The sequence below is a fragment of the Papio anubis genome, chromosome 4 (assembly GCF_008728515.1).
Source record: "Papio anubis isolate 15944 chromosome 4, Panubis1.0, whole genome shotgun sequence".
NCBI lineage: Eukaryota > Metazoa > Chordata > Mammalia > Primates > Cercopithecidae > Papio > Papio anubis.
In genome coordinates, this window is record NC_044979.1 from 149,923,233 (window position 1) to 150,067,411 (window position 144,179).

Genomic DNA, 144,179 nt, shown 5'->3' on the forward strand with positions numbered 1-144,179 from the left:
GGTTAAAAAAAAAGGTATCATAAAGAGGTGGTTCTTGAGTTTTTCCTTGGATAGGACAAGCCAAATAAGAAAGACATAAGGTTGAGAGTGGGAGTGGTATTGGGGTAGGTGAAAGGCAGAACCTCAACTCCACCATAAATGGATAAATGGTGATAAAATGTAAATCCATCAGTTACACAGTAAAGAAAAATTATGGTAAAGTTTTATACCAGCCCTTAAGGAAACTAAGCTACAGAAAAGATACGGAGAAGACAAATCATATGTCACCTAATATGTCCTAAAACACTCTACAGCTTTTAGGGGCACAGTTGAAGACCATCAATCTAATCCAATGTTTTCATTTTAATCATGAGAAAACTGAGTCCCAAAGATGTTAGCTGATTCCTCTAAGGTCACATGGTAGCTTTAATGGCCAAGACAGGACTGGAATCTAGATCATTCTATTATATCACTGCATTTCCTGAGTTTCATTTTAGCATGAATATCTCCATTGCCACATACTTATCACAAAATAACAAGATCCCATTATTCTCATCCTGACCGTACTGTGTCCATGTCTGGCTGAGTTGCTAATAAATAACAAAAATTGTTTCAAGATTTGAATAGGCCCTAGTAGAGAATAGTGCTTAGAGATGTAACAGCAAACTCACAGGGGGTAGGGGTAGGGGACTGGACAAGAAAAAGTCAGTGTTTACACAATTGAGTATAGCTTTCACTGTTGACTGGACAGCTGTTCAGTCTAGAGCTTCTTAACCCAGAAAATTACTCAATTATCAAAAGGGCACATTGATTCACCAGCAGTACATTGCTAAGACTTTCTAATATTTAAAAGTCATAAAGGTTACCATACTTCAAAAGATATTATTGAATGGTACTGTTGCTTCACAGAAATTGATCTTTCACTATTTATTCAACTATTCATTCAGTTGAACTCAGTGAAGAGAACTTCACTGCACTGTAAATATTTAAATGGCTCTTGTCGGAGACAAAGTGAATCAGCCTAAGTAGGCTGGGAGCAACATTGGCTCAATTTGAGAACAAATATTCTGAATAAAGAGCCCAACTTTGCTTTCAGGATGCCAGTCTCAAGCAACTCTATTCTCAAGAACACCTTCCAAGTTCACATTGTCTGTGCTTGAGACACGTGGATGTCCCATTTTAGACTTAAATAAAAGTGCTAAGAAAGTGGTGAGAGGAGTGTAGAGGAAAATAATAAACTCCTAATTCTTCCTAAATCTGAAGCATTAGGAAATAAAGTGAGGAACCAGTTTCCCTTTCTGACCTCAAGCAAATGATTGACTTTGGAGCCCACAATGACCTGCTTAGAGCTATTTAGAGTGTCAAGGGCCACCTAGTTTCATGTCATTGAACAGGTAACAAAGCGCAGGAAAGGAGAGGCTTGGGTACTGGGGGATAAAGTTTATATCAAATTACATCCTGAAATCTCAGCCTTTTCCAAACAAATGTAAATACTTAGCTGCATCTGAATCATTCATTTTGAAAACCCAACAGACCTTTTCCTGGGCAAGCAGGACAGATTAAAGCAACAATACCAGATGCTTTGCTCAACTGATTTTCTAGATTGAGCTGACAAAACTGTTCTTGTAGAAATCTAGTGTTGCCTCCTTTCCTTACAGGACTGAAATGCCTCTGTAGGTTACGGAGCAAAACAAACCCAGCGGAAGGGCCAGAGAAATCCTACTAGAGGTGACATACCTAGAGCTGAAAGGTCTGAGTTAGGACCACATATGGATTGGTTTTATTGATGGTACGATAATTTCAGGTTTAGTTTAGCTCATCATCTGCCCATGACCAACTTTACCTGTGACTGGCTCATCACCACGCTGCCACCAACCCACCTGGCCTTCGTGTGTTACACAAATGGAGCGGAAGGTCCTAGGTTTTCTTTAGCTGTATTCACTTACTCATTTATCAAATCATTGAATCTCTTACTCTTGCATCCCCTATTATTCACCCAACAAGCCTTAATGAGTAGAACAGGCAGGCATGACGCTATAATGGAGATGAGAAAGACAAAACACTTTGCACAGCTAGGTGGTACCTGCCTCGCCAGAGATGGAGAAGGAGACTGGGGGCAGACTGGACTAACTGTAACTTTGCTTAGGAGAGCTGGAAGCCTCCACTGGATCACTGCCCTTGAGAAGTGGTAGAGGAACAAGACAGGAATTAATCCGGAGGAAGGGGCATTCCATACAGAAGGAATGGTAGCTATAAAAGCAAGTGAGCACTGAAGGTCTTGCTATGCTTGGGGAAGGGTAGAAAGTTCTGTATGCCTGGAGAGTAGGCCGAGATGAAAGGAAAGGCACAAGGAGTGGCCAGGGGGTTGAAAGAATTAAGACTAGTGAGATAAGTCACCGTCTAAGGGTGATATGTTTTCACCCCCATCACTCCTCTGAAACTGCTTTCGCCAAGATTACCAATAAACCTTATTACAACAGAATACATGGGTAATATTCAGCCCTCATTTTACTTATCATCTAGGCTAGTATTGTACCAAAGGATGGGAGATGAGAGTAGATCATGTCAGGGGCAGGCAATAGGGAGTACATTGTCCCCAAACGATTTAAAGACAATAATAAAAACTGACAAAAATTGATCGGCTTTCTATTATCACAGTGCACCTGCAATTCCAAAAAATGTTAGTATAAAAAACTCCTCCTGAAACTCTCGGGTTGATCTTAGTTCTAACCAATTGCTATGCTTACTGTTACATTTTAGTAATATTGTTATATGCACATATTATGTCACATTGTATAGGTATGTATGCCAACTTCAAATAAGCACACTTGTATTACTTATCCTTTAATAAATATCACATATACCTGAAAGCTATTCTCAGGAGTTTGCAGTTACATAGTCTACTCCGGACACACATGGACTTAGCACGCGTCATTTCAAAAGCACACTTCATTTCAAAAGTAAATAAGCTTGCTTTGAGCACAGTTAGTGTTTCCATCTCTGTACTACACGCCCTGCTGTAAACATGCTATGTTTAATCAGAGGATTCAGAATAAACAATGACAGCACAGAGATTGTAAAGACAAAGAAACAACAAGTGAGTTATTTTAATTCTGTCACTGTGTTACCACTAGGAGTTTTTATTTGTGTTTAAAATTGAAAACAGTGAAAGAGTGCAAACTGTGAGATGTTCATTACTGAGTTGGTTGCTAGGCACAAATTTTAATTCATATGTGAAATAATGTACTGAATCTGAATAATATCCTTAAAATTGAAATTCATTCTTCTTAAGTTGTACTCATTTTAAAATTAAAGAACAAATTAAGAAAACAAAGATGGTTGCATGATGACAGTTGAAAACAGTTTCACCATACGGTGGAGGGAGTCCCTCTGAGTGTCAGCCACACCAGGTGCACCACAGATCAAGGCTGCGTACCAGTCTTGTGCTCACTCCATCCTTCTCCGAACACTCTTTTCCTTTGGTTTTCATGAAACATGCTCTCTCAGCTTTTTTCCTAGCTAGTAGTCTCTCCAGCAGTGTCCGCATCTCCTCATCCCTGAAAACATCATATTTCTCAGTGTTCTGTGCTAGCTGGGTCGTCATCTCTTCTTAACCTATAAGGCTTCTGAACGATCTCTTTGGCTCCATGGTTTCAATAACCAACTGTGTGCTGACAACTCTCAAATCTATTCCTCAGCTCAAGTCTCTCTCCTGAAATAAGCTGTTTATCTAACTCTCCACTGAGCATCTTCTTTTGAACATAACTTAGACATCTCCAATCCAATTGTCTGAAGCTGAGTTCATTAACTTCACCTCCTCCTTGATCAGTCTGGAAAACCAGGAGCCATCCTTTCCTTTCTCACCCCTTGCCCTCTCAATCACCCAGGCTAACAAATATCTCTCCTAAATATCCCTTATCATCCACTTGTCAGCTTCTTTGTTGTCACAGCCATTACGCTAGCTGCACCACTGCTGTTCTGCATAGCTCCAACAGCCAAGTTCTACGTTGTAGACAGAGCTCTTTCTGAAGAGTGAATTGGATCACATCACCAACCTGCTTAGCACCATTTAATAACTTCCATAGTCTTTATTTATAAGACAGAGGTAAAGAGGTCTCCTTTTACCTTTACAGCCTTATCTCTGAGCCGCTGTAATCTCACTTCAGTTACTTTAATGTGTTTCAGGTGGCTGGGCGCAGTGGCTCATGCTTGTAATCCCAGCACTTTGGAAGACCAAGGCGGGCAGATTATCTGAGGTCAGGAGTTCAAGACCAGCCTGGCCAACATGGCAAAATCCTGTCTCTCCTAAAAATGCAAAAATTAGCTGGGCGTGGTGGTGCTCACCTATAGTCCAAGTCACTCAGGAGGCTGAGGCCAAAGAATCGCTTGAATCCAGGAGGTGGAAGTTGCAGTGAGCCAAGATCGCACCACTGCACTCCAGCCTGGGCGACAGAGCGAGACTCTGTCTCAAAAATAAATAAATAAATAGTATGTTTCAGATTCTCTCTTGTCTCCAAACCATTGCTTATGCTATTTCCATGTCTGATGTTCCAGGGAAAATATTATTTCCTCTAGAAAGCCCGACTGCCTCTCAGGTTTGAGTTGGGTGCTTTCCTACTGCACCCTGTCGGAGCACAAATTGGTAATCACAGTTTTCTGTCCCCCTTATGAGTCTTGAAACGAATTAGACTTTAAATTCTAAAAGCAGCTATCAGATCTGTCTTGGTCCTCATTGTATTCCTAGGACCTTGCTGTAGAGTGGGTGCTAATAAATATTTTCGTTAAGTGAATGAATGTATGTATGAATTGCTTTGGCTCTAACTAGAATTTGTCTACATCATAGATCATGGATGCTTTGTCTATGGTTTATAATATCAATTGTTCCATTTTGACTTATTTCATTTCTAGAAAACTTGTCCCATGCTTTATTATTTACAATCACATCAATGATTTATTTCAGAATATATTGTAATACAAAAAATGATACATGCTAAATAAACTCTGGCAGATATGTTTTTTTCCCCACCATTAGGAAGGAAATGGAGGTGTAAATACATTTAAAATTCACCATGTGGTGATGGAATGCAGGACTTTTGGCCAACCTTAAAACTGTCCTTTCAATTTTTAATCCACACACCAACAGAGGGGATAATTTTAAGTCTCTCTTTGTTCAGAGCTTCAGGGGAGAGTGTAGAGTGGATTTTTTCTGATTCAAAATGAAGAGATACATGAAAACCACCAAAGTCAGGGCACTTCATAAAGAAAAATATGATGCTTTCATTGCTGAAGAGACCCAACTGAAGTCTAATGAGGAGGATGAGAAAGAAAGGGGGCTTGTCGTATTCTTCAGCCAGCACAACCTTCCCTTCATGTTTACATCAACAGCAGTGGCGCCTCCTGGTCTGATATTTACATAAAGCTGAGAGTCAACTGGATACTCTGGCTCCATGCTGGCCCAAGGCAGAGCTGACCACAGCAGGTAACAGGCACCTGGACGGGGCTCCCCATGGGCCATCAGGGGTTCTCATCAGCTTCTCTTAGCCGGCAGATTTTGAACAGTGGGTATGTTCCAAATGTGTCAGGGCATATTTTTCAAACATCACTGCAGATTCATTCGTTATGTCTTGCCTGTTTTTAGACCTTGACAATAAAGGGACAGTTTTAACCAAGGAAGGGAAAGAGAAGCTCGTGCACACTGATATTTTATGACATGCTAGGATCCACAGTGAGATTAACCTATTTCTTTGAGATCTTTGGGGTCCTGTTATCTGTGACTCCTCGTTATTTTCCTTTCCACGATGGCAATTACATCTTCAAAGGGGGAAGATTCACACCACACCTTCGTGTTTATGTGCTCCGAATTCCTATGTATTTCAAAGTGTATACCTCAAGGTAAACTTTGAAAAAACACAGGCCTCTGTACTCTGCTCCAGTTGTTTGTGTGTGCGTGTATGTGTGTGTGCATGTTTGTGTGTGTGTGTCTCAACTTAGAATATGAACACCTCAAGCACAAGAGTCTTCTCTTTGCTTTATTATTCTCCACAGGAAACACTCGATACTAAAATTTTCACACGCACATAAAAAAGACAAAGATCTGTAACATATTTTGTGCACATTTAGTGAAGTCTGTACTTGCCCTAGGAAGATATTTAGATATGTGAGGAACAGAACTTAGAGAATTAAAATGGACTTTTTCGTATTTCATTATTTTCTATATAGTAGAAAGTGATGTATTACATTCCTAGGGCTTCTATAACAAATCACCACAAACTTGGTGGCTTAAAACAACAGAAATTTATTCTCTCACTGTTCTGGAGACCAGAAGTACAAAATCAGTTACATGGGACCAAAATCAAGATGTCTGCAGGGACACATTCCTTCCAGATGCTCTCAGAGAGAATCTGTTCCCTGCTTCTTCCAGCTTCTGGTGGCTGACAACATGTCTTGGCTTGTGGCCCCATCACTCCAATGTCTGCCTTTGTGGTCACATTGCTTTTTTCTCTGCTGTCTGTGTCAAGTCTCCCTGCTGCCTCTCTGTCATAAAGACTTGTAATTGCATTTGGTACCTGTCTGAATAATCCATGGTAATCTTCCCATTTGAAAATCTTAACCTTAATCATATCTACAAACTATATTTTACTATCTAAGGTAACAGTCACAAGTTCCAGGTATTAAGAGAGGGACATCCATTTAAGGACTATATTCAGCCTACCACAGGTGGTGAAGGCATTGTCTTAATAAAAACAAATTTCCTCTGGGGAGCAAGCAAGCCAAGAGAAATGGAAGATAAGAGGAAAAAACTGTGATGGAAAGAATGGCCCTCAGTAAATATTTCATGCCGACCCTATAATTCAGAAATCAATGCAAAAGTAAGTTCCTGACTCTGGAAGAGGATTGTGTTTCAAAATTTTGTGAGTCGGTTGTTTAAAGTTGGGATCTTATATCACTTTTCTACAGAAATAATAATACTTAAGACAATTTTGATTCTAGTGAGCCACTAAAGCTAATTAAACGTAACTGAGGTATAGAAATCGTTTACTTTTGTCTTCTAAGAATCTATTCTATGGAAATAATCAGAATGCAAAAACTCAAAATGTGTTGCGAAGATGTTTTTAGCCACATTATGTACCATAGCATAAAAAAAGATAGAAGGGAGAACTTAAATATGCAACAACATGGAAAGGTTTATGCAAATTATAGAATATCCACATGATGGAATGTTATGCAACCATATTAAGTTGATGTAACATTGTTAAAGACATGAGAAAGTGTGCATACAACATTGGAGTGAAATATTGACAATATTTTTTGCTCGTGAATCTGTAATTTGGACAGAGCTCAGTAGGGACAGCTTTTCTCTTCTCCACTTGGCATCAACTGCAGCAGCTCAGGGGCTGGAATCATGGGAAGGCTCACTCACTCACACGTCCAGCAGTGGATGCTGCTGGTCAAAACACCCACACACAGGCTCTCAGTGTGACCTTGCCTTCCTCACAACATAGTGGCTGGGTTCCAAGAATGAAAGCCGGACAAAAACGGTATCACCTTTCATGACCTGACCATTAAAGTCAGGCGATGCCACTTTTGTCACCTTCCATTCACCAAGGCAGTCCCAAGGCCTGGCCAGTTCTAGATGGAGGTAAAATATGACTCCACCCCTTATACAGAGGCAAGGTTCTGACACTAGAAATATTGTCTGGTCATTTTTTGGAAAACAGAGGCTGTCACACAAGGACACAAGCTGCATACAAAGCAAAATCCTGATAATGTTAAACACCAATTCATAATTACCAGCACATTAGAAGGAAGTAGTAATATTACTTTATGTAAATAGAAATAACTAATTTTCTTTCTATCTTGGTGGTAGAACTATAGGTCATTTTTATTCTCCATGTGCTTTTTTGAATTCATCATAAATTTTAGGATCAAATATATTTGCTGTGAGTGAAAATACAAACAGACTTATTAGAACAGAGAGCATGTGAACAGCACTTAATACAACACCCCTCTAGGTCATATATCATGTAATCCTAGCAATAATCTGGTGGGCAAAGGGGACAAATCTCATTTTTAGGCCAAGAATCTGAGACTCACAAGCTTACAGCTAGTTTGTGGTGGATCTGGACCTCGAATACCAGGCTTTTGACTCCAAAGTCTTACTTCCTAGTGTATTCTCATTCCATGGTTTCTCCTTTAAATGGGCTGGAAATTGCAGCTAATGTGTGTCATCCTTCAGGGGAGAATCTCTGCCACCTCCATGCTCTTCATTGCCATAGTTGTAAATGATCCCTCTTCCCTCTCCATAGCATCTGTTTGCCCTAGAGGTAGGTCTTGGGAAAAGGGAGAATGAAAACCTTGGAGAAGCTTCTGAAAAGGTTCAGGAAACAGAGAATGGGGAAAGGCAGAAGTTTGAGATGAGGGCTTAGGAGAATTCTCTTGCAGTGAGAAACGTAAGCAGGAGTATAGGGACAATTTTGGCTCCTGTGCAGTGTGGGCTCAAATAGCCCAGGGAGGGATTGAAGCACGCCTTGATCCTTGACCACACTGATGCTGAGATAAGATAGATGAGAAAAAAGAAAGCAGGGACAACTTTCCGAAGGACGGCCGTTTCTACAAGGAAGAGGAGAAGTTTCATAGGATAGAGTAGTAAAGGAGTGACTATCCAGTGCTAGGAGCTGTTCATAAATAAATGAAAGATTTTCATAATGTGAGTGCTGGTAAATCAGAAATTGCCACTAAATCTGGGGGGAAAAAAGGCTATTTAGCTGAAGAATTCGATGGAAATTAAATGAATTGAAACAACCTCAAATTTTCTTTTGAGTTGAAATTTGCTTTAGAATGTATTTAGGTTTAAATGGAATATCTCATTTTTTTAAAAGAAAAAACTTAGTCATATAAACAAGCTGAAATAAGAAAAATCAGTAAATGTATATGGGTATAGAGTTATCTGATACTCTAAGCAAGCATCCTTCTGTTGTTATACTGAGCCTAGATGAAAGAACTCATCCTCATTCATTTTGAGTGCTACAGAGTCAGCAGTACCAAACTCCATCAATCCCTTATTAGACCTCGTCTTCAGACTGCTGCTATCTACCTTCCAGTACGCAGATAGAGCTTATTTTACAAACTAAGCCTTTTTCTTTAGATTGGTAAATATTGTTAGAGCCCTTAAGCCCTTAATTTTCACTTCTAGCCTATTGTCCATAGTCTGAAGAGGGAAAGCAAACATTAAGACATAATCAAATTTAATTTAGTGATCGAAAGATCAGCATTCTATGCCCCAGAAAATCAAGGATTAAAAGAAGACATTTACTGAATGCTCATCAACGTTTCTGATTCTTGAAACGTTGATGGGTGGGGATAGGAAATGAGGTTTTTGAGGGGGGCAAATACAATGTAATAGTTAAAAAATAAAATGTTGATTACATTAATTTCTGGCATCAGAATAAAAGCAAATCATAACTATCCGCACAACTTCCCAGCTACTGGGGAGGCTGACGCAGGAGAAGTGCTTGAACCCAGGAGGCAGAGGTTGCAGTGAGCTGAGATCGCACCACCGCACTCCAGCCTGGGGGACAGAGCAAGACTCTGTCTCAAAAAAAAAAAAAGGCATGTACTAGGCACTCACTGAATGTAAGATTAAGAGGATACACTTTCTTGCCTTCAGAAGGAATACAAAATTACAAAGTATGGTGTTAACCATTGTAATAAGTACAATAAGCATTTGGTATTGCAAAGGGCTGAGAAACACACTCTATCCTACAATAGTGAATTAGGAGGGCAGGGCTTCTTTGAGGAAGTAAATGTGTTAAGTTTGAAAGATGAATAGGAGTTTACCAGGTTCAAAATGAGCAAAGGAAGGAGGTATTTTAGGCAGAGAATGTTACGTGACTGAAGGCACTGATGCCAAGAAAGCAGGAGCACTCAGGAAATAGTGATACAAAGTAGATACACAAGAGATAAGCTTTTGCTTTCACATCAATTTAATAGACCTTTATTAAGCACCTACTGAATCACCGAAAACCTGGTGGTTTGGTCTTCATAGATAAGTTGCCACCCTCAAAGCCCTCTAATAAAGGAACACTCATGCTACGTGCCAAGTTCACAAGTGACACCGGTTTCTTGCATTTCCATACCCCCACAGACCCAGATTTCCTTGGGGATCTGAAATAGCTTAATGCTAATTCCAGCTTCTATGCTGGTGAGGGTCTTATCATCAAGGAATTAGTTGAACCATACTCGGCAGGAGAGTATATGGTCTGCTATGATTGATTCTAGATAGTTCAGGAGAATGCAATCCTATGAAACATGATATATTCATTGGCTGATTTTCAGGACAGAGCATGAATTCTGATCCCGGGCTTACCACAGTACTATCTTCAGCTTCCCTGCTAAAAGCAAAGCTTCTGAGATACTCTTGCTATTGTTTGAGGAAGGTATGGTTCAGCAGATAATTAGGGTTTTACTGGCAAAATCTGCAAAGTTCCCATTCTCGTTTCAAGAACCAGTTTCTCTTATCACGACTTTCCCAGTAGAGATCATATTTCTGCAGGAGATTTGAGAAGGCAGAAGGGAGAATGTCTGACCTGGCCCAGATAGATCATGAGCCCTAGGCTAGAGGTGACTAGGGAGGCTGGGACTTGCCTCAGGGACGTGGTTGCACCCCTACGTTATACATTACTTAGTTTCCTTCCAGACAGGGAGGGGAGCCTTTCATTTTTTTGTTTGAGATCACCTTTCATTCACTCCCTCATTCGGCATACATTTGTTGAGTAACTGCTATGTATCAAGATATGAACCAGGTGGCTCATGCCTGTAATTCTAGCACTTTGGGAGGCCAAGATGGGCAGACCACTTGAGGTCAGAGCCCGGCACGGTGGCGCAGGCCTGTAATCCCAGCTACTGGAGGGGCTGAGGCAGGAGAAGTGCTTGAAGCCAGGAGGCAGAGGTTGCAGTGAGCTGAGATCGCACCACTGCACTCCAGCCTGGGGACAGAGCAAGACTCTATCTCAAAACAAAACAAAACAAAACAAAAAACAAAAAAAGATATGCACTAGGTACTCGCTGAATGTCAGATTAAGAAGATACACTTTATTGTCTTCAGAAGGAATACACAGTTACAAAGTATGATGTTAACCATTGTAACAAGTGCAATAAGCATTTGGTATTGCAAAGGGCTGAGAAACACACTCTGTCATACAATAGTGAATTAGGGAGGGAGGGCTTCTTTGAGGAAGTAAATGTGTTAAGTTTGAAAGATGAATAGGAGTTTACCAGGTTCAGAATGAGCAAAGGAAGGAAGTATTTTAGGCAGAGAATGTTACGTGACTGAAGGCACTGATGCCAAGAAAGCAGGAGCACTCAGGAAATAGTGAGTTCTTATTTGGGAATGTTTGAATATGGAATGATTGGTGATGATGCACAGAATGGTGTTAGAGGGTAGGAGAACGAGTTGAAAAGGTGAAAATGCAGGCAGAGCCAGAAGTCAAAGGAACCTGGAGGATACAGAATTAACCCCATGGACCCACACTGGACATCAGTAGTCATATCACTTTTGTTTGGCTAACACATGGATTTTGCTCATTTTAAAAATATTTGAATTAGAATAGCTTTACCTCCTCCATTTAAAGTAGATGCACCCCTTCCTACAGTATTCCACCAGAAGCCTTACATTCTTTACTACTCCCCCAGGCCCCTAAAGTCGCATGAGTGTGCAATTTCATGAGCAATATAAAGAATTCAGAGGATTTTAGGCAGATTTAACAGATTTGTATTTTAGAATGATTGCTCTAGCAATAGTGGCTATTACAGTTGGGAAGGGGAGGCAGGCAGGCCAAGTAGATGCTAGAGCAATAACCGAGGTGAGGTACGATAACACTCTGGGTTAAGGTAAAAGATATGGGTTGTAAGCTACAGATTAGGAAAGTCTTCAAAAAGTGGCTACCATAAGAAGAGTCTGCTGAGGACCAACATTTTTAGAAATAGGCAACTTTCCAACAAAGTTATAGAAGAACAAATTGGGGAGAATGGCTGTATACTGAATTCAAGATCGGGGCATGTTGAAGTTGAGCTAATAGGTTGACAAGCTGGATATCCATGAGTGGTAAGAAACAGAAGACAACTAGATAATTAGAAGGAACTTGGAATAACGTGTGAGGTGTTTGAAGACATAGGGATGGCTGTTTCTGCTGAAGATGCAATGAAGGAAGAGACAGCTGTAAGGCAGAATATGGGCAGTTATGGGAAAACGAATCTGTTATGAGACCAGATGAAATTAGCATTAAGAAGAGAACTAGGAGACACTGGGTTGTGAAAACCAAAGAGAAAAAATGGGTCAATGGCTTGCCCAGGCCAGAAATGCAAGTAGCAGGAGTTGCTGCTTCTGACCCAGGCCTGCCTGTTTTCTGAGTAATCTTTGATTGCTACCCTCCTGGTATGTATCATTCATAATAGTCAAAGTGGGCCAGACCTTCACCCTTAAGCATCTCAGTCTCCCCAGAACAGGCCTTTCCAGAGTGAACTACAAGCAGGAAATCTCCCCTTCAGAGAGCTGTCTATTCTTTGGCAGGTAGGCCTGGCTTTAGTATTAAGGCCACAAAATTCTCTGGGATGCAAGCAATTCCAAAGGGATCTAAAATGCCATCCCTGCTGCTCACTTTGGAAAGATTATCATGATTATCTTTATTAGCACAGAACTATGTAAAGTGAGATAGATTTTATTCTGGAGGTGAAAGTGTAAGAGCGGGTAGTCATGCTTTACCCCACCAAGCTCTAAATTCATCTACCCTCTGGTCATGTGTAAGTCCCCAGAGTTTAGCCATGTGTAAGTCTCCATTTTTGACTTCACTTAGGAGATAAAAATCTCTGTCGATGTTGTTGGGGGTGCGGAACGGAAGAAGTTGTTTCCGCCCCCCCCCCCCCATATTGCCAACTGCCCTTAGAAAAGCAGGAAAAGAGCAAAGAGCTCTATGGATAAAAGCCCAGATTTTTATGCACACAGGGAAAGGCCACCGCAGCTTTAAAGAAACACTTTCTATGTTGAAGTGGGGTCGGAAATGTAATGGAAGTAGGCAGCAAACCCAAAGGCATGGTCTTATGAGAAAAAGTATTTATTTGTCATAGGAAAGCAATCAGGGAAAAGGGAGAGAAAGGCCTTCACCAGAGATCTAAAGCTTATTGATCAGTGTGTGTTACGGCATTGAACCCAATGGTATTATTCCAGTACTTCAGTCTCTCCCACAGACTGGATTGAGCCCTTACTTTTATCCACATTAGGGTATCAGCACTCTAAGTGCCTTTTTAATGGATATTTTTCCCCCAAAAGTAAGGTAATTGAAAGGAGAAAGCCATGATTTAGAAGTTGGGGAAGTGGTTAAGGTTTGTATTACAAGTTTGGTTTTTGCAAGTGACTACAAACTCATGAAGGGGAGAGACACGGGATCTCTCCCAGTATTCTCTCAAGTTTTACCTAAGCATTTCTATATATTCAAAGACGCCACTGTGAATCAAACAAGAACATAACAAAACTCAGAAGACATGGGCAGAGAGGCAAAAGGGCTAGGTACGATGTAAAATGTAACGAGGCTAGCTGGTACATCCAACCCGGTGCTAAAAGTCTTTTAAGGACTTGAAGCTTGCTTGTGGAAAGATTAGCTATTAATTGTTTGCCAGAGGCAACCCTTCGGCCTTTAGAGAAAATTGCACTTTTCCAATTATAAGAAAATTACCCCATGGTTCTATCCTTGAATTATTTTATCAATTAGCTAAGGGAAAATACAATCTCAGACAACGCACTGTACTGCACTGCGGCTCTGTTGTGTGGCATAGTTCACGTAGCTTTCCAAAAATGCGGGCTATGACAACTATAAAATGTTGGGTCATTTTCTTCTCCAGATGTGATCTCAGAGGTGAATGTTTATCAGCTAAAGCAAGGAAAATGAGTATTTTAAAAGGATTGCAGTTTTTCTTAAGGTTTGGAACACATACCAATGAAGTTTGGTAAAGACAACAGAGGGAAAGCAGAAGGTTGTCTAGGACTTTGTGTCAACATGAAGGCTGTACGAAGACTTTTGAATGTCTCAAAAATTTTCTTCTGACTGCAAAGGTATACTGTTTCAAAATTTGGTTTACTGATTAAAAGCTTTATATGCTTACTTTTAGACACTTGTAAGAGGGCATCAAAAGTGCAACAGCACCTCCAAAGGACTGGAATTTATGGGACTTTATTTCCTACTATTCTGCCTCCAACTCAAGTACATAAATTTTGGTTTTTAGAGTGAGAGTATTTATGAAGATGGAATCTGAAAAATGTTGTAAATATTGTTGTACCAACCACTTATAGAGAATTGGAGTATTAAATGATGCTAAATGACGCCATAGCTTCCTCTACCAACCCTTATAAGGTGAGGTGGTACTAGATACAAGTTTTATGGAATAAACAAAACAATTACCAGTATGCTTAATAATGAACATTTAAAACCTATTTCCTACAGCCAAACAGGTCATAGTTTAGTGAGACCAGTGGCAGGAAAATAAATTTCAAAATTACTTTTGTTGATGATTTTCCACACTAACAAGCTTGAAATAGAACCTTGCATAGTATGAGTGATTTTAATCTGAATTGAGTTTTAAAGACCCTCCATACTGAAGTCATGGGCACTATTTTATAATCAAGAATAGCTAACTGGTGCTTCTCTTCATAAAAATCCCTCCTGGGTCACTGAGGCACTTGTCAGGGTTTTTTGCCATATAAATAAAAGACATGGTTGTGCATCTCTCATTCTGGTATCAGCATCTATACAAATAGCAAGATGCAATTTTTTCAACATGTTAATGATGTACAACAGCAGGAAGTATTTTTACTTGAACATTTTTAGACATTTATAAACTTATTAAGAGAGAAGCTGCATGGATTATAATAGACCTATCTGGGTCCCAGGAAACAGAACTCCTCTTTGGGAAAATGTCTTTCTCATAAATTATCATTATTTGTAAAAATAAAAATTCCTAAGCTGTAAGTTTACCGAAGTTTTTTTTTTTTTTTTTTCCTTTGGACTCCACTGGTCTCTAATACTTATTACGTATGTATGTTGCTTATCAATTACTTATTACCTATACACATATAGCATTTATTTAAACATGTATATACGTGTACATACATAAATTTCTGGAAAATTATTAAACTTTTGCTTTTATTTAAAATAAACCACACCCATTGAAAACTGTATAAAAGCCTTCTGATAAAGTCTTATCCTAAAATGAAGTGTGTATGTATATACACAGTCAACATTAATTTTGAATACTGCGCAAACTATTTTCTAGTTTAAAAATTTACAGTGATCAACTAGTTACACACTGAATCATGGCAGGGAGCGTATAGGCTGATTGTCACTTTGAGTTCTGCCTTAATTACCCTGTTTCTAGTGCACTAACTTGCTAGCCACCTTCTTTTTTGTCCCCTTTATTTTTCTGAGAAGGGCAAAACATCCTTGAAGATCACTGTTATATTCATAGCAATCTGTTCTACGTTTATGGAAAACCTAAAAACCAGAGAAAGTCCACAAAATAACAGTCATTTCAAACCGGAGACAATGCATTTTTTTTCTCATTTATTCAAATTCACTGCAGGAAGTAAACACTAAAAGATTAAAAAACAAAACAAAAAAATTCACACTGCAGTATGTACAGTTTCATGACATCATATGAAGAAATTAAATTTCTAATAAAAATGACAAATTATATTACTGAGCAGATCGCATCAAACTTGGTTGTGTAAACACCAGAATTCTTACTATGAATGGATTAATGTGCCTGTATTCCGGTACTGCTAATACCGGGATACTCTTGGAATAATGTTTGCAATGGGATTAAAAAATTCATGAAAGTAGTTGTGTGAATTCTTTATGTTTAAAAGTGGTTGACGATTAAAAAAACTGTTTAAGACCCTTGGATTCAAAGCACATTCTTTCACAAAGCTTAAACCACAGACGTCATGTCCAGAAATGGAATACTGTCATGTTGGGATGAACATCTGATCTGATTTGTTAAGACATTTTGCCAAATGCACAGATGCACAGGGTCCCCCATGCACTTTTCATGCAGCAGGTAATCACAACTTAAATAAAAGGTTTATTCTATACATTTGTCCAGACTTGCAACTGTATACATACATGCACAACTTTTAAACCTGTCTGATTATATTTACACTTATACATGGAATATACAGGAACCAAAGAGATTAAAAGGCTTTTCTGTTGCATTAGAACAATACAAAATATGTATTTTTCATTAAGGAAATCACTATTTACATCACCTTTAAAAACCGATTTTAACATCTTCATGTAACAAGTCAATATATATATATACATATTTTATATATATATATATAAAATATATACTCTCACCAGTTTACTCTTCTGTAAGATGCAGCAGAGAATAAACAGGTAATGAATGCTACCTTACTGATGTCAATGAGAGCTGTAGTACCCTTTCACAAATGACTTTATTAGAAGAAATTGTCTAGATATCTAAAATAGTCCTTGAAAATGTGTGTATGTGCATCCTTGTATCTACATATGCATAAACAAAGTGAATCTGTGGATGTATACCCTTTCTCACTGTTCTTTAAAATCACCCTAAATTCAAATTGGGGACATTCTCTAGTAAATCAGAACAGCATTCTTTGTGGTCATGTTTAAGTATTACATATTCTCATTCCTTTGTTAACAACAACGAAAACAACCAACCAACCAAAAAGCAAAACAAAACCCATAAGAAAAAAAAAAAAAAGCAATGCTGGCCCTTGACAGTCTTTTCCCTGACCTAAATTTCACTCTCTTGTAAAAAGGCCATTTCCCCCTACCCAAGGGAGAATACCAACATATTTTTTCTGACATACCTCTAAGGCTCCAAATCTTTCACAACAATCAAGCAAAACGACTTGTTTAAAAGCTTATTTATATAGTGTTGACAATAAGATTGTCATAGTATGGACATGGAGTAGAATATATTCAACTGGCCAGTGGAATTTTATGTCAGAATAAGCCTATGCCTTCACTTCTCCATATGTTGCATAATACCCACTCCTATTACTGTATAATATTTCCAGTAGCTATTTACAAATCATTCTGAGGAAAAATAACCATTTAGGGTTTTAGATCATATTAGGAAATCACACCTATTTTTAAGATAAAAATCTTAGAAACCACTTCAAGAAGAACAACTTTAAATCAATATCCTTCTAACTAGTAGTGATCATAGAATAATTTTTGATAGGTCATTTGCTAACCAGGTTCACAATTAAAAACAAAATGTCTGGTGAATGAATTGTGGATTGTACAAACTGAACATAAAAACAGACCTGTTTCACAATTGGAACCCCATGTGGCTTCAAGAATATATTAAGTTCTTCTAAGACTGTATCAACATTTACTTTTCATCACTATTTTAAAATAAAAGATCCAATGGAGTGATTGTGTACAATTCTGTCATGTATATGTGCCCGTTGTACTTTTTATTTAGCCAATCTGAATTTAGTGCCTTTCTTGGGTTTAAACTAAATGTTGTAGCCTTTGTTGGCATTGTTCTTAGGACAATGGTTTTAATAAAGGTTAAGGATGTATTCGGGAGAAGTTTCCAAACCATCCTGGAATCACCTGAGTTTGGTAAGTGGCCCTGTTTTTCCATCCCTAAGGCTAACTAAGTAGATGTTACTCATTAGAACACATAAATAATCACAGATTTTCCTGAGATGTTGAGCCAGATATGAAAGTTATCCCCTCTACCCAATTTTTTTTGTCATAAAAAGTGTTCTGAACCCGATTTCCAAAGACATAACGGTAATATATGAACTACAATATTGCAAATTTTGAGCTGATGTGTGACTGTATTGGGGAAAATAGAGGCATCAAATAGTTTTTTTGTTTTGTTTTGTTTTGTTTTGTTTTACAGTCTCATGTTCTGAGGAAAGTCATAAGCCATGGTTCTCAAACACAAGAAACACCTAGGGAACGTGTTAAGATGCAGATGGAAGATTCCAGGTCCACTTAGCAGAGATTCTTGTTCTGTAGATCTGAGATGCTGCCTATGAATCTGCATTTTAAAACAAGTGCTCCAGATGGAGATGGTTCTAACGCAAGTGGTCAGAGTTCAGCTTTAAGGAATCCTGGTCATAAGACTCGCAGGTACCACAGGAATGGTGAGAATTAGCTTTTATAAGAGATGGTGAAAACGGTCCAAAGAAAAGCCATTTTGCTTCTGTTAAAAACAATTTCTTAAATATTCAACTTTTCAGGAAACCACCTAAAGATAAATGTTAACTTTTCTAATTCTGTAAAAGGAGGAGTATTAATTTAGTAAAGTAGTTAAAATACAAAAAATGGAAATCTGCCTTTTTTTTAAAGGATCTATCAAACTTCCCTCAATTGTAATCAATTTTTACTAAGTAGTACAAGGTTTAAAGAAATCTATATTGAAAAGGATCAGCGTGGGACAGACACACTGGGAACCACAAAACCTCTTCCAAGAGTTAAAAATAAACACTTTTTTTTTCTTTTTTAGCAAAAGTGAAAAAATGTAAGCATATATTTTTCTAATTTATTTTTGAATTGGATAATAAGCTGTGAATCAGCACTAGGTTTTTTCTTAATTGGATAATTATCCTTTAAAGAGTTGTTTAACAGTTTGGACTTTAAAAAATGTGTTATGTAGGCTGACTTCTGAAGAGCAAAATAAAAGTACCCTAATAAAGGCAGCAAAATGCATTAATCCACTATGAATGGAGTTTTACATTTTAATTTATGCCTATTATTTATGTTTATAAAAGAATTTCATTCATAGGCTACTCACGGTTGTTATCTGATGCATACAGAAGTGTTAAACAACCAATTGCTAGTTCAGTAGTTTCCTCATGACATCTAATGTTAAGCAAAAATTAGTATGCATATTTAAACATCACCAGTAACCAATACTTTTCAAAATGAAAAAAGTTTCAATTATACCATGCTTTTCTCAAATCATGCTCTTATTTATACAGATCTCAAGTTCATACTCATTATGTTTTAAAAAGATCCCAAACTGGATGGCAGGTACATTTTATTCTGATTCTTTTTTTATTGTTAGCACGTTTCCCAGAAGTCCATAAACTTCTCCGTTTGCACTGTGTGGGCGAGAAGCATTATTTCCCATATGGCTATTGTAAGGGCTTCTTAAATTAAAGAAAGCAGCTCTCGTTTCTGCAGTAGGAAGTAACTCTTCTTTGATTGTGACCTGTGAGACACTTTCAGCAGATGAAGGCTCCCTCCAAATGTCCTTGTCTTGTGTTTCTCGACTGGTAACAGAATTGCCTCCTTTCTGCAGCATATAATATAGTATTGGGTTGGTTTTGGTCAGTCTTGGAGAGTCTTTTTCGTACTCATTCTTCTCCACATCAGTGATGACCCACTTAATGGGTCCTTTCTCACTGGGCATGGAACACCCATTCAAAAGCCCAGATTCTGGTCTAGACCCTGCACAGCCCAAGTGCTCAGGGAAAGTAGGACTCACAGGAGTTTTTACTACTCCTGGGTATGAAAATGTCCTGTTATCCATGCAACTGCTGGGCTGAGTGGGACTGTACATCAGTCCATTTAAAGAAGAAATGCTAAATTCAGGTTTGCTGTTGGTCACATTATTTTTGTGTCCTTTCTTTTTACTGTCAGCAACAGAGTTACTTCTGTGCGGGGACAAATCTCGCACACAGTTTTCTGAGAGAAGCAGCTGTTTCAGAACATTGAAGCTTTTGCTCTCTCTGGCCCAACTCCTGTGTTCACTTTCGCTGGCTGAGCCATGACCAGCAGGATATTTAAACTCAAGATCATTTCTGCTAAATTTCAGCTCTTCCTGGTTAAGCAAGGACCCATACAGTACTTCTGGGGCACTGTGATTGTTTGCAGCATCGACAACGTTGTTTTTCATCTTTTTAAATGGATTTTCTAATGGCTCAGTATAAAGCTTCCTTTTCTTAGGGACCATGCACAGATTCTTTGATTCTAGAAGTGCCATTTCATTACTTCTGTGACTCTTGTCTGAATCATCTGCCAGGTAACTATCTGGATTTTGTCTTAGCAATCGACTTAAGAGACCATTCTTTGAGAAAGAAAAATCCTGAGGTGAAACAGGCTCCGATTTAAAGTCTTCGGACACTGGTAAGGCAGGTGTGCTTCTCTGCACAGCAGGAGCCATACCCAAGAATGGAGCACTCTTGGCATCATGGCTCAAGTGCACATTTGTATTAGGAATTTGTAAGTCATCACAAGGCTCAGATTTTATTTTCACCATCAATATTTGTTCACTTAAAGCTCTCTCTGAGTGTTCCTGAGTACTTTCATCTCTTAAGGGAGTTTTCTCTTTCTTTTCATTTTTGCCTTTGTTGGGGTTTCCCAGGAGCAACTGGAGGACGGTACGTCTTTCAAGCAGATTTTCTATTTCAGAACCGGAAAGCCCCGGTTCAGGACCTGTTGGTTGACTACTAAATGCTTGACTTTCTTCAGCTGCATTTGTTTTATTTGAGAGCAAAGGGCTATTTAATCTATCAATCACACCTATCGGTTTCTCTGTGTTTACAGTTAACAGCTGTTTGCTGGGTCTCTGCTCTTCCACTGACATGGAAGACTGCAGTCCACATTGTGCTAAATTTTGTAACAGCTTACTGGCACTGAAAGTTGCAGAGTTTTGTGCACCTTCGTTTTGGGCTGGTTTCTCTCCTGGCGTGTCTTTGCTTTTTGTAAGGTCCATTGAGTGGTTAGATGCAGTCTTTTCAGACTGAGTACTGCAGGCATACGGTGGGGAATTCCATTTGATGACCAGAGAGTGTTGAGAGAGATTGATGGGAGACTCTGCTTTGGCTGACGTAAGTAATGGTGGAGTGCTCACTGGCGTAGTCCGATTTGTACTGGGGCTTTCTATCACAGAAGTCCTTGCATAATTTTGTGTACTGAACTTGGTCACATCATTGTGTACTCCCTGAGGGCTGGTGTTTTTTTCTACATTTTCTTCATTCTTATGGCCAAGTAGCAATTGAAGAAGTGTTACTTTCTGGTGTGAGTTTAGCTTAGAATTCTTTGAGGTATCTTGATCTTCTTTGATATCTACGTCTGGGACTTTTGGATCCCAAGTGTTTAGCAAGGATTGAGTAAAGTTATCCAGGGAAACAGGTTGGTCAGATTCTGATTTTTCAGTTCGGTGTTTGCAAGACAAGTCTATGGGAACACAGTTGGAGTAAGAACTTTCATCACCACTGCTGTCATCTGTAAAACTAGGATTGTTATCTGAATATTCATCAATAGTTGTAGGTGTACTACTTTCCTCAAAAATGCTTCCTCTCTCACTGTGACTGTGTCCATTCATTGGCTTAGGTATAGTCTGGCTTTTAAGAAGATGTAAAAGCAAACTATTGTTAGCAGCTTGTTTGATATTGTTTCTTTCCAGTGAGTTCTTATAACCTGCATTTTTAGGGGAAGAAGGAATGATACCCATTGGATTTTGAAATGTTGTAGCACTACTTTTGCTAGCCATCAGTTTGCTTGATGATGTTCTAGCCTGACCATTAAGATGGCTTGACATGGCTTTTGAGAGCTGGAAACTGCTAACATCCTTCTGGCCATTTTCTTGCAATCTGGCCATAGCAGCAAGTCTTTCACTTGCTGCTTGATTTGCATTTTGTGTTTTTAAAGCATGTTCTCGAGAATACTGCTGCAAATGGGCTTCGCTTGACAGAAGTAATGCTAACTGGCTACAAGCAACACTAGGTTTCGGTGAGGTGGCAGGACTAGCCCTTTTTTCTACCATGCTTGCAACAGCCTGTAATCTCGCAGCACATGACAACGGTTCACTCATGACCTTTGTTCCACTTTGTCCAACGTGATGAGGAGATTCTGCAAACCTATCTCTGATGAGGTTTTTAGTCACATCAGGAAGATTTGTGTCAGGCTTTTGATCTTTAACTTTACTTTTCTTCAACAAAGTTTTTAAGTGACTTGATGCAACACCATAGCACCTTAAATCTTTCTCCACTTTTAAAGAATCATGACTGAGGGCATATCCTTGCTCCTTGAGGCTCTGCCTAATTTGTTGTGACAGAGCAACAGTCTGCAGCCTAGAGCTGAATGACTGAAGCAAAGAGGCCAGTAATGTGCTATCCTGTTTGCCTTTAGGCACACTGTCAACCATGCCAGCTAGCAAAGCTTCCTTCTTTACGTTTAAATTTACGATAGAATCAGACAGCCTCTTCCGCTTTGCTGCATTCCAGTCCTCAGAAGACTGCAACAGTCTGGCTTTTTTGAGGTGCAGCATGCCAGATCCCTGATATGTATGTGTATTGAGAACTGGACCATTACTTTGACAGGTGGGAAATGCAATGCCAGAAATGTTAAAGTTCTGATCCTCTTCATTATTCCCAGCAGACTTTTTGTCGACGGCAGTACCTGATCCCCCTGCTGCCTGATGCATTAGTAATCCTTCTAGGTAAGTTAAAACAATAGAATCCTGGTGCACATCAGAGCCAAGCTCTTCTCCATGAGTCATGTTCAATAGAAGTGTTCACAAGGGCTTGGTTTCTATTCACTTTAAAGAATGGTTTTCTGTGGTGAGTGAGACGTAACTTTAATAAGTGAGTATCAGTTTATCACCTTCCATAGCAATCAGAGAGAGACGTACTGTTACATCCTGTCCAGGATTTCTTCTGGCAATGACAAGATAAATGAGTCTGACCACAGAGCTGATCAACTTCTATGCAAGGAGGAGAATTCCTTAAAACACAGGTCTGTAGCAGTACGCAGATAGAATCCTTAGTGAATATATTCCTTTTCCTTCTTCATCGTTTGTTCCCCATTGAATGCAAATATCAGTGTTCTAAAAAAAATAAAAATAAGAATAGTTAAGGAGGCAGAACTAGAATCATGTTATACCTACAAGCAAAATAATATAGCATTTCTAAGTGTATATGTATATTACATATAAATAATAGACATATATATGGACTACAGTCACGTTAGTAATTTGTTTTATTGCCATTCCTATTCCATTGAAAATGTCTACTGGAAATCCTGTGGGTTAATCCATACTGTTAAAATGATCAAATCATTAGAGAAGAGAACATACTTTAATGTTATATAACCATCTTCCAAAGCCCGCCAAGTCTCTGAATTTTCATAAGCACCTTTCTGCAAAGTAATGTGAATGTTAAGTGTCCTGTATAGCTTTATAGCTCTATAGGGGAACTAGAACCTGCTTCCTTACACTACTGGGCACTTAGGAAGAAACAAAAGTAGATGTGCAGAAAAAGGAAAAGAGATGCAGACTCTGATGAGTCTGATGTGGGGCTGAGGCCAACAGAACAGATTCATTTCTGACATCATCCCCCAAACACCAGACATTCCATAAGTAATTTTTAGAATTTCTGTTTTCAAAAAAATGAAACCACTAACAAGTTGAAGATTATTTTGTGAGTCTGTTCAAAGTGTGACCATCTTAGTCATATTCATAAACATTAAAATACAGTCATATGGAGGAGAGTGATTCTTTAGATGCTTGTTTGGGGCTATCAAGGGTTTAATGTAGTTTGTTAGTAAATCCTTCCTCATGTGCTCTATGGAGAAGTCTTAATGTCAGGTCCATTCCTTACAGATACAGAGGACAGGGAAGGCATAAACATATATAAGAAGTACAATGGAAAATGCCAAAGACATTTTAGTCACAGTTTGAAAAACATTCCAATGGTATTTATTATCTAAGAAGATACCAAACGATTTCCTATCACTAACACATACACAACAGAAGAAGCAAGAACTCATTGCATTTCTGCAAACTTGATAGATAAGTGTCAATATTGACCTAAGGAATGGGGCCAGTACACCTTTGGAAGAGAAGCTGGAATAAATTCCAAGAATTTTGTTTTTCAAGATGCCAGAACATTTTGTTCAAGTTATTAGACCTGAAGCTATCAACAAATACCTTGGTCCCTATGGAACTGAAAAGATAAATTTTAATTGAAAGATTACCCTGTAGCTTTTTGAGTACAATGCTTAACTCCAAATCAAACTTTAGGAAAGAATTATCTGATTGTATCAAATTGTTGAATGTATTGATTAAAAGGATATGAAATGATAGCCAAAGAAAAAGATATAGAAAGGAGGCAGCAACAATTAATTTCAATTTGTGTAAGGAGTAGGATGAGAAGAGACCTTCTTGAGATTCCAGTGCCACCATTTTAAAAAGCTTTGCCATAATATACTTAAGATGGATATTTTAAGAGGTTAATAATGATACAGAGATGAAATGGTGATGACGACTGCCACCAAATATCCATTCTCCCGTTTTCCTTTCCTAATAAAACCCTGACTTGCTTTTCAGGGAGTAGGGAGGTATCCCAGCTAAACAGCACTTTTTTTTCCCCCATTGGTATATATCTTACAATTGATGGCATGTTGCTTAACTGGAGGCTTATTTTTCTTTCTTAGTGGTATAAAACGTAAGGACACATTTTACAACGATAACATCTTGGAGTTGAGGAAACAGTTTTCTAATTCTCTTCAAAAACTTAATAAGGCCGGGTACAGTGGCTCATACCTGTAATCCCAGCAATTCAGGAGGCCGAGGCGGGTGGATTGCCTGAGGTCAGGAGTTTGAGACCAGCCTGACCAATGTGGTGAAACCCCGTCTCTGGAAAAATACAAAAATTAGCTGGGTATGGTGGCATGCGCCTGTAGTCCCAGCTACTCAGGAAGCTGGGGCAGGAAAATTGCTTGAACCTGGTAGGTAGATGTTGCAGTGAGCCGAGATTGCGCCACTGCACTCCAGCCTGGGTGACAGAATGATACTCCATCTCAAAACAAACAAACAAAAAACAAAAATAACAACTGCTAATATACAATTAATTCTCAGCTAGTTAAGACATTTAACAACCATTTAATGGGATATGCAAATCTACTGTATTTCTCTCCATACCACTACCAACCTTTCTGTTCTTGGGTAGAGTCAAGAAAGTCAAAATCCTATCAGCCATTTAAAAACTGGTTTGTAAATAGCCATAAAATATACTTTATTTAAGAATAAGAATGAAGTAAGGAGCACCTTTGAGTTCATATTACTCCTGTTATTGCTATTCTACTTTTTACTGTGTATAATATAATTTGCAAAGTATTATTCATTGCTTTAAAAAGACTGAATTTACACATTTCTGAATTTACAAAGCAGATCTGGAAGTTGATTTAAAAAAGAATTACCATAGTTTCTTTGCAAAGGAGCTCTAACACTGTATTTTACCATTTATTTACCTCTCTACCATTTATTTCCTATCTTCACAGAGAAAGTAGATGACAGATATTAGTAATAATCATCTCTTAATAATCCTTTTTTGGCAATCAGCTTTCTCAGGTTGAAAATAATCATTTCTTAAATATGAAAATTTTTAACTTCAAGAACAAAAATGACATACACAAATAATTTTATTAAGCTCCTTGGGTCTGAGTACTGTGCTAATCATAATTAGTACAGTGCAACACAGTCAACAGATAACTGAATCTTGGGATACATGAAGTTATTCAATGACCAAATTCCCAGTAGGAAGGAAAGATTTTGACATTCAAACACACACATTCTCTCACTCTCAAAAAATATATAGATGAGATACTAAAATAATTCAAGTCACAAATTTGAAACCACATACTGTAGCTCATCACTTAAAGGAATGACGAGGCAAAGGTCATCCTAAATATTCAATTGTTTATTTAATTTAGATCAATACAACACATTCTTACTGAACTCCCAATCTGCTTCGAGATCTGATCTGTCTTAGGATTGGTGAATTATGTTCATTTTTAAAAAGAGATGTGATAGATAGCATCTAGAGAACCAGGCAAGGTGAACGTCCACCTTTAGGTTTCTAGAATATCCCTAATAATAAAAATCTCTTCTCCCCAGGCTATTTCTTTTCACATTTTCACATGACTGTTGTATCACCAAGCACAAAAAAATTAAAAAATTGAATGTGATTTGAAAAATCTTCTAAAGATTGTTTTAAGAGTTTTAAATGAAAATTATAAAATGAACATTTTTAGTTTAGAACATGTGGTTACCATAGTATGGATAAAAGTCACTATGTGTATGCACTAAGCCGTCACACCTTCTTCTAGAAAAGTGGACCAGTAACACATTTAGAATAGATTTAAAGGGAAGATGAATAATTGCTTCCAAAATATTCTACGTCAAGGTGGTTATTTTTCATCAATTTCTTTGAAAAAAAAATCCTATAAAACGTACCAATTACATGAAGCAGTGGAGAAAAAGGATTTTCTCATGGAGACCTGTTTTTCAAATGAGATAAACCTGCAAATCAAAGACTGTGGTCACTTGGAGAGGCTGCCTCAGGTGACACAGCAGCAACATCTACCACTTGTTCTAGCAGAAAATAAAGTGCCTATCCTAGGAAAGCAGGAATTCTTATACCCTTAAGGCCTGAATGCACTTCACTCCTTCCACTGAAAGCTCTTCAGGGACCAGAGTGAGCCAAATTTTTTTAGATATCTTCCTTTTCTATCTCTTAAACAACTAGAGAAGGAGAAATCACTAACAATCCTTCTCACCTTTCCCAAGTCTTGCCTTTTCCTTCTATAGTATAGAATGTAATTGAGAAATATAGGAAAAAAAGAAAATGAGGCACGATACTTGGAAATAGTACAGCTTGTTGGGACCTATGGATTTAGAGTATAAGGTAAAATATGACCACTACCTAATAAATGGACGTTTTAAGGTTAAAATGTTATTTTAAGTTAGTCAATATTAGCTTAACTCATTTTCTTTTAGTGGAAGACAATCACATTATTCATGAAATTCCAACACATAGTTCTCTTGCCTGGTTTTATATAAACATAACTTAAGAGTGTTGCCAGGTATATACTTGAGTATATTTAGTTACAAATACCTAAATGTCAACACACATTTAATAATTAGGTTTCCTTAAAGCAGTGGCCCCCAACCTTTTTGGCACCAGGGACTGGTTTCGTGGAAGATAATTTTTCCATGAACTAGTGGGGTGGAGGTGGTTTCGAGATGAAACTGTTCCACCTGAGATCATCAGGCATTAGATTCTCATCAACAGTGGGCAACCCAGATCCCTCGCATGTGCAGTTCACAACGGGGTTCGCACCTCTATGAGAACCTAATGCTGCCACCGATGTGACAGGAGGCGGAGCTCAGGCGGTAATGCTTGCTGGCAGGCGGCTGGCCACCTGCTGTGTGGCCCAGTTCCTAACAGGCTTGGCCTGGGGGTTGGGAACCCCTGCTTCAGAGAATTGCAATTAATGTATATTTCTGAAACTGGAATAGTTTATAAAATATTGAATCCACTGGTTTGTCATTTTCCTAATTTCGATGGTAATTTCATTAGCACTTGTGCATGTGTCTATTTAAAGATATTAAACATTTTCATCACAGTAAGGGAGACTTGCCTTGTATGGTATATACTTGTTAAATAACTTCTAAGTAAAGAAAACCGAACTTTTCTAGAATTTGGCTTATGGTGGATGAGAAGAACTAAAGGAATTAAAAATACTAAAGGGACAGAAAAAGAAAAAAATGGGAAAAAATACTAAGAACAAATAAAGGCATCATAAATTCTGCAACTCTCATGAGGTTTCAGAAGGAAAAACTTAGTTTAGAAACTAAGTAGATTATATTACTAGCCTGTCTTTAAACATTAGGTTAGCAGATATGACAGGCAAGGTGAAGAAAGATTTCTTTTATGAACATTAAAAATGCATATATACAATGACAAAAAAGGAAAACCTATATAATAATAAAATAAAAGCTAACTGAGTGATGTTTGTTTCAATTTGGCTGTCATTTTTATAGAGTGGTTCCATAAAATTTTGGGGAAAAAATGGTTAATTTTAACAAAAAATTTAGTGCAACATTTAGGATACCAAGAAGTGCTAAATTTTGATTTCAGTATTATCATCTTAAGTGAAAATCAGCTCACATAATTTTTTTTTGAGACAAGGTCTTGCTCTATTGCCCAGGCTGGAGTGCGGTGGTGAGATTACAGCTCACTGCAGCCGCAGCCTCCTGGACTCAAGTGATTCTCCTACCTCAGTCTCCCAAGCAGCTGGGACTACAGGTGTGTGCCACCATGCAGAGTTGATTTTTTTTCCCCCCGGTGGAGATGGGGGTTTCACTATGTTGCCAAGGCTCATCTGGAAGTCTTAGCCTCAAGTGATCCTCCTGCCTTGGCCTCTCAAAGTGTTGGGATTACAGGCGTGAACCACCACACCTGGTTCTTTTACAATTTTAGTGAATTCATTTTAACCCTCAGTATACCAAGAAAAAGTCATCATCATTTATCATCTGGGTCCAACAGACATTTTATTAATATTTAAGTTAATTCATGAATAATTTACACAATAAGAATAAAGAAATGACATAAAACAACTTCATTAGATTTTTTTTTTATAAGAATTTAAACGTACACTGTAACTCAATTCTTCATTCCCTGTTTTCCTGGTTTTGAAGGAATATACACCCGAAAAAGGCAAGATGCTTTGAAACTGACAGCTCATCAACTGTCACGGACGAACCTGGAAATATTTACAAATATTGATTCCAGATTTCAAGTATGTGTTTAAAAGGACTCTTGGGTCTTCTTTTTGTACTTGAAGAATTCAAAAGGTGTTACTTTTGATAACTTTAATAGCTCATAATGATGTTGAAAAGATGACAGAAATTTCTGCTTCGTAATTGCCCAACATATTTCATTTTTAGAGTAACAGCAATTACAATGATCGATCCAATGAATTACTTCATTTCTATATCATCTCTTTCTTTACAATCTCCTTTATCAAACACCTATCTTAAGTATTTGTCCACTTATGAACAGTTTCAAATAAATTTGAGTGTTTCAAAAATCATAAAAGATGAAAGAATACTATCACACACCCTTTGAGGAAAACAGAGCCATTGAAGTTTTTGTCACAAAACAGAGTGTTGAGAATAGTGAGCAATGAAATCTTTCCAAATGAATAACTAACTGGATGAAAATACTATACTTACTTTTTGTCCTGAGAACTATTTTTTTGAACTATACTGTTACTCATTGATCCCTGTGTTTGAGAAAATTCACCTAGGGGCTAGGCGCAGTAGTGGCTCATGCCTGTAATTTCAGCACTTTCAGAGGCTGAGGCAGGATGAATGCTTAAGCCTAGGAGTTCGAGACCAGCCTGGACAACATGGCGAGACTCCATCTTTACAAAAACATTTAAAAAAAAATAGCTAAGTGTGATATTATGAAACTGTAATTTCAGCTGCTTGGGAGGCTGAGGTGGGAGGATCACCTGAGTCTGGGGAAGTCGAGGCTGCAGTAAGCCATGATAGCACCAGTGCACTTTAGCCTAGGTGACAGAGTGAGACCCTGTGGAAAGAAAGAACAGGAAGGACGGATGGACGGAAGGAAGGAAACATTCATCTAGGATGTAGCTAAAGACAACAGTCAGTGGAATTGCTTATATAATCAATAGCACCATAATAATTCACGTGTAAAGTATTACCATCAGTTTTGTTCCATTCATCTTCTGGTTTATCTAAGTGAAATATCTTCGTATGTCAACTTTCTTCTCTTTGACATTATAGACAGAAAAATACTGAATCATCAATTTTTAATAAAACCTTAAAAGGGAAAGATAGTGTCTCCAGATTTTTTATTTTTTACATTCTTGAAAGATAATGTAGCATAATGGGCTCTAAGAAAACTGAAGATGGGGCTGAGTATAGTGGCTAGCCTGTAATTTTAGCACTTTGGAAGGCTGAAGGGGGAGGATCACTTGAGCCCAGGAGTTTGAGGCTACAGTGAGCTATGACTGAGTTACTGTACACCGCACTCTAGCCTGCATGACAGAACAAGACACTGCTTCTTAAAAAAATAAAAAATAAAAAAAAACCAACAAGAAAGAAAGAGAAAGAAAGAAAGAAAGAGAGAGAGAGAAAGAAAGAAAGGAAGGAGGGAGGGAGAGAGGGAGATGGGGATGGGGAGGGGGGAGGGAGGGGGAGGGGGGAGGGAGGGAGAGGGGAGGGGGAAGAGGATAGAATGATGGTATAACAGTGATGACTTGTTTTAGCATTGCATCATCCTTCTAGGCACTTTCATTATTTTTACTTTTTATTATTTTAGCATTTTTTCCTTTTTTTAAAGGACAGTTGGGAATAAAAAATGAATTAATTGCCAAAATGGTAAAATGCCAGAATACTTAAAGATACAGAAAAAATAAGATCACTAAGATCCATATGTACTTTTGGCTTCTAAAAGGTTCCAATGGACACGTATGGTAATAGCAAGATACTACGCTTGAGTCATTAAGGACACATTCACTGAAACTTAAAAATATATGATATCGTCCTTCCTACCAGTTACAAATACATTTTTTAAAAAAGCATTTGAAAACTAAAATTGAGTTCAAAGAACCCTGATAGTATACCAAAGGTTAATGTAGTCTTTTACGACAATAAAATTCATGTCCAACTACTTAACAATGTTAAAATTATAAACAGAATCTTCCTTTTATTAATTTAAAATTGTTTCTAAGCATAAAAATCCTTTAAAGTTTATAAAGTTAAAATTTTACTGGTCTACATCATGTGGTGGAAAAAATTATTATGGTGAAAAAGAATTATTTTAAAAGTATAAAATCAAACTAAACTAAGAAAAAATTCCATGGAATCTTGACCATATGCATAGATTAATTTGAGGAAAGTTTCAACACAGACTAGTTTAATGAAATATCTAATAAAATGCTTGAATTACACAATATACTTTAAAAAGAGCTACATTTACTTTTTTATAAGTAGCTGAAAAGTACAGAACTAAGTTGACAGGTAATTTTTTTAGAGCTTTTTAAATAAAAGGCAGTAGTAAATAATGTGCATACTAACAGTTCACAAATGGGTGCTATATTGACTCTAAAATAGTTAAACTATTTTCATTGCAATATGTTTTACATTTTCTATTAGGGAAACTTTGTTGAAATTCTAAACACGTTAAAATGATGAAATCCAAGTGATAAGATTTTACTTAGATAAATGAAGAATGCATCTAGCAGAATTCTTACATGTAGGACTATTTTTGGTTGAGAATAGAGAAATAATGACAACGGTCTTTCTCCAGCTGTTTTTAAGGATTCAGTATCTTCCTTGCAATTAAATACTCCATCAAAAACACATTTAAATGATTAAACATCTATAAGCTCACTTGGTATGCCATTTAAAGTATATCTAAGGACTACCTCATGACTTTCAATTGTTTCCATGAGATCTCCCCCAGTTTGTTCTGCAATATCAAGTAATACCTATTTGAGTACTGAATTTAAAGGGATTTCTAACATGCAGCTTTGACAATTAGGACACTTGGCTTTGCCTGGTTCCTCAAAATGCATAAGTAATCAAAGGGCTACTTAATTATGTCATTCAAGAATAACTCCTAATGGACAATAATATTATCTATATTCCACTGTGGATAATTTCAGGGGTATTTTTTATACAAATGGTAAGAAAAACATTAATATGTTTCATTAAATATTAGAAGAAAAATATCTAAGTACATACTAAGAAGATTCCAAAGTCCTAAGTATTGCCCCTTTTATTTAAAAAAAATACAGATCCAGGTATTCAGAGAACTCTTGTTGTTCTCCAAAGCGGGGCTTTGAAAGGAAGTTTTAAGAGCTGAATGAGAAACAATACGCCAAAAGCAATTTACCAACGGGCTGTAACTGCAAACATTTCATCCGAAGGGATGAAAGCAGCTTTCCAAATCAAGGGCCAATGAAAAGTTAAAATACGTAAAACCCAACACTTAATTTCATATAAAAAGAAAGGAAAAGTAACATTTTCGGCATGGCTCCTGAAGTTTCATTTAAGAAGACAACAGTGAATCCTCTCTTATAAACTAAAAGCTAAAAAGTCGTTGGAAGAAAACATTTAAAAGGGAATACAAGAAACATTCAAGTGTTGACATTTCACAGCAAGGAATAATAAAACAAAAGAATATGCCTGAAGTTTCATTTCTTAAAATATATTTCTAATTACTTGAAAAACTTGAATCAAAATTAATATATGTCTTTTAAGGGAAGTTGAATTCCAAGATGATAACTTTCTTTGAAGTATTATCTTTATGAAAAGGTAGCTGCGTGGTCGTACAGTTTAACAGGTGCCAAAAATAATTATCTAAATACACTTTGCTCAATTGACGGCCTCAACATCTGAAATGAGAACTGAGGAGTTTCTTACTCTCTCCCGGGGGGTTCCCATTTTAGGTGCAGATACTCCTCAGAGACAGGTGGCATGGAAGCCAGAGACAAGACACTGGCAAGGAAAACAGCTGCCCAGGCTGCTCTCCACTGCAACCTGAAGGACTTCATGTTTTGGCCCGAGGCCAAATTTGCTCCTAACTTCTAGGTCCATCGGCTTTAACTCGCTGGTCAGCTGCTTCCATAGGAGCAAAAGAGTGTCATTCACATTCCCAACTAAAAAAGACTCATTAGGAGACACTCCTGCTTGACTAACTCAAGCATTCAATGCAAGGACACATGTATCCGAGGACCTCCCTAAATCTCACAATTTATTCCTATGATTCCAAGTAATTCGTCAAATTATAGCTGATGAAAATAACAAGCACTTTAATGAGAAAGATGATATGCTGTTATAAAGTTGTGGAAATAGCCCTGACCAATATGTTTTATTGTCTTTTTAATAAATTCTGGGGGAAGGAAATGGTTTTGAAATAGCCGTACACCCAACCCACCTAATGCCCCAAGTTATCTATGTTCATAGCTTTCTTCCGTAGGGTCACAGAATTGCAAACAGATGTTTATTTAAAAGCCAAATATGAGCTCATATTCAAACTGGAACTTTTGCTTATCTCATAACGGCTACATACTGCATAAAATGCAGGATAATCACAAAGATTTAGGATCTTTGATGGCACAGACACATACCCCATAACTGATACAGCAAAATAAAGAAGGGCTTCTTCGTTCTGAATTCTCCTCAGAAGGCCTAGGTATACGAATCGGATTCAATAAATTTGCTATTCATTTTACATTGCCTCTATAGTTATTCTGAAAAACATTTAATTTTTAAACAAAATTAAGTTAAGATGAAAAAGTTGGAGATTTTAAGTTAAAAATCAAAGATCTAGACAAAGGAGCTAGAGAAAGAGCTAAACTGCCAAAAAATTTCTATTTCAAAAATGCAATACATTTCTGGATGCTGTGCTGCAGTCTGTCTTGAAAAATACTGAAACTGGAAAATCGTTAGATAAAGTTAATTTTACCTACAATTTTTAAAGTTCCAGAAAATTATTATATGACAGACAGTACATACCTATTTATGATTAGTACTAATGTCTATTCACTACCTTCTACTGTTATCAAAGAAACAATAGTTTCTCTTAATGAACACAAAATAATCATTAACAAATTACTTTGGCAGCACATAAGTATAAGAAAAGAGTGTAAATACAAAATTAACAGAGTGTTTGCTTCTCCTCACTTTTCTCAATAGCTCTTTGGAGTAACTGGTGCTTTCTATCAGTTTTCAAGAGCATAATATTTTCCAATCTCTATCAAAATAAGAAATGTAATGGAAAATGGATCTTTCTTCTTCTGGAATTGCTTGAGTGTTTATAGTATATATACAGGGATATCCTTTGAGATGGAAGCATCAATCCTATTAAACTCAACTATGGCTTCCTCATCCCTAAAATAGATTTGACATACAGACACAAGCACAAGGTCAAGGTCACAGATCAGCAAGAAAGATTACCAACAGAACTGATGTAACCAGCTGGCTTTTGATCAAAGCTCCTAGGGTTTTTAGTACATTTAGACACACTGCGCTTACTCACAGGGTACACTCTGTTTTAAAAATGTTCCCCATCTTTGAAGTCAAGATCTTCATGCACTTCTTATTATAAAGTATGTTCTGTTAAATATATTGTATTGGATCAAGAATAAGAGAAGAAATCAGTACGTGTGTTACAGAATTGTGAATTTTTTTAGTAGAGACAGGGTTTCACCATCTTGGCCGGGCTTGTCTTGAACTCCTGACCTCGTGATTCACCCACCTTGGCCTCCCAAAGTGCTGGGATTACAGGTGTGAGCCACTCCACCCGGCCCAGAACTGTGAATTTTTATGTGCTTTTATGCATGTATATATATGCTTGCATTTTTATTTGTTTGCTTGTTATAACTGATTTTAAAATTTTAAAATTAACTTAACTTGCAGTTCCCTGAATGGATAATGCTCTCTCACAATTCCAAGCTTTTGACCCATCTGAAACTGAAATCAGTAGTATGTTCTGCAACGTCTTGGGTCACTTGTTCCCAAAAACACAGATTTAACTTCTAAGTCACTGCTTCAACAGGAGAAGTTTTATAACGTATCCATAGTCTTCCATAACAATTTTCAAATCACAGGGATCAAAAGAAACTTTAGTTATCAATAGTGACAAAAAAGTGATTCTTAAAGGAATATATTATTAAATATATTAGTGCAGGCCAGATGTGGTGGCTCAACCTGTAATCCCAGCACTCTGGGAGGCCGAGGCGGGAGGATCACCCGCTGTCAGGAGTTCGAGGCCAGCCTGGCAAACATAGTGAAATCCTGTCTCTACTAAAAATACAAAAATTAGCTGGACACAGTGGCATGCGCCTGTAATCCCAGCTACTTGGGAGGCTGAGGCACGAGAATCTCTTGAACCTGGGAGGCGGAGCTTGCAGTGAGCCAAGATCGCACAATTGCACTCCAGTTGGGTGACAGAGCAAGAGTCCGTCTCAAATTAAAATGAAATAAAATAAAAATAAATAAAATAAATAAATATGTTATTATCTTAACAAAATCATGCCTTTTATTTTGGCTGTTTAAACAAGATGTTAAATTTATTTTAAGTTACATTTATGAAACCAAGAGTTATGCGATCAGTGTTCTTACTGAAGCATGCTGGTCAAGAAATCATTTTGAAGGATGCATAAAGCTGTTGGGGTAAATTTACACTACAAAAGCTTTCCTTGTTAAATCAAGTACCACCTGCTGTAGCTTTATACAATTTGCAAATTACTTACGACATATGTATATGTAAATGTTCTCAATTAGTGTTTTTTCATATTTTTGAGAAGTTAAATACCTTTGAATGAAAATAACCCAAAATTTACTATCCTAGACAGATTGCTAGTTTTTCAAAAATAAAGTAAAAAAGAAAAATTATGTCAAATTATCAAATTAAATACTATTGAAATGACATATATGGCATCACTGTGGTCATTACAGGCCCAAAACACAAAGATATCTAGACTGAAGTTTCCAGTCAAGCTGTGGAAGAGAAATATCACTACAGACACAATCCATGAACGCCCAGACATGGAGGCGATACCTGTAAAGAGGAGTCAATAAACCTGACTAGGTCCCATCCTACAGGATGAAGGAATCAAAACCAAAAATACTACATGCACAATGTACCTGGAGAACTTCTATGTCTTGAAATTCTCACAGGTATCATTCACGTATGCCTGTCAACTCAGAAAATGAAGCTACCAGCACACCAGCAGCAGGCTACTCACTTTAAATGGTTTTACTTTTATTGAAGAAACTGCAGTGCGTGCTTTTCCCTGATCTCTTCTATCCATACAACCAAGTGTTTGAAGTAGCAATCTCAGGAACAACAGCCAGTAAATGCTAATCTGAGACTCAGTTCTGCTGTTGTCCAGGTTTAGGGCACGTTCAGTCTGTGCAGCAGGGACAGTGACACATGCTCCTTGGCATGGCACCTGCCGCTCGTAGTCAGATATCAACCCAGGTCGGGGAAGAGTCAGGAGGCTTTAGAGGACGACTCCGGTGTGCTGAGGAGACAGAGGCAGATTAGCGGTCTAGGGACCATGGGTCGGGGCTTTTCTGATTTCAACTGTTGGACCAAAAATATTTCAGAACAACTTTTCTCTTAACAATAAAGATCATTAAAAACAACTACTTACTTCCTACTATTAGCATCATTTACTAAAATTAAATCATCTGAACAATGAAAACTAAAATCTTTAATGAAAATCTCTCATCATTTTTCTGTTGTTTTTTGTCTTGAGATAGAATGATGATGTGTGGAATGGCACATATATACTATATTGTTCTCTTCACTATTTAGTCGTTCATTTAACTTTTTTTTTTTTTTTTTTTTTTTTTTTTTTGAGACAGAGTCTTGCTCTGTCACCCAGGTTGGAGTGCAGCGGTGCAATCTCAGCTCACTGCAACCTCCGCCTCCCCAGGATCAAGTGATCCTCCTACCTCAGCATCCTGAGCAGCTGGGACCACAGGCACACACCACCATGCCTGACTAATTTTTGATTTTTGTAGGGACGGGGTTTTACCATGTTGCCCAGGGTGGTCTCAAGCTCCTGGGCTCAAGAGATCCTCCTGCCTTGGCCTCCCAAAGTGCTGAGATTACAGGCAGGAGCCACAGTGCCCGGTCCTAGTTCATTCAACTCCTAAATTACTTAAATCTTTACATAAGAATTCAATGTTTATATTTTGCTTTGTGTTTTGGTCTTTAACTTGCTTTCAATTATCACATTTATATAAAATATATAATTTGTTCTATAGAAATTCTTGTCATTAAACAAGAGGTTGTAAATAAGACAGCAGGGGAAAAACAGGGCGGTAAGAAGAACAAAGAACCTTCTGTTAGTGCCCTTCCCCCCATACCATCCTTACCATCCTCATCTTTTGAGGAAAAATACATCAGACTTAAAAATGCATAGAGAATCCTGTAATAAGCCCCATTTGTTTACAGTCAAGCTAAACAACTAGGACATCTCTTTCGTTCCGTAAGTCTCAGCTGCCAACTCATCCTCTCTTTAGGCAGCCTTCACTGAACTCCACAGCCTGAGGGTGGCTGTTCCTCTCTGTGACTCCACAGCACTCAGTAGATCTTTCAATCATCTTGCTTACAAAACTGTAAGGTCACACGTCATTTTATTGTGCTTTGCTTCATTGTACTTTGCAGTTATTGTGGTTTTTTTTTTTTTTTTTTTTTTTTACAATCTAAGGATTTGCGGCAATCCTGTTGAGGAGTCTATTGGTACCATTTTTCCAACAGCTTGTGCCCACTTTGTAGCTCTATGTCACATTTAGGTATTTCTCCCAATATTTCAAGCTTTTTCATTATTATTGTATCTGTTATGGTGATGTGTGATCTTTGGTGTTACTATTATAATTGTCGTGGGGTGCCATGAACTACGCCCATATGACAGCATACTTAATAAATACGTGTGTTCTGACTGCTCCATGACTTGGCTGTTCCCATCTCTCTCCCTCTCCTCAGTCCTTTTTATTGCCTGAGACACAACAATATTGAAATGAGATCAATTAATAACCCTACAATGGCCTCTGTGTGTTTTGCATGTCTCGCACTTTAAATCAAAAGCTAGAAATGTTTAAGCTTAGTGAGGAAGGCATGCTGAAAGCCAAGATGGGCCAAAAGTTCAGCCTTTTGCACCAGTTAACCAAATTGCAAATGCAAAAAAACAATTATTGTAGGAAATTAAAAATGTCACTCCAGTGAACACATGAATGATAATGAAAACAAAACAGCCCTATTGCTGATATACAGAAAGGTTTTGTGGTCTGGATTTAAGATCAAACCAGCTATAACATTCCCTTAAACCAAAGCCTCATCCAGAGCAAGGCCCTAACTCTCTTCAATTCTATGAAAGCTGAGAGAGGTGAGGAAGCGGCAGAGGTGGTTCATACAATTTAAGGGAGAAAATAATAAAACTGTGCAAAGGGAAGCAGCAAATATGCTGACAGAAAAGCTCAGCAAGTTATCCAGAAGATCTAGCTAAGATAAATGATGAAGGTGGTTATACTAAACAACAGATTTTCAATGGAGACAAAACAGCCTTAAATTGGAAGAAGATGCCATCTAGAAATTTCACAGCTAGAGAGAGGTCAATGTCTGGCTTCAAAGCTTCAAAGAAAAGACTGACTCTCTTGATCAGGGCTAATCAAGCTGGAAGTTTAGGTTGAAGCCAATGCTCATATAACATTCCAAAAATCCTAAACCCTTAAAAATGATGATAAATCTACTCTGCCTTTGCTACATAAATGGAACAACAAAGCCTGGGGAAAGCACATCTGCTTACACTATGATTTGCTGAATATTTTAAGCCTACTGTTGGGACCTACTGGACAAAAACGAAAATTCCTTTCAAAATATTACTGCTCACTGGCCATGTACCTGGTACACTAAGAGCTCTAATGCAGTTGTACAAGGAGATTAATGTTGTTTTTACACCTGCTAACACAACACCCATTGTGCAGCTCATGGATCAAAGAGTAATTTTGACTTCATATCTTATTGGAAAAACAAATTTTCTAAGGCTTTAGCTGTTATCAAAAGTGATTTCTCTGATTGGATCTGGGCAGAGTCAATTGAAAAGCTTCTGAAAAGGATTCACCATTCTAGATGTCATTAAGAACATTCATGATTCATGAGGGGAGGTCAAATATCAACATTTGCAACTTCATGGATGACTTTGAGGAGTTCAAGACTTCAGTGGAAGAAGCAACTGCAGATGTGGTAGAAAAAGCAAAAGAACTAGAAGTGAGCCTAAAGATGTGGGTAAATTTCTGCAACCTCATAATAAAACATAAATGAATGAGGAGTTGCTGCTTTTTTTTTTTTAACTCCTGAGCTCAAGTGATCCTCCCACATCGACTTCCCCAAAGTGCAGGGATTACAGGCATGAGCCACCACACCCAGTCTGCGGAGTTGCTTCCTAAAGGTGAGAAAAGAAAGCAGTTTCTTGAGATGGAATCTACTCCTGGTGAAGATGCTATGAACACTGTCGAACAAACAACAAAGGATTTAGAATATTATGTAAATGTAAACTTAGTCGATAAAGCAGTGGCAGGTGTGAGAGGACTGACTCCCTTTTTGAAAGAAGTTCTCCTGTGGGTAAAATGCTATCAAACAGCAACAGATGCTACAGAGAAATCTTCCATGAAAGGACGTCAGTCAATGTGGCAAATTTCATTGTTGTCTTATTTTAAGAAATCATTACAAAGACCCCACCCAACCTTCAGTAACCACCACCCTGATCAGTCGGCAGCCATGAACATGGAGGCAAGGCATCTACCAGCAGAAAGATCACAGCTCTCTGACAGTTCAGAGGGTCGTTAGTATTTTTTTAGCAATAGGTATTTTTAAGTTAAGGTATGCATATTATTTTTAGGCATAATGCCTATGGCACACTTAATAGTCTACAGTACAGTGTAAATGTAACTTTTATACAGATGGAAAAACCAAAAAATGTGCTTGCTCTACTGAGGTATTCACTTCACCGCAGTATCTGGAACTGAACTTGCAATATCTCTGAAGTATGCCTGAGTTTTGGTTTGTTAAGGCCTGGCTCCCCACAAGAGTATAAACTCCTTATGGGCGAGAATTACGTATTTTTATCTTTACATGTTAGCACCTAGCAGAGGCAGCATTCCGAGTAGAACATGTTGTAAATGGCAAATAAACCTTTTGGAGCCTTAGTCTGCAAAACGACGAGTGGGTTGTCATAATTCTATGGGACCAGGAGAATTAAAATGGTACGACAATGTTAATTAAAACGATGGTTTCGGATCCAAACTATCTTTCTCACTGGAATATAAATGAACAAAAAAGGCACAAAATTAAAGAATAATAAAATATTTTATCCTACAGAGAGTTCTATGGGTTTAGAAAACATGCATGACTAATATTATGGTGGAAAACCCACAAGATTTAAGCTATCTACCTATCTATCAATCAATCAATCAATCAGACAGAGTGTCCCCTCTGCCACCCAGGCTGGAGGGCAGTGTTGTGATCTCGGCTCACTGTAACCTCTGCCTCCCGGGTTCAAGCAATTCTCCTGCCTCAGCTTCCCAAGTAGCTGGGACTACAGGCCTGCACCACCATGCTTGGCTAATTTTTGTATTTTTAGTAGACATGGGGTTTTGTTATGTTGCCCAGGCTGGTTTTTGAACTCCTGACCTCAAGTGAGCCACCCGCCTCGGCCCCCCAAAGTGCTGGAATTACCAGCGTGAGCCACCAGGCCTGGCAAAGCATTTTAAAAATATACATACTTTTAGGGTATTTTCAAGTTTTTGTAAGATGATCTTTATTTTACCACTTGTTTATAAAGAAATGATCATACTAATTTGGTTTCCTTTAGTTGCTGTTTCCCAAGTCGAGGTTAGTAAGATCTGGTATGGATTTAGGTTATATCAAGAATGAGTATATGCTTCAAAATACCAGTTCCATCAAGCTTTTCATCATTTTTCTTTTCAAATTACCTCGCCTAGATAAAGATGAAAACCCAGTTAACATTAAAATACTACTTTGTTACATTTTCTTTTGATGGAGATATTAAGAAATGAAGTATCACATCAAAAGATTTAGTCTCTAAAACCAGACATTCCTTCTAAAAAAAATAGTTACAATGAAATGGGCAAAGTAAGCCTTTATGCAAGAAAGGCTTTTTAATGTATTTATTTTTTTACAGTATCAACCACAATTAAGAAACTATTTCTCTGTGCCCATTTTACACATCAATCATTGAAGCAGATAATAATTGTATGCCAAAGAATTTCAGCCCTTTAAATGTGTGACAAAGATTAAATCAAACTGGTCAAAGCTATTCTTGGAATGATCTTTTAAACTTGAATCTGTGTTTGTTGAAGAGCTTCAAGTATGAACGTTCAACGAATATGGCTAAATAAAAACAGTATCTTAACATAAAGTGATTAATTACAATACATAAAAGTGAAATTCCCTTTTAAATAATTGAAACCTAAAAAACCAAAAACCAATTCAACAAAAACAGCCATTACCCAAGTAGGTCTTGAATACTGATGCAAGATGACTCCACATGTCATTGCCATGGCTTTCGACTTTTTACCATATTAGCATGTTGCCATTAGTAGAAACATAACATTAAGAAACACCACTCCCTTGACCTAAGAGCTTCAGATCCACTCTTGCTTTGTGGCACAGGATTAAACCTTAATAACATTTCTCAGGTCTGAGAAGGCGAAAAAGTCATGCGGGTCCAGAAAAGATCTCACCTTGCTGTGAATGGATAAGACTTAGAAACCCAGTGTTCCAAAATGCATAGTAAGACACTCTTTTATTTAGGCATTTGTTTAGGTATTTGTTTTAAATATATGACGCATCAAATCAAATTTCCTTGTCTATAATTAGAAAATGGCAGATTTTTGGTATATATTTTATTCATTTGAACTAATGACTTAAACTAAACTTACAAACATCTTATCCTTCATCATACCAGATTACACAAATTTAAAGAACTTGTATCCAATTGGAAAAGCAGCTAAATTTTTATGAGCTGAAATCTATTTTCCTCTAGTAATTTTGCCACTGGCTATTGTTTTCATAATAGTATAGCATGTAAAGTAATTTTCCAAACATGACAGAATTATACTTTAAAGGTTAGGAGGCAGTCGGAAAGCCATCTGCCTAATCAATCATCCTATCTGATGCTTAATCCCCTTTATAGCTCATTTGCTATCTCTGGTTATCTAGTTCCTTTCTAAAAACCTCTAGTGACCACCAACTATCTTCCAAGGTGGTCTTTTGGAGACAGATGGCTCTGGCTTCAAGTTCTTCTGGCTCCACCATTTACCAACTGTTTGATCTTGGGGAAGTTGGCTCCTCTGGAAAGTTTTATCATTATTAAATGTGCAAAAGCACTAATACCTATTTCATAGAGCCCCTGCACTGAATAAATGCGGTAATGCTCACATAGCCTAGCCACAGAGTAGCTGCTCAGTAAGAGTGCCTCACATAACTGCAACAGTATGAAATTCTGCCTTGCACTGAGCTATAATCTGTTGAGGTTTAGTCTGCCTATTGGTCTTTTCGGGGACACAGAAAAGAAGGCTGATCCATCAGTATCTTTCAAACATTAGAAAACTGCTGCCATGTTCCACTGACCAGGTCTATCACCTTGTTAAGGTCAAGATAAGATAGTTAAAACCCATTGTTGACAGGGGCTTAGCAAAGGGCAAACAAAGGAAGACAAATGTTCCTGGGGCCAGTCTGTGGTGGGTGCTGCGGAGATGCAATTCTTTACAAATTCTTGACTGGGCAAAACAGTGTATAAAACCTCCTGGGAGCTCTTGTCACTGACCGTTGATTCCTACAAAGTGTATCATACATTTTAAAAGCCCTGCTTTGTCACAGGTGCTTTAAGCCATACTCACCCTTCCTCAAATGAAATACTAGGATAGAGTTGTCTTTGATTCTCCTCATGGGGTTGGTTAATACATTATTTATCCTCATTCCCATTTTACCAGGGCACTAAAGCTCAGAACAATAGAGTGATTGGTTAATTGTCCAGTAAGTGGCTGATCCAAACCCACGTCAAGGTCTTTCCTATCATATTCAATTGCCACAGACTGTAACAAATGTGGATTTGAAAACTTTTGGGAAAGCACACATTTATGCAGCACTCTGAGAATTCTGGATTACTTTTCCCATTCTAAAATTTTGTCTCTGCCAGTGTCAGTCTCTTGCTTTTATTAGTAAAGCCACAAAGCACTGTGGTTAAAAGAACAGTCTCTGGATCCCTGACTCTGCTATTCAGTAGTGGGTCACTTTGGTCGATTTACTTAACCGTTCCAAGGCTCAGTTTTTTCAGCTGTAAAAGAGGAATAATAATAGTAACTACCTTATGAAACTGTTGTATTAAATAAAAGGTATATGTAAAACACTTAGTATAAAATCTCATATTTTCTAAGCACTCAATGAATGTTAATTGTTTCATTATTCACAGACGAAGCTTCAGCCCAAAGAACTTTCTCAGACAAAATTTTTTCTGACTTACTAGTCAACCTACATAAAGCTCTTTGAGGGTTAGGATTGTCTTTTGTCTATATATATACATGTGTAGATATATACAGACATATATATGTCTATATATATATATCCTGAAAAACTAAAAAAAGAAAAAGCATTTGGATCCGTAAAATAATTTAATAATCTAGGTAATTAATTATTTCACTTATAATTTTGTGTGACAGGTTTACTTAAAGCAAAAAGTAATTTCACATACAAAAGATGCCTATAATTTCTTCTTCCTTCCCTAAACCTTTTTCTTAAATAACCTGTTCCCAAACCACAGACCTGAGGAGAATGGATCAACACTGGGAACCTAACTAAAATGGACCAATCATTTCCTCTTGACATCTGGAATTCAGAGGGAGACAGAAGGCTTCATTTTACAATGGACTTCATGAGGCCACGTTTCAGATTAGTGCCTAGAGGAGTCAGTATTCTGAGAGAAAACATTGGAGTAGGCAAATAGAGAGAAGCAGAGATGAGGGAGGCAAAACAAGGAGAGGGAAGGGACAGCAGCGAGGTGCTGAATGAATAGCTTTCCAGTTTCAGGAGGGGCAAGGTACTCCTATCACCGGGTTCCTGAAGAGTTTGCTGCATGCCTCTAACAAGTCCTCCTGTACCTGAGCTTTGTTGAGGGGGCACCACCGCTAAGACACTGCAGTGACATTATGTAAGACAAACTGCACATTTTAATCCATGGTCCTGAAGAACTCTGCAAACGTTCTTCTTTCTCCCTTTTCCTGTGGTGCCTTTACCTCACGTATGGTCAAAGAGCAACACGTGGCTCTGAATCTCAAACGGGGAAAGCTAACAGCACAAAGAGGTAAATAAGATGTCCAAGGTCATACTTACAGTTTGTAGGGGCAGAATCAACAACGGAATTTCGTATTTCTTATTCCGAGGGGCCTGCACTAACCAATAAACCAACTGCCTCCCTCGATGAAACTAAAGTATGCCAATTATCCAAACTGTGTAGGAAACGTTGACCAAAACAGGGGTTAATTGGACATTGGTTGTTTTAATTCCATAATCAGCTCTTTCCCTGAGCTACCCTGGGAGTGAATAACATATCTTTCGCAGGAATGGGAAGGAGGCCAGCACGGGCCATCTGGCTGAACATGTCCTTTCCTCAAGTTATCCCTGCAGCTGTGTGAAACTTACTGATGTTGAAGAACTTTACAGTTTAATTTGTTTTATCATGTTCCCTCTATTCTGTTAAAATTAAAAGTAGACAAATCTTTATGTTCATATTAGCCACGCAGTTTCCCTGACTCCAGAGTTATGGAATATACAGGAACATATATAGTCTGTGTGTGTGTGGAGGTGAGGAGGAGGGGAGCCTGAAATTTTTGGATGTCAAGAAAGATGTTTCATGTTCAAAAAGAACAACTCATTTAGACTAGAGCCACTAGAAAAGAAACAAAAACTTGTTACTCTCTTCATACGAAAATGAAACTAAAATACTGGTCTTATTAATCACGAAAAAAAAATAAAAGAAACATGAAGGAGAACAGGTAGTTTATTTCCTTGCCCATTTTCTCCACTTCTCCTACTTTGTAAATTTGTAAATATGACAATAAACCTAGACTATTAAGTTGAAGAGTATTTCCCAATACTCTAGAATACTCTAGAGTCAGATGTGCATCCATCAAGCGGGTTCGAGTCACCATTCTAGTGCCACGAGCGTAAGAGCTGCTCCAGAAATTGAGCATGTATTTTCTCCCGCTCAATTCTCTCTTCCTGCCTCCCTCCACCCCTCCTCTTACACGGTTTACTTTCTTCTTTTCTCCACCTTTCAATTCTCAAGTTTGAATGTATTTCTACCTGTCTCACTCATGAACATTGCTGGCATTCAGATACTGACATAACGCGACCATATTCCTTATGCTGGGAACTGTGTACCGGGGAGGGATGGGATGGGTTACTTTTAAGCAATGCAAATACTAATGCCCAAGTCTGGGTCAGACTAGGGCTGTCCAAGCCCTAGATGATGAGCCTTGAGCAAGGCTGAAGAGACTTGAGTAAGGATGAGAATGAATGAACGTAAAAAGGCAGTGTAGAGGGCATGTCTTCGTCCAACACTACGACTACTGATTAGAAGAAGGTAAGAGCCAGAGGGCAACAGTAAGAAACAGCCAAGAGGTAATGAAATCTTAAAAGAGATGCTGGTGTTCGAGCTGTATGTGTGAACAGACACGGAAAACGAATTCCTAAAGTGAAACTCTAACGCAAAGACTGGGTGGATGGTTATGTTGAAGCTGGCCAGCAAACAAAGACCAGATGGTTCCTCCTCAGAGGGCTAGATGGCAAAACATTAGATAAAGGGATCCTGATGCAGCTAACTTCTATCATTTCTAGCACCATATGCCTGTATTTATAATAATAAATGGACATAGCATCTAACAAGTAGCCATCACACTGCCTGCAAAGTTCATTAGTGAAGTTGAGTGGGAAGAAGGATTACCCTAGGTCAGGTAAGGCCAGTTGTACTTAAGAGCTCTATGTGCTTCTCTTGTTTCATTTGCTGCTGTCAACTATTAGGTTTCCACATGTCTCTGATTCTTCTTAAATAAACTCTGATGGCTCCTGGTCCTAGATTACAGCCCTGGCCCAAAATGTCTTGACAACAATTGCCTAAAGGAAGGAGTCAGGAACAACAATTATTCCACGGTGTGATGGCTAAGAAAAAGCGGCAAAAGATTGCACTGCTGTAGTTCTAACTACTTCTCACTTCATTTCTTTGTGCATATCATGTAACGTGCCTCTTCTTATTAACAGAACCTGGGCTCTGAGGGACTACTCTGAATCTGTCCATGCAAACCAATTTCTGGAACTCTGGGGCTATGAGATAATGAAGAAAGAAAACATGTTCTACGTGTTATTTTATCTTTGTTCCTCACTCTATTCATTTAAAAACAGAAAGCTCGACAAGATCCTCTTTGAGATTCTACTGCATTTTCCTGGGCTTTAGTTATTTTACCTCCTTATATTAAAGGCCTTTTTGAGAATGTTCTTAGTTCAGCTAAACATGATGACTCTGCCTTTCTTCCTCCGCTCTATCTTGTAGGACTGATGTTCCTTTCAGGCAGAAGCATGTATTTCCACTCCTGACAGGGTAAGATGCCTTATTTCACCTCCCATTACCCACAAAAAGGGAGACTTAAGTGTCACTCCAGAATTTCTGCCATTGAGTTTCAGAGATTATCGTGGCCATAAAAAGGAAATAAAATTATTTGCATAAATAATACCAAATTTGCAAAAAGCAAATGGAATAAAATACTCTTCTATAGAAAGGAAGAAATAAAAGGAAACAAGGTCACTGTTCCATTCATTTTTCCCCACAATATTATTAACACCCAGGCATATGACAAAGATTTGTCAAAAGACTTCCTAATATTAAACTGGAAGGTGTCTAAGAATATTGTCTATTTACATCTGAGATCGCAAGAAACCTCATCCAGAATTAAAAAGCTGCTTTTCCTTTAATCTTTTTTTCTTTTTCCCCTTTCCCTGACCAATGTTTTCTCCTCTATTCTAAACATTATATGCAGCCTAAAGAAAGTCAGTCTTGTTTTGTTTTGTATGGTTTCAGACAAGTCTCACTCTGTTGCCCAGGCCAGAGTGCGGTGGTGTGACCATGACTCACTGCAGCCTGAAACTCCTGGGCTCAAGCGATCCTCCCACCTCAGCCTCCGGAATGGATGGGACTACAGTCACGTGCCACCATGCTTGGCTAATTTTACCTATTTATTTATTTATTGTAGAGACGGGGTCTCGAAATGTTGCCCAGGTTGGTCTTGAACTCCTGGGCTCAGGTGATCCCCCCACCAGGCCTCCCAAAGTGCTGGGATTATCGGTGTGAGCCACCAACCCCAGCACAGTCTACATTTGAAATAAACCACAGAAGCAAGGATATCACTTAAACAATGTAACTACCAATTCAGTGTGAGTGAATTTTGTAGTTTATAACATATTGATGAAAACCGTTAAGTGTCTACGTTCTGTTTACATAAGAGAATACTATTCAAGCTTTTAAAATAAAAAACTTAAACTATTCCCCTCACCCCCCAAAAAGTCTAACTATAAAGATGGGTTTGCTACAAAATAATTAGCAAAACTGATTTACCAAGTAAGATGTCCTCCCTCTCACTGCCCGCCCCCCAAAATATGTATACTGTAGAATTACTCCTAGGAAGTGACACAAGTGGAAGAAAAAATACTCTTTCAATATGCTAAAAACATCTACAGTGCACTAAAAAACAGTCCCTAAATTTGGCAATACATTTCTTCCAAATATGTTATTCAATAACATAAACATTAGGAAGTAGAACTGGCTGTCCCATATGTTCAGAATAAAAGGGTTAAGCGGAGTCCTGCCTAACTAGCAAAGTGGAAGAACAAATGGTAAGATTAAGACATACACATACAAACATTAAAATCTAAATATCAGAACTGAATAAAAATTTACCTTGCATCTCTACTTTTAACTATATAATAAAAAATGGTCATTGGATAGCTGATACATATCCAATCTCAGCAAAATGATGACTGAGAAGGGATAAAAATGGTTAAACCTTAAAATATCTGTTCAATAATCCGTTTTTAGTTATCAAAAAAATGTTGACATGAAAGGCACTTCTACAATTGCAAAGGGAAACCTTGTATTTTGCATGGCTATGTAGTTATACCTTTGTGTTATCAGTGGTGAGTCTGGAGATAAAAGATGATCACACATAACCAACTAAAATTGACACCAGTAATGACCAAAAAAAAATCAAGGCTGAGAAGCTTCCTATACTTGACTTCATAAACTATTTTACTGTATTGGTTACTCAGAGGACTAGATACCACTCCAATCCACAAATTGTCAACCTCAACAACTTAAATGTACGAGTCAGATTTTCCACAGTTCACTTCTGAAAGATCTTCATTGATACAAAAATCCCTTCCATATTCGTATGTAAAAGATACCATGAGCCTTAAAAACAGTAACACTGGGCCTCATCCATTTGCTATATAACCTCGGGTTAAATGTGTCTGAGTCTCAATTTAACATGTATAACAACGTATTTAATGGAGCAGCTGTGAAAATTAAAGATGACAATGTCAGCCTGGGCAACACAGCAAGACCCCATCTCTATAAAAATAAAAAAATAAAAAAATAAAAAAATAGCTGGGCATGGTGGCATGTGCCTGTGGTCCCTGCTTCTCGGGAGGCTGACACGGGAGGATCGCTTGATCCCAGGAAGTTGAGGCTGCAGTGAGATGTGATCACGCCACTGTACTCCAGCCTGGGCAACAGAGAGAGATATGTCTCAAAAAAAAAAAAAAAATGACAATGTATATACAACATTCAATCCAACAACGGAGGTCCTTAAGAAATGTTAAGTCACCTTTTTCTTTCTTTGTATTACTTATATCTACAGTAGATATAGATCATGATTTATATAATTATTTTAATATAATCTTATATTAGGCAAAATCTGTCCTTCCAAAATCAAGCACTACAGTGGAAACTAAAGTAAGTAGTACTACTTTGAAAATGTTTTGATACTCAAGTATCTTAAACAATTTTCTGTATAATACCACGTACCAAGTATTTGGTATTTCTAATTCCTGACAGATTCTGACATCTAGAGTTGGATTATGTATTTATACACTTTACTATGCCTTGGTACTTTCAATCATATGACACTGCTTAGTCACAATAAGCCTACTGATTCCTCTAACCTATTGTTTATAAAACCATCCATTAAAGGCAAATTGCAAGATTTTTTTGGGGGGGGGGGCGTGGGGGCATGGACTGAGTCTTACTCTGTCACCCAGGCTGGAGTGCAGTGGCACAATCTCAGCTTACTGCAACCTCCACCTCCTGAGTTCAAGTGATTCTCGTGCCTCAGCCTCTCGAGTAGCTGGGATTACAGGGGTGCACCACCGCACCTGGCTAATTTTTGTATTTTTAGTAGAGACAAGGTTTCGCCATGTTGGCCAGGCTGGTCTTGAATGCCTGACCTCAAGTGATCCGCCTGCCTCAGCCTCCCAGAGTGCTGGGATTACACGCAAATTGCAAGATTTTTATGCTATACAGAGAGCTTTCTTGAGCACAATCTAAACTTTTTATTATTTTCATTTAAGTAGAGAAAATAAAACTATTAGCTTACTGAAAAGGATCAGCCTTCTGAGTGGTATGACATGGATCAACTTTAATTTCACTCAAGAAACGTAATTTTTAAAAATAAAAATTTTCATTGGAATTTCAAATCAACTTTGCTTTTTACAGTGAAAACCATTGTTGTCAACTGCAAACAATACACAACAGGCATTTTGTGAAGCTATTTCATTTCAAAGATACCTAAAAAAGTGGATAGCACACTGAAGCTAAGAGTACCAGCCTTAAAGTCAGGTGGCCAGGCTTTGAATCTTAGGTTCAGGCAGCAACATTTCTGAGATTCTAGGGATAATATTAACTATTTAACAGGGCTGTAAAAAAAAATTAAAGCACTTAACATTGTGTCTGCTGTCCTCTAAGTACTCAACAAATTCAAGTATTCTATAGCAAACAAACTTTATTTTTCCCTCTGAAGTAAAAGCAAAATCCTATACTCACCTGCCTTGTATTTTATCAGTACTACAAAATAAATCCAAAACCTTTTACCATCACTCGATAGCATAAGTAAAAATAAAAACCCCAAAGAGTAATAATTATTCCAATTTCATACACATTAAATGATGGTATTGCAAATATAGCTTCTGATCCAAATAAAACAAATGGAAAATGGAACTCACATTCACACAGACAGACAATCAGATACATATTAAATAAAAGGAGGAACTAGATAAGCAGAAATCACAAGACATATGTCAAAGATCTGAGTTTTAGTCTAGAGACTGTCATTTGCTACCAGTATTAACCTTGGCAACTTGCATTTAATTACTTTAAGTCTCAGTTTCTTCATTTACAAAAGAGGGAGAAAGTGTCCTACTGCAGAGAATAGTTGGGAAGATTACAGACTGGACTGTATGAGGAGGCTTCTTAAATCTGGGATAGAAGGCCTCCTGAGAAATGTTCATGTAGGCCTATGGGATCTGAGATTGTCAGTAGCTTCCCATAAATCATCAATTACTTGAACCACAAAATATTATGAAATGTAGGTTTGTCAAAATGCTTCAAAATCTTTAAAGCTACAAATGATTTTAAAGTCGTGTTAAACTTCCACGAATTACAGTGTTCTGGGAGAATGAGAGATTTAATTTTGTAAGAATTTTAATATTTCATAAATATGGAAGAAAGAGAATTCTTATATATGTAAAACTAAACCACTGTCTATACCTACAGCCTAGGAAATTCTGTCAAACAAGACCGAGAAACTCACTGGTGATTAGAGAGACTATTTTTAATGTAAATTTGTCTGACAACTGTTGTGATAACTGGTTTAGCGCTCTCTCTCTCTCTCTCTCTCTCTCTCTCTCTGTGTGTGTGTGTGTGTGTGTGTGTGTATTACTGTACTCACTTCCTAACTGGCCCTCCTCCAACATATTTTCCACACTGCAGCCAATGCTCTTTGTAAAAGGTAAATCTCTTGGCTAAAAACTTATAATAGTTTTCTATTTCATTTAAGAATAAAGTCTGAATTCCTTTCTATGGTTTGGAAGACTGCATCAACTGGCTCCAGTGCATCTGACCAATGTTATCTCACATCATTTAGTCCTTTGCTCATTCATTACGCTCCAGCCAGGCGATGTCCAACAGAAATGTAATGGGAGCTACCAATATAACTTTAAATTTTCTAGTAGCCACACTTTTACAAAGTTGAAAAAAGGTAAAATTAATTTGAGTATATTTTATTCAACTCAACATACCATGGTATCAATATGAAATCACTATAAAATTCTTAAGATACTTTACATTCTTTTTGTAGTACTAAGTCCTTCTTCCAAGTTGGGGTGTATTTTACGCTTACAAACTACCTCCATTCAGAAAAGCTACAGGTGGCTTGTGGCTTGTAGCTTCTTCACTGGACAGTACAGCTCTAGCTACACAGACTTCCCCGGATCCCAGAACACCAACATTGCTCTCCAGTCTCTGGCATCTCTGTGTGTGGTTCTCTTTTTTGAGAAAGTTCTTTCTCGCTTTCTTAAGGCTGGCTCCTTTGCCTCCTTCCGCAAACTCAGCTTAAATATCACCCGCTAAGATAAGTCTTTCCCAATGACTTCAGGCAAACCGTCTCCGCACTTCTTCCCTCGCAGAACACCTCGGAGATCACAGTTGTCTTAGGACTTCTCTCATTCTGTCATTTTTTGTGCTTGCTTTCCTTGCTTTTTAAATATTTGTTTATCTCCTGTTTTCCACCACTAGACTGTAACTATTGCTCCATGAGAACAAGGACGACTTTTATTCTGTTCACCATGGGCACATCTGAGATACTGAATTTTTGCTAAATATAATAATTGCATGCCATTACTCTTAGTTGCTCTCTGACCACTTCTATACATAATATTCAGAAACAACTGGGAGCATAATATACACACAAGAAAACAACAAATATATATACAGTTATTTAAGTTATAAGCCAAATAAAGACACTTACAAGATATAATTGTTTGAAAAATTCTTATTTTCAAGTAAGATGCTTTTATAAAGATAAAAAAATCACTTTATTAAAAATTACAAGTACTATCCAATAAAAAATAAAACTTTACTTAAACTCAAATCAAATCATAAGGCATTTCGAATATTTCTCCCTTTCCTGCCTTCCTGAGAAAGGTACTGTGTTAATTGCTATTCATTTGGCATTCACACTTATAAAGTCAGATCACCCCAGTCTCCTACAGATCTACAAAAAGTCTTTAACTGCCAAGAAATTTTTACAATTAAAGGGAGAAAAAAGTCAGGAAACTATGAGTGATACTTGAAGGAAGATAAAGTTTGGTTAAGATTTAAACAAATTAAATTTTACCTTATCTGCTCTTAACTCTCATTTTCCAAATCATTTATTATAATTCTAAACTGAGATTCACAGTTCCTTCAGACACACGATACTTTCAAGAGGAAAGGTGATCACTGACAATTATGCAGTTTTTGATACATATTTTAATAAATTCAGTACAAATAAAAGTCACATAACCGATCATGACAAAGAATATACACTTTGGAAGAGGAAAAAATATGACTAAAGTCACAGACCATTATCTACGTTAAAATTTGAGAATAAATTAATAGGTAAAAAATAGAAATAAATAGTTGGATACAGCTCCCATATTATGGTTACCTAGTCAAGTCATCTGTTATTAACAGCAGGATAAAAAAATATATCAGTAGAGGACATGGCACACTTACACGTAGACACACAAACCCACAAAAATAATCATTGTATATATTATTTATATTATCCTTGAATATATATAAAAATATATTTTTATATTTATATGTACACATTTATATATATATATACACACACACACACACACACACACAATTTATCTATAATTTGTATATACTCCAGGTATTATACATTTGTCTTCTCATTTAATCCTCATAACCTAAAGAGGAAGACACTGAAATATTCCCCATTTTGCAGATGGGGAAACTGTGGTATAAAGAGGTGAAATAATTTGCTTGCAAACTTTGCCCAACTGTTGAACTAAAGAATCAGGCCTGGAGATTTATCTTCCAGTAATTGCAGGGAAAGGGTTAGGAACAGTTTAACCACCATCCCTATGACTTGTAAGCTTATAAACTTAATTTTGAGCATGAGACAGCCATGGCTCCAAACCACACCGCTACTGTCTAGTAGTTTCTCCAGTATCTCTGTGTTTGGTCAATTTGGCTTTCTGATCGTGTCTTTAGTTCCTTGTTCATTTCTCTACTGGAAATAAGACCAAGTCATGAACGTAGCCCATGTGGATGAAGACCTGACCCACCTATAGCTAAGTCTGTCAGCACCCTGAACTAGGCATGTGATTTTTGGATGGACCTTCTCAGTCTTTAACTTGAATATTTACCTGACATGTACTGCTGGGACCTATCTGCAAACCCCAGCTCCAACCCCACGAGTCTAATCTCTCCATGAACAATCTGAATTAGAATATTTCTTGAATTTCTTGAAAAGTCAGCATTTAATTATCACTGAAGGAGGCAAGCATTGCCCTTTGGTGGTCTCCACATAGCAAGAACCTCAACTGGCTGCCCTCCTCTGCAAAGTCATGACTATATTATTAAAGAAAACACTGCCACAGATATCAAATATCAACAGACTATATAATGTGGTTGTGACTGTGCTACGGTTGACCCTTGAACAACACAGGCTTGCACTGTGTGGGTCCACTTACAAGCAAATTTTCTTCCATCTCTGCCAATCCTGAGACAGCAAGACCAACTCCTTCGCCTACTTAATGTGAAGATGATGAGGATAAAGCCTTTATTATGATCTACTTCCACTTGGCAAAGAGTAAATATATTTTCTTTTCCTTATGGTTTTCTTCATGACATCTTCTTTCCTCTAGCTAACTTTATTATAAGAATACAGTATATAATACATATAACATATAAAATGCATGTTAATCAACTGTTTTAATGTTATTGGTGAGGCTTCTGGTCAACAGTAGGCTATTAGTAGTTAAGTTTTGAGGAAGTCAAAAGTTAGATGCAAATGTTTTAACTGCACAGCGGCTGGAGACTCCTAATCCCCACATTGTTCAAGGGTCAACTGTATTCACAAGTTTATTTCAATATGAAATGAGAGAGAGAGAAAGAGAGAGAGAGAAAGAGAGGCAGGTTCTTGCTCTGTTGTCCAGGCTGGAGCGCAGTGATTCAATCACAGCTCACCCACAACCTTGAACTCTTGGGCTCAAGCAATCCTCTCGCCTCAACCTCCCAAGTAGCTAGGTAATTTTTAAATTTTTAGTAGTGATACGGTCTTACTAAGGTTGCCCAGACTGATCTTGAACTCCTGGGCTCAAGCAATCCTCCTACCTCAGCCTCCCAAACTGCTGGGCTTACAGGGGCCTTGAGCCACTCTGCCTGGCCACTAATTTTACAGAAAGTTTTCTTCTCAATTTTTGACACTTTACTGTGGCTACGGGAATAAAATGTGACTAATATAAACCTAACAATTACTATTTCAGAAGCATAAAACTGAACAAAGAGTTGATACCATGTTGAAAAAATAATCACTTTTTTAAAAGCTAGATGAGTTGTGTTTTAGCCCTGGCTCAGGTCCTAAGCAGTTTTACAACAGTGGCTGAGTAGGAACTTGCCTAAAGCCCAGTGTTCTCATCAGGTAAATAAACTCTTTATAATAATTCCTAAGGTTCCTACTGCTCAAGAACTCCAGTCCAAGCCTAGCTAACACTGGATACCAAATACCACTGCACGCTCATTTACTGAACTTACGGATGTGTCACCCACATAGAGTTGTTCTCATGAATGTCTTCCATCTCATGGCTTAAATTAATAGTCATAATAACATATCAAATGTTTTTCTCTGTAATTTAATGGACCTAGATATATCTGACTAAAATTAACAGATAACTTTGCTGGATGTTTAAAACAATTTGTTGATATTGGTTAAGAAGCATAATGTACCTAAACTGACAAGATGAAACTCTTAAGAATTAGATTTCACAGCTGAACAAAATTCAACAACACAGTAGATCTGCATATGAGGGAAAAGAACAGAGGCAACTTGAGGTGAAGAAGAACTCGAAGCACACATTTGGAAGAAGTACACTTTAAGACTCAGTCACTTGAATTACTCCGACTGAAAAACAATTCCATAAACACCATTCAGAGGTTGATTCTAAAACACTGAATTCCTGTTCCTTCAATACCTAGAGTACTTTCAAAAGAGCAACTGATGTAAAACCTCACTACAATGAGCACTGCACAAATTGAAACCATAAATAGCCAAGAGAGAAGAAAACAATCTAACAGGGTGGGTGAGAAGGGAGGGCGGTTGAGTATTCCTTATTCATGTGTTCAACAAATATTTATTAAGCAGTTATTATATGCCAAGTACAGTGTTAAGCATTGTGGATACTCTGATAAACAAAATATAGTCCTTTCCCGTTAAAACAATCTTCTACTCCATCAAAAAATAAATAAGAAAAGGGGAAAAAAAAGGAAAATATCAATTTTCTCAACTTGGTATCCTCTTTTAACTTCCCCATCTTACTTGGCTAATTATTAACCATGTGTATGCCATGTATTTCTTTTGAGAAAGTGAAAGATTCTAAAATCTTCAAAATTTGTAAAGTAATTACAAAATCAAAAACCATAAGTAAAAAGAGTTTAAGAGCATGTTTTATTCTGAAAAATAAAATATTCTGATTTTTAGTTCTATAGTTTACTTTTCCTCTACAATTTCTGATATGTTTTTTCAATAAGAAAAAAACTCACAAAACTAGGTGTACGAAAATACAGTACAATAATTTTGATGCCTATATCCAATTGAAACAAAATGTAATAGTCTGAATTGTGTGAGGCAGTTCAAAAGTTCTTTGAAAACATCCCCTTTATAGATAATATGACCTCAAATAGTTCATTTTAATCAATGTTTTATGTCACAGAGTGACATATTTATTATTGACAGGTGCTTAAAAATGCTTCTTCACTTGGTCATTTTCTATAAAAGTATCTGCAAGCCAGTCTAGACCAATGTCTATAGCTTGTGATTATACAGATCTGTACCGGAATGTCTTCAGGACATACAATTACTGTACACAGCACACTTATTCACACATTTAAATGGAAGTGAAATGTAATCTAAAAAATGTAAAGCTATATACTAGTTTCAAGAATACAAAAGTAAACAATAGGAAACAACTTTCATTTCATCAATGTATTAGTATGAGGTACTTTGCTTCCTCTCTCTCCTAAATCAAGTGTTCTGATTGTAATCGAGGATCAGAATGGGGACAGAAGAGGGAAAAGGGCACCTGCCGTTCACATGTGGCAAGAGGCTTGGACAAGAGGAATTTCTTTTCTCCCCTCGCAGTACAGATTTATACACAACTGAAAAAGTGCAGCTATGACCACATTTTAAGAATGCCTAAAAATGCCCAGGGGTCCAACTCCAATCACAGATATTTTAATCACTTGATAAAATATTAAAGCATTTATTCTTTTCAAATGAAGTAATTCCAAATATTCCAAACTGTACACCACAAGTCTCTATCTGAATAACATTCACAGAAAAAAAAAAAAAAAACTGTAAGAAATGTGCAATTTCCTTTTCTACAACAGAATAAACCATACAATGTTTATGTAAATCAAGCTAGCAAAAGAATAAGGTAAACAACACATTTTTTAATTTCCTTAATACAGCTGAAGGTGGTGTAGTGGCCACTCCACCTCTTTTCTTTTTTGAATGAAAATCTCTTTCCTGTCCTCTGCAACATGTTATGGAGGACCTTTAAGAATATAATGTACTGAAGCACAATTTAAAATAATTTACAATAATTTTCCAAACTATGTCCATAACCACCTCCACAACTGCTCCCACCTGATGGTTAAAATCTTACAGTATTAGCTTGAATTTCATCTCTGCCTCACATGTTTCAAGCAGGGAAGCAGATTTAGTGCCTCAGAACACTTTACAGGGTTTCATTATCAATCAGGTTATGTTCCCAGTGACGCTTTCAGTAAAATTATCTTATTCGAATGAACTCTCTCAGACTGAAGTAAACACAGCTGTAGCCCACTGCTCTCACATACTCTCCATTCATTTATTTCCTTTTTCTTTACTTAGACTTACAGCACGTGCCATAGAAAGAGTACATGTTAAATATTCCTGGAGTGTCACAATATGTAATACAATAAAACAGATTACAGCCCTACCTTTCTTTCACAGCAGTAGTGCCAAGCACAGGTACACCGGAGCAATCAATTTGTTCTGCAGACAGTAAGGCTTTCATAGAATACTAATGTAAAATCTCTTTTCTTTCTCCTTTGCCTTGACTCCCCAATGCCCAGGTCCCGACCAATACAAGGAGGAGGGCGGTATGTCTTCTGCTGAGATAACCACAACTACTAATCAAGTATACGTGTACAAGGGCACAGGATTAAACCTCCACCAAGCTTGAGTCAGGGTTTGAGAGCAGCTAAACACATGCACAGCATGGTCAAAATGAAACACACACGCGCCCGCACACACACACGTGCCATGAAAATATAGATGTGTCTACTTCGGTGAACTAATTCATCACACTTTACCATGCCTCGTTTTTTTTTAATCTCAGGGGCATCAAATTACCTCCTGTTGAACTGAGGACTTAGATTCAAGTGCCCAATGATTGTTTTTCCAGAAATGAGAACCATGATCTTTGTATTCAACTGTTAACCATTTTTAAAACTAGGCATTTTTCTTAATTGTACTATCCAGTGCCGTTTTACATGAATTTATCATTTCAGGTATTAACACAGGGTTAATAGACTCGGCATGGATTCTGAAGATTTTACACTTAAAAATGTATTGTAATAGCTCAAGTCGACTTTCTCAAGAAAAGCATGTGCATTACCAGTAACAACACATACAACAGATTTTCATGTATCTTGAAGTATTTACATTATGAATAATCCCAAGCTATTTGAAAAATATTTTCAGGTCTCAAAAATTATTTAAAAAGTACCTTTAACACTTCATAATTATGGCCTCACGGTGGTATGGCTGATCTTATAAATCTAGAGTTCTGGGGTTCTTTTCAATTACACATTTTCACTTGGCTTATTTTTCTTTTATTCAAAATATGAAAAGCTATGCCAATCATTGAGTAGGGGAATGACAGACGTTGTTAAATGTTTTTTAACAACATACATTGCCACATTTTAATTTGCCTGCCTTAATTTTCAAACAACTCTTGAAAAGTATTGATAGTTAAGGGGCTGCAAACTAAGCAAAAATTAAGAACAAAATACTCATAATACTCAAAATACTGAAGAAACTTACTAGGAGGCATCCTACACCAATTGTTTTCATGTAAACAATTGTTCTAACACTGCTAAAATATATGTGTCTCCTTTTGCACTTTTTCTATTTCTTAAAAATAAATCAGTAGGAACAATTAAGAAATACTAGGGCCTCAATGAAAAGTATTGCAATAACGTTTAATCGATACTGATGCATTTGTCCTTGACACACTGACCATGTCATCAGGCTACTGTCATGTGATATCATGTCATTTCTCCACCTGGCTCATGACCTTGTCCTCTAAATGACCTAACGCTTCCCTCAAGTAGCAGGAGGCCCCTCCCCGCTGTCTCAGCAAGGTCGAACGGGTCAGCGTGTCCTCATCTATAATCCACCACCATTTGTCAGCAGGGAGGCTGGAGGAGGCAGGCTTGCTACAAGGGGAGAATGCCCAATTAGGCAGCTGTCACACAAAGCAGAGGCTGCAAAATTATCCCCTGTCAAAAGAAAGAGCAGCTGCGGGTGCCAATTACAGCAACCTTTCAACCCTTTAGGTACTGGAAACTACACAGAAGTAAATGAAGAACAATTAGTGATAACAAATCGATGAATTAGGACAGTAAATTAGAAATTACTAGCAGGTGAGCTTGGGTCATACATGACATTTAGGGCACACCAGACTCCAGGCAAGGGCAGGATGCTATGAATCACACTAACCATTTCCTTGCATATAGATTTCCCCTCCAATACTTTCTTTTTGCAAATCTGAAATCTTTAAAATACCCTTATCTAAAACTATGGATTTTCATGGACCCCAAAAATTGTTTCTCAATAGGAGAAAAATCCTTCAGAATAAGAAGTCTAGTTCATTCTAACTTGTTCTTACACAGTCCATCATGTTATTCCCTCAAACAAATTTCTTCAGTGCGGCCCACAAATCCAAAATATCAATTTAAATCATCACACATAAAATATTGTACTTGTCCTGATTCTACTTCAGTCAAAAAGCAACTGGTATAAATTCTGAGAAAATTGTTTTGCTAATATCAAAATGTTGAAGGTAACTTTCTCTACACAATGTCATTTGGCGGACAAAAAAATAACTGCCACGTGTGCTTCTATACACAATATACATAAAGAAAATATCAACCACAAAATTACTCTTAGATTGTTCTGCTCCAATCCTGCAGAGGTGATACACATCCAGTCTCAAGCACAGAAAGCCAACGCACTTGGACTTTGTCCAACTAATGTATTTGGTAGTTAACATTCGCAGGCAGCGAAGGAGAAACATGGGGAAACAAGCCGCAAGAACGGGAGCAGATCCAATATGGCTACTGAGTGTTCATGGACATGGTCTCATTGTGCCTTAAAATGTCATGCGTGTTCAGAAACAACTTTCTTAAAGTTCATTTTTCACTAAGATTACTTTTTTTTTTCTCCATAGAAAAAAGATGGTCTTCCTACACCAACTCTTTGAAAGCTGAAAAACCTGAATGATATGTGCTGTTATTTCTAAAGAGGCAGGAGAAAATTGCTCAACTAGATTTCCAAATCACAAATGGATAAAAGTGAGGAAGAGAGAAGGTGAGGCAATAAAGAAGCACTTTACTCACCCACCTCCAACACATTATAAATAAATCACAGTTGCCAGAGGGAAGAGTGTGTAATTCCTAGTTCCTAAGTCAAGCCATTTGATAATGCTTCTAGGAGATAGATGTCATGGGGAGAAAACATCTCCATTAAAAGTTTATCTGAGAATTTGATTTATAAATTATATTTCATCATTTTAAAACTGGGCATTTATAAATTCTCTGAAGTTTAGAATGCAACCCTCTAAAGTCAGACATACGGAATTCAAAGCAATGACAAGTAGATAGGAATGAAGGAGTTAATGCCTTTAGAATTCAGCTTCCATCATACATGGGTGACTATCTCTTTAAATAATTTAAATCCTCTCCATCAACTACAAAGCTGTTTTGAAGCCATTTAGCTTTGTTCTTTACATGTGTTCTAATTAAGAAATGACCTTGTCATCACACACACCAGAAATCCGGGATTATTTCCTACAGCAAAAATTCACAGAGCCCCCCCAAAAGAGAAAAAGGGGGGTAAAAAAGACTTCTTCCTCAGTTCCTCACTAAAGGAAGTTGTTGGTTGGTTGAACGCTGAGGCAGTTTCACCGCATAATTTTTTTTGTTGTTGTTGAATGTCACAGGGCGGGTTAGTGTGACCTTGAGCTGCATCAGCAGCACAGCAAGGGTCGAGATGCCTGCAGGCGCCCTTGTACTGGATTTGCAAGACAAAAACCTTCAAACTGGCTGAAGGACATCTTAAATCTCTTCAAAGGTTTTCCGAACTAATCTGGGCTGCTCTTAGCAGGATCTGTGCCAGTGTGAGAAGCAAAATTAAAAACAAGGTCTTTGACAGGATGTTGTCTCCTCTTAACCCTTCCCAAGCAGAAGAGAACAAACCACCAGCATTCTGGAGAGAGGGTTTACCTAGAAGCATTCTTTCATAACAATTATGTAAGCAGACAATCACAAAGAATGGGGCAGCTATTAGTTCCCAAAAGTAAACAACCCTTCCATTGTGCTTATTAAAGAATTCAGGTCGAATTCTTTCTGGACTATATTTCAGTGTAGCAAATGTAAAACTTAAAGCTCTATTTGTATCTTTCAGATTTGTAGCACAGTGATAAGTTAAGACTAAAAAATATTTCCATCAATATTTATCTCTAGAATTTTCATTTTTTTTTAAATATATGGTTTTAGTTGGTTAAGTCATAAACTTCATGCATACTGCATATAGCTTACTAAGATTACAGGGAAGGAAAATTACATTATTGCATGTTTACTAAATTTCTTATTCCCAACGTGATGAATTCATTCTTAAGACAGGAAAAAAAATCATTAGAACAGTGAAAGTGACACAAGTAAAACAAGGTAAGGTAATCTCGGTCTTGTTATAAAAACATCAGCATGACATTTGATGTTTTAGCATTACCAGGGCATGGGCCAAAAGAGAAAGTATTAATGCCAGTAGAGGGTGTTTGATTCCTCCCTGGCAATGCTCTCGAAATTCAATTTAGTAGCTAAAGTAGGCAAATTTTTAAATCACTACTCTAGAGCAACAAAAGGAAAAAGATGGATAAAATAGTCCTGGCTCTCAAGAAATAAATAGTCTGGTGGAACAAAGAGCTGTAATGCTTAAATCGCAATATATCCTAAAATCAGTGTGTCTCCATCTATAACATGCTGGTTTGTCACCATCAGATATAAGGTATGTCATGATTAGTTCTAAAGAGTATTTAGTGTAAGTATTCCGTGTCAGTACAGAATTTAATAAGGTCTAAGAGGTTGCAAATTATTCCCTTTTAAAAAAACAGACTAAATAAATTCAAGATAACCTGGGTAATAACCACACTTTCACTCACTTGGATTCAGGTATGTTTTCCTAAACAGGACAGGAAAAGGACAGAGTAATAATACCTCATGAGTAAATAAGACCCGAGAGGGCACAGCGCTGGTGATTTTCTTCCTTAGTCTCTGTGCCAAAGGAGAGAGAGTATACACTGTGCTAAATGCAATGACCGAAATATCTAAAAAGTGTTCTGGGAACACAGATAGGCTGTAACTAGGTTTTTTGGTTCATACGTGCACGTGCAGGTGGTGGTCAGTGATGGTTAAAAAATGAGTAAGGGCTAGCCAGGCAGAAGAGAACGGCAGCCATTCTAGGGTCCAGAAATAGCACTCAAAGGCAAGGAAGAGCTGAGTGTGACACAGGAAGCGTGGCAGTCCAATGGGAGTGGAGATTAGGCTGGAAATGCAACTGGGACCAAGGACTTTGAACCAAGGCCATGCCAAGAAGCTGGCCTTTATCTGGTGGGTTTCCTTACAAGCAATGGTATTATGAAAAGCATATTAGAAAAACAAAACCAGAAGCTATGGAGTTGTTGACAGGTTGGAGGGAAGAAGAAACTGTAGATCAGTCAGTGCACTACCATGGCCAAAATAAGGTAAAGGCAGGAGAATTGAAGAAAGAGACAGTTCTGGAAACAATGAAGGCTGCTTTGACTATTTAGAAAGCAATTTGTTTAACATAAACAGTGCTATAACATAGGGTGTTATTTCATAGCAACTTTATTAAATCAAAGATAAAAATGATAAAAATAATTACTATATCTCAAGCCTAGGTTTGATAAACACTGTGCTAAAAAATGATTTCTATAAAGTTTCAAAAAAGTAGTAATTCTTACAGGGGTGCTTTAAAGAGTCAGAATCAGATCCTGTTTGAAATCTGAATTCTGTACCTTTCAACTATCAAGTATTAGGTAAGGGTTTTGCTTACTAAGACAGTAACATGTACCTTTTCAGAACAGTGTGAGAGCGTATTTCCCTTGGCTATAAAACAGAGATGTCCGACTTAAATTATAGTGTGGTTCTTGGAGCTAAGAGTTCTATCCAACACTAATGGGAAAAAAAATTAACTCAGCAAACATTTATTGAGTCTCGACTATGTTTAAGACACAGAATTAAAAAATAAAAACTACCCAACATTCTATCAGCTTCATGTTTTTAGATGATCACTCATAATGATATCAAGTCCCCAAATTCCAGCTTGCATGACATCATCACACAATAAAAAGACTATGAGTAAAAAGAATATGAAGCTGTCAGTAAATCAAGTGTCGGAACTAGCAGCCATCTTGGTATTCCCATCCAGCTGAAAGGTACACAACGCATTCCCAGAACTCTCAGGGAAGACCCAGTACCAATGTAATTTGAAGAGAGTCGTCAAATACTGTAGAGACTGACTGTCCCGCTAAAACCTCAGAAAGAATTTAACAGAGTATCAGCCAAGGTAAGAGGGCAGGGAGTAAAACAGAACAGGAGTCACCAGGGCCAAGTAAATATCTGCCAGAGAGCAGACTGTACTCTCAGAAAAGGACCGCCAGCATCAGGGATCAGGTTGAGGCAAGTGGAGGGGAAGGTCACACAAAGGAGAGAAGGAAAGACTTGAGGGGAAGCCTAGTCAATCCTGCAAAATAACACATCAACTTCATTTTGTGAAATTATTTTTTTAAATGACCAAACCTCTGAAACCTCTGGAGTTGGGTGAATCACCACAGAAGTATTAGAAGGTACACAAATCATAAAAAGGACTTGACAGTCAGGGTTATTGACAGGGCACAACTAGGAATGACCTTACCGAGTATCCACAAATAAAATGACTTCTCCTTGAGTAAGCATCTCTGTCTTACAGCTGCCAAGCCAACGCTGGCAATAAGTTCCAGCACATTCTAGGTCTAGACATTAATAGAAAAGTGGGTAATATGATATGCCGTGCAGTTATTAAAAAAAAAACTTATTAATCTACAAACACAAAAGCAAGGTTAACATTATTGGAATAGAAAAACAGAAGATTCTTTTCGCAATTAGACAAGTGAATTGCCATAACACAGCAGTTCTCAAAGGGTGGTCCAAGGATGCCAGGGGTCCCCATGACCCATTCAGGAGGCACACGAGGTAAAGACTACTTTCATAATACTAAATGTTATCTGGTTTTTGGTATCATTACTTCATAAGTATACAGTAGAGTTGTCTAGAGGCTATATATATGGAATGCATCCTTGTGTAACTCTTGTCTCAAATTTTTTCTCAGTTTAAATTTCTAATATGATAAACATCAGTTGATATGAATCTCATAAATAAATCTCTCTTGGGTCCCTGATAATTTAAGAACATAAAGGTGTCCTGAGGCCAGGTGCGCTGGCTCACGCCTACAATCCCAGCACTTTGGGAGGCTGAGGTGGGCGGATCATGAGGTCAGGAGACTAAGACCATCCTGGCTAACATGGAGAAACTCCGTCTCTACTAAAAACATAAAAAATTAGCCAGGTGTGGTGGTGGGCGCCTGTAGTGCCAGCTACTCGGAAGGCTGAGGCAGGAGAATGGTGTGAACCCGGGAGGCAGAGCTTGCAGTGAGCCAAGACTCCACCACTGCACTCCGGCCTGGGCAAGACAGCGAGACTTCGTATGGGGGGGGAAAAGAAAAGTGTCCTGAAAGCAAAAAGTTTGAGAGCTACTGCTAGTAATAGTTAAAAAATGCAATGCTGCTTTTCTTCAAACATAATCTCTTCTTTCTAATTTCAGGAATTTCCACTATAATTATGGTAGATAAATATGGTTCTCTGTGCAGAATGTCCCTAAGACCAAGATGAGGAAAGAAAAGAAAGAACTTTCTAAAAAGATGAGTAGACTAAGGAGGATATGAAAAATCTCCCATCTCTGTAGTCTCTATTATTCTGAATTTACCATACAAGAAGTAACGAATGTACAAATATTTATAAAGAAGCTGCTATGTTGTTAAGAGCTGAAGTTACAAGGATAATGAAGTGATAAACCAGCCCTTAGTGGGCTCACGATCTCATCAGGAAAAAACAGAATCAACAACATAGTGAGATACTACTGAAAAGAAGGCATGGACAAAGTGGAAAAAGCACTGAAAGACATGAGTTTTGGGAGAAGACTGAGTTATAAGGCAGGGAACACCGTTTTTAGTGAAGGTGCTCTACAGAGGCTGCATATGAACTGACTCTAGGGACAATCAAGGCTTTCCCAACAGGAAAAGAAGCTTCAGTATTCTTTAGAAAGTAGGAGGACCATCAGCCCAGTCCAGGAAGCACAATGGCACGGAGTATGTTCTAGAAACTTTAAGTAATCCCCTCCAAGAATAAACATTGCCAGTAATGACAAACGTTTATAGAACATGACAAAATAATTTGATGGCATGTTCTATAAAAGTTACAGATAATTAAATTTAATGATGAAAGGTGTGGACTTAGATTTTGTAGTCTTTTTAAAAACTTCTCATCTGTCATAGAAGCTTTTTAAAAAGACAATAAAAGTGGGTTACTAAAGAAAATAAAATGGAAACAGACAAAGTATTGGCCTTTACTGCAGATATTTTGAGAAGCACTAGCTTGGAGGATGGTCTACAAGATGGCAGGTGGGGAGGGGGTGCAGAGAGGGGCAGCAACAGCAGGAGACAAAGTTTCAAGCTAGAAGCTTACATAGACTTTACTGTGAACAATTTTTTAATAGATAAATGCAAAAAGGAAGCAAACAAGGTTTGAAAATTACTCATATACCTCTAATCCAGAATGAAGAAGATCTAAATAAAATGCATAAGCTCTGATGTTAGAATCAAACAATTTTCAGATATGCAAACCGCAGGCCACACTGTTGAAGGGCAAATGTAGCAGAGAATCAAGGAGACTACCAGGTTCACAACAGTTAATTTCAGTGAAAAAAGACCTGAAGAAGAGAAAGTAAGAAGAGAAAGTGTATTGACAGTTTGATCAACACTTTTAAAATTATTTTGATTACTTCACTTGAAACCTTGCATGGAAGAGAAAAAAAATTCTGAGTTGATATGGAGGCTTAGAATACAGGAATTTTGTAAAATCTAAGTTGATATGGAGGCTTCGCATAGAGCGACTTTATAAAATCCGAGTTGATATGGAGGCTTAGTCTAGTAGGGATCTTCCTCCCCAAACAACGTAAGTTATATCAATTAAGATACTGAGTAAAAGACTTAAAGAAAAGTCAATTCTTTAAAGATATCAAATTTAAAAAAAAAAAGTTAATTGTATTAATGTTTCCCATAGTAACAGTAAGCTAGGATTAAGGAAGGTCTATTACTTTTCCGTGTTTGTTATGCTATTGCAGTTGCTACATGATGTTTGATCAGACAAGTAACACAAGCAAGCTGGAGTTTCAGGAAGACCTGGTGGCTGTGAAAGACTGGAGCAAGGACGTCAGTGAAGAGGCCAGCACAAGAGCTCCAGATGAGAAATGGTAAGACTCTGAAGTAAGATGGTTGGCTGTAAGAAAGGGAATTAAGAGTGGATGGAAGCAATGCTGGAAACTAACAATGATTCATTTGAGCCAAGCATACAGATTTTCTTACCAGGGTTATCCACAAGGCCAGGAAAACACTAGTGAGAAGGACAAATTGGTTTACGGCAATTAATTCCAACTAAGACAACTTACCCACACTATAAATTGATCTTTGTTTCACCAGTATCATGTTCCTACTAAAAATCTGGTGTGAAAGTTTAAACACATTTTACAAAGATTTATTTCTTAAACAAATTTTAAAAAATGACTTTGAGGAATATTTTATGAAGTTGGAAAGGCATTTCATGTACACAATTAGCCTACTTTACCAACCTTGTAACCCAACTCATCAGTACTGGCCCTTTTTTAAAAACAATTTTATATACATACTTTATGTCTGACGTGAAAGTTTTAAACTCAAGACATCTATTCTACTAAAATAGTTGTCAAAAATTTAATCAAACTAGAAAAAAAGTACAGTAGAGAACTCTTCCTAGTGGAAAATCGTGACATATAACAATAAAAATTCCGTTAGAGAAAACAGTATATTCAAGTGTTTAAGCTAAATTGATTTACAGTCATTCAGTTAACACTACCCAAGATATTCCCTGTTTTGGTATCAGCAATTTCTATCAAAATTAGCTAATAAATACTAGACACTGAGATAAACAGCACAGAAAGTACATAAAGTCCTACAAAATATAATAAAGGGTGAATTAATTTTGTTAGTTACTCCATATGATGATTGTATCTCTTTCAAAAGAAGGAGCTAACAAAAGGGCAAGAGAAACATGGCCTAAGACACTAAAAGGTTTTTGAAACACTTCATTCTTTATTTAGTTTGCAATATTCAATTAATTACATCCTTTTTCCTCCCAACCATTATCTTTGAGCTTTCAGTCAAAAAAAATTACTATACTTACAAATATAACATGAGTGTTTTGCAGGGTATGACAAACTATAGTAAAAACCTCATAAAACATTAGTTTAGAATCCTCAACTTGTCAAATACTCATCTCCTGAGATATACCAGATCCTCCTTTTGGAGAGACAGTCCACTGGGTTAATGAAAGGCTTATTGAAAAGACATTCTATACTTTGACTCAACATCTCCCAAGCTTATTTGACCATGGTCTGTTCGTTCAAAAGGAAAACCTATTTAAAATAACACATTTTAGAAAAAACACATTTGACATAATCATCTTTAAAATCTAAAAACATTTAAAAATATGTGAAAGGAATATAGAAAATCACTACTAGCAATTTGTTTTTATAAATTTTTAGTTTTCAAAGTTGTTCACCATACATTATAACGTCTTTTTTTTTTTTTTTTTTGAGACAGAGTCTTTCTCTGTCGCCTAGGCTGGAGTACAGTGGCACAATCTTGGCTCACTACAACCCCAACTGCTGAGTTAAGCGATTCTCCTGCCTCAGCCTCCTGAGTAACTGGGACTACAGGTGCGCACCACCATGCCTGGCTAATATTTGTATTTTTAGTAGAGTCAGGGTTTCACCATATTGGTCAGGCTGGTCTTGAACTCCTGACCTCATGATCTGCCCACCTCAGCCTCCCAAAGTGCGGGGATTACAGGCATGAGTCACCATGCCTGGCCGTCTTTATTTTTTAATTTGGAAGAAAAACCTAAATTTGACAACTTTCTAAGAACTCATTGGCTGTGTATATTTACCAGACGGCTACCTATAATTTACTCATCCAACTCTTAGTTGGATCCAGTGAGCACTGCTTATCCTTCTGGTTACGTGGTAAAACAAAGGTGTTGAAAATTAAGAACAACAACAAACCAATTATATCTTGGGGGGGGGTGGTCACAGGAATATGCATGATTATAATGTTAATTTTAACAAAATTAGAAGTTCGGAAGTGGGGTTCAATATCAACTGTTTCATCAAATGTAAAAGCAGATTTCAGACTACCAACCAGTGATTAACACATAATTATATCTGAGTAACAATTTTAGTATTTACAAATAATTGCCCCGTTGATTTTAAATTCCAATTTAGAGGTGAAACAATATATGAATATATGAAAAGTGACTTGCAACCAAATAATTATTAGTAATTTTATGCAGTCTTTTAAAAAATAATGTTTTAAAGATTTTCTTGATGAAATTACAAGAAAAGCTAAGCATTTAAGTGGGTGATTAAAATAACTTCATTACTAGGTTTTCTGAACATTATCAGAATAGTGAAGACAAAGCAGTTAGGATTATCCTTGTGACAACCATATGAGGCCTACAGGTAAAGAGCAAATTTGGCTCAAAGTTGCCGTTCCATTTTGGAAACACTGTGGTCAGCTAAAACATGGCGAATTTCAGCACACTGTATCTGCTCTCTCTCTCTGACTAGTTTTTCAGTTAGCTAGATGAAACTGAACTATTCACAACTGATTATGAGCACAATAATCAATCATTATGCCTTCATCTAGTTCACTTGGATTTCTCCTTCCCAGAAATAAGCAGCATAAGGTCCAAGAGCTTAAGACATGACAAATTCATTTAGGTTGTAGCTATACTAGAAAACAGGAGTGTTAATCCAAGTAGAATTAACCACTCACTCATCATCTTTTTTGTTGCTCTGCCCACCTACTTGTGTTAATTTAATCCAATTACTTTATCATTTCTCAGAAATGCTAATAATGCTCTTTCTTTTGTAAGAGGAATTTTACATAATTCCAAAAGGAATCACTGGCCTCTACTATAATAAACACACAATAATCAAACATGCTTTCTATCTTTCCTCGAAACAGTAATTAACTTTTTATCTGAAATCAGGGATTGCTGTTTTAGGATTTGTATTAACTGTCCATTTTCTCTGGTTTTTGATCAATCAAATTAAGTATTATCAACAAAAACACTATTTCTTCTTTCAAGCTTCCCAGTTCCTCTCTCTAGAAGTAATCTACACACTGAATTCTCAAGAATATTTTTCTCCATTTCTCTTACGGCATTTAACCTCTTTTACTGTTTGATTACATTATTTATCTACATTTATTCTTTCCATATAAGTTCCTTAAAGGAAGGACTGTACCTCATTCATTTTTTAAACCACATTGCCTGATGAAATAACTTGCACAGATGAAGCACATAATACACATTTTGAATTAGAAGCTAATTTATAACTGAGAAAGAATTGTCTGAAATATATTAAAGTCATAATGATTAAGCCTTAAGAACTCAGGAAAAAAATATTCTCACCGTCTGTCTCCAAGCTCTGAGCCTCTGCTTTCTGAGAAAGAAAACTGAGAAGGCTGTTGAAAAGTAGCCCTGATGTCATCCGGAGTCTTCAGATTCCCCGTCCTCCTTCAGTCAAGTATGCATCTTAACAAGAGGGAAAAGATAGTTTGGCATCTATTCCAAACCAGATTCTGGAACACCTTTTGATGAAGTTCAAGTTAGCCCATTACCTTTTATTGTTCAAGTTCGATGCAAAAGCAGTCATTTGACAGAAAATATCAATTGTTTATGAATGCTGATTCATTAACAGAAAGCAACAGATCTTTGCTTTCCAGATAATAATTGATAAAAGTAACTGCTTCAACAAAATAAGCTGTGAAAAAGGTTTATAGTTGCTAGGATGTGTTTATTACCCTTGGTTAATTTCAAATTTCTTAGCGTGCTGTGCTAAATTAATTTACGTACAAAAAATTATAAATCCTCCCAAAGATGCATTTCTTAAAAAAAAAAAAAAGAAAGAAAGAAAAGAAAAGAGTAGCTATAGTTTTTCTTTTTTTTTTTTTTTCTTTTTTTTTTTTGAGACGGAGTCTCGCTCTGTCTCCCAGGCTGGAGTGCAATGGCCAGATCTCAGCTCACTGCAAGCTCCGCCTCCGGGGTTTACGCCATTCTCCTGCCTCAGCCTCCCCAGTAGCTAGGACTGCAGGCGCCCGCCACCTCACCCGGCTAGTTTTTTGTATTTTTTAGTAGCGATGGGGTTTCACCAGGTTAGCCAGGATGGTCTATAGTTTTTCTTATGTGGAACTTTTTCAGTTTCGAAACACCAAGTATGTAATCTTTGCAGCAAAAAAAATTGGCAATAAATATCAAATGCCCTATATCCATAAAAAGATTTACACAACATGTCTACAGCAGATTGATTTTTAATAGTCAAAAACTGGAAACAACTGGAATGCCCATCATCAACAGGTGAATGATCATATGGTATATCCATACAATATAATTTTACTGCTCAGTATCAAAACAGAATACACACACACATATGGAAAATAAACATGGATGAATCTCAAAATAATTACCCTGAGCGCAAGAAGCCAGACAAAAAGAAACATATTTTGTGTGATTCCATTTGGGTGAAATTCCAGAAAATGCAAATTCATCTATTGTGAAAGAAAATAGATCAGTGGGGTTGCCTGGGGATGAAGGATGCCAAAGGGAGGGATTACAAAGAAATGTTATCTTAATTGTGATGATGGTTTCACAGGTGTACACATATGTCAAAACTTGTCGAATTATATCTTAAATATGTGCAGTTTATTATTCATCAACTATACCTCGATAAAACTGTAACAAAAATTAAATGCCTTAACATGTTACATGTCCCTCGATGCAGCAATCCCATGTCTAAGATTTCTCCTAAATTTAAAAAATCATGGAGGATAGGTGTAAATATTTAGCCGTAAGGATGTTCAAAATACATACTATTATATTTGTGCAGTGCATTGTATACAGCCATAAAATGTCAAAATGAAAAAATTAGAAATAGTTAAATAAACTACAGTATATTACATCACGGAATATTATGTAGTCATTAAAGTATTATACAAGAAAATTAAATTATATGAAATTATATACTATTTTAACTGAAAAAAACAGGAAACAACATTATTTCAGCATAACTGAATTTTTGTTTTAAACAAAAGTAAATGCAGTTATTATTTCTGCATTTAGAGGTAATTATTATTTTTCTTTTTGATTTGTATTTTCTAATTTCTCTACAGTAAATATGTACATATTACTTTTCTAACAAACACCACAAATAAAATGATGCAAATAGGAAAAAACTAAAAGTGTCCACTCCCTAACACAAGTACAAAACTCCTGAGAGGCAGTACACATTACAGATGTAGTTCTGAGCTATCGCACGGCCACCAGCGGCACCCTACCAAACAGCTGTGGGAAAGAGACAGGTCTGACACATAAAAGGGAGCATCACTAAGTGAGGAATGCTTTACCAGTTACAAAATGCTATCATGGACATGACTGTATTTGATCTTCACAACTCAGTGAAATCAGCAGAGATTCCATTTTACAGAGGAGCAACGGATGGTGAGCGGGGCTGGTTAAGTCATATGCCCCGAATTATAGACCTTGGACTCAATCAAACTTTGACTATAAATTCAGATAGGAATTGTACGAAGAGTTGGAAACAATCACTTGCCCTGATTATATATACCTAGAAGGATGTGATCACACATTAACTTAACAATAGCCATATTTGCAATTACATGAGTACTCTTATTAGAACGTGGTAGGGACCTTGGGAATTCTTAAGTCTCCCATCCCCAATCTCTGAAGCAATACTCAAGACACGCCCATCTTCCCGTTATCAACATTATCTACCAATTCACTGAAATTCCAGTAGAATTTAATTGTTCAGTTTTCAATTACCTTTTTTCCTTCTTGACAAAAAGATTATAATCTTTTATTTTACAGTTGGAACAATAAAGTAACCATAACTATATTTAAGAAAGCTGGCCGGGCATGGTGGCTCACGCCTATAATCCCAGCACTTTGGGAGGCTGAGGCGGGTGGATCACGAGGTCAGGAGATCGAGACCATCCTGGCTAACACGGTGAAACCCCCATCTCTACTAAAAATACAAAAAATTAGCTGGGCATAGTGGCAGACGCCTGTAGCACCAGCTACCCGGGAGGCTGAGGCAGGAGAATGGCGTGAATCCGGGAGGTGGAACTTGCAGTGAGTCAAGATTGCGCCACTGCACTCCAGCGTGGGTAACAGAGTGAGACTCTGACTCGGGGGGGGGGGAAAAATAAAGAAAGAAAGGAAAGAAAGAAAGGAAAGGAGAGAGAGAGAGAAGGAAGGAAGGAAGGAAGGAAGGAAGGAAGGGAGGGAGGGAGGGAGGGAGGGAAAGAGGAAAGAAAGGAAAGAAAGGAAAGAAAGGAAGAAGGAAAGGAAAGGAGAGGAAAGGAAAGGAAAGGAAAGGAAGGGAAAGAAAGGAAGAAAGAAAGAGAAAGACAGACAGACAGAAAGAAAGAAAGAAAGAAAGAAAGAGAAAGAGAAAGAAAGAAAGAATAAAAAAGAATGCTGCAAATAGTAATCTCCAAATTGATTACTGGATCTTTATTAAAATATGAACTTGTGAGCTAAATCTTTTTTTGGTCTAGGTTCATAGACATGAAACCCTACAAACTGGCATATTATATAAAGAAAACTACCAACTCCTGAGAAGAGTAAAAGAAAATACCTTTAGAGGAACATTATTATTATTATTATTATTTTTATTTTTAGAGATGAGGATCTCGCTATGTTGCCCAGGCTGGTCTCAAACTCCTGGGTTCAAATGATCCTCCCAACTGAGCCTCCCAAGTAGCTAAGTGCACCACAGTGCCCACTTAGAGGAACATTATTAATGAACTGGTCATTATCTGTTGATGACACCATAAGGCATCCTTACAGCTCCTACTCTTACCAACACTCCCAGAACTAAAAGACTTAACAGGTAATGTTAACTATAGTTTACTGAGCAATTACTATGTCTCAAACATAACAATCAGCCTTTTACAGACATAATCTTTAAAAAACACTATAAGGTGATTATTATTATCCCCAGTTTGTAGATGAGGAAGCTGGGTTTAAGTTACCCCAAGTCAGAAAGCCAATAAGGGGCTGAGGTGGAATGCAAATCCTAGTATTTTGGAAAAAGACAGGGCCTTGACAGTTCTCTGGAACATGAATTCTGATTTTTCTCTACTACTGTTCATCTACAATGGTCTCAATTCAGGTACTGCAAAACACTTGGCACTAGCATATCAACTTAATGAGCCTACATTTTCCATGTAAAAAGTTAAAAGTATTCCAAGCCCACAATTTGTATGTGATATTTTGTCACATTCTAGAATTGTTTATGTTAATGGTTGGTCTCTACTAAAACATTATTATACTCCTCCTTTTGAAACAAATATACTACCACACAAAAGATAAATCAAAAGAATATTTAAATAAAACCAACAAAAGTTAACACAAAATAAACTACTCTAACATTAATACTTAAAGTTTTCCTATATTAATAAGTGGGTAAACTAGCCTTCAGTTCAAGTCAGTGAAACTGAATATGCCAGATGTGTTTTGAATCATGACAAAAGAAGCATGTCTAATTAATAAGAAAATTTTAAATAACTTCATCATATTATGAAATATTATACAATCTTTAAAATGCATGTTTTCAAACACATCTATTTTTTTCAATAATGTGGTAAAATTATCAGAATACAATGCTAAGAAAGCAAGATACTATTCATCTGAGTTGAACAAACTGCCAAACAAATTAGAAAGGCAGACACTATGCTAGGTGATGGAATTACAACATGAATAAGACAAACACAGTTCCCATGGGAAAGAGACAAGAAGGAAACAGAAAATAAAATAATTGAAGATTTCAAACAAAGCAAGAGGTAGAGAGGAAGCTACTTTACATAAAGTGATAAGGAAAAGCAAAAGCTTCTCTGAGAAAATGACATTTAAGCTGAGAAGGTCCTAGTCATACAAAGAATAAAGTGAAGAGAATTTCCAATAAAAGCAATAGCGTATGCAAAGGGCGTGCCTGCTCAAGGAACTGAGAGACGACCACAGTAGGTAGTAATGAGCAAGGAGAAAAATGGTAACAAATTAGGTCAGAGATATGAGCATAAAGTACGATCTCAAATTTGTTTTTTAATGTGTTACCCCACACACATATACACATACCATACTGAAGGGACAGAGAACACAATGATAACAGTGATAACTCTAGATGGTAGGAAAAGGAGTTGGGGTTATTTTCCCTTAATATTTCCACATGCTCCAAAATAGGCTGCATAAACATTACAATGAGAAAAAATATGGCTAGAACTTCCAGTCCAGTGTTGAATAGAAGCGATGATGGCAAACATTCATGCTTTGTCCCCATTTTACGGAGGAAAAAATCCATGTTCCACGATTATTATACCGCTATAGTATAATACAGCGGTTATTCCCTCCTCCCTGTGTGTAGTTTTTGAGTTTTGTTTGTTTGCTTTTATCACTGATGTGTTGGATCCTGTCAAATGATTTTTCTGTATCTATCGAGATAATCATGTGAGTTTTTACTCTTTTATGTGGGTTTTTGGTCCTTTATTCTATTAATAATATACATTTTATTAATTGTTTCAGTGTTAAAACAATCTTTCCTTTCTAAGATAATTGCCTACAACTAATCTATCATACTAATGGTGAAAGACTGAATGCTTTCCCCACCTAAGATCTAAAGAAGACAAGGATATCTGATGTCTACTCAGTGCAACAAATATAAAGACAGATAGATTGAAAAAGAAGTTAAAATTATCCTTATATGCAGGTAACATGATCTTGCTTGTCAAAATTCTAAGGACTCTACAAGAAGCCCACAATAATTAATAGAAAAGGTTTAGAAAGGTTTAAGATAAGATCCACAATCAACTGCATTTCTTTTTTTTTTTTTTTTTTTTTGAGACAGAATCTTGCTCTGTTGCCCTGCCTCAGCCTCCCAAGTAGCTGGGATTACAGGCATGTACCACCATGCCTGGTTAATTTTGTATTTTTAGTAGAGATGGGATCACACTATGTTGGTTAGGCTGATCTCGAACTCCTGACCTCAGGTGACCACCCACGTCGACCTCCCAAAGTGCTGGGATGACAGGCATAAGCCACCACACCTGGCCATTAAATTTATTCTTAAGCTTTATTCTTTTTGTTACTCTTTTGACTGAATGGAATTTATTTTTGGATGGTTTGTTGCCAGTATATAAGAAATGCAGCCGGGCGCGGGGGCTCACGCCTGTAATCCCAGCACTTTGGGAAGCAGAGGCAGGAGTAAAACATGTGCACTCAAAACTACAAAACACTGTTGAGGGAAATTAAAGAAGACTTGTTTATTGGAACGAAGATTCAGTTGATTGAAAGATTCAATATTACTAAGACGTCAATTCTCCCTACATTGATCTACCTAAATGCCATCGTAATCTTTTTCTAGAAATTGGTCCTAAAATATATATGAAAGTATAAAATACCAATAAAATTGAAACAACTATGAAAAAGTATGAAGCTGCAGGACTTAAACTTATCTAATCTCAAAGCATGCTATAAAGCTATATGGTAACTAGTAGTGTTGATCCTGGCATAAAGATACACATATAGGTAATGGAACAGAATAGAATCCAGAATAAACTCCCATTCATAGTAATTTAATTTTCGACAAATATGCCACTGCAATTAAAATAATAGTCTTTTTAATACATGGTGCTGGTACAGCTAGATGTCTATATGTGAAAACAAATAAATAAGGGTAAACCTGTATCTCTCAACATACAAAAATAACAACTCAAAATGGATTAGAGCCTGAATTGTAAAAATTAAAACAGAACTTCTAGAAGAAGGAATAGGATAAATTCTTATGAACTTAAGTTACCGAAAGATTCCTTAAATAGGACAACAAAAGCACAATCCATTTCAAACAATGAAAAACGGAATGTCATCAAATTGAAAGACCATCCACAGAATGGAAGAAAATATTTGCAAATCATATAATTGATGAAGTACAGTATACAGCATATACTAAAACCCTTTGAAGTCAGCAATAAGATAAACTGACCAAATTTTTTTTAATGGACTAAAGATTTAAAGGTACTTCACCCAAGAAGACATGAATGTTTAGTAAACACACAGAAGGATGCTCATTGTTATCCGTCAAAGACATGAAATATTAGTAAAATCACAATGAGATCACATGTCACACTCACTAGAATAGTTACATTTAAAAAAAAAAAAAAAAAGACTGAAAAAACTCGAAGGTTGCGGAGGACAGGAAGAAACTGAAACCCTCCTCCATTGCTGGTGAGAATGTAAAAACGGCATAACCACTTGAAAAACAGTTTCGTGGTTTTTCACAAGTTAAACATACATGAATGTATACCCTTGCAATGACTGACTAATTTTACACTGGAGTACCTAACCAAGAGAAATGAAAATATATGTACGCAAAAAATCTGTCTACAAATGGCGATATCAGCATCAATCATAATAGCCAAAAACTGTAAACAAACCAAATACCCACCCACTGGTAAAGGCAAGCATAAAGCGGGAACCAACAAAAAAGGGAATGAACTAATGATTCATGGAACCAAGGATGAACCTCAGAAACTTAATAGTGAAAGAAGCTAAATACAAAAGCTATCTATATTGTATGATTCCAAAAAGATATCTATATTATATGATTCCGTTTATATACGAAATGTCTTAAAAAGCTGAATTGTATGTAGAGAAAGCAGATCACCTCCTGGGGAAGGAGAAGACGCAGAGATTGGAAGTGGGAGTGAAGGACTCTGTGGACACATGAAAATGTCCTAGCGCCAGACTGTGGTGATGGTTGCAACATCTGAGTGCATTGACTCAAAACCTTCAAACTGAACACTTACAGTGGATGAATTGCTTGATACATGTAAATTGTACCGAAATAAAGTCATGAAAAATAAAAACAACATATTATATACAAAATCATAAATTGATTTAAAATGAGTCTAATGTACTGACAAAGGTCTAATATCCAGAGTTTACAAAGAGTTTAAACAAATTTACAAGAAAAAAAAACATTAAAAGATGGGCAAAGATATGAACAGACAGTTCTAAAAAGAAGACATTCATGCGGCCAGCAAATATATATATATATTTATATAAAATTTTTATATATATTTATATACATATATATAAAAGCTCAACATCACTGATCATTAGAGAAATGCAAATTAAAACCATAATGAGATACCATCTCATGCCTGTCAGAATGGTGATTATTAAAGAGTCAGAAAACAACAGATGATGACAAGGCTGTGGAGAAAAAAGAATACTTTACATTGCTGGTGGAATGTAAATTAGTTTAACCACTGTGGAAGACAGTGTGGCAACTCCTCAAAGACCTAGAGGCAGAAATACCATTTGACCCAGCAATCCCATTACTGGGTATACACCCAAAGGATTACAAATCATTCTATTATCAAGACACATGCACGTGTATGTTCACTGCAGCACTATTCACGACAGCCACGACATGGAATCAAACCAAATGCCCATCAGTGATAGACTGGATAAAGAAAATGAGGTACATATATACCATGGAATACTATGCAGCTATAAAAAGGAATGAGATCATGTCCTTTGCAGGGACATGGATAGAAGCCATTGTCCTCAGCAAGCTAATGCAGGAACAGAAAACCAAGTACTGCATGTTGTCACTTAAAAGTGGGAGCTGAATGATGAGAATACAGGGATACACTTCTGGGGAACATTACACACTGGGCCTGCTGGGTGGGAGCTGCGAGGGGAGGGAGAGCCTCAGGAAGAATAGCTAATGGATGCTGGGCTTAACATCTAAGTGACGGGTTGATCTGTGCAGCAAACCACATGGCACACGTTTACCTATGTAAAAAAACTAGCGCATCCTGCACATGTGCCCAGAACTTACAAGTTGAAGAAAAAAATGAGTCTGATGTAAAATATGTTGCCACTTCTCTCATTAAATAACAATCATACTTTAAGATAAACCTAATGTATTACAATTACTCTTTGGAGAAAACAAAAGTAGAATTAAGATGACTATTCACCTTCTTCATACACTTCTGGTGGGAATGTAAAATGCGGTGTAGCCATTCAGGGGAACAGATAGTTCCCTAAAAAGCAACATCAAGTTACTACATGACCCAGGAATTCCACTCCTATGTATATACAGAAGGGAAATAACCTAATGTCCATCAACTGATAAGCAGATAAAATGTGATAAATCCATACTAGGAAATATTATTTAGTCACAAAAAGGAAGGAAGTGCTGACACATGCTAAAACATAGACAAACTTTATTATGCTGAGTGAAAGAAGCCAATCACTAAAAATCATATGTGATCCCATTTCTGTGGAATGTACAGAAGAGGCAAATTAATCTAGACAGAAAGATCAGCAGTTATCCAGGGCTGGGGTGGGAAAGGATGGAAATGGAGAGTGACAGCTAACAGGGATGGGGCTCCTCTTAAGATCACGAAATTGTGAAAAAAGACTGTGGTGTTGGTTACACACCTATATGAACATAAAAACTGCGGAACTGAACACTTTAAACAGGTGAATTTGTGGTATGTAAATTATATCTCAATAAAGCTGTAAAAATGACTATTCACCTGATATTTATTAAAACATCAAAAGTAATTTCAGGGTAAAAACCTAGATCTCTAATCTTGTTTGCTTTTGAAGTTATGTCACATTTATCAGAAGTTTGCTAATATTCAATTAATTCTGGCTAAATATAAGAATACTTTTTTTAAAAAACTGTATTTTTATACACCAGCCACAAACAGAAAACAACATTTAGAAAATATCCAGCAGCAAAGCATACCTAAGAATAAAAGTAACTTGTAAATACTGCATGTTCAATATAAATACAATATATTGGAAGGCATTAACAATGAAACCTGAATAATCCAAATAAATGGAATGACATACCATGTTCATTATATAAATACTCAGTATCATAACATGAGAATTCTTCCCAAATTAAACAAATGCTTTTAATGCAATGCCTATCGAAATGTAAATGGCTTAATAAGTTAATTCTAAAATTTGCATGGAGCAGCAAAAGCCCATGAAAGAGAAAAAAATCCTACCACCAAAAGAAAATAGTAGGAAACCTGCCTTGTTGGATACCAAAACGTATCATAAAGTTCTAACAATTAAGCTAGTGTGCGCCTGGAAAAGAGACAAATAAATTGATTGCTGGAGAACAAGAACATCGCACGGAGAAAATATTTGACAAAAGTTACACTTTAGATGCCCAGTGAAGGGAGACATCATTCAGTAGTGCTGAAACAACAGGTTATCCACTGTGTTATCCACTGAGGCAAAAGTGGACTCCTGCGGTCTAACATATAAACAATTCCAGAGAGATTAACGTTTTAAATAGAGAACACACGTCTTCAGTATTTTTAATATAAAATATAAGAGGATATCTTTATGATCTCATAGTAGGAAACATTTCCTTAAGACACAAAAAGGGTTAACTATACATAAAGTATTAAGATTAATAAATTCAAATGCATTCAAATTGAAAACTTCATTCATCAAAAATACAACAGCAGAAGATCTGCCAAAAAAATTGGGGGTTGGTGTGATGGCTCACGCCTATAATCCCAGCACTTTGGGAGGCCAAGGTGGGTGGATCATTTGAGGTCAGGAGTTCAAGACCAGCCTGGCCAACATGGTGAAACCCTGTCTCCACTAAAATACAAAAATTAGCTGGGTGTGGTGGCAGGCACCTGTAATCCCAGCTACTAGCGAGGCTGAAGCAGGGGAATTGCTTGAACCCAGGACGCAGAGGTTGCAGTGAGCTGAGATCGCATCACTGCACTCCAGCCTGGGCGACAGACAGAGACTGTCTCTCACACACACATACACACACAAAACTTTGGTATCCAGAATATGTGTGTGTGTGTGTGTGTCCTATAATATTTTAATTAAAAATGGCCAAAACAGAGAGGGGGTAGCCCTAATAAGAGGTATGAGAGAGCTCAAGCAGGAGGAGGTGAGTGTCACTGTGGAGTGGGAGAAATTATGTGGTACGGGGAATTCAAGCCTCAGCTCCAGATCTGTATTGCACTTGTTATTGGATGTGTTATTTTAAAATTTTTAAACATTTACGACATAAAAGTATTTAAAGTTTTAAGTATACAATGGACAAAAGGTATGAACTTGCATTTCACGAAAGAATACACTAATGGTGAATAATCACATGAAAAGATGTCTAACCTTATTAGCAATCACAGAAAAATCAAAACCAGTAAGATGCCATTTTGCATTCAATAAATTCAGAAAAGGGTGGTATGCGGTGAGCAGGATGACAGAGAAGTCCTTGCACAGGAGTGGTCCAGCACTGGGTATCAATGCCCAAGCTGGAGCAGAAGGGCGTCCACAAAAAGATGCACTGTGGTATGCAATGTAGAAATCAATGTGGGCTGAGAAGGGCTTCCACAGGAACGGGCTTTGAGGCTCAAGTAAAACTAGGGGGCAGGGTGAGGGACAAGAGAAATGGCAGATCGACTACCTACAGGGAGAATGATCAAATAAAGTAACACTAAGGATCACGGTAGTCAGGTTTCTCACTGTAAGAGGAGGTACAAAAAGGGAAGGAAATATAATTGAAGCCTATAGGATTGGAATGAAATTAGAGACATCAGTATGATCAAGCGATGAAATGTCAAAAAGACACTAAAGGGGGTTCCACTGGCAAAATCAGGCACAAGATTAGCACCAAAATAAGTAACTATAAAAATGGATTACAGCTCACTGAATAAAATACAGGCTCATGAGCACATACTGAAAAAAAATAAATTCACTAAAACTGTGATCAGGAAAGGGATTTTACACAGTTTCAAAGAACCTGCATGCAAAATAATTATTAATTACAGAGGGAAAATGAGTAATTTCACAGTAGATAAACTTAGCAGACACCATCTTAATCAAGTAATCCCAGTAAAAATCAACAGTAATGGGTCAAAATGAAACTGTATGCCACCACATAGGATGCAAACAGAAGACAGAGTATCATTTCTGTGATATTCCTGCTCAATATTCATAACAGGGATCTAATCATGAGGAAACAGAAGACAACCCTAAAGGAAAAGATATTCTCCAAAATTACAGGCCGATATGGTCTTCTGAAATGCCAGCGTCTTTAAAGTCAAAGACTGAAGAACTGTTCCAGACTGAGGGAGACTAAAGAGATGAGACTAGTAAAAAGCAAAGTGTGCTTTAGAAAGGATTCTAAACTGAATCCTTTGCTAAAAAGGACATTATTGGGACAGCTTGGAAACTGGAATGAGCTCTGAGGATTAGATAGTAGTGATGATCAATGACTCTGATGGTTTTGTTGTGGTTTCCAGGACAAGGTATTGTTTCTTCCTGGGAAACACATACTTGTTTATTCATGGGTAATATGTCAACAGAGGAAAAAAGTTCCACTGTATTGTACGTGAAACTTTTCTGTATGTGTTACTTTAAAACTAAAAATATGTAAAATACAAATGTATAAAATAACAGTTGTGAGTACATAACGGGCATAGGACATAAGAATTTCATAAAATAATATACCAATGATGAGAAAAACACATGAAAAGATGTTCAGCCTCATTCGCTATCACAGAAAAGTAAATCAAGATCATAATATGATGCCACTTTGTATCTACTAATTTGGAAAAAGTTAAAAAGTCTGACAGTTCTTAGACTTGGCAATGGTGTAGCTCAACAGAAGCTCCTGACATATTACTAATGAAATGTAAACTGGTCTGATAACACTGGAAACAATTTCATATTCTTTCATAACTGAGCATTCTCTGCATATCTAATCTTGGGTATATACCCCAAAGTCTTGCACATCTTCTCCAGAACACATATAAAAGAACGCTGACATCAGCAATGCTTATAACAGTTATACATGTGTGTGACTATAAGTACATCTATATATGTATGTAAGTATATCAACACAGGTATATCAAAAAAAAAACAAAAACAAAAACAAGCAAACAAAAGGACCGGCAACCATCCAAATGTCCACACACAGGAGAAGAAATAAACACACACAATGGAATATTGGCCAGGAGTGGAAATAAATGAACTATAGCTACATATAGCAGTATAAATAAATTTCAAAAAATCATAATGAGTTGGAAAAGCAAGTCTCAAAACTGTACATATTAAATAACTTAAAGAGTGTAAGTGGATTGTTTGCAACTCAATGGATAAATGCTTGAGGGGATGGACACCTCATTCTTCATGATGTGCTTACTTCACATTGCATGCCTGTATCAAATCATCCCTGTACCCCACAAATATATACACCTGTGTACCCACAAAAACCAAATTTAAAAAAATTTGAAACAGCAAGTATCTGAAAACTTCACACAGAATGCTACCATTTTCAGAAAACAAAACCATAAAGTGACATATTATTTAAAGATTAATGTAAAAACCAGTATTATTTAAAAGACAATAAATGATTAACACCAAATGGAAGACAGTGGTTGCAAGGCACCAGGGGCAAGGAGAGCAACATACCGACAGATGCAGCTGTGGTAGTTAAGTCTGATTCGAGGCTCGATGGTAGGTTCTTGGGAGATCACTTTCATATTGGGCCTCATAATTCAAATACATTCCTGTTTACACCAAGTGTTACTTACATAATACAAAATAAGTGGCTATATTGTGGTAAATCAGAGCTCTGACAAGTATCTTGTTTAGGTAAGCATCTTAATAATTTTCACACGTGAACAAATGTTAACTGTTAGGCAACAGATTTTCTTTATTCTCCTTGTTAGAAACAAAACCAAAGGAGTATATAGAGAGAGACACTCAAAAGAATTGAAAAACTGACTGGCAGATAAAAACTTAGAGCTTGGTCAATCAAAGAATGAGGCTAATTCCTATCTCCCACCACTTTGGTCTCTAATAAAGCTAACATAAATGCTCGCTTACTTAATTACTGCAAACTTCACAACTGTCTGATGAAAGAGGGTCATTTTGCAAAAATTACTTAACATGAGAAATAGGTAAACTGGAGTAATTCAATACACTTTAGGTTCTTAACAAAATGCATTTTCCCTTTAAATCTAAACAGGCCGTTTTCTCTCTAGTTGGTCACATAGACTGGCAATCATATATTCACCATGACAGCCAAAACTGTGATGAGAAAGACTTAATTCATCTTAAAGAGCAAAGTTTATTTGCACAATAAATAACTCTTTATATTTAGTATATGGTACTTCCATCTCAAAAAAAACTTCCAATTCAATTTTCTCAACAACCTTGCATTACAGATAGAGCACACATTATTAAGCAATAACCACTGCATGCAGCATAATATTTAAAAATCTTTTAAATAAGTTAGAAATGTGAAAGATATTCTAAATCAGATTTGCTACCCAAATACTTCTTGAGTATCTAGCATGTGAAAGGTACTTTATAAGGTGCTTTTTGGCATTCTATGTAATGCACACGGATTGAAAATCTTAGCTACGTGCTGCATTCTTGTTAAATGCAAATGAGTACAATAATCTGGTTAAAAGATATCTTACACTAATTCCTCTTCAAAAGAAAGGGAGCAAGAAGCCATTCATCCTGATAAACTCACATAAGATATACTGTACTGATTCTTTCTCTGGTCTTGGATTTCTTTTTAATGATGTGCTTGCACATTAACTACAGGCTACACAATACTGAGGAAGTTGGAGTGGGGTAAGATCACCTATTTAATAACACATTTCCTTTAGAAGGATCATTGCTTCATGTTACAGAGGAAACAGACATAAAACTAAATCCACACCATTAGTCCTTGTGGTGTATTCCTTTTTGTATGTATATTTTTACAAGGTTTGGGGCTGAAAAATGAGCACTGATTCAAAGAATAAATATATTTAATGTGCAATTTTTAACACTAAAGTAGGCACTAAATAAAAGTACAGTGTACAAATGTTTCTTTGAATACTCTATTTTAAAATTGCTTCCAGTGTTTCCCTGTGTTGTTCAATGGAAATAAAATATCCACTCCATATAACACTTAATTTTTCTATTTCCTATTCTTTATTGTTACTATTGAAATTATTTTCTTTTAAAAGTCATTTCCCATTATTAATGGTCAACATTATTCTTTTAAAAAATATACATTGGTCCAAAAAATATTTATATAAACAAGTGTTTATCTGACATCCCCATTTGGAGGTCTCCAAGCATTTCAAGTTTAACATGTCAATAACTGAGTCCCTGTTACTCCTAATCTCAGATCAGCTCCATTCTTCCAATTGTTCAGGCTGCCATCCGAGATGCCTCTCTTCCTCTCACACCCACATACAGTCTTTTAGTAAATTCTGTGGGCTTTACCTTGGAAGCCAGAATCCAGAATTCAGTTACTTCTTACTGTCCCCATTCAAGTCATCTCCTTCTCTCCTGAATTATAATAATGGCCTCCTCACTGGTTTCCTTGTTTCTGTTTTTGATACCTCTTTGGTATACATAACACAACTGCTGAAGTGATTCCGCTAAAACATGATATTGGGCCACTCTTCTGCTCAAAATTTTCTAGGGGCTTCCCCCTCTGACCTCATATCATGTGATTCTCCCTCACTCACCCTACTCCAGCCACAGGAACTTTGACTGGAATACTCTCCTCCCTAGAGGGCTACATCACTAGCTCCCATGCTGACTCAGCCCTTACTCAAGTCCATCCTCTGGGTAAGGCCTTTCCTGGTGTCATCTAAAACTTCATGGACATCTCCCCTGCACCTGCCCTCAAGACCCTCCATTCTCCTCTCTTTGCTTCAATTTTTATTTAGCACTTAATAAGATACCATAAATTGAATTGCTTTATCTTATTTGTCTATATCACCAATAAAATGTAAGCTCCAGGAGGGTAGCAATTTATTTTCCTCTTTTGTTCACTGTTCTATCTCCAGGACTTAGAAGAATAACCAAAATACAGTAAGCACTCAATAAGTATGACTGGATGGGGTGCACAGTTCACACCCATAATCCCAGTGCTTTGAGAGGCTGAGGCAGGAGATCGCTTGAGCCCAGGAGTTAGAGGCTGTGGTGAGCTACGATAACCCCACTGCACTCCAGCCCGGGCAACAGAGTGACTCCCTGTCTCCAATAAAGTAAAACAAATAAACAAATAGTACACGTCTGTATTTTGTGATCTCACAAGAGAGTCCGCAGAGATGAACAAAACTCATATCCTCACCAGCTGTGACAAACGCTGCAGTGACCTCCTCACACATACAGTGTCCTCTTCCTTATTTGCCTGTAGAAACTCACTCTCTTCCCCTCAGGAGGTCGATCCCAATTAGGTAAAGCCACTTGTGGCACATCATGTCTATTCTGATAATACGAGGCAGGGCGTAGGCATGGGTATGTGATGTCATTCTGACCAGTGAAGGTGACCAGGAAATGTGGGAAAATGGCCATCTTTCAACCGTGAAGAGTGACATCACCAAGTCACTCAAGACGGCAGAGGAGAAAACAGAAAATATCATGTGGGACACTGGTAAGATCATTATGACAATTCATTAACTGCCAAGACTCCAAATTTTTTGTTGGGTGAGAAGATATACCCTTACTGTTTGTTACTTCTAGTAGCCTTCTATTAGTTACATTTTTATTAACACAGAAAAATTTTTCAAATATTCACACAGTTTCGCACAATGGGTTAAGTCAAACTAACACCAAGTTGGATTCATTCACCTGGTGGAAGTCAGGTGGTTTCCCTTTCATCATGCTGCATGCCCAGAGAACAGGTTACATGATAATGAAACAAGTTCTTTCAATGGAAATCGTATTTTCTCATAGGAATAATATGTTATAAACAGGGTTTTCTCTTAATTAAGAATTGAAAATAAACATATTACCAAAACAAAGGCAGTCCAAATACAGAGCTTTAATAAATTAAATGGTAAAATTGTGCTCCCAATGACTACATATATAACAACGTTCTGCAGAATGGTAAGTGCTCATTCAGAGGGAGGAAAACACGGAACGAGGGAGAGAGAAGGTTGGGAGGTAAGGAGGGAGGAGGGGAGGTCCCAAGTCCAAATAAATTTAGGAGATGATGATTTAAGTTAAAATAGATCACTACATTCCCTTCCTATGTGTATACACTCTGGAAGGCGCTTGGAGGATCACCACATTCCCTTTCTACGTGTATACACTCTGGAAGGCGAATGGAGGATCACCACATTTCCTTTCTACGTGTATACACTCTGGAAGGCGGATGGAGGATCACCACCTTCCCTTTCTACGTATATACACTCTGGCAGGCGGTTGGAGGATCACCACCTTCCCTTTCTATATTTGTACAGTCTGTTTGTACAGTCTATGTTTGTACAGGCAGGCAGTGGGAGGATCACCAAATTCCCTTTCTATGTGTATACACTCTGGCAGGCGATTGGAGGAAAACGTCATTAATCTGAGACGCTCCCATTCATCTCTGAAATAATCCTAGGTTCAAATGGAGGAAGGAAGTAGGTCAGTGACAGTTTGACCCAAAGGGGTAATTTTGAGTCAAAGGGTTTTGATTTTTAACTCAAAGCCAAGCCGTTAGTAACAAAGCCAGAACTATGACTATCCAAAATGAGAACTCTTCAAATTCTCACTACAACCACCTAACAAACCACACACTGCCTCATTACAAAAGTCTTAAAAACTTTGAAAATTCTAATAAACTCCTTGTACTATCAAGTAACTTACTACAGACATAATGGGAGCAAAATAGAAGATATTTTAAAAAGATTTTCTATAGAATAAACCTAACTCTACACTTAACATAGTATCTGTAACATATAGTAATTATTTAGTTATCAGTAGTTTTATTAGCTGTCATTTTTGAAAAAATATTTGAATGATGGCTCTGAAAAAAAAAAAAAAACTTTCGAAGTCACTGAAAAAAGGTAGGAATGTCCTTCAAAACCTTCTCACCATATTCGCTAATAGTAAACAAAGGTATAGAAGTTATTCTGTTGGTAAAACTTCAAAAAGCAGTAACTGAATCAATTTAACTTAGGACTTTAGTCCAGAGAGGATGTCTGATCATTGTAAGGTTGACTACAGAGGTCTGCTGATCTCAGATCCAATCCTTGCTTCCTTCTGCTCTCCCTTGCTTCATCTCTGAGTCACTCTACATTCAGCAAATGAAGCAGGAGAGGCAGCAGAAGGGTGAGTTAAGACTGGAATTAAAAGTGTGAAGCCACAGAATGACCAAAAGATGTGTGTGATGTAAAAAATGTTTTTACAAAAATATAAACTAGTCTGTTTGATTTCAAATATGGTTCCTTTAAATAATGGGCCACTGAGAAAGCTGAAAAATTAAAATGATCATCTCTGAAGTACCTTATCTCAATGTAAGTTAACTGGATAAGCATTAGTCAAATAAAAATTAAAATGTATCTAATCCCAAAATTCAAACATTAATCATTACGTAAAAAAAATTCGGAATTATATTTCCCACAAGTAGTCAAGGTCATTTCTAAAGTGGTATCTACGGAATAATACAAAAAACTAAAAAATACTGCATACCGGCCAGGCACAGTGGCTGACGCCTGTAATCCCAGCACTTTGGGAGGCCAAGGCGGGCGGATCACGAGGTCAGGAGATCGAGACCATCCTGGCTAACACGGTGAAACATCATTTCTACTAAAAATACAAAAAATCAGCCGGGCGTGGTGGCGGGCGCCTGTAGTCCCAGCTACTCAGGAGGCTGAGGCAGGAGAATGGTGTGAACCCAGACGATGGGGTTTGCAGTGAGCCCCGATCGCGCCACTGCGCTCCCACCTGGGCAACAGAGCGAGACTCTGTCTCAAAAAAAAAAAAAATACTCCATACTATGTCAGAACTGCATTAAATGCTTTATGCAGGCTTAATTTCTATACAGTAATTCTCAAATAACTCTATGAAGTTATCCCCATTTTACAGATGAGAACACTGAGCCTTAGAGAGGTAAGGTGATTTGCCCATAGTCAGCAATAGTAAGTAAGTGGCAGAGTTGGGGTTCACACCTAGGTTATCTGGTCTTGTTCAAAACCACCACATCACAAGCCTTTATCAACTTCAATCCATTTACCCATAAACACTACTTTGGCTGAAATGCAGTTTATTAAAGATTTTAAGTAGCCTCAAGCATAATTCTATACCCTAATGGTGACTTTCAACAAGAAATGTAGTTTTAAAACAATTATCTAGTGAGTTATTGTCAGTTATCACGATTAACTTTTATTCATTAGACACAAGTAAATACCTGTTACTGACAATAGGGCTAAGACATACATTATCTCACTCAATCATTATTTATAAAATAGATAGTATCCAATTTCACAGATGAGGCTCAGAGAAGTTGAGTGACTTGCCCAGTTAAGGGGTAAATCTGGGATTCAAACTCAAGTCAGTGTGTTTCACAGTAAGGCATTCCACAATCAATCCCCAATAAACGTCAGCAGTGTCAGATCAGTTGCCTTGGTCAGCTCATCTCCTGATCATTTCATGAAAAATTAACCATCTGTTTATAAATCATTCATCAAATGTTTTGTTCCTAGAGCTATGCGAAAGACACACATATCATTACAAGCCTTTGCTGGACCCCACTAGACTCTTTAAATAAAAATATGTTCCTGGGGTAATCTAGATTCTGGCAATTTCTATTGCAAATTCACCAAATCCATTGCTTTTGTTACTACCACAGCATAAACACCCTGAATTTTCCTTGCTGGAATAAAGCCTGTTAAAACTTTGTGCAGGAAAATCTCCAGGACTTTTTAAGTATCAAAAAGCTGAGGAAATGTTGGTACTTTAAAATAAATCCTGACCCAGTAAGAACTGGCACTGGGCCTTTTATTTTCTTGCAGTCAGCAAAACTACAAACCTACAAAAATTCAAATAGTAGTTAAGGGGCATGCATTTTGAAGTAGTTCCATATGTGGTGAGTCACTTCCCAACTCATGCTTTATACTGAAAACTTTTTTTAACCTGGATATGTAGGCAGAAATCCCTTTTAAAACCTATCACAGCCACACTATGAAAGGAAAAGCAAGTCCCCGTGGGAGTTGACTAATTGTTTCCCCTGAAAACTGTTTTCCTGGGGGGAAAAAATGAATATTATTATTGACTCCTATGTACCACCTTGCTTTATAGTTCAAACAAATTCAGAAACTGTTTTTCCTAACCCTGTATTGATCTAGATCTTTGCAAAAATGAAATGAAAGACAGGTTAATCATCCAACAAACATAATACGCAAGTGTGTATGAGGAGAGGAGAGCAGGAGGAAGTGGAAAGAACTAGGTCAGTAGGTGGCAGATGTTAAGTGGTTCAAACTTGAAAGGAATCCTAAAAGCATGGACCGAGGTTTGTGGAAACTCTTAAAAGTAACTCAAAAGTAAATGAAAAATAAAAATAAAATAAAAATGTGTGGAAGAAAGGTCCTAATTTAGAAGGACGTGCTACTAAGTAAAAGAGTGATCATCTAAAGACCTATTTTCTTTCTTTTGAAAAATACATTATAATTAACAATATTGTCCATAACACATTATCTTTCTATAGCATTACACTGATATCAATGCACTTTATATATTTCCTCATTTATCCTGCATAATATTCTTATGATGTAAGATGTATCCTCATTTTATAGATTGAAAACCTGATGCTCAGGTTAAATGATTAACTAAGAGTATATGTGAAGATGTGAAGAGTATATGTAAAGATGCAGAAGATACAGTATATGTGAAGAATATAACTCTTAGGATTCTAAAGCCATCATTTTCCATACCATTGTATTTAACTGTGGCTGTGACAGTAGCAGCTCTTAATGCCTACTCAAGAGGTAAAAGAGAAATAAACCCTTTGTTTTAAAATTTAAAAAAAAAACAATTACCTCTGCCTTTTCTCAAGAGAAAACAGGAATCCTTATATCTCAAATAAATGTTTTCTTTTAAAATACAAGTTTACAAGGTAAAGAGTATTCACGTGATAAGCCTATCAGAAACAAGTCTAAATGCCTGAGCCAATTTTAAATAGTTCACATTTATTCATTTCATACAATGTTGCTATAAAAACAAATTGTGCATGATAATTCCCATTTGACATTAAAGTAACCAAGATGAAGAGAAGTTACACTAATAGAAGATTTAAAAGCTAAGAATATAGCATTCTGTGGTGACCAGATTAAGTTTAAATTGTATATGACTTTTTTTTTTTTTTTTTTTTTTTTTGAGACAGAGTCTCGCTCTGTCGCCCAGGCTGGAGCGCAATGGCGCGATCTCGGCTCACTGCAACCTCCATCTCCTGGGTTCAAGCATTTCTCCTACCTCAGCTTCCTGAGTAGCTGGGACTACAGTTGTGCGCCACCATGGCCAGCTCATTTTTTGTATTTTTAGTAGAGACGATGTTTCACTGTGCTGGCCAGGCTGGTCTCAAACTCCTGACCTTGTGATCCACCCGCCTCGGCCTCCCAAAGTGCTGGGATTACAGGCATTGTGATGTATATGACTTTGTAACAAATACTATAATGATGCTTTTCAACCTCAACAGAAATTCATGGGAGTATTTACATAATATAATAATGTTATCGATTTCTTATTTTCTGAAATTACTGTGAAAATGGCAAATTAGCAGTAACTCAGTAGAGGAGTATCACTATTAATACAAACTGCATGCCCATGTTTTTAAAACGCTTATAAAAGTAACTTGAGTAGCATTCTTTGTGACGTTATATCCATTTCTATGGCAATAAACAGGCTTTCAGAATTTTTGTACGTGATATAAATAAAGCCAGAGGATCAATATTTTTTTAACTAACACTGGAAAAAAAGGCTGAATATTTTCTAAACTTTATGCCCTAGATAATAAAGTAAGGGCTGTGTATACTGCCCACATAATCTGGGTGGCCAAAAATGTTAACTTCCCAAACATATTTAGTTGCCAAAAGGATATCCCAATTGCACATCATATTTTGTTACAGTAAGGAAGATTTAGAAACTATAATCATTGTTTCCTCCTCCCAAATTCAGTTTCTGCTACTACTCCCTGTCACCACCATCTCAGCATTTAAATACATAAAACCACAGTCAGCCCAAATGCTCAGGGTCTATGTATGACGACAGAATTCATCTTTGTTTATGCTGCTGATTCTATGAAACTCATTTCCTCCTTTAACCTTTTACCACTTCTTTCTGCGAACTAATTTACACCCACAACCCAGATACACATGATCTTCAGATTTGGGGTTTTTCTTGGAGGGGGCATAGATCTGAAAGTCAGAAACTTATTTCATTCCTAGATACTATTCTTAGCACCAGAACAATGCCCTAACCAAATAAAAAAATATTCATTATCCCCAATTCAGTCCCATTTAGAATCTCCACTAGCCAGGCAGACTATTTAGCAATATTTTTAAAATATTCCTAAGACATAGAATTGAAAAGGCTGGGGTTATCTTTAAGAAATTTAGGGAAATCTGTGAAATGATTCTTTTTAAAAAATATATTTTACCCCAATGTGAATTAAATATGGAAAACTAAAGATACATTTTGGGAAGTTAACAAAACTTTGATCTTTGAAATTGTTACATTCTAAGCAGGTAATTTATTACTTTCATCAAAAGCTTTTGTATTTTCTCTCTTGATGAACAGCAAAGAATATTAAGTCTATAGTAAGCTATAAGGAAATAATAAGCAAAATTTAAGCAAAATAATAAGCAAAATTTATTTAGCTAACATATTAAATAAATTTTGCTTATTCAGGTAAGGAACATTAAAAGAGCATTCTACATATCGCAGTCAGTTAAGTCAAAGAAATGTATATATTCCACAAAATAAAGTCTGGGTACTGTCATAATTACTCATATTACACTTCGCAACCTGTAAATTTCTAAAACACATGCTATCATTTCATCTGCATACAAAGTATATGAAAAAACTGTTGCACAAATGTAAGCAACCTGCATAATGTAATAAAGATGAACTTTTATCCTTTTTTGATCATTTCTAAAGCTTTCAAATTGTATCAGGACATACTCTGGAGTTTGGTTTCACCAACGGTTTGATTTATCACCCCACATGTGTGAGGCATCAAGTTGAGTGCTTTGTAAATCACCAATTTACAAAAGATACAACCCCTTCCATTTAGAAGTTTATAATTTTGCTGCAGAGATGAATGAAACGATATGAAAAATAAAGGCAGTGTGAGTGGCATTCGTCAACCACTGTAAGAGAGTAGATGGGAGCACATGTTCCCTTCTGTCCGAGTGGTCATACAAATCACAGGATGGATGGCCTTGGTAAAAGAAAACTAGTAGGGATCACAGGACATCTGAGCTGAAGATAGCAAAAATAATGTGGCAGAATAAGAAATGTGCAATTAACACGTTTAAGGAAGGGGCAAACCAAACAGATGATCCTGAGATATGCAGGAACCAAGCAGAAATAGGACCTGTCTTATCTTGGGAGCAAAGGTCTTTGTTCAGGGTCATAATAATTTTCTTCAGAAAGTTTTACTTTGCTGTGTAGAATGTGTTGGGTAATAAAACTAAAAGGCAAAAGACCAAATAGAAAGTTACTGCAGTAACTATCTAACAACCAGAAAGTAACAAAGCCTGAATTTGGAAAATGGCAGTGGAAAGACAAACCAAAACTCATAATTCTTCCTGTTCCAATGAAAATGATTATTGACATAGTCATAATTACTGCTGACTGCAATCAAATGTTAAATACATAAAGGTATAATATAAAACTGAGAACTTGCCTATAGACTTTTAGGAAAGACTTTGATCACATTTATCATCTCACACTTATCCTAAAATGTAATAAACATTATAATGTCCCCTTTGAATGTTTTCTAGGGTACCATATACCATAACTGAATATGTCTTTAATTCAATTTTTGTACTATTTTAAAAACATTTATTGTAGTTGACCTAAAAATAAAACTTCAAGAACTACAATTAGATACCACCTGTATAAAATGAAAGCCAATCTATACTTCTCTATACAAAATTACTTTCCAAAACCTTTTGAGCTGTGCCTGATCTATACTAAGATACCAAAATATACTGTATGTCTCCTATATTTTACAGAAACAGAAATCTTTTATAAATGAACTTCTCAAACTGATTACCAACATAATTTTATTATCCAAATGAAAAAAACACATATTTATATCTATAAGAAAAATTACCTGACTATAATAATAAACCCTATTTTTTGAAAAGTTCATTATTTACATATTACCTTTCAAAGGGATGTGTATGTCGGTTTGATGAAAAAAACTATTTTCAAATTATTCAAATTGTCCAAATGTATGATGATGCTTATAACTTACAATTTCTGTTTTCATTTCCTTTAAATATTCCCTGCCCCAGAAAACCTATAAAGGCAAATTTTCAGAAATAAAAAAAAATGTGTATCTTCGCCACGCATTCAATAAATAATTAGTCTATGAACAGGTATGTCCTCCTTCCAGATGCTCAGCCTTCCACTAGCTTCTTCAGATTGATTAGTAATGAACACAACAGAAATTCTTGCCTTCAAGGAGTTTCAATTTTAGAAAGATTAAACAATAAACTACAATTTAAAAAGAAACACAAATTTCATTGTATTTTTAAAGCTGTTAAGTGCTGTGGAGAAAGGGAACAGCATAAAGGAGAGAGGAAAAAGAGGAGGTTTCCGTTTTGAATTATGTGGTCACCAGGGTGGGCTCCACTAAGAAGATGCCTTTTCAGCTAATGAAAGGACTTTAGTTTTACATCAAGTGAGGTGAAGGCTTTTAAGCAGAGGAATAATTTTCTTTTCTTACTACTCAATGAGAATTGAGTGTCAAAAAGAGTATCAATTTCATTTAAGAGTGTGGCGGTAGTATTATCAAAAATGTGTTGGGGGTAAGCTATACAACAACCACTGTATCCCAGATCTGGGACCCAAGGCAAGCGCTGAAGTGTGAAGAGGCCATCTATCCCTCAAAGGGCTGTTCCCTCCACAGTACGCCTCCATATTGACTGTCTTCACACGCCAAGAGTCCCTCATCCACATTCCCAATGCTGAATACCAAGAAGCTTTAAACCCAATTTGGTGGCAAAATCAAACCCACATTCATGTGAGACGGTTTATAGCCTTGATTTATCCCATTTGGCGAAAATAAACATGAAGAAACATTAACCCTCAAAATTTAGGTAACTTTTAAATATCCTAAGCAATGAGAAGTCGTAGGCACATCTATATGTACACACACAAACTATCTGCAAACTCCCCTATTTTATTGACTATAGTGGAGTTGTATCATATAGCAATCTATCACATTCAGTTAAAACAGCCATGCTTTTAAAAAAAGAAAAACACACTTCCCCAAAAGTAAAATTCTACCTAGTATAACTTGGAGTAAGATGGAAAATATGAATCTACTGCCACAGATTTGGATTTTATAGTTTAAAGATACGTATCTGTCATTCGACATGTCCCCTAAACACTGGCTAATTGATTTCTCTGATGTTCAAGCAAAGAAAATGCTACTTATTCCAAAACAGAAGGAAAAATAGGCTGTTTGAAACTTACTTAAAGAGAGTACTTCAGCATTTGACAGGGCCCCTTTCTCTGGGATTTTTAAGGGTGATTTTAACTAGTCATGAACCTGACTAAAGCACTGTCTTTTAAAAACCCAAAATGTAACTCTATAGCTGTGCTGTCTAATATAGCAACCACTAGACACATGTGGCTACTGTGCGCTTGAAAGATGACTAGTCAGAATTCAGAGAGCCGTGAGTCAAAGCACACACCAGGTTTCAAAAACTCAGTATAGATTTACATTCTTTTTGAATGCAAAATATCTCATAATTTTATATTGATTATTCACTGAAAGGATAACATTTTGCAGATACTGAGTTAAATCAAACATATTATTAATTTCACCAGTTACTTTTAACCACAGCTACTAGAAACTTTAACATTTAAAATGTAAAGTTACATAACGTAGCTCACATTATACTTCTAGTGAACAGCACTGCTCTATAGGAAAGACCTAGAAAAAGATTAATTTCTCAAACACTTATCTGCTAGAATGAATAATATCAATTTTTATCACCAGAATAATAAAAACACAAAGGTCACAACAAACACTTGTCAGGAATGCTGAAATAAGGGTTTTGTAACTCAAAAGTATCTATTACTTTAAATATTCAGAGAGGTGTCCAAATATTCAATAATTTTAAAAAGCCTTCAATATGTGTTATGTCTGATTTGCTTCAAAATCCGCTTTCAGTATTTCAATCATACGATCACAAGTACATAGAGCAGGGTTTTGTGTCCTAGTTTCCTTCACTAGGGTTAGAACAAACCCAGGTTTTGTGAGCCAAACACATATTATAATAGAATCAGAAAACAGGTAACTTATTTTTTAACAGATGGGAAAATTTAAATAACTCCTAAGAAACAACTTTGGAGTTTACACTAGGTCAAAGAAAAATAAGTCTCTCTAATTATAAAACCTACCATTAACAAAAGACACACTGATTGACATTTCCTAAATATTCTTAAAAGCACTCTAAGTACCTATTACTCTAAACACATGCACGCCCCACCACTCAGCAGCAGTTCCATTCCCGTGCTTACACTGTACTCGTGAGAAATGAATGTTTATTTCTACCAAAAGATCCAAAAAAGTTCACAGCAGCCTTATTTGTAGCCACAAACTCGAAAGAAAACTAAACGTCCATTTACAGTGGAATGGATAAATGGTGGTATAATCATAGAATAGAACACAGACAATTTAGGGGGAAAAACAAGTAACGTACACAACATGGATGACTCTTACAGACATAATGTTGATTAAAAAAACACAGACACGCAAGAGTTCATATGACATGCTTCCAACTTTATACAGTTTAAAACAGGCCAAACTAATCTATTGCAGAAGATGCCAAAGACTAGTTTCTGCTGGGTACAGGCAGGATTGATTAGAAAATACACAAATATAATAAGCCTTCTGGAGTAGGGTGCTAGTTACTCAGACTATACTTATATAAAAAACAATCAAGTTAACAAATAAGGGTGTCTGTTTGATTACGTGAAGTTACAATTCAGTAGGTTTTGTATAAAAAGAAGAAACTTTTTCTTAAAAGGACCTTATGCATTACAATTCCTTTTCAAAATAATTACTTAAAACTAATTCTTACCTTGAATATACATGAGAATTTGTCGATTTAATCCTTCAGCTAAACTTTTAATTTCCTTGCAGTTTCTTTTTAATAACTATCAACTCTATTGAAACATACATTTAATTCTGAGATATGACATTTCATGAATTGATAATTCATATTATCATTAAAATTATAACTTCCATTTTTAGAGCTAAGTGTGAATGTTTATACGAAATATTTATAATAGTTCATTCTCATCTTTAATTTGAAAAGATAACTCTAAATTCCATAAAATTCAGTTTCTGATTATATAATTTATTTTACTGGATAAAGTGTATATTAAATTTAACTTATTTTGGGGGTTCATTTACAAGTCCTTTCACAGACCTAATTTGCTTGTTTAAATTTCTTACTTGCTTTTGCCTTTCCCTCATAACTGACAAGAAGAGGAAGAATATGCTGGTTTGCCAATAAATAATAATCTTAAACACAGAGTTTCCATTTTAAAAGTTCAATGCAGCGTGCTGGGGAGACTTACTAAAAGACTATGTTCAACTAATCCTAGAAATTCACACTGCTTGATGGTGATTAAGAAAATCTGTAAAAACTGACTTTTGTGTTGTTTCATATGAATAAAAATCATGAATATTAAGCTAATAAAGTTAAATCTGTATTACAGTAAAGTTAAATCTGTATTACAGTAAAAGAAGGTGGCCAATTCACTACAATCTTAACAAATACATTATTTTATTAAATGTATTTATGTATCCTTCCTTCATCTGTTTCTATTCCAAGCAAGACAGCTGGCAAAAGTCTTCGAGAAGGAAAACACAAGATACAGAGGAGGTATGAGGTTGAACATTAAGAAGGATGCCTTGGATATAGATCAAGAAGACTATGTTCACCACTGACATTAGTCAAATTGGCTGGCATATCCATATGTGGTCTATGAAGTATGCTATGGTCTGAATGTTGTATCTCCCCAAAATTCATAAATTGAAACCATATTTGCAATGTGAGGGTGATTTGGACGTGGGGACTTTGGGGAGTGATTAGATCATGAGGAGAATGCCCTTATGAACAGGATTAGTTCATAAAAGAGGTCCCAAGAATCCTCTGGCCACCTCCACCCATGTGAGGTTACAGCAAGAAGTCAGCCGTTTATGAGGAACAGGCCCTTACTAGACATTAAATCTCCTGGCACCTTGGTCTTGGACTTCTCAGCCTCCAGAACTGTGAGAAATAAACTTCTGTGGTTTATAAGCCTCTCATCTATGGTATTTGTTACAGCAGCTCAAATGGACTAAGATAAGACAAAGCACAAAGTGAGTAAATTTCTCAAAAGATGATTTTAACATAACCTTCCTTCCTAGTCATACATCGCATGTCCTGACACTCTGGGTTTACAAGCAGATAAATTATTATGCTGTTCCAATCTATCCACAAATGATCATGCAAAGAGGGAACTTAGCAAATGGATGTTCAGAGGCAAAACCAGGTGGCCTGGCTGAGTCTGTCCATGGACCCTGATGATAGACTGATCCAAATGCAGATGGCAGCTGATCCCTACACTAGAAGGTAGAGCTGTTGCAGGCAGGAAGAATTTTAAGACTGCCTGAATGTTTCAGGTATACTTCACACTGTCTTAGGTAAAAAGGAACTTTCTGTATCTCATTTTCAAATCAAGACATTCTTTAAAATAGTTCTATACTAGTAAGGTAAAATGTAAATACCTCGTGTTTAAAATAGGTAAAACTGGTTTACTCCAAACCAGACGTTTTATTCGATTACACAACATTTTGATTTACCAAAATTGAAATATAACCTTCTTTGTGACAAATGGCAAAGTAGTTTATCAATATCTAAAAATTAAAGAAAAATAACAAAATGTGACACAACAGTCTTACTTTTCTACAATTGGAAAGGCTTGATGACATTTTAAAAAGTGGGGCAATGAGACAAAAGACAATACCTTCTGGCCGTGTTTCTCCCAAATGTTAAAATAATGAGTCCTGAGAACAGAGTTCTGAAATAGCTCACAATCCAAACACTTCCTGAAAATTAAGAGAAATAAGTGTTACTTCAAGTGCACCTTATCTCAAAGAGTTGTTTTACAATGGAATTTTAATTACTAACTAAATCATCTCAAAAAACAACAAAAAGATGTATTACAAGGTAAAAAAAGTATTCATATTCTTCATGATACATGCTTTCTTTGGACACAGTTGTAGACCACATGTAACAGAACAACATTCATTACAGAATTATTTGCCAAAATACACTACCCCCTTTTTTTTTTTTTTTTTTTTTTCTTTTGAGGTGGAGTCTCCCTCTGTCACCCAGGCTGGAGTGCAATGGCGTGATCTCAGCTCACTGCAACCTCCCTCCGCCTTCCAGGTCCAAGCAATTCTCCCACCTCAGTCTCCCAAGTAGCTGGGATTACAGGTACCCAGCACCACGCCCAGCTAATTTTTGTATTTTTAGTAGAGATGAGTTTTTGCCATGTTGGCCAGGCCAGTCTCAAACTCCTGACCTCAGGTGATCTGCCTGCCTCAGCCTCTCAAAGTGCTGGGATTACAGGCGTGAGCCATCACACCCGGCCAACTATCCATCTGTGTTTATTTTACTGTAAAGACTGTCCCTATTGTTGATGATGTAAAAAGTTAATGTCAAAGATAAAGAGGAATTTCAGTCAAGGCTTCTGGGAGAAAAAGTATTAGAATTATTTAACAGTCACTGCACAGTTTGAAACACCTCATTTCTTTTCTGTACCACTAGGAACAGAAAATGTTAAGCTCAGAATTAGAACCATACCAGATACAGAATGACACTGACGTGGAAAAGTTCATACTACCAGGAACAAAAGAGTGGATCAAAGTTTATGGCCAGCAAGGGATGGAGCAAACAATTTAACATTTAAGAAATTGTATTTTGGTCAACAGGCCAATGGACAGTGCCTGAGTACCATGCTGGTTGGTACAGGATGTCAGACAGCGACACCAGAGTCCCAACTCATCTGGGTAGATAGGACACCTACCACCCAGCCAGGCTGATTGTCTGGGCCGGGGGGATTAGGAGAGCATTGAAATAGATACTGGAGGAGTCTTAGTGATGAAGAACTGACAGTGAATGAGTGGATGAGAGAGAGTGTGCATGTGTGTGTAGTAGTAATTAAAGGCATATTTTTTCATTGCAGTTGGTCCATCTAAAACTACCGTCTTCTCTTTTATGATATTATTTTTACTTAAGCTTGGCATGTTAATTGATTAAGGCTCTATGATTAATTGATGTCATTTATCAGACATTTACGGAGTATCAGCTGTATACCTTGCACCATGCGGGGTATTGAGGGTTCACAGACACAGGCAGAATAACAATAAGCAAGATACAGCCTAAGTGACCTACAGGTATAGTGGTGAAGAGCCTGCTTGGTTAGGATGTCGGGGAAGTATTACTCTAAGAAATTTGTTACCTTTATGTGGTTTTAAGGAGACTGAAGAGGCCCCAGTAAAATGAAATGAAATGAAAAACAGCTATTTTGGGAGGTTAGAATTCAGGTTTACAGATTTATTTTTATTCAAAGCTATAATCCTTGAGAACTGATCACAGGTTATAGGCTAGGAATTGAGAGTTCTAGAAGTGTAAGTCAGATCTAAGTGGCGTGCCTGATAGAAATGGAATGCTGCTATGGTGGTATCAGGGAGTTTGCATGGTACCTCCCTTATCACCAGTAGCTTCACTGTCCATTGGCCTGTTAGCATTTTACCCACAGTAGAACATCTTTCAAGATGGGAGTCAATCCTCTCAAACACTGCCACTACTTTATCAATTAAGTTTACATGATATTCTATATCCTTTGTTGTTATTTCAACAATGTTCACACAGTATCTTCAATCAGGAGTAGAACCCACCAAAGTTATCCATAAGGGGTGGAAGCAGCTTCTTTCAAACTCCTATTAATGTTAATATTTTGACCTCCTCCCATTAATCACAAATATTCTCAACGGCATCTAGAATGGTGAATCCTTTTCAGAAAGTTTACAACTGCCTTCGCCCAGATCCATCAGAGGAATCACTACTTATGGCAACTATAGCTTCACAAGATGTATTTCTTCAATGGTAAGACTTGAAAGTTGAAATTACTCCTTGACCCACAGGCTACAGAACAGATGCTGTATTAACAGCCATGAAAATGAACATTGACTTCCTTGTGCATCTCCATCAGAGCTCTTGAGTGACCAGGTACACGGTCAATAAGCAGTAATATGTTGCTAGGAATCTTTTTTTTTTTTTTTTCCTGAGCAGTTGGTCTCAATAGGGGGCCTAAAATATTCAGCAAACCATGCTGTAAACAGATGTTCTGTCATTCATGCTTTTTCTTCCATTTATATAGCATAGATAGAGGAGATTTAGTATAATTCTTAAGGAGCTTAGGATTTTTGGAATGGCCAAACATTGGTTTCCACTTCAAGTCACCAGCTGTATAATCCACTAACAAGAAAGTCAGTTTGTCCTTTGAGGTTTTGAGGCCAGGCATTGGTTTCTCCTCTCTAGCTATTAAAGTCCTAGGTGGCATATTCATCCAACGGAAGGCTGTTTCATTTACACTGAAAATCTGCTGTTTAATGTAGACATCTTCATCAGTGATCTTACCTAGATCTTCTGGAAGCTTGCTGTAGCTTCTACATCAGCATTAGCTACTTCATCTTGCACTTTAATGTTATCCAGGCAGCTTCTATCCTTAAACTTCATGAACAAACCTCTGCTAGCTTCCAACTTTTCTTCTGCTGTTTCTTCATCTCCCCTCAGCCTTTGTGGAATTAAAGAGAGCGAGGACCCTGCTCTGGATTAGGTTTTGGCTTAAGGGAATGTTACGGCTGCTGTGATTTTCTATGCAGACTACTAAAATATTCTCCATATTAGCAATAAGGCTGTCTATTAGTCTGTTCTCACACTGTATGAAAAAATGCTCCAGACAGGGTAATTTATAAAGGAAACAGGTTTAATTGACTCACAGTTCCGCATTGTTGGGGAAGTCTCAGGAAACTTACAATCATGGCACAAGGTGAGAGGAAAGCAAGGCACCTTCTTCACAAGGCAGCAGGAAGGAGAAACACCGGGCAAAGGGGGAAAAGCCTCTTATAAAACCATCAGATCTCGGGCGGGCGTGGTGGCTCACACCTGTAATCCCAGCACTTTGGTAGGCCAAGGCGGGCAAATCACAAGGTCAGGAGATCGAGACCATCCTGGCTAATACGGTGAAACCCCGTCTCTACTAAAAATCAAAAAATTAGCCAGGCATGGTGGCGGGCTCCTGTAGTCCCAGCTACTCAGGAGGCTGAGGCGGGAGAATGGCGTGAACCCGGGAGGCGGAGCTTGCAGTGAGCCCAGATCGCACCACTGTACTCCAGTCTGGGCAACAGAGCAAGAGGCTCCATCTCAAAAATTAATAAATAAATAAATAAATAATTAAATAAAACCATCAGATCTCGTGAGAACTCACTATCACGAGAACAGCATGGGGGTAACTGCCCCTATGATTCAATTACCTCCACTGGGTCCCTCCCAGGACACATGGTGAGTATATGAACTACAATTCAAGGTGAGATTTGGGTGGGGACACAGCCAAGCTACATCAGGCTGCTTTGTGTTCTTATCATTCATGTGTTCACGGGAGTAGCACTTTTAATTTCCTTTAAGAACTTTTCCTTTTACATTCACAACTTGGTCAACTGGCACAAGAGGCCTAGCTTTCAGACAAGTTTGGCTTTTGACATGCCTTACTCACTAAGCTTAATCTTTTCTAGCTCTTGATTTAAAGTAAGAGACCTATAACTTCTCCTTGCACTTAAATACTTAGAAGCCATTATAGGGTTATTAAATGGCCTAATTTCAATACTGTTGGGTCTCAAGGAACAGGGAATCCCAAGGAAAGGGAGATGAGATGGGGGAACAGCCAGTCTGTAAAGCAGTCAGACCACACTTAACAATTAAGTTCACAAACTGATATGGGCACAGTTTTTGGTACCCCAAAACAATCACAATAGTAACATCAAAGATCACTGATTACAGATTACCGTGACTTATATAATAATATGAAAACGTTTTAAATATTGTGAGAATTATCAAAATGTGACCACAAAGACACAAAGTGAAAACATGCTGTTGAGAAAATGGTACTTGCTCAACGCAGGGCTGCCACAAACCTTCAATTTGTAAAAAACAAAATTATCTTCAAAGAGCAACAAAGTGAAGCACAATGAAAGGAAGTATGCCTACACACCAGCAACACCAAAGCTATACTACATCATTAACAGGGTATGTCACCTATGTGTATAAGTCAAAGATACCTGGAATCGTAACTACGGGCGGCATGTTCCAAAATCTTAGTTGACAGAAGGCATCTCCTCAAGATAGAGTTTATAACTATCAGACAACAACAAACAGAACCTGAAGAGACCTCCAGGTGATTAAGAAAAAAAAAAAAAAAGCATTATCATTTCCTATTAGGACATTACTTTTTCAGGAGCTAAATAAAAACATTACCAAATCATTTTATGTAATAAAATTTAACTTTATTTTGACCTTTCTCATAAAGCAAATAAACCTCTCTATCCAATAAGGTTTCATCTGAACTATGTAAGATGATAGGCAATACCTTAATTGCATTCATTTACATGACTTTGAAACTATTCTGGGCTGAAGTCACTGACTGCAAGGTCACAGAATACAAAAAAGTAGAATGCATGTAATTTACCAAGGAGAAATGATCCACTTAGACAGTGTGGCAGCACCTTTTCCATCCTTCATTAGGGGATACTAAATACTTAATGCAATCAACAGGTGCAGACATCTCCATTTAAAATATATCACACAAATACATACACACACGTATTCATTTTACAAATATGTAAATAACATTAAAATATATATTTAAGTCCATCATATATTATGGTTTCTTCTTAAAATTAATCTGCCTAAATAGAGGTAAAGCACAATTCTACACCCTAATAGCATTTAGAATCAAAATACAATATAGGGCCACTATTTTTCCATTGTCTTGTAAAATTTCTAACACCTAATATTCAGGTTACAAATATATAGTTTTAGGACAACAATTTAAAACACAGGAGGCCAAGTATGTTGAGTTCCTGCTTTCATTTTTTATAGCCTAAACAAGAATATATTCAACTAATTTGCTTAGAGAAGCACAGTTTACATGTCTCAAATCCAATAATACCATATTAATAAAAGACAAGAGGTACAATAGATTGAAAGATTAACTAGCATAGATTACAGGGGATAATGTGTATTCTCCAAAACCTCAAGAGTATATCAAAACACACACTCAAAAAAGTTAACCCTACAAAATATTTCCCTTTAGCTTTGTAAAAAGGAATTGTAACACAAACTAGGCACTACTGGCACTTGAAGTTACTGGAGAAAAGGGAAGGAACTCAAAAGAATAGGATTTAGGGTACCTTTTAAATATTTATAATAGTAGTACATATGCAGAATGTGAAGTATTTGTCTCAGGTTTAATACATCACCACAAGATTCATTTAAGCAGTTTCCACCCATTACATCAGGTAAATCTCTCACATTTAATTTACTATCCAAGCACTTTTACACTACTCAAGCCAATCTTTTGCAACTTACAAATGATTTAATGAAAGAGAAGCAATGATATTATAAAATTTATGCTTCTTCACCTTCTCTCCCTACAGAGAAGGGCAAAACTTTTTTCACGTAAATCTATATTAGATCCAAATCATTTCAAGTGATGCTACTCCACAAAGAACACAAGGATGGACACATATTTAATTAAGATATTCCTAAATAAATTTCAATACATGATGTCACTTTGTCCTTTGTAAATGAGAAATACATTTCTCAATCTTTTTTTAAGTTAAGCCAATTCACTTTGGATTAGCTTAGTTTTAAAATAAATGCATACACATATATAATAAAATACTAACTACTATTACTGTCTACATACAACTTTCAGTGACCACATCTGGGTATTTTAATTTTCTTTCTGTAAGAAACAATTCAGGGCCAGACATGAAATATATAATCTGTGTAACTAGGTAACAGGCAGTTAATGGTTCACATTCTTTGACAAGAATAAGCTATTGACCCCAATCAGAACCTTCCAATGTATCTCCAATGTTCTTGGCTACATTTCTATTTGAACTCAAACCTCAGGAAGAATATCATCTTCTGTTAAGATAACTTTTGTTTTCCTCAAACATTCTCTCTGTGCCTATCCCAAAAGAATGAATCAACACTATATGTTCCTAAGTTCATTGATTATGAGGACAATATCTGAAGATTTCATACAAATAATATTGGGATCTTTCCTTTCCTTGAATATCAGAATATGTTGGAGCCAATTTCTATAACCACAACCTAGTATTTGTGTATCTTTAAATGAGCTACAATCCAGAACTGAAAATGAACTACATTAATGGCATCGCACTTAACAGCTTTCAATGAATAGGTCAGAGTCTAAGTTCAAACATACTGTTATTTTTCCTTCCATTTACTTCATACAATCAGAAAAAAATGTTCTTACCACTCTCACTGTGGACTCACGTGACCACAGTACATCCTACCCTTAAAGCAAGTACACATGTGTGTATTGTTTACGTTTCTTGTTTTCCGTATATTATGATGGCTTTGACTCCTTTCTGGCTGGGAAGAGACTGCCCCTCCAGGGACCAGCCAATGCTTAGAAAAGGCAAAGGACTCAGCGCAGCGTGCCTTTCACATGCAGACTGACCAATCCACAGCCTACCTCCTCCACCTGGCCCAGACACCCAGGAGGCAATATTCCCCTGCCTGGTATCTACCAGGCAAACTAGGGACCACGCTTACAGTTCAGAGCTTGTATACCTACAGCTTATTCAAAGCTATTATATTATACACCTATAGCTTCTTAGTAGTAGTAGCAGTAGCATTTACCTACAGCAAACGCAAACCAGCTAATCTTAAACTTGGTTACCTGCCCCGCCTTGCCTTTCGCACAGATACTCCAGAAACAGCTGCAGCCTGTTCTCTCTCCTAGCTCCTGCCCCTTTGGCCCCTGGACCAACGCTGGGGCTTTCTCATGTGGCCCTGAATGTCATGCTGTGCCTCCAAGAACTCATGAGTACAATAAACTTTGTCTTCCCGAGCCTCTCCTGTGTCTCCTTTTCACATGCACCTGACTGACCACATAAAAGAACACAGAACTCTGCGTGTGTGCGCGCGTGTGTGTGCGTGCGTGTGTGTGTGCGTGTGTGTGTTATTTTCATTTTATTTTCCCTTGTTCAGGAGGTCAATAAAAAATTATTACACCTTTAAAAAGAGGTACCTAAATAAACAAACCTACCAATTCTGTATGCAAAATGAAATCCTGGACTGGCAGTGGGGCTCAGATAACACTCAGAAAAGAACCATGTGTCTGAAACTGTAAGGAACAGGTCAAAAACACTCCATTTAAAATGTGAACACCTGCTACAGACTATGTTAATTCACAAGTCCATCTAGGAAATGTTTTTCTTCCTCCCTCACCTGTTCCCCCACCTATCTTGCATTCAACTCCATAAACAGCAGTTCTCCCCCATTATAAAACAGTTGACGGTTAAAACAATGAGCCAACCAAGAAAGGATAATATTCTATAACTGACATTTACTGCATTGGCCTTGGACTTCTAATCTTTACCAGACGGGCACACAAATCAATCCATCAGCTCATAAAGGTGTGCTTTTTTAACCTCTAAAACAGATGGGATTGGCCAGAAGTGTCTGGCATGTCAAACTGCTAATCACTGCTGCCCTTTGCACAAAATAACCCACTTAAGTTGAGGCATGGTTGCACTGTCACCGACATTAGTCTGTGGGAAACCCATTTAACTGTCACACACTCCTGCCACTCCTGCTCTCCCTTAATTAAGCCTAATGCCTTATGCTTTGACCTTTTGTTCTAGCCTATTAACCCTATCTAGTACAAGTTCAATTATGTTAAGCTAAAAACTTTGCTGTAAAATATTAAATGCCAAGCTCAAAAAATCATAAGGGACATCCTCCCAGCCCTAAGTTCTATTCACCCTGATACTCAATACATTCGAAAGTAAAACCTCACTTTCAAAGTAACACTGATACTGAAGCAAGGAGACGTTAAATGACTCACCCATTTCATAGCTTTTCCATGGCAAAGCCTCACTAAAACCTATCTAATCCCTAGTTCCAATTCTTTAATCTCCATGGTGTTTCTGATTAATGGTTAAACCACCCGGAAGTGTGTTAAGGACACTAACATTTTCACAACAAATTATTATCCTTCAACATCCTCTAGAATATGCTATGCAAAGAGGTCTACAACAAAATAAACTGTGACTTCAGTAGTTGAGAAGTAATGATTCTTTTCCCCTCCCACACATCGAAACTTCCTGTCCTATCCCCTCACTATTTTTCTTTTTTCCTCTTTAAAAGTAACAATGGTCACTGAGAACTACTAAACCCTGCAACACTCACAAGGTAGTATGTACAACCACTATTTTTCCCCCTGATACTTCACTGAAGTATTAATACAGCCAATGGCTTAAACTACAGAAAGCAATTACAACTTGCTACTTATCCTCACCGGACAAATTCACGCAGCATATCTTTTCAAATATGTCTTTTTTACACCTATATGCATATGAATTGCTGTTCACATCTACCAGAATTCCAAAAAACAGAACCAAAACACTTTCTATTTCACTGTAAAATAAAACAAAATGTAGTCCAAACTAACATGCTATCATTAATGATATTTTAGTTTTACCACAGTGATGTATACTGTTATTTTTCCTTTCATTAACTTCACACAATTAGAAAAAAATGTTCTTACCGCCCTCGCTGTGACACATAAACAACTTAAAGATCAGTAACATACAACAAAATTTGAATTTCTGATTGGTGTGAAGAAATCCATATTAATTTTAGATTTTCAAAAGATTTAAAATCAGATTTTAATTTTACTTTTGCTGACTGCCCAAAGGTCCATTTTTACCTATTCTCAATATTCACAAATATTGTCAGCTTTTGCCTTTAGCAACCCTAAACTTTACAGGTTTAAAGTAACATGCCATTAAATAGAACATACAATGATTTTGCAAAAGCAAGATCATTTAGAGTGCTGCCAAAACAATGAATAATTTCAATGAGATAATTTATTAAAGGAGGAAAAAAAGAGAAAAAGAGTTTAAAATTCAAAGTGAATGTGTTTGTGTTATTAGAATGATGCCTGCAAAGGAAAGCATTCCTTGGCATTATCGGGAAGAATACCCATGGATGTGTAAAACGTAAAATAAACAGATTGATGTATGGTCAAAGCTAAGCAAACACTTGTATCGGGGCAACTACCAGCAACTTTAGTTTTATTCACCCTTTTCATTGCAAAGGATAATAGTGTTAATTTCAATCAGACGTTATGCCTTACCTACAACTTTTAGTTCATGAAACAGAAATTAAGTTTGGGTGTCTGCTGAGGAAACCAACGGTGGGAAATTCACACTCACAATTAATGTAGAGAAATTCACGCATTTCTATAACATACTGACTGACACTAATGAACAATGAAGGAAAAGTTGTTCAGGAACTCAGGATAAGTAAGCACTGGTGGAAAGCACGCAGTAGAACACAGTGCATAAATAGCAAATGTGCTCATTTTTCTGCCCTTTTACTTCATATATTAGTCCACTAAGCTTGTTCCTTTTTGCTATGATTTACAAGCAGGTGAATACACAGACATGTAAGCCAAAAGAAATACAGTGTCAAACACTCATAAAGTTACCTTTGCTTTAAAAAACAAAAAAACAAAAAACAAAAAACTTTGCCTTCACAAAGCAAGAAACTGAAGTTATTTTAAGAGCATCTGTTAAAAATCAATGTTATAAATATATATCCACATAATTCATTTATTTTTATTAGCATTTTAAAATAAATTTCTTATCTAGAAATCTCTGAGCTGCATTTCAAAATAATTTTATTTTCTGTCTCTTACCAGTAGTTATTAATAAAGTTGAATATGATGGTGTTCTAACAGTCAGGAAATTCACCTTTAGTGAAGAGCAAATCCTAATTTTTAAAATACAAAAGGGCTTCATATACTGCTTAATCCTGTAACTTACCAAGTTCTGAATCATTAATTGTTCTTGACACCCTCTTAACTTTTAAGGTTACTGCACACCAAAATTAACTCTAGATGTGAAATGTTAAGATTTCCACCTTCCCAAGCCATCAAATCCAATGCAGTTAAGTGTGCCCAGCTGGGGGGGTCCTTCTGACTACTGGAAGTGATGCTAAGGAAACTACCTAGAAGGCTCTAGAAATATTATTATTCATTTTCTTACAAAAAAAAAGTTGCCCCCAAAGATTTTGCTAAACATGTTTTCTAATATATTATAATTTGTGTATTACTGCAGAAATGTAGTATTACAAAACAAATTATTTCAAGTACCAATTAATCATAATGTCACTAACAGTCAGTTTCACTTTTTCCCTCATAATTAGTATGCCTGGAAAGAAGATAATAAATTTTAAGGAAAAAACTATCATTCCTTTTAAAAGTCCTAATTTAAATGGACTAAAGAAAAAACGTGGAAGAGCTTCCATTATTCATAAGTTATACATAATAATTAACAGCTGCTATGCATAAATACATAAAGGTCCTATTGCTGACCCAAGTGAGCCAAATTTTGCCAATGGTTGGGACTGGTACAGTTCAATTCAACAAATGCTTACAGACACCCTTCTGTGTGCCAGACACTTACAGGACCAACAGTACACTGATGAATAAGCTCCTATTCATGGAGTTCTACCAAGGAGAACAGCTATAACACAAGTTTAACTTTTACAATCAGGGTGTACACAAAACCGTGAAAGAAGATCTGATCTTGTTAGAGGCTTGGGGACAGAAGTAAGCCTACAAACTCCCTTGCCCACTGTCCCATAAGGGAGAATATTCCTTTCCAATTTGTTTCACCAAGGTCAGGAGCATGGCCAGTGTGTGGTCCATGAAAAGGTCTACATATAGATTTCTTCTCTCTTGCTCTCTTTTCTAAGGGTGTAGACCAATGTGCACTTCATTCATGGCACATTATCACCACTGGTCCACACAGTGGCCCCTTATTTGTTACCTTTCTCAAGAGAATAGAGGAATGGGGTCCATAACCTTTGAAATACGTTTCCAGTTGAACCAACAGACCCAATCACCTCTGTTAATGGTGTCAGAAGACCACTCATCATTAAAAAGTAGAGATGGCCTGTGAGTGCTCTGGTCAACTAAAGGTCTCTGGCTTTGTTCATCTACAAATAAATAACAACTCTCCCTATTTCTTTTTAAATAGAATTCCAAATGTATGTAACATGTAAAACAATGCCACTGTATTAACATGTACATAACTGTACTCTGTTTTTTTTAATTCTCAGCCTGGAAATTACATTTCAAGTACTAGAATATTCAACAAATCCTAAGACTTCTATGAAGACCATGAGAAGAAAATAAGGTACTAGAACAAAAGTGAGGCACCCAGCCATTTCTCATTCCACGTCTCAAGACCTTGTTCTTATTATTATAGATCCCTTCTTGGGGTTAGCTTGGATTTTACTGCAGGATCCATCACCAAAGGTTATTAACTATTTCTTACCACCTGGGACATGAACCCCTCTTTCTGAGACTGCTTTGACAAAAATAAACAAAAAAGTGTGAAATAAATCAAGATTTGACTGGTCATCCTAGGTCCACCCAACTGCTAACTGAATGACTTTCAAAATGTCTTTAAATTCTTAAGGACTCAATGTCTTCCTCCATAAATGCAGACAGTAACTGTTTTGGACATTTTAACTTAATGGCAATAACAAAAACTACAGGAAGATAAGTAATTGTTTACCCCATTGTATCACATGGATCCCCTGGCAATTAAAAAAAAAAAAAGATGAATGAGATATTAAGAAATAAAAAGGAAAACAGAGTAAAGACGAAACAAAAATAGAGAAAGAAGGAAACCCAAGAGAAAAGAAAATGGCACATAAGCACTAAATGGTAGCATTTTATCATTATTTTATTTATAGTCTACACTAGCTGGGTGCTCTTCCATACACAAGATGCATCTAAAACCCAACTTGTTTGATAAATGGGGGGAGGACAAAGTGCCTGTAAGATAGGTGTGCTTAAATCCAGAGCAGCCATAGCTTTTATCAAATTCTCTTCCAACCTGAAGAATCTAACGATTCTATGAAATCACTTCAGTTTGTGAAAGCCCAAGCAAAAGAAATTCAAAGTTATTTCAAAAAAAAAAAAAGAAAATGTAACTTTGACTCAGGTCAGTCAAGTATTATTAGGATAGATAAAAGCAGATTTTTAGCAACAGTTAACAATTCATTGCCTTAGGTGTTGCCACAATAATAGCAAACATCCAGATATTGGAAAGGAATCAAATGGTAAATTAAAAAAAGACTGTTTTCAATCCTTATATTTGGCATCACATAGATTCACTGTATTTTAATTCTTTTTTTTTTTTTAAGAAAAGCATGGATCAGTTAAGGAAACAATATAAGTTCATTCTGATCTTTAGGAAGACATTCTTCTCCCCATATTGTTGACTTTGACAATTCCTCTTTTTTCTTATTTGGCCAAAATACAATGTATTCTCTAAACAAAAGATAGATGCAAAATGTTTCCTTTGCAGCTTTTATACAAATCTCTTGCTTTTCCAACATGATTTGGCAACTCAAAATCTAAAGCACCATAGAAAATATTATGTTTACGAGTCTTATTATTCATCCTTGTGTCTCCAATATAGTTTCAATTTGACTATACCTTTCAGTGTATAGGGAACCACTCAGCTTGTATCTTTTAGGTTCAAAATTCCATAAATTTTAAATGAGGCAAGTAAAAGGAGGTGGAGAAGCTCATAACTCCATTTCTTATGGCTTTAACAATAAAAGCACGTACCTGGTATGTACTTAAAAATGTACTATGTGCCACAAAGCTCCCCAACTCAACAATCTCCCTCCTGACCAGTCTACTCTCAAAATAAAGTCAGCTACTCCTCACCTCTCTACTTCCACTTCCTTCCATTTCACAAATGCATTGTCAATTTCCTCTGTATTTCAGAGCCCAGTTTATCAGCACAGCATAATCTTGAACAAAATTATTGTGAGTGAAGATAGGGTAATTAAAATTTAAAAAAAAAAAATCATGTTAAGAACTGTAATAGTCAAGAGTTGTAACTTTTCAACCAGGAAGAGCTAGGGTTCTGAATTTGCTACAACTGCTCCTTGAAGTGGACAAACAATTAGCCTTGGGAACACTCAGATTAAGACCATGACAAGCTATTTTAATGAATTATATCAAGAAACATAGCTGCTTTCACTGCCTCAAATAACACTGCAGTGTAAGTACAACAGCTAGCATTGGAGGGAAAAGAGCCTGTGCGGCAGCCCTTGGTGACTACACTTCCCTCCAGTGCAATGCAGGCAGCAGGACATCAGCGCTTTGAGTACTAGCATAAACTGCTGCAGAATCATCTGCCTTCCCAGAGAGCCTGGTCTTGCAGAATCCAGGCTATGAGGCTTGGAAATGCTGCATGAATTTTGTGGCTACCAGGTTGGGAGCAAGGTTTTTTTAACGGCTTCCTGAAAATCAGATGGCAACCGGTTTTCTCTTCAAACAATGGTATATTCTTAAAGAAAATCAAATTATCAATGAAATCAGCCATGTGCCCGCAGGCAAGTTAACTACTCTTGCATTTCTCAGACTAGGTTTCCTTATCTCTAAACTACAGAAAATGATACCTAGATGTCACAGGGGAATTGGAAGGATTAAAAGACAAAATATGTGTAAAGCTACAAAACGGTTGCCCCAAAAAGTTCAATACTCTTCCTTTCCCTGCTCCCCCTCCCAATAAAACAGGAAAAGGCAAGAGGCAAGTAACTAAACAACTTCTTAATATTCCAAGTTTCTACCCAATCATCTCTTCTTCTTTTAAAACCACGGGCTTGAAATCTTTACTGTTCACTGTCAACAACAGCATATACTGCTGTATAGTCAGAATTTTAGAATTTAGAAATTAAATCTAACCCCTTATTCAACAGATGCTGCCGGGGAAAGAAAAGGGCTTTCCTTTTATCTTATCATCTTGATTTAGTAGCAGAACTTAAAGTCGAAAAATAAACGTGGAAGAACAAAACAGGAATACTATTTTTTAATATGTTTTTCAAAAATCAAACCTGAGCCTACATGACCCATTGTGCAAACAGTCCCTTTAGGAGAAAAACTGCAACTGTGATTAATTTCTCTTGAGAATATTTCTTACTTCCCATTTGGAGAGTTTCACATGTTTCCAAACATATTTTCTTGATGTCCTCCATGTTATTGTGTACTCTCTCCTTCCCTTAATTTGTTTCTTTTCCAGTGTACAAATCTATTGCTCTATTATAGATTATTATAATATAAACTCATAAATTCAGGAATTAAAAAAAAATCTTGAAAAGCATGCTTTTCAGAAACCATTACAATCTGTTAAACAGTTGCTCTCTCTCAACTTCTAGAAAGATCCCTCAAGAGAGAAGTCCCTTTTTCATTCCGAACTTCTAATTCTCAAATTTTGATTATGTCCTGCTACTTACCAAAAACTCCATTCTACTACTACTTTCATTTCAATATTGTACATAAACAATTTCCCATCCTACTGATGAAATGCTTTATGAATGCAGTAACATATGTAACATGTGCACGTTATGAAGAGTATAGGCAAACTCAAACTATTAAAAACATGTAACTATTAGGAAAGCCATCTTAGTCACTATATGTGACTACAGCTAAGCTTTTCTCTTAAGTATCTAAAGCAGATCGCCAGACTTTTACCTAGTACCCTCATAGAGCTAGATAAGAAAGTAAAAGTAAAATAATCAAAGCAGACGACTTCTACAAGCAGAAGCTCCAGACTCCTTAGTTTCTCTGTTGTGCTCAATCCTTTAGCAAATTACAGGCTTGAAAACAAGGAGTAGCTCTATCACTTAACAAGTGACTAAGAAATGACTTTGTTAATTAGAAGTCCAAGGGTGAGAGGCTCCTTTCCACCAAAGCTCTGAATAAACACCAACATCAGGTCAACCAGAGCTGTCTTGGTCCCAGGAGTAGCTTAAGCTGATGACTCAAATTCCCAGCAGGATTCTAGTTTAATATTTATTGAAACTCTGAGCTTAGTCACACAGTGACTTGGAATTTAAGGCACATGGGGTCTCTTCTTTCCATCCTTAAAGATATTTTTGCTAAGTGACACAAAGTTAAAGAGGCAAGATGGGTTTTAATTTAAGAGCTTTTATTCCGTGAGGTGTAAAAAGTTAAAATTTTATTTTCTGGGGAGAGTGAACTATACTAGCTCTGAATTTCAAACACAACTATTAACCCTGTCAAATAATTCTATTATCAAGTTTTACAAAACTGTTTATTTATATTTTTATTTTTTTTTCTACCCCTGCCCTATGTATTGAAAGTGGACAGAAGGAAGGGAGGGAAGGAGGGAAGGAGATGGGGGAGAATGGATGAATGGATGGATGTCACAATCACCTTTCTAGCCAAAGTTGCAACATATGCTGGAGTTCTTGAAATTATTTCAACCAAAAAAAGGATCATATGACTCATAATTTGTTTAGCAGGTAATTATTCACCCCATTATCTTCAAGAAAAATCTATCTTAAAATTGTGCATAGCTTTTTAAAAAATCTTAATACTAAGAGGATCCTTTTTTTCATAACCCCAAAGAGTGGTTTTTTTCCTCTATTTTCGGGTTGCCAGCCTTCTCAATTCTTTAAATCTGATTCACATTATACTACTTTTAGAGTTCTAGGCTAAATGTTTATCCCTAGCATGATTCAAAGTATTAATTTCAACAAAATCCTAATATAATGATAAAATGTATCACATTTATTTTTAACTCTTTCCTATTCTTCTAAGAACTTAAGGAAAACTATTTTATGTTTCAGGTGCATTTTGATAAGCTAAAATACCACAAATTTTGTAATGCTTCATTTGTAATATTTGCAAGATAGTGTAGGGATCAATTTGAATTTCAAGGTGCATGATATAGAGTATACACCAGAACAGTGAGAAAAGTTAGTATAAATTCCTACTCATCTCAGTTTGTATATTTATTGCAACAAATTAAAACTGCATTTCACAACTCGTAGTAAAACAAAAGGAAAGTTCTGATCTAAATAAACTCCAATCTTCAGAATCCTATACATTCAGTATCCATCAACCTGAACACTAAATTTCAAGAAAAAACAACAGATGGGCATCCATATGACAGTTTGTAAAGAAACCCTGATAAGACTTCAGGAATTTCTGTGGTCTCCATTTTCCCCCTACCATGAATCATAGGTAATGTGCTTAAATAAAGCATTCCTTCTGCAGCTATTTACATTGTTTATCTTTATCAAAGATCCTATAAAAGAAGTATCCAGTTCACCACGCAAACGTTAGCACTCAGAACACTGTTTTCCCTGTTGATGAAGGCCCTCGGAAAATTCCAGATGTTAAAAGATTAAAGAAAATGTGATCTAACATTAATTCATTTTCCTCCAAACAAAGTATAACTCCTGATTCCATGCTGGTACCCAGTTTTGATCCTCTACTTTAGAGATATCTCAGGGGCATTCAAAACAAAGTGGGAACATGCACAAATGGGGAACTTGTCATTTTTCACCCTCAAACAACCACTATTTATATAATATTGCTGGCCTCATAAAAGGGAATAGAGAATCCATTACCATCAGCAATTCATGCCTCTGCTTCAGCATCAGATGCAAACGGGATACAGAAACTAGATCTCTCTCCTCCATTTACTTTTTGTTCATTCCAACCTCTCGACATAATCTTTAGTTCCATTCCAATGGCCTGTTTCATCATCTGACACTCCTGGTTTTTTACCTTCTCAAGTCTTAGCAACCATACTGGTGTTACATTTCTCTAATTGTTGTGTTATCTAAATATTACAGGAGGAGCTTGCTCATTCCCCCTCCCCCAAAAGTCCCTGAAAAAAACTACAACTTAAGGAAATGCAACTTGAATCTTTTTAGTTCACAGATTCAGACTCATACATCCTGCGAGCCCCCTAGCATATCTTGCTGAAATTTTTCTTTTGACTTTTCAGTAGTTGTCAAGATTATTTTAATGAAAATATTTCTCCAGTTGGAAGACATGGGTATACAGGACTTTGCTAGAACGACAAATGCTTTTTCCCAGTCTTCATCCGCGTAACAGTAAATCATTATTAAACAAACACACAAAATAAAACTCACTCTGAATGTGTATCAGTCACCTGAAGGGGCAGAAAAGCACAAGAGTGAAGAAACTTCACCCCAACCACAGCCAAGAAGGAAAGTTGCAACCAAGGCACTTTTCACAGAAGAAAATATCCAAAGATGTAGACGCTGTTTATTTTAGAAAAGGGGAAGAAAGCAAGGGAGGGAGGGAAAGGGTAGGGAAGAGACTAGACCTCCTCTTCTCTTACTAACCTACATTAAAAACTAATTGTATCAAGCAATCTCAATGCAAAACTGACCCTATCACAATTTAAAGTGAATAATGCTTTCCTTGACAAAAATTCGGTATTTTAAACTCATTCTGAGCAAAATTATCTTTTAACCTGATACACCAAACTATTAGTTTTTCCCAAACAACAGTTAGAACATGAGCTTTTAAGTTTCTTACACTCTCTATGTTTTAAAATTAACAGCCAAATTCCTTTAACTTCATATATCCTAAGTCACTCTGATTTAAAATTACTTCTATGTCATTGTCTTCTAGCACTGGTCTGCAATAGAATCTGTGCAATTAACAATAACCATCTTCCCTCTGATCTTTCTAGAGTCAAGGATGGCATATCTCCTTATCTTATTTGTTCCATTAGATTGGCATATTTTGCCTCATCTGTCACCTTCTATCAAACTCTGCTTTCAGATATGCGTTACTTCATTTTTAGTTGTCCTCAATGTTCTAAAATAGTGATGTTTGACAGAATTAATACAGTGCTCTAGTTCTTTCTGTTCAACCGGTATTTAATTAAAGATCTTGGAGGCTATCTTTCTCTCAGGCTATACCACTTAAGGGAGGAACATTACTTCCTCCATGGACAATGTGATAAGCCACATGGCAACAAAGCTGCCTCCCTAACGTCTCTCATTTAATACACTGCTTTACGACATATAAACTACCAGCAAAACAGATTATCACTTTAATTCACATTGATTTTACTTTTCATATCTCTGAACCACAACTCTGCCATGGGCTGCGTTCTCTGAACTTCTGAATTTCCCGAATTTCTGTAGTTGCAATGCTCTCCTATCTTTTTGCTTTTGTTTCATCTGGACTTCAAAAAGTTCTAATGGCATCTGATTTGGAAGAGTTCTTGAATCTCTGAAAACAACGAAGAAGTCTTTAAGCAATCAGAACTGCCTTGGCACACACACTGAAAACTCCGTTTCAAAATCTTTTGAATTAATATCTTTTGGAGAATAGCCCACTCAACTTGGTATGTCATAATTTTCCATTCTAAAGGTGGCATGGATAATTTAAATTGGCACTTGCTATTTATTACTTAAATAATTGTTCTCTTGGATGGCCTTTCGAAAGCTAGTACTTCTTAATCATTTTCGACTGTATCAGAACTATAACAGGCATGTCAATTTAAGCAAACTTCATCAGCAATAAACTAACAAACAGACTCTAGGTGGTGGTATAGGTTATTTTTTATCATGATGTTTTGCACTTACAACTGCAAGAGTCAGAAAAGCCTTTAGTCTCTTCACACATTTCTTTAGTGCAAAGTTAACAACATTTTAGGCTGTTAAAATTAGCAAAATCCAAGTTCTACAGAGTTTGCAAATGCATGTAAAACAGGCATTAAACCTGGTTTTCAACTAACTTCCCACAGGCATTAAACCTGCCTTTTCACCTAACTCATCTGAATAAAATCAACAACGAACAGTCCTTTTTTTTTTTTTTGGATGTGTATTTTGCTCACACTCCTAGGGCACTTCCTAGGGTAAGTTTGGAAAGAGGTCTTTCTCCACTACAGTATGACACAGACTAGAGCAACCAATCCTGTAACCTGCAGGGCAGTAGCTGTTCCACTAATTGATTCTCCTTCTTTGTCTCTAGGAACTATGCCCAGGCAGAAAAAAAGTTACTATAGGTGATGAAGCCAGCGCTCCCCTGAACCAAATAAACCCTATCGACATTACCAAACTGCTGGGCAAAAGCAGAGCAATTCACTCACTTCGAAGGTGAAAACACTTCAACATACACCAGGAGGCAACCGACACTTAGGGGCTAAGCAGATGAAACACCATTTGTTTAAAAAGTCTATTATCTCACTGTCTCTTCCACAAAGGTGGAAAACTGATGATTAAACATTGAATAATGCCACCCACTTACTAAACCTATGATTCACTAATAAGCATTCAATGCAATTCATAACTTTAAAGAATGAATTACCGAAGCCCCTTGCTTCACAAATTTTCCCAAGAAACAGAAAGAGCATTCATCACCTATAACCCGACAACCATTTTTACTACGGACACCTACAGATGGCTTCTCTTCCTCTAACGACACAATTTCCTTCACAATCCCACATGTAATCATTTACAATACCAGAGACAAACTCCACCTCAGTTCCACCAGCCGAGTTTTTAAAAATCCTTGTGCCTAAGAACGTCTTTTTTCTCCAAAGTAAAATGTGCCATTAAAAAATATTTTTAAAAAGCAAAAGTGCTTATCATTCCGTACTTCTTTTACTACCTTCAGCAGCCAATTACTGACGTGATAAAAGGCAGAAACTCCTGGAATGCTTCAGAGATCAACATGTGTCACAGACTCCCAGCCTGTCCGCCTCTAAGACACAGTTGTTTCCTTTGTTCCTTCAGACTGAACACCAACTCCTGATTAAAATTGGGAAACTACTTTGGAAGGGATGTGAGGGTCTGCAGAATACGTCCACGGAAACCTTCATAAAACAATATGCAATAGTAGTAAGGTGGACACAGCAGAAGGGAGAAAGGGCAGCCTCCTGGACTTCCACGGGGCTCACCCTAAATGGGGGCCGGCCCCTGGCTCCTGGTAAAATGATGGCTGAGGCCTCGGGTCCGTGAGCCACGCTATCCGGGGGGGACGGCGAGTGCGGGCAGAGCGGGCCTGGGGTCCGTTGGGGGCCAGGCGAGCTGTCCGTTTTCCTATTCACTTTCCCAGCCGGGTATCCAGCGAGCACGGAGCAGGCAGGCACCCAGGCGAAAGGCGCCGCCCAGGATCCGGCTGGACAGCAGGATCGAGAGCGGCGCGGCGAGCGGTGCCCGAGGTTCGCGACCGAGAGGGCAGGCGAACGAGGGGCAACCCCGACCCGGCCCCCCGAGCTCCAGTGTCCGACCCCGCGCAGGGGCCACGCGACGGCCGCCCCCTTGCCCAGAACTGGCACGGACGGGCGGGCCGACCCGGGGCCACTCCACAACTTGCCGGCCCGCCGCCCCGGCCCCCCGCGAGAACCCAGGGAGACTCGAACCAGGCAGCAGAGGCAGGATTTCCCCGGAAACGCGCCCTCCCCGCCGCCCCGTGCGCGCCCGCGGCCGGCCGCGCTGCCCCCGCCGCCCCGACGCCCCCACGGCCCTGCCCGCCAAGCCAGCGCCGACGCGGGCCGCGCTCCGGGGCCGTTTCCGGCGGCGCCGGCGGCAGCTACTCTGGGCGCCCTGGCCGCGGCCGTCACTCACCCCAGGCCGCCGCGGCTCCCAGCCTCCGGCTCCGTCAGGCTCGGTCCGCGAAGGCGCCTGCCGCCCCGTCCTGGCCCGGCACCCCGGCGAGCTCTTCCCTCCGACCAGCGGCGCTCCCGGCGCAGCGGCGGACGCGAGGCCACGGGCGGACGGGCGCGCGCGGGTGGCGGGCGGGCGTGGGGCCGGATCGTCCCTGCGCCTCGCCGCCGCCTCCTCCGCCGCCGCCTCCCGAGTTCGGGGCTCTGCTGCAATGTCTGCGAGGCTGACTTTGAGCGCCTCGCTCGCCGCCCGCCCGCCCGCAGCCGCGCTCCTCCCTCCGCCGCCGAGTCCGCCGCGGCCCAGTCCCTCCCCTCGCCGCCCCACGCCATTCAGCTCTTCAGCCAAGTTTCTTAACCCTTTTCTCCCCCTCCCTCCCATTGTCAGCCGGTCAGGAGGAAGCCGTGCGGGTCCGGGCCGCTCGCGGGAGCTGCGGAGCCCCCTATGGTTCGTGGATTTCCTCCTCGCCTGCTCTCCGGGTGGCTCAGACGGGGCTGCAGGGCCCGGAGGCAGCGAAAGGACCGCGTCCCCAAGAGAGGGGCTGCTCGGCGCGCCCGGGCCGTCCTCCGGGCTCCCAGCTCTGTCCAGCCGCCCGCGACCGCTGCAGGCGCCTGGACAGCTCCTCCTGGGAACCCGGGGAAGCGCTCTCGGGACCCAGGCCGAATGCTCCCGTTTGGGCAGAGCCTGGGGACCGGGGCACCCCAGACGCCCCAGGGTCCCCGCCTGGGTGCTGGCGCCTTAAAAGTCTACCTCCTCCCCTTCACCCCACAACACGCGCTCCCTGGGCCCCCTTTCACCCCCCCACCCAATTTCTATCTCCTTGTAATCTGTGTGTCCTGCTTTAATCTTGGGGGGCGCGGGCGCGAACTCTGGGTCACTTTGACCCCACGCCCAGCACGTAGTAGGCACCCAGCCCTCATGTGGAGCGACTCCGGGAGGAAAACTAGGAAGGAGACCTGAGGAGCGCCCCGCTCAGCTCCCTGGACAGACGTAGGACCCAGGAGCAGGGTTAATCCTCGGCTGCTTTGTCACTGCGAAGTCTCCAGCGGAGTCTGTCAGCCAATCTACATCATCCCCGGGAAGGATCTGACCCAACCAGACAAGGCAAAAGGAGCAGGGCTGCTACTTCTTCAGCAGCTCTCCTCGGTTCAGTCTCCGAATAAGAAATAACAATTACATCACGAGGCCGGGGCGGCAGCGCGGTGGAGCCTCTTGGTTTCCTGCAGCCTAATCTCGCTGAACCCGCCTCTAAATTGGGGGGGCTACAGACTGGTGAAACGAGAAAGTGGAGGGAGGAGAGAGTCATACGAAACCATAATTTCCCCTTATCCGTGTATTTGCTGTTTTAAAAATCGTATCCTCAGCGCTCCCCAAACATCTCCCTAGAACTATTAACACCCCCTCAACACCTCCCCAGATGTCAGGTTTCTTTTTGACTTGAGCATCCAGCATTTAGTAATTCGCCATGAAAAAAATTACCAGGGGAAACCAATGTTGTTGCTGAAATTGTTTTTGCTTGACACAAAAAAAGCTAAAGTATAGCTTAGTCTCACCCGAAATTCTGAAATGGCATGCCTGTGTTAAAACACTTATTACATAAGGCAAATGAGCCGATGAGGCACTCCATTCTTACATGTAGGTTTTTATATCCTGAAGAATTTGATAGCATTTGAAAATGGAGTTGCTAATGCGCTTAAAAAACAACAACTATCCAAGTCATGAAACTGTATTCTATGCCTGTTATGTAATGGCTGTATTGTGTACTGCAAATTTCACTTAACCTTTAAAAATATGAATGAGAGTTTTAGAATACTGTCACAGTCTTGAAAGTGAAAGCAATTTTTCACATTAATGCTTAATAAATTCAGCACCTAGCACAGTGCCGGGCACATGGTACCGATGTTTTCCTTAGTGACAATGGCACTTTTAAAAACAATTATTTTACATCACCCTACTGATTGAACTATGCAATCTGTTGCCATTTTAAAAAGTTAAACCTCATATAATACCATATTATTTGCATATACCACAATTCAAAATCTGCTGTAGGCAAATTAGTAAAGGCTGCTGTTTTTTAGTGCATCATTTATTCAGAATTGATACAAAGCAAACCGTTTCAATTCAATGATGACCAGCGTAATTGGAGCTTGGCCCCTTAGTGGGGGTCAAACTTTTTTTACGAAAATTATTTTTAACCATAATACAAAGATTTTTCTACAATGTATTGCAAATGTTTCTCTTAAGCGGTTTATTGAACATCATTTAGCATTTTCTTGACAATTCAGTGTCAATTTTATTAAAAGTAATTGTTGTAGTAGGTTGTAGTGGATTCAGGAAATATATCCAGTTCCTATTCTATATTCTTCCTAGGTGTTAGGGATTCTCCCAGGAGGTACAAAAGCTATCAGTCGCTACACCGAAGGACTGTAGGATGCTATGACTTAATGATTATCTCTGCCTTTTGTAATTTCTCTCTCTCCCCCTTCACTAACTGACAATCTGTTTTGCTTACTGTTACTAGCACAGCTGTCACTAACATTCTCCTCATCTTCTGATTGGTAACTTCAAGTCTAGTGTGGACTGGGAATCCAGATAGCCTCACTTGTCACAATTCTGTCTAAAGTAAACTTAATAGGTTCTGGGTAAGGGACTAATGGCTCACCAAGGAGTAGGGCGCACACACACCTTAGTGCATAGACTATGGAAAGATATTTGGACTACTCAAATCTATCTTTTAAATGCATTCCTCTTCTTAACCAGGTTTTGAACCACGGAGATTGCCCAACAAGCCAAGAATTTTCCAGCCCTCCAACATTGGTGTTAAAAAGTCCACTGCTATATGCTAGATGACTTCCCAAAGCTGTTCACTTATTATTATTCTGTTTTCTCAACCCCACAAAAATCCAGTCACTGAAATCCTGAACTCTTTTGATAGTGGCATGAGTGTTAAGTAAATTGCACACCTCTTGTGGAATTCATTTTCACTTAATCTTGCTAATTATGTGGAGACTATTTTGTTTGTTGTTGTTCTTTGTTTTTTAAAATAAATCAATACCTAAATTTCCTGGCTAACAGAGTCATTGCAAGGATACTAGGGCATTATATGTAATATAAGAATGCCTGTTTGGTAATTTGTACTTCGAAGTCAATTCTCATTTGAATCATTTGTGATGTGAAAACAATGCTGTTCGGTTTATATACTTAAACACCTAATTATTGTTTTACGTCCAGGGTTCCTGTGGGACCACATGCTTATAGTTCAGTCTCAGTATACCTATCTGCCACAAAGATGTAGTCTGGGAGGGGTGTGCCTTTGGTGTATTCTCTAAATCTCTCCTGTATAGCATTTTTCAAAACCATTTTGTGAGTGGGTATTTGCTTGTCTGTATCCCACTGTAGAATGCAAGCAGTACAGGCACAGGGTCCATATCCCTCTCATTCACATTTGGGGACTTCTAGCTACCTATCCCTGTGCCCAGCAAGCAATAGACATTCAGTAGATATTGGCCAACATACTGTCATACTCCAGAGGACAGAATGTATCTTTCTCTTGGGGTCTTGGCTGTGAGGTAAGGATTTCAGAGAACATTTTGCAGAGAAAATAATGCTTCCACTGGCCATTAAAAGGTTAAAAGGATTAGCCATGTAGGCAGAGTGGGAAAAGGGGTTCTCAGGAGAGGACGTAGACTGTTTAACAGTAGAGAGATATGAGAAAACAAAAATATGCATTGAGAAGTATTGAGCCTGCATTTATACTGTGGAGTGAACTATGACACTTGAGGGGGGAAATATGTGTAACGTCCTAGATCACAGACAAATAGAACCCCAATGCAGTTACCTTATTAGCCACAGTCCCTTAGCCTCTGGAGCAGCACTGACCAATAAAAACAAAGTGAACCACAAATGTGAGCCACATATGGAATATTAAGTTTTCTGGTAGATACATTCAAAAAGTACAGAGGAACAGGTAAAATTAGTTATAATAATCCACTTTAACCCAATACATCAAAAATTACCATTTCAATGTCTATACAACATACAAAATCATTAATTAGATATTTTACAATATTTTATAGTCTTCAAAATCCAGTGTGTCTTTTACATTTATAGCACATCTCCATTTGGATTAGTCATATTCCAGGCTCAACAGCCACATGTGGCTAACAACTACCATATCGGGTAGTGCAGCTCCAGAGAATGTAGGAAATATTTAATAATATCGTTTAAGAAAATTTTCCTTAAGAGGAAAATCTAAATCGTGTTCACTCTAAGAGTTTATTTATGCCGATTATTAGTGTTGAATTATGTTAGGTTATAAAGACCACCTTCTTGTGTTTAGACATTTACACCCATTAGATAATCAGCAAAGTTTGCGTTTTATGTACTGTGTCTTCATTAATGATGCTGTAGTTACAACTGTTTCTATCTCTATTAACTGTGGTGGTGGACTGTAAATGTAAACTGTTTTTATGGCACAAATAAAATGCTATAGATTTGGGGTTGACTAAGCTTTAAAAAAATTCTCTCTACAATATGAAGCCACCTCTTCTATGCAGTTACCGCCAAGCGTCTTCCTAGCTGTAGAAGTCCAGGGTTTTGCTGTCTAATTATTTTATGCCCAGTTACTTGTGGATGACAAAAACCACCCCGACCTTTGTTTGAGGCAGTCGCCTACCTGAAGCTGCAGTAAGGGTTTGCTGCAGCTCCCTGAGTACCAAGAAAGGTCCAAAGAGCTAACGTGAAGACGCTTAGATACCCTGTCTGCAGGTGACTGTGCAGCTTTCCCCAGTGAGATTGGAGCCCTTTTGGTTTCATTGGAATTCGAGTGCCAAAGATTGGCAAATCCACAGCGCTCATTGTCTACACTAAAATGAATCTTGAAAACGGTATCTTTTTTAAAAAACAGTCTGAGAATGGTTGTGTACAAGTAGCCAAACGTGTGAAAGAGAAAGGCAGATACTTTAATGAAATGCATATGTGGTTGATGCCGTCTCATTCCTTCTCAAAACAAGAAAATGTCTAGTATAGTTAAGGGGTTAGAAAAGCCAAGAAGTCTCAACGAAGCAAGGAAAACCTGTGAGTTTTAATGATGTGTCATTTGGATATGTCTAAGTGATTGAGAGTAAATATTACATGAAACCTATCCTTTTATGTGGAAATGGCGTAGCAGCTCTCCTTAGGCAGTCCTGTCGTAAATGCATGTGAAAGTTTCCTTTAAGGGATTTCACAAACATAGGACCATATTATGAATCAATTCAGTAAAAACATGATCCTATTATTTTTAGAGATATATTTAGACAGACTTCAACTAAAGAAAAGTGCAATACACATATATTTTTCCAAATTATTCAGGGTTCTGAAGGGAAGAAAGATGTAAAGAAAGCATGATGTAAACTTACTATTTGTATAATTGCTTGACTCTCAAAAGAAGACATAGACACTGACCTGTCTGTTTTAGAGAAGTTTAAGAAACATAAAAATCTCATGTAGTGTTTCTTTTCACAAAGAATTTGAGCACGCGCACACACACAAGATTTCACTCAATTCAATGGTGGAAAGAATCATCTTTTCAACAAATGGTGCTAGGGTATCTACATGCAGAAGAATGAAATTGAGCTCCTTCACATCATATACAAAAATTGACTCAAAATGAAACATAGACTTAAAGTAAGAACTAAACTGTTAAACTCTTAGAAGAATATATTGCAGTAAATCCTCGTGACCTCTGTTAGGCAAAACCTTCTTAGTTATGACACTGAAAGCATGAGTAATGAAATAGATATATTGGACTGAAGTCAAACTTAAAATCTTGTGTGTTTCAATGGATACCATCAAGAAAATGAAAAGATAACCCATAGAATAGGAGAAAATATTTGCAAATCATATATCTATCAGGTAAGGACCCATAGGTAGACTACATAAAAAACTCTTACAACTCAATAATAAAAAGGCAAAAACCCGGTTTTTAAAATGAGCAAAGTATCTGAGTAGACATTTCTCCAAAGAAGATGTACATCAAGCACATGAAAAGATACTCCGTAGGATTAGCCATCAGGGAAGTGCAAATCAAAACCACAGTGTGATGCTACTTCACACTCAAGACAAATGGCTACAAAAGGAAAAAAAGAGGAAACCAGTGTTGGTGAGTATGTAGAGTCATTGGAACACTCATCTGTTATTCCTTGTTGATGCATAGCAAATCACTTCAAAATTTAATGGCTTAAAACGAGAAACACTTCTTATCTCACAGTTTCTGGGGGTAAAGAATGCAGGAACAGCCTAGCTGGATGGTTCTGACACAAGGTCTCTCCTGTGGCTGCAGTCAGGGTATTGGCAGGGCCTGCGGTCATGCGAACGGCTTGCCTAGGTCTGAAGGATCGAATTGCACGAAGGCACCCTCACATGGTTGTTGGCAGGAGGCCTCGGATACCTGCCACATGGGCCTCTCCTCAGGCTGCTTGAGTATCCTCATGATGTGGCAGCTAACTTCCACTGGAGCAAGCTGTCCAAGAAAGGGCGACAGTGGAGCCAGAGTGTCCTTTCTGACCCGGTCTCCTAATTTACACACGGTTACTTCCATTTTATTCTGTTAATTAGAAGTGAGTCACTAAGTTCATTCCACACTCAAGAGGAAAGTCATCTTGAAGGGAGGAGTAGCAAATAATTTGTGAACAGGTTTTAAAAACACCACAGCAGGCAATTCACATTTTTGCCTGTGGTCTGCCTCTTCGATTTCCTAAACCAACTTGCATATCCTTGTTTCCACACACTGAACAGGCTCACTGCCTCCCTCAAGGGAACAAGACTTAAGCGTCTTCTGGTTACTGCATCAAATCTGTTGCTTAAGAATTCTGGGTGACATGCAGCACTCCCCAGGAAGGCCCGATGAGGCCCCTTGAAGGCTGGTAAACAGACGTGCTTTCAGCCACAGCACGTTTACATTTTCAACCATGAAGAAGGATCAGGATTAGTGCAATAAATCTGTCCATTTGGAAAAGGAAGAATGAGGAACTCGCATTGGTCACCATTCCATAGTAATTATCAAAACCTACTAAGCAGGAATAGCCAGGACTCCTTTTCTTGGCAATACAGGAAGTTCCTTGATTGACCAACCTGGTAGCCTCTGATTCGTTCTCCTGAATGTTCTCTCTAGTGCCTTGCCCTCTGCTGTGCCTGGATCTGCCTTTGGAAGGTTCACATTTGACAGTTTTCCTCAACAAATGTATCTGAGACAGATACAGGGGAGGCTGTCCTTCCTAGAGACCTCTTAGGTTTTGAAATATTTCAGCACAGGGGTTATTTTAAAGTTTTAACAATGAGATTATTGCAGACCAAGTTGGGGGTTTCTTTGGGATGTTAACTTCTTCAGACACTTAGAAGGCTTGATTTGTTTCCATTCCCTTCCATGTACAGGTTACTATAGCCAAAAGTCTTGCCCAGACATGGTTTTCAAGGCTGCAGATTCTCAGTTTTTATTTACTGGGCTCTGTACTCTGCCCATCCCTCTGGCCCTTAAATTAATGGTGTCTACCTTGAGATCATCTGAAATAATAGGCTTAGGTGGGGAGGCAATACAATTTATCACCTCTTGCTAACAATATCACTGCTGCTTTATGACAAAGCACAAGTCTTACCTCCTGCTAAGCCTGCAGTTTCATGGCCACAGCTTAAAACTTCCTCAATTTCAAGTACAGAGTAGATGACTTTTTCAACATTGCAAGGCCCGCATCACTGGGCTCTTCATCAGAGTTGTTAGCAAGTATCGGCAGAGAATGTCTCCCTTAGCAAATCTTTGCTTCCTTCCACCTCTGTTTTCAGAATGTTTGATTCTAGTCTGAGTTCACCTAACTCAGAAGACTTTGCTGAAAATAGCAAAACTATACCAATACCTACAAACAGTATGAATGTATCTTTTATTTCCCTTAACACTATGGCCTCAGTCAGCAAAGAGTCTGCTTTTCAAGGTAAGCAGTTGGCAGCTTAACCAAATAGTTTGCTACCACATTAAAAACAGAGTCCTATCACACACAGCCCAAATCTTTCTGCTAAATCAGTGGTACTTGTATCACGCAGCATACCATTTCTGGTACCAATTGGCCATGGTTCCTGGTTACAGAAACAAAATTTACTCTTGCTAGTTTAGGCAGAAATGTCTTTTTTTTTTTTTTTTTTTTTTAATAGCAAAATAGTTCACAACATTTCTTCAAGGACCCAGAAACCAGGCTTGATAATACATGAGAGAAATATTCAGTTGCATAAAGGGACTGCCGTATGGAAATTCCAGTCACCTACCATCTGCCACTTTGAACCAATAAGGATACAGACTAAATACTAGAACCTTCATGAAAACTGTACCGAAGAACCACACACTTCAACCAACCACTTTACTTGCCAAAGAGCCCTATAGATTCTGCCTTACGATGTTCCTATCTGGTTTCCATGTCTTATGTAGGTGCATTTGGTTGGTGAAGACCAGGTCACATGTGAAACCTTAGCTTCACCTGAGTCTGAGAAATGTCATATTCAGTCTTCCAGTAACCTGGAAAGTATACTAGGAAGAGATTAGAGTAGTATTTAGGGTGTGTCATTCTGCAGTATCTGGCACAGTGGTCAAAGGTTTATTTCTGGGTTTTCATTGTATTTTAACTGACATACTAATATTTGAGGAAAATCATGATAACATATATAGTAAAATTAATAAATAGCATGAATTACATTGACTTACTATGTTTCCTTTTCTCTGTAGGATTCTTCTTGGGTTTAGTGTTTGTATTAGTCGGTTTTGTGTTGCTATAACAGAATACCTGAGGCTGGGTAATTTATTAAAAAGAAAAAAAGGTGTTTATTTAGCTCACAGCTCTGTAGGCTGGGAAGTTTAAGGGCATGGCCCTGGCTTCTGGAGAGGGCTTTCATGCTGCATTATTACATGGCAGAAGTCAAAGGAAAAGCAAAAACGTGTGATGAGACAAAACCTGAGGAACTTCTGATATTTATAACAAAGAGCTCTTCTGGGGACTAATTCATTCCCAGGAGGACTAATCCAGTCCTACCAGAGGGAAATCTCACTGCCAATATAATGGTACCAAGCCATTCAAGAGGGACCTGCCGCCATGAGCCAAACATCTCCTATTAGGCCCCACTTCCCAGCACCACTACACTGGGGATCAAATTTCTCCTTTCTCTCTCCCTCTTTTCTTTCTTTCTTTCTTTCTCTCCCTCCCTTCCTTCCTTCCTTTCTTTCTCTCTTTCTTTCTTTCTTTCTCTCTCTTTTTCTTTCTTTCTTTCTTTCCTTTCTTTCTTTCCTTTCCTTCTCTCTCTCTCTTTCTTTCTTTCCTCTCTCTCTCTGTTTCTCTCCTTCCTTCCTTCCTTCCTTCCTTCCTTCCTTCCTTCCGTCTTTTTTTTTATTGAGACAGGGTCTCACTTTGTCACCCAGGATGGAGTGCAATGGCACATGGTTCACTAAAGCCTCAACTTCTGGGGCTCAGGCAATCCTCTCACCTCAGCCCCACAACTAGCTAAGATACAGGCATGTGCCACCACACCCAGCTACTTTTTTTGTATTTTTTGTAGAGATGAGGTTTTGCTACATTGCCCAGGCTGGTCTTGAACTCCTGGGCTCAAGTGATCTGCCCACCTTAGCCTCCCAAAGTGCTGGGATTATAAGTATGAACCACCTTGCCCAGCCTAGAGATCAAATTTCAACATGAGTTTTGATAGGGACAAACTTAAACCATACCTAAGCCATAGCAGTATTATTGCTGCTGTAGTTTGTTTGGCCTACCTGTCTATTTTAAAGACACTAATAGGATTCCAGAAATGTTTGATATATATCTCCACATGCAGATAAATCAATAACTGCTCAGTTCATCTCCACAATTTTTCATAGTAAGGTGCACGTCTTTGTTCCAAGTCCTTCCCTGGTGAAGACACAGGAGTGGAACATGGTTGTGGGGCAATAGTGAACAGTGAAGTGTGGCAGTAATTATGCCTGAGGATCATAACTGTTCAGTGGTGAGAGAAAAATATCAGTTGGAGCTAAAAGTGGCATGAAATTAAGGGAGCAGGAAAGGTCAAATATCCAGTAGAGAGCAAAACCCAAGTTTCTAAAGCACAGGAAGTATTGTAGATTGTAAAATGAACAATAACTCACCCAAGGATCATTAAATTTGGGTAAATTTTGCATTAATTTTATTTCACTGTATTCTAGTTCTTGGAAAGTTGGCTAACACTGTTAACCAGTATATCATATATTGATTTTGTTGGGATACAAAAAGTGTGCTTACTCTTGGATAAGTGGATAAGACACTTTTGGTTGTAAGGAAGGGCGACTTATGCCAAATAACTTGAGAGAAAAGGAACTTCTAATTCATAAAATCCAAGGAAGTACTGTCACATCAATCCTCAAGAGACCAATAGCTCTTCATCCTGGCGCTCCACCAATAATATGCCTTTTTACTCCACTTACTCAGACCCTATTGGTCCAATTCTCCAAAGAGAAAATTTGATTGGCTTTTGGCCAGCCAATGGACTACTTCTTTTATGGTTAGATGTCCAGGCCTTGTCAGTTATACTGAGTGGAGGTGAGGGCAAGTTCACTTAATTCAAAGGATTGACATTCCCAAGGCTGTGAATAGGGCTGGTAAAACTAGCAGGGTAAGACGAGTGTGGTAGATCAATAAACTAATGACTCTAGTACAGTTATTGTCTTTTACACTACATAAATTAAGACGTAATATTGTAATGGCATCATTAATCTTATTTACAAACTGTCTGCTTGCAAATTAATGCTTGTGATTCTTATATACAAAATACATTAAACATATTCATTCTTTCACTAATTATGTGCTCGTGCCTACAAGTACCCTGTGGCACAGTGTATCAAGTTCTTATGATGCCAAATGGACAAACCATGGATACATTCTTTGAGGCACCACAGGAGGAGACAGCTAATATTTACTGTGATGTACTTTTTAATGCAGGCATAAAGATGAGTATTATAGAGAAAGGAGGCATTGGTTCATACATGGGGGATTGAAGGGAAGGTTCCTTCCTTCAAAGAAATGATTTTTGAACTAGATCATGAATGCTGAATTTATTAGTGTGCTTTTCTCTTATGTTCATCACTGATTCGCATTTATATACTTACTATAACATCTTACTATCAAATCATATTTTACAGGTATTATTTCCCTTTTAGGAAGTTTCGTTGATTCTCAACATGTCAATATATAGAACTAGAACTGTATTTTGTCAATTGAAAGCAAATTCAGATCCCCTCACATGGGGTAAAATTGTTTTATTTTCATTTCCTTGGATTTTTCTTTCCCTTTTCATAGGCATTGAAAAATCGTTTTCAAATGCTGCAAAGCTTTCATAGACAGAGGGTACACCGTGTCTCTAGTAGGTAAGGTGATGACTATCCCTTCCATAGCCCCTCTTCCGCCATGTCAGGGCCATTTCTTTTTGCAGAGCCAGTCCTGGCTCTGCCGGGCTGGAGTGCAGTGGCGATCTGTCCTGCGGCTCACGCCCTCCCGGGTTCCGCGCCATTCTCCTGCCTCAGTCTTCCCAGTAGCTGGGACTACAGGCGCCCGCCACCATGCCTGGCTAGTTTTTTTGTTTTTTTTGTATTTTTAGTAGAGACGAGGTTTCACCGTGTTAGCCAGGATGGTCTTGATCTCCTGACCTCGTGATCTGCCCGTCTCGGCCTCCCAAAGTGCTGGGATTACAGGCTTGAGCCACCGCGCCCGGCCAAGGCCATTCTTAAATAATGCTGTGAAATGTGCCAACCATACCTTTGGTACCAATACATGCCCTTTCTCTAACCCACTTTTAGTGCAATGCCCAGTAACTGCATAACATTGTATATTTAGGGACCAAATCTTTTTCCTCTAAAGCATCATCAATTGTTTCATGTACTGTTAAGAAAGAAGATTGTAACCAACCAAATAAAGGCACAACGCTTACTTATGATATAGAATGCTAATTTTAAACCTATTGAAAGAGCCCTTTTACACTTATTTATACATAGATTTTTAATCCTCTATCACTCACATGTATAAATAAAAGGACAATATAAGTGAATCACATCCTTTAAGATATTTCTAAACATGTTCACTCTGAGTTTGTCCCGCAAGAATCACTTTTTGACTTCATCATCAATGTTTATTTTTAACAAAACACAATTTACTCTTTTGTGCCATCAAGCAGTGTTGTTGATGCAGCATGCCTCAAAAGAGTGCTCGGCTACTACGTCTGTAAATTTTTTTCCAAGCTGCTGATCTCCATTGTACAGGCTTCGATGTAAATGCACTAGCAAATGACACCCACAGACAGGGACACAAAGACACGTTCCCATTTCCAAGATGTTAAAATATCAAATGATGAATCAATGGCATATGACATAGAATTAAAGAGATATGACATTGCTTGATAACTTCCAAAGTATTAGTGCAGACCTTATGTTTCTGTAGCATTATCATATGTAAGACAAGTTAGGTAGTCATGGATTCTTATTTTGCGAAGAAAGTACTGGATGTCCCCCAATTTAAGTAATCTACTTCCAATGACACAAAGATAACAAATAGTAGATTTGGTACTATGCTTGATAGTACTGGGGTCTTTTATTTATAATCCAAGGCTTTTTCCACCAATTCATGCTATTTTTGCCATATAAGTACTGCGCACTAACCGACTGCACCCTTGGAGCACCCCAATTTGTGCTGTTTCCCATCATACTTCTTAGATATTCACAAACCTACACTGTAACTCTCAGTCTCTGTCATTTATCCTTGCTGATTGAAAAATTTAATTCAACAGTTCACAAACTATGCCCCCCAAAATACTGTCGTTCCAAGATTTTCTGTTTTTAAATCAAGTAACAGTCATCTTTTCTCAATTTGCAGGAAAAATTCAACTATCAAATAGTCTTCTAAATCAAATTTTTTTCCATATTTTTGTTTAGTCCTAGTTTCTGCTATCATTTGATGATACTAGAATCTTGTTTCATATGATATTGCATTTACACAAAACATGATCATTTTTAGTTTACCATAGCAATATTTTAAGATATTATAAAAAATTTTCCACAAGTGTTACATTTCTTGAACAAATATGAAAACCCTTGATTTTATTCATTCTTTTGGAAGCCTGCTGTCTTCCAGATACACAGATATACTAATGGTTCAAATACACGAATCCTTTCTATTCAATTGGCAAGTTGCTCTGTTAGACTCCTCAGAAGAGTCCTTAGAAAATTCACACAGAGTGAATTGAAGATTAGGAATTTGAGACCCTTCATAAGACAAATGAGTCATTTTTTGCCAGTCAGACTTTTTCAAATTTCTTTAATTATATAATGTGAACAAGATATTCTAATTTCAGGACAGCCCTACCTGTGACCAACACTTTTTCCAGCTAATTTTGGGGGAAGTAGCTCAATCCTGCTTCAAAGAATCAAATTTACAGCTTCTTTCTACCCAGGAAAGAGCTGATGCACTTAATTAATCTTTCCAGGAAGCCAGGCTGACTCTCATTATTTCAATGCATTGTATGCTTAAAGCATGTATAATTTAATCCTGTTTGAAAGATATGTGAAAGAGAATTGACATAAAATAGCAAGAAAGCTCTGAAGTGAACTGAGCTATATAATTTGGGCATAAGCATTCTTAATATCACCTTTAAAAGAACTTGAAATATATTTGATGGTGGGAGAAATTTTAGTATAGATTGGAAAACTATCAAACAGCATCTGTTGCCTTCTCCATTTTGATTAAAACATGCTCACAGGGAAAATAGTGGTTTGTCTGTTAAGTCAAACACTAATGAAACATTTGCTAAAATAATCTCTTTAATTTGGACAACATTTGGCAATAAAGTGCACTCATTGGATCATTTGTCTGTATTCCGAGGCTTCCGAGTTAACTGAGCACAGCTAAGTCTAATATGGTAATGGGCTCTTTGTTAAAACCTGGACATATGCATTTCTCATGCTCGGTTGTGTTCTCCTCTGGTGAAGAGAGATAAGAAACGTTATTGTGATGGCATTAAAGGTTTCTCATTGACGTATCTAAATACCATGAACCTGAACTGTCTCATTTCATCATGTCTCATTTCTGTATCTCTTTTGAATCAAAGGCACTATGGCCATCAGGCTCAGGTGAGGAATGAGGATTAGTGGTATTAGTCAAGTCACCAAAAACAGAGTTAGTAATTAAGGTACAAAAACTGTAGAAATGCTTTTTGATTAGCCTATGGGAATTCATGTGAAACATAATATTGCTGGCATGTGAAACAAAATAAATCCAGCAGGTAATATCAGTAGAAAATAGAAATAACTTACCACTACATACTATTGTTTTATAGAAATTAGACTGTTTTCAAATTCAGATTGATTCTTGTTTCTAAATTACTGTTTTAAATTTTACGTATGTGTATGTTTGCATATATATGTATACAGTACATACAAACATGCGCACACAGAGCACTCCTGCACTCTACACACATAATGTGCTCTGTGTTAACATTTACCACTCAGAGTCAATTAGGCAAGTAACTAGTGGACATACACACACACACACAAAAAGTATACCTTCAGCTTTGCCTTGCATCCTGCAAAACCAAAGTCTTAGTTGTCAATGTATACTTGGAAGAACTGACCTGAAATGCCCTTTCAGAAGACATATGTGTCTAGGTCATTATGTTGTAACCCTTCATTAGTTTTGAGTTTTAGTACTATTAAAAGAAGAGCAAAGTGATGACCTTTTTAGTCTTTTATTCCATTACCATAGCTCAAAAAGGGCTTCCTTTTATTCTTCGTCTATAAAAATACTCTTATCTACCTGGAGAGTCAGGCCAAATACCACTCTCTACATAAAACTTTTCTTCCTGTATAATATGTTTCTTATACTTCTTTGTCAGTATTTCATCCAGGCTTGAATATGGTCACATTTCCAGATGCCCTTTACTCGGTTGGACTGTAAGGTCCTGGAAGGCAGGGACTTTTGACAAATCTGGGGGCAGTTAAAGAGGCAGCGTCAGTAGAGGCGGCATTTGAGGTGCTGACCCATGACAAGAGGAGCACGGGCGACAGCAGAGGACACACTGCTAGCAGCCATAACAGTGGCAGGGGTTGAACAAGCAGAAAAGATGCAATAGATGTGAAGCCAGAGGAATAGTCAGCGACATTGGCCTGGGTCTTTCCTTGAGGAGCAGACTCAGATGCCAAAATACATTCCCATGCCTCTTCCCACAGCACTGCCACCAGCTAGAATTAAATTTTTGACAGTAACAGCAACTGTGTGTTTTTAGGATGTATTCTTTATTACTAAACTTTATCATCTAATATTGTTTCTCTGGATAAATCCTTCCTCATCCCTAACACTGGATTCTAGGAAAATAGTTTCCCAGGAATCTTCTCAGTTGAGGGTCAGGGACTCTAGCAGATTGCTATCAAACAAGTAAAATGTAAGTGAATATCTTCACACATGAGTTCATTATTAAGAAATGATTTCTCTCCTTTTGACCAAGTATTCTCAGTGATCTGCACAGTTACAACTACATATATAGGCTTCAATAAATATTTAAATGAGTGACTAACAATAAATAGCATTTACTTGGGGCTTACGTATGTCAACATGGTACAAAATACTTCACAGATATTGTGTCTTTTAATAGTACTCTTATTCCTATTTGATAGATAAGTAAACTGGACCTTGAGAGAGTAAATAATTTGTTCTAAGGTACATAGTTAGTAGGTGACAACATTAGGATTTGAACCAAAGAAACCTACATGCAGTGCCATAACTCTTAACCTGTATACTGTATTATCTCCCAATACTGAAAACATGCAGGAATGAATGACTGAATATCCCATACTTGATAAGAGACAGTCATTCTCTGGGTTAATTGTGCATCAAGAATAAAAAGCTAATTACGAGTACAAAGATGCAGGGCACTGCCCATTCTTATAAACAATTTGTTTTGGTAACAGTAACTAATTTTTACTTATTTTTGTACTTGAAATGGGATGGAGTGGGCTATCAATTTTTTAAACATTATTTTTAAACCTAACATATCTACATGATAAAAAGAGACTTAAGATGATGACTACTTCAGCAAAGAATGATAAGCGAAGCACCAGATGCTACATATTTTCAACTGCAAAAATATCATGGGAAGCCAGCTGTATCTTCTAAAATTTCATGATGTCATTGTATGGCTTCAGGATCTATTTAGCTGCTTTATAATCTTATTAGCTTATCTCTGCTTCCAGTCATGCACTAGGCCTTAATTGCATAGGTTTGTTTATAATATTGTTAGTGTTCTGGTCTCATATTTCATGCAAGAAGCATCTTGCTTACAGGCTAATGCACAAAAACTTGCCACCCTGAGCAAAACCTAGTGATCCATTGCAAACTGATATCACTGTCCCATTTTTCTGAAGAGGTCATCGTTTCCTGGCATTGAGCTATCACGCTAATGACTCAGAGTTTTTTATTTTATTCAACTTTTCCCAAAAGTTCGAGTCTAGGATGATGATTTCAAAGTGTGATGGAAGCGAAGTGTTTCAGTTCAGCAAGTTTCAATGTTACAGTGAAATTTACCTCGTTTTCCAGGAATCGGTTACACTACCAGGTTGAGAGAGATTTCAATTGTATTAGAGATGGAAATAGTTTTGGGTTTCTTACAGTTCTACTCTGAATTTCACTGTCCCATCTTTTTGCCCTCCAAATTTATTCATCATTTTATTGTCTCCAATCTACATTCTGTTACAGGTTAATGTTTTCTTGTTACAGAATTTTAGATAAGCCATTGTTAGATATTTTCTTAGAAATCTCGTAGAAGTAATTGGGTTGTACCATTTTCAAAAGTTTCAAAAGTGGAACCACTGGCATTTACTGCCCAATAGCAGAGGATACTGCTCATGACCCTACTAGAACTAACTTGCGTCTTCATAGAGAATGGGTGGCAAATTATCTTCATAAGACATTGTCTCTACCTATATCTCTGGTTAGTTGGGCAAGAATGAGGCCATCTTTCTTTCCCTCATTGCCTTCTGTGAGTAAAACCTATTAATGAAGACTCTTCTATGTACAACCAAATAATTCCAACTGGTCTGACTATTTAGGGGATGGGAATTGAACTGATTTGCTTCTGTAAGTGAGAATTCCAGGAGTTTCAGGGATGGCTTCAGCTGGGGCTGGTTTAGGCCAGAGCTCAAGCAGTGCCCTGGTTTTCTTCCTCTCAGTCCACTTCATGGCAGACTTAGCTCTCCACCCTTGGCATGTCAGCATCATTCTCAGCTTCATTCACACAGAGAAGTGGCAGAAATCTCCAGCCTTTGAATTTCCCAAATTTCTAGACCAGCAGAAAAGGACAAATGATGTTCCTTGTAAGGACAACATAAAATCCCCCCGAAATCAATGTCACTGGCTTTGATTGGCCTCACTTGGCCATGAGCTCACTGGGAAGCAATTACTGTGGCCAGGAAAGCATGATGCTCTGATTGGCTTGTTCTGGATTCCAGGCCACCTCTGGAGTCCTGGTAGTGTTTTCTCCACAGGGGCCATGAGAACTGCAACTGGAGGAGCCAGTTCCCAAATAGATCAATTAGAAACAGTGATGAACTGAACAATGAGATCACCTGGACTCGGGAAGGGGAACATCAGACACCGGGGCCTATCATGGGGAGGGGGGAGGGGGGGAGGATTGCACTGGAAGTTATACCTGATGTAAATGACGAGTTGATGGGTGCTGACGAGTTGATGGGTGCAGCACACCAACATGGCACAAGTATACATATGTAACAAACCTGCACATTATGCACATGTACCCTAGAACTTAAAGTATAATAAAAAAAAAAAAAAGAAAGAAAGAAACAGTGATGAGAAGAGGATGAACGGATAGTGGCATCCACTAAACAGTGCTGTTTCAGTTATTCATCCGACTTATTAATCTGTTTGGATATTTTCTCTTTCTCTTTCTAGTTCTTTTAACAAGCATATTACACAGTCGGTGTCTGTGGGCCTCTTTGCTTCGGAGCTGTCATCCTACATCTGGCCTTTTTATATTCATTCTTGGGTCATGTCCACATTTTGCTTTGTCTTTTTTACATATTATTAAATTTTGTTATCATTGTTTTCTTTGGTTACTGTCCTGAAACATCTAATTTCAACATCTGCTAATGTATTCACTTCTTCATATTATATTGCCCGGATTTGGGGATAAATATTGAAAAGTTGAATGAGTGGCCAGTTAGCATCTGAGTAGTCCTTTATGCAGATAATATTATCTTTTTGATAGCAAAGGAGAAAAGTCAGTGTTTTGTAGTAAGTAGAGTGCATAGATGTGAAAGAATTAGAAATGAAAATAAAGAAATAAATTAAAAATATTGAAACATCTTAATTACTCTACTCAACCTTTTCTTCATAAAGCCTTTCTATATGTGCAATTAATAAAAATAAATTTATTTGAATTTTGCCTCCTCTTTATGGCCATGTCCACTGGAGCTGTTGATGAGCAGGAAAATGATTAAGAGGCAGGTGGCAGAGAAGCTAAGGATGTGAATCAAAGAGGCTAGATAATGCACAAGCTCAATAGTGAGTGCTAAATAATTGATACACAGGTGTATATGATACACAAACAGGACACTGATACACAGAGCAAAACACTATTGTTACTAATGGTCTCAGGTTAGCAGCGGCCATTCACCAGGAATGACTTTTTATATTCAATTCTTACAATACTACAGTCCATGTTTTTGAGCCAGCAGATTCTAAAATGACTTCTTCTAGAAGTCTTTGGATATATATTTTTCACTTGATAAAATAGCCATTAGACAATAATAGAATGGATACTAAAATCTGTCATGTATTTGCTTCAACAAAACCATCATATATACCTATTGTTAGTAGAACGCAGTTTTTGAAACCCAGAATGCCTGCATATGGTACTACATTCAAGAGATAGACAGGGCATACAGGGAAGGTAAGTCCCTCTCTGTCCTTCAGCTACCCAGTTCTCCTTTCCAGAAAAAATTGCTATTACCTGTTTCTTATGTATCCTACTACAGACAATGTTAGCATTTGCAAACATGTGTACCTCTACAAACATAAATGAATTTTTATATACATACTTTGTAATACATTATTAAGCACCTTACTTTTTCACTTATTAACATATGTCAGAAATTTAAAATGGTTAAATTACAAACAAGGATGTTGAAGACCAGGTTTCCAATATAAATTCTGACATTTTGAAGAGTAATATTGAAATTGCTATGATAGTAGGCATAAAATAAGCCAAAACATTCCCCTTGGCCCCCGGAATAAACATATGAAAATAAATGTAAATTCAAATTCAAATGAGAAAGTCATTGTTACCTATCAAATAAGCAAATAATAACAACAATGAAATAGTTGTTATTTCAATATAAAATATATAATGCCTATGGCCAATTGCTGAAGCCAGAAACCTGAGAATCATTTCTAATTTCTTTCTCTGCTTCATCCACTTTTAATCTTTCACTAAGGGCTTCCATGTCATCCTCTAAAATATACGTATTAAATCTCCCCGGAGAACATAGCTGAGTTGCACTCAGACACTGTAAGATAATAATATTTGCTGTTTTAACCCACCATGCTTTGAGCTAATTTGTTTCACTATGATATGTAACCAACACACTTTTAATAGCACCTTGTTTTTTATAGTTATGGTATTTTTAAAACTCTGTCATTGATTGTTGTGATATTTATTATCTCATTTTTAAATGCATACCCCAGAGGGTAAGAATCTTGTGTATTTGGTCCCCAAAGTACCTGTGACATTTATTATAGTCCTGAAATTCAGTTGTTGAATAAAAGAATAAATAAATGAATCGATATTCTATATTTACTGCCTATGGGAAAATGTAAACTGGTGTAAGCTCATCGTCTGTAAGTGAGTTTATCACTGTTATATCAAAGATTTTAACTTTGCCAACTCTTTGATCCAGCAATTTCATTGTTAGAAACTTATCCTGGAATATGAAAATTTAGATAGAATAAAGTTTATTGTAACTGTGTTTACAATAGCAGAATAGTGTAAACAATCTGTCCAACAATAGATTATTCAATTATGGTGCATCCTATGTATCCATTAAAAATAATGGTATAGAAAAATATTCGTTAACATAGAGCATATTCACTATATGTGCCTGAGTGGTGCAAGCAGGTTACAAATCATAAATATAACAATAGGTCCTGTTTACTGAGTGTTTAGTGTATGCCAGTCACTGTGATACACATCTTATGTGTGTGATGTCATAGGTATAACATATCCAGAGGGGTGTGTGTGTGTGTATGTGTGTGTGTGTGTGTGTGTAGATTCAAAAGCATCAGATAGCTGCTTTTTCCAAACACTGATCTACATACTTGGAATATGTATATAGAAGGTTGTGTCACTAAAATGCCTCCAGTGATTATCTCCAAAAGGAAAGATGGGACTTGTATTTTTGCTTTTTGTTTCTTTCCCTCATTTTTCTACAGTGAGAAGGAACCTCAGGCCAAAATGCCAAAAAAGGAGAGTTGCCAAATGATATGGGGTACAGATACCAAACCTAGAAAAAGGAGCCAGAGAGACAAAGAGCCAAACAGTAGATCAGGGTTTGGGTCGGAATCCAGGACATGCCTAGAATAAGGAGCTATTGTTAATGGTTCTGCTGGGATATGCTGCCACTTCTCTAAGATAACAGGGATCCTGTACAGTCTGGGAAGGATTCTGGGTAGTACCTCTGCTAGGTACTGACATAATTAGGCATTTATGTGCTGCTCAAACTGAATGGTCTGTCAGCTGCAGTATGGCCCGACTAGAGAAAAGGTCGCCAGGTCAGAGGACCTTTTAAAGAGGTGTCTGTTCTACTGAGCCCTGCTGGTTTGTGAGACCTGGTATCTTCTTGGTGCTGACTGCTCAGGACTGAGACCTTCTGCAGGTTGAAGCATTCGAAGAGCATAGCCCATTTCACCTATGTATTCTGGTTGGTTTGGCTCTCCTAGTCTGCAGTGTTTAGATGCCTTGTCATCACTTGCCTGAAGACCTGACTGAAATTTGGAATCAATTGCCAGAATTGTCTATTCCTTGAGCAGTATTGATTTCAAGTGAAACAAAGTTTCTAGAGATATGGGCATGGAGATTTTGTTTGCTAGGATGCTCTTTAAGTATTAGCTGCAATGGTGATATCAACATAAGAATCAGAATTTTCAACTGTTCGGACGCTATAGGTTCTTTCATGGACCAGATTACTCATTTTAATTCCTGAGCTCTTTATTGGGGTGGTCAGAGTGAAAAAGTACGGCAAGAACCACTGTTTGTAGGTAGAAAATCATAGACATTGTTAGACATCCTTGATCATCCTTCCTTTCTATAATACTTGTGTTTCTAGAAATTCTACCTCCAAACTTAATATGTTTTATTGGCATTAGCGCAAAGAAGGTATATTCATATTATGTTTAGAATAGTCCTGATGTTTAGAGTTGAGGAAAGGAGGCTCATACGTATCAAGAAGATGTCAACATTTATGATTCTGTTTGGTTCAGAATCTGTAGAATCGTCTCTTGGGACACTTAATGGAATTACAGTGCATTCAAAAGTTTGGAAAACTGTTGTCCATTTGCCGTGCTCTCATATCCAGGGTTTAGCCTGCGAAGACTCAAGAGTCAGATGGAGTCAGATGATCCCAGCCTCTGTAAAGATAATCCTGGTGTAGGTAAGGATCCTCAGAGAGGATCTCATAATGGTTTGGCAGACATGGAAACAAACAGATTTTTCTGTTCTTTTTCAAAAGGGATACCATGGGATCTAAGGAGTTTTCAATACAGAATATGTCTCTATATAATCTTGAGTACCTAGAAAGTGAAGATATGTGCTGAACAGGCACTTGTATATGGGCAAAAGAACCTGCACAGAGTAGTCCTGATTCCCAGTTTGTGTTACCAGGTTTTCCACCTTGGAGCCCCCGTGATGTTGCCTATCACGTGGGAATGGATTGGTTTTGGAACAGTTGCGAGGTCCACTGGATCAGTGTTTGGCCAAAGCAGTTATCTGATGCCTTTCAATTTACCAAGGATCAGAACAGGATGCAACTCCACTCTGCCTTTAATTCTACAGGGTGCAGAGCATTTGCCTCCCCTCACCACACTCCCATCCAGAATATGAACAAGGCCTAGCCTGCTCTCTTCTTCAGGGGACTGGGTAACTCTTAGATTGGGCCCCTGCATACAAAGATGCTCACGATCATAGAGTTACCCCTTCTACCTTAGACATTGAGTGCAGCCAGCACTCTTTAACCTTCAAATTTTGTCATCTAGTGCCACAGTCCACAGGTACCAGGCATAAAGACTTGCTATGACCTCAGGTATCTTGGAAGGATGGGGAGAGGGTAGGTCAGCAAGGTTCAGTGGTTGTGGACAGAATGGGTGATGATGCTCACACAGGATTGGCACAGATGTTTAACCCAATTGTTAATTTAAGTATTATTTATGTCAACAATGAGTTGCTAGTTAAGCATTCAGTACAAGTTCTTCAACCATTTCAGGAGATAATACCACTCAGTGTAAATTGCATTTAAGGACAAAAGAGCAGGTCAACAGACCCCCTGAATTATATATTTTAATCTGAGCTCAAACTGGAAGCAAAAAGTCATCTATAAGTGCAAGTGTTTATTTCCGTAAATGTGTTTTTTTCATAAAACACAGTAGTAGCTAAAAGTTAACAGTTTACTTATAAAGCTATTAAAAGTTAAATAACTTTTCTATAGAAAATTAGTGCATCAGATATAGACCTGAAACTAAACCCCCAAATATCCAATATTGAGTCTTTTACCTGGCTAGATTATTGACCATCATATGGCTTAAATTTATCCTATTGATCTAGTAAGATAAAAAGAGATGAAATTTCCTGGAAAAAGATGGCTATTTCTTCAGTATCAATATTTTTATTTGACATCTGTCAAGTCAAACCCACATTTGTTTTTAGTTATTCTAAGTTATTAAAAACTATTATTTCATGCTATCATTTTGGAAGGCAAAACCATCGATCTTTCTGGAAAAATTACAATTAGGCGTGTTTGATCACCCTGTTCCATGGCCCAGCTCTATCCATCTTGGAGGTAAAAAAAACTATAGAAAAGATGTAGGTCATTATTAAGAAAAATGGTTCTTCAAAGCTCTATTGATTGCCAAAAAAACTATTACTGTGAAAAGAGAAATCTTCAACTACTCCTAAAATAATTGACTGGACATATGTTATATGTGACCCAATGGCACGAAAAAGAATTTCATTTAATCAACAAAATAGATCTTTCACATAAAAGTTGGCCTCTTATAATGACATACAATAATCACCAATTTTATAGTGGGCTCCAATATTAAAGAAGCCCTTCTGAAAGCAATTGACTTTAAAGTGGTCTCTATTTTAACATCATGAGATTCACCTACTGTCCAAACTAAATTGTCTCGGTCAGTTGCACGGTGGACTGGATGACCAGAAGGTCCCCAGGTTAGAAGAGCTTTCAGAGAGGCGTCTATTCCAATAAGCCCTGTTGGTTTATGTGATGGTGGCATCTGCTTGGTGCCGACTGCCCAGGATTTGTACACAAATTGAACAAAAAGGACAGCTACCTACAATTTTTTAACGAATTTTTTTTTTTTTTGAAAAAAAGAGTAGATTGAGATTTAGAAATTATTGGCCACAATCTGAGAAGGCCATTTTTTTAACCCTCAATTTTTTAATATAAAAAAGAGGAGGGAATTGAATTAATAATGTCTAATTCCTTTCTTACCTCTCAGATGCTGTGATTTTGTTAACGCACACTAATGCTTGTTGATATGTTACTGATGACAATAGTTCATGTGTGTTCATCTGTTGAAGCATTTTCTTTCTCATCCAAGGTGAGATCACTTTTATCACGACTTTCAGTCTGTTTCTTTTATGAATAACTCTTTTGACTCAGTTTTGGCTAATCTAACCTTTCACTTAAAGTTAGCCGAAATGAAAATTTTGTGAACAAAAATTATTTCAATGTCAATAAAAGTAAAATAATGTAGGGCAATGGTTTTTCCCTTATTTACAGGAAATTTTTTGAGGACATGGCATTTGTGACCCAGCTGAGAATTCTTGTGGTTTATGTAGTGAGGGAGGGAAGAGATGAGAGATGCTATTTGCTCAGAAGTAATTAGCAATCTGCCACCACTCATCAGTGAAGAAATGAAACTAAAGCCACCTGTCAAAATTAGAACTATAAAAATACATTAGCTACCATTAAGTATTATAAATAAATGGCCAGTTTAAAATAGAGTAGTTGCTGTATCGAAAAATCAGGATAGTCTATTATTGTTCCCAAGCATATTTAAATAAGTATTACACAAGTATTCCCTTGATTTTCTCATTATCTTCACCCTGAAATTGATTCTGTGTCTACATGTGGCTACTGGATCAATTACTTTTAGTCAAATCTCTTTTAGTCCATCTTGATCATTCAGTTATGCCCAGCTAATCACATTGGTAACCTATTCAATGTGAATGACTCAGTGGAAAGACCACTGAAATCTGAAAGTCAGCTGTTTTCTCCATGGGTCTTCCTTCATATAAACACAGGACAAAGGTACACTTTGCATTCATTCATTTAAAATTACCAAAATGTCTCTAGTGTTCATGACTGCAGACTATGGAGTACAGATTTCAGGTAAGCTAGTTTTCTCTCAGATTGCCAAAGAAATGCAAAATTGCCTTTACTATTAAATTACATTTAACCATTCAATCTATCTCTAACTTCATTTCTTTCTTACATACACATGTTTAAAGTTATTTAAAGTAATAGCTGCACAACTGATATGGTTTGGCTGTGTCCTCACCCAAATCTCATCTTGAATTGTACTTCCCATAATCCTCACGTGTCATGGTTTCCCCCATGCTGTTCTCATGATAGTGAGTGAGTTCTCATGAGATCTGATGGCTTTCTAAGTGTCTGCCATTTCCCTTGCTGCCACTCACTCTCTCCTGTCACCTTGGGAAGAAGGTTTCTGCTTCTGCTTCGCCTTCTACCATGATAGTAAGTTTTCTGAGGTCTCCCCAGCCATGCAGAACTGTGAGTAAATTAAATCTCTTCTCTTTATAAATTACTCAGTCTTAGGTATTCCTTTATTGTAGCATGAGAACAGACTAATACAACAACTGTATACAAATTTCAGAGAAAATTTTAAGAAAACAAAATTTACTTGTAATCATATTATTCAAATAACCATTAATATTTTACTTTGTTTTTTATCCTAACCTTTTTCTAAGACATAAACATATTCAAACGCATGCAAATACAAACAAATGTCTCCTGTCTATCATATTTCTCTATTCATGTTTATCTGTTTGCATATATAGATATGTATGTGCATGTATATGCATTGTATTATGAATGTAGTTTATTATTTTTCTTTTACTCCTTTTAGAAAATTTCAACACAGCATCATGGGCAAGTCCCTATATTTATTAAGTAGTCTTCAAAAATCTAATTATATAGTCTGTGTAATATCATCAAAGTATTCACGATATTTTTAACGTATTTCTTTATTATAGAATATTAGAATTTTCATTTTAGAATTTACATCAGTTCAATTCAATTTTCATTGAGA

At 37.5% G+C, this 144,179-nt stretch overlaps 1 protein-coding gene across 7 annotated transcripts; it reads right to left on the reverse strand.

Annotated features, from left to right (window-relative positions):
- Nucleotides 1-15,570: 15,570 nt before the first annotated feature.
- On the reverse strand, nucleotides 15,571-119,590 carry NRIP1 (nuclear receptor interacting protein 1). 7 transcript variants are annotated; one of them, XM_021935566.2, is made up of 4 exons: nucleotides 118,489-118,597; nucleotides 97,664-97,745; nucleotides 68,957-69,079; nucleotides 15,571-22,866 (listed from the first exon to the last, which is right to left on the reverse strand). In XM_021935566.2, the coding sequence occupies exon 4, from the start codon at nucleotides 22,537-22,539 to the stop codon at nucleotides 19,072-19,074; it is 3,468 nt and encodes a 1,155-aa protein (XP_021791258.1). In that variant the 5' UTR covers nucleotides 22,540-22,866; nucleotides 68,957-69,079; nucleotides 97,664-97,745; nucleotides 118,489-118,597; the 3' UTR covers nucleotides 15,571-19,071. The 7 variants fall into 7 exon arrangements, with proteins under 7 accessions (XP_021791258.1, XP_009200704.2, XP_021791261.1 ...); XM_009202440.4 differs by lacking the exon at nucleotides 68,957-69,079 and having other exon boundaries at nucleotides 118,489-118,678; XM_021935569.2 differs by lacking the exons at nucleotides 68,957-69,079; nucleotides 118,489-118,597 and adding an exon at nucleotides 102,042-104,680.
- Nucleotides 119,591-144,179: the final 24,589 nt, after the last annotated feature.

Bases quoted from the DNA above. Each gene is read 5' to 3' on its own strand.
- NRIP1 (XM_009202440.4), bottom strand. From the start codon at position 22,539: ATGACTCATGGAGAAGAGCTTGGCTCTGATGTGCACCAGGATTCTATT.